Source organism: Calonectris borealis, chromosome 9 (assembly GCF_964195595.1).
Source record: "Calonectris borealis chromosome 9, bCalBor7.hap1.2, whole genome shotgun sequence".
In the NCBI taxonomy this organism is placed as follows: domain Eukaryota; kingdom Metazoa; phylum Chordata; class Aves; order Procellariiformes; family Procellariidae; genus Calonectris; species Calonectris borealis.
This window is the reverse complement of record NC_134320.1, coordinates 25,692,154-25,836,332: the sequence shown is the minus strand read 5'-3', so window position 1 is coordinate 25,836,332 and position 144,179 is coordinate 25,692,154.

Sequence of the window (144,179 nt, the reverse complement as noted above, 5' to 3'; positions counted from 1 at the left end):
GTCTTTTTGCAAAGTCTCAATCACATCTATATGCAATTCAGTTTTCAGGAAGCAGAAGCTCATATAGTACATTAGAAGTAATTTGTTTCTATCCATTAAAACATTCATTTACATTTTTAATACCACAGATTTTCCAGAAATGAATGCATTTTAAATATAACATATTTTAGATTAGTACTGTTAAAAAAGGAACATAGGTTGGTTGCGAGGCTGTTTATACACAACTGTTGTATAAGACCAGTCATTTCTTAACCGATCTCCAAATTGTCCCAACATCTGGTCTCCATTGCCAAAATCACAATGCCGCTGCCCCAGAGAGGACAGGTGGGTCTTGAAGGTGGACAAGGTCCAGGTTTTAGGAGGACCCATTATCTCCATAGCGGAGATACAGCAAAACCTACTTCTCAGGACTCACCTTCTTTTCCACCAACTTCCCCTTCCTATGCTTATATAGGACTTGTCTGACCTATGTGTCTGATGTGGGGAGCAGTGCTGAGCAGTTTTGACACAGCTCTGGATCAAAGCATAGGAAATTTGTCTTCTGCTTAAACACAAACTGTGTGATGAAAGGTAGGCCCAGGCAAAACGTTCACCTGAAAAACTGCTGTTGACTTTTTTTCTTCTACTGCCATCATAAAATACTCAAGTATCAGTCAATAAAAAAAGCAAGATTTTTTTTTTTCCTGGTTCTTCTTAATAAAAGCAACAGCTATTGAGAACTGGAGAAAAAACTGTTTATACCCACTGCAATTCAAAAAGAAAAATATTTAACTTCACAGCATTAATTGTCGTTGGAAAATAAAAAGGAAAAATTTTAGTAGTAGAAAGTAAAAAAAAAAAAACAGCCACTGTACAAACCAGAATGAAATTATTATTGACATTACCATTTAAGATAGTTTGGTTAGGGGCAGCATGGCTAAACTATCCTGCTGACACTGCTTCTCTTTGTGGTGCCACCAAGGCAAATTCCTGGATGATCCATACACCATGAACGACCTCCAGCCCCCTTCACCTGGTGTCTTGGATGGCTTTAAGCCATCAGGATCAAAGGAAATTTGTTCTGTGTTTGCAATCTCAGCAGGGAAGGAGAGAAGAGGCATTTGTGCAAGAGGTCTTCATCCGGGTCCTATGGTGAAGTTGACATACAACGGCCCTGGATACTCTTCTACAGCCTCATTTGAAAGTCCACAATGCTTCTCAAAGCCCCGTACCTAAAAAAAAAAAAAAAAAAATTGTATCTCTTACTCCTTTAACATATCTTCTTCAAAAGCAATTGCTTTCCAACTGAGTTTCTCACCGCTTTTGGAGAGAATTTGAGGAAACTTAGGAAGCACATAAAAAGCACAAAATTCAAATATATCTCATGATTGCCTCGATACTTTGAAGTGGCTAAATTCAAAGCCGTAAGTTCTGATGCATAGAATCTGTAAACGTCTACCAATAACTTTTTATTTATTTATTTTACTTTTTTCAGACTATTGCTGAAGCAACAAGTACTGAATACCTCAGAGAAAGATCTAGGATATGGTATAATGATATATATCTGGGCACAGACTTTAGATCTTCTAAAATAATTATCCCTACAGGAATTTCATTAGGTTAGAACTAATTACTGACAAAAAAACAAGATCCAGTATTATGAAACTCATTTCACTGCTCAGGCAAGTGAGCAGCATTTCCTCGTATCCTTTCATTGACCCAAGAAGCCGCACATAGAAAAAGCTCAATGGCTGCTTTCAGTTAAAAAGTGTGTGTAGGGGAAGAAAGTAGGAATTAATTTAAGTGGAAGAGAAGGGAGAGATATAAACAACCAAGGTATGCTCCAACCTGCAGCACTTCTGCCTGTCACCCTCAGACAAAAATAAATAAAGCTCTTGATATTTCTTGTACTGAGGTGACACCAAAAATAGCTCATGTAAACCTCATATCACACACATGAGCAAAGCAAAGAAGCACATCAAATCTGAGTCTCCTAAAGATACAAAGATTTCATCCTGTAAAGCGGTTGCTGTATCTCCTTTGGCCTGGCAGTCACCAGCTCTGAGACAGTTGGAACAAGAAGATTTTACTTCTGTCAAAGCAATTGCAAAAGGGGTCATCAGTGCTGAAAGGGGTGATGAGACAGAGCTGCTTGAATATACCAACTTTTACACAGGAAGGAATGAGACTTGCATATTTGGGACCCAACTTAGCACAGTTTCAAAGTCCACATTCTCAACAGAGGCTACCACATGTGCCACCACTGCAAGGCCAGAATCCCAACCCCTGCTGACTGCCCCGCAGGAATAGGCATCTGCAAAGCCCTGCATATGTTTATAAATGTCTCCTAACCTCCTCCAAACCATAACAATTTGCAATATTTTTCAGATGTTTTTCATGCATGAGAACAAGAACTACAGTGCTCCAGAAATGGCTGAACTCAACGCATTTGCCCTTAATGCCGTTTTGACAGGAGAGGGCCAATGAACGCAACATATGCTGACAAAGAAATTGCTAATGATGAGTAGAAGAAGAAATGACATTTTTAGTTCTGCAAGATTCTTCACTTTAAAACTGCTTCTGCCAATACTGGCACTATTTCATATCTTTAATGTTCAACCTTGTTTGCCATTATAAAGCAAATATTTGTCAAGTCCCTGTAATCTCTGAAGCTTCCCTGGGCTTACAGCAGAAATTTCTCTGCTTCCTTAGACACTGATGTGTCAGAGGGAGAATACAAGAATTCAAAGCAGAAAAAGCGGAGGTCAGCCCTAGGTGGAAAAGGAAAAAGATCTTTAGAGTTTGAATCTAACCTGAGTCAAAGGACTGGTTCAAGTCACCACGTCCATTGCCATCACATGGTGTGATCAAAGGGAGGGATGTGGAGGTTTCAAGACACTTCCCAGGATATTCAGAGTCAGTGTCTTTGGGAGGTCAATTAAAAAATGATAGAAGGTGCAGCCTATTCATTAATTTCTGATTAGGCATTTCTATCTGGCCACAGATCTGCAAATATCATGATGCGTCTTCCCCTAACACCTGTCTGCAGTTCTCCAAAAGCTCAATTCCTCAATAAATCACCTCGTATAACACTACCATAAATGATTCCCATATTACCAGATGGTCAGTTATGATTCTAAAATATCAAACAACATTTATTTTAATGTATGCTTATGGCTGAGATTTTCAGGAATGAAACAAGGCAGAATTTTAAAGCTGAATCAAAAATTTGGAAGCTTTCCTCCCAGTCATTTTGTTTTCAAAAATATCCAGTTGATTTTCAAACACATGTTTTATTGACTTCCAGTGTGCTCCTAAATACTTCAGCAATTTCTGCTCTGAGCATTGAAATGGCTTAAGATACCTTTGAAAATCACAGTTGTAATGCTGAATACATATTGTTTCTATTTACATAAGTATTTCGCCTTTTTCAGAGCTTCCTTACTTGTTTTCTTACAGTGAAAGCAGGGGATGGGAGCCAGAGTGTACCAACAAATTTAAGAAACAAGCAAATGAACAAGGAGAGAAAAGATGTAGAAAAGTAAAGATTTTAAAGTAGCCGTGTGTCAAAGAGTTTTCAAAAAATGAAGATTTAAGCTATCTTGAAAGCAAAAATATTTATCTGTAATTACACAAAGGAGAATTTAAAGCCAAATGAATTACCAGAATAAGATGGCTCCGATTGTGTTTGCCAATATTTCCTGCTTTATTCCAATTAGCTATAACTTTATAATTTGACTTTTTTCTTTGCACTAGTCATTCTGAGACAATGCCAGTGTTGAGTCCATAAGCATTTTGAGAATTAATTAAAATGTCATGAAATAGTTCTTTCATTAGCATATATATGGTCATAAAAATAATTACAATTACTTCTTAGAGGTGGAGGAGAGTTAAGTCTGATTGATGGAATTAATGAAAACATGGACAGTTCCAACATACTAAATAGCAGAAGCTTGGAGTATTAACTATCTACTATGCAAAGTTATAATAATTACAGTAAGAGCTAAAAAGATTAGTATTCAAAAAGAATAATGTACCTTAGAGCCTAAAATACCCGTTGCAAATTATGAATGTATTTTCAACTGTTTATATCATTCTCAGAAGAAAAATATAATTTTGATTAACTTCCAAAGTCTGCTAGATTAATAGGTATTTGCAGTCTTACAGAGAGTACAATCAACCCCTCTAATCTTGTTATCAGATGTTAAACAGCTGGGTGACCTGATTTAAGTGTTATGATTTTAAGGAAGTAATAATGTATAATAGTTTCCAAATGCCTGCTAAGAATTTGCAAGCTGTATAATACACCAAAAGATATGCAAATAAATGACATTAAAAGAAACATTATAATTAGCATTGGAATGCATATAAACTGCTTGTGCAGCCATAAGCAACCTAATCTTATTTCGGTAGCGTTTCTTTTCATTTATTCTCACTTTTAAAGACCTGCAACACGGTAATGATATTCTCAGAAGCCCAGGTGAACCCACTCTGCAAATGGGTAAATTGTTAAGCTGAATAAAACCTTCTCATTCAGTAGTTGAGACCCTCCGAAGTAAACTGACCACAATTTGCAAGAACGATAAAAGGAGATTAACATGCAAGTGGTGCATTCACGATATTTATTGTTCTTCTCCAGACACTCACTTATTGTGGAAAACAAACTCAAAAACAGGGCTGAGTGGCATTAAACTCCCTCTGGGAGGTCCAGGCTGTGAGCAGCCCCCTTGGAGACACGGAAATGGTCAAAGCAAAACTCAGCTCCTGCTTGAGCAACCACCTGGTGCAGATCCCTTTGGCCTGGCTGCTCTCCTGTCCCTTACTACTCAGGCCCTGGAAGGCATTTGCTGGTTTTCCACATGATTCTTCAACCTGCTGCTCCTACCTAAGGTTCTGTAGCTCAAATGCAGACCGAGACGCTAACCACTTGCTTTGTTATTTGATGGCCATCCAAGCAAATGGACCAAGGTTCTGGTTCTTCTGCCTACCAAGGATTACAACAGGCAGCCCCACTACAACTCACCTCTCTTTTAAACACAGATTTTTACAATAAAGGCAGGATGTGAAAGCTTGCTGGTGACAGCATAGCAGAAGACTGACAGAAAGCGTGGGCCAAACCCAGGAGAAGAATCAATCCAGTCAAAGCCCAGTCAGGCAGCTTTATGTCCTGATGAACATTTAAGAAGTTCCTGATGCCTTTTAAAAGATAAGATCATTAAAGACACTGGCAGGAACCTCAGATGCAGTAGAGCAGGGAAAAAGGAAGAGGAGCAAGAAGAGGAATAATTTTTAGAGCATAAAACCAAGAAAGGCAAACCTACAGTATACCAGAGAGGAATTTCCAATTCCTGCCAGTGAATTTTTTGTTTCTAGTTTTGCTTGTAAAGAAAAGCCATACTATCCCCTGCCCCCATTCTGCTTTCCATCATGGATGATTGCAGACTGAGGCTGACGGGACCCGCCCCAGGGGCTTGTTTAGCCTCCTTGGAGTTACTCTGTAGAATGAGCAAGGCTTAATAATTTATCATGCAGAAACAATTATTTTTTAAACATTTTGTTCCTTTGTCGTTCACACACAGCACTACAATGAGATGGCGCTAGCTGAAAAGTATGTCCATGCCACTACAAGAACAGAGTAGATGAAATAATTTTGCTCTATGTCTTAAGTCTGTCCCTGCTGGGAATGCTCTGTCTCGTATTAGCAGGACAAGGAAGACTCAGCTCTATTACAAGTTGTCTTCTGCACCTGCTGATGTTTTTTCTGAATTTACCCCTGCTCCCAGCGGGTGAGTCCGAGCTTCCTAAACAGTACTATTAAAAAAAATTATGTATACAACCTTACCCTAATAGGCAGAGTCTCCCTATTACCTAGAACACGTTATGTTTCATGGCAGTCTGTCCACAATAAAAAGTGACCTGCAAGTTCTGCATGCTATCCCAGCTGCAGCCAAGGAGAGGCTGACAGAAGAGATGCTTCAACAGGTATTAACCCTTCTATCCATGTCTATGTACCATATTATTGTATGTTATTTCCAGATGGCAGGTTGCTGATTTTTTTTTTTTTTAAAGCAACTGCCAAGTTTGTGAAGAATTATTTTGCAGAAGCATTAACTGCATTTAAAGGTCTTGTCTTTTTTTATAAGACATTTCTAATCTCACATCCCCCCTCTAATCACACAAACAGTTTAGACTAAAAAAAGCACTACATGGTAGGAAGAAGCAGGAGGGAGTGGGCACACACAGCTGTGCGTGCTGCTGCCAAGGAGTTTGTTTTCCATTCCTGTATTGATATAGATGCTCTGACAATTGTTGTGCCAGATTCTCACAAATGCCATGTTTTGCAAACTGCCAAATTAAGGAGTGAAGATCTTATTTTTTAAGCATTATGTTTTAAAGATTTTTTTTTTCCCTCCTAAGGGAGCATATGGTGGAAAGTGACACATTTCAAATGGTCTTACTGATGGCTGGTACCCAGGAAAGGATTACTCTATCAAGAAGAGTACTTGCCATTTGGTGCAGCCACCTGGCTACACCATCAATAGGTAGAAGCTTCCACCAAACAGTGGAAATAACTGTAGTCTCTCATTGCAAGGGGATATAACTTGCCCTTTCCATTCTGCTTGAAAAGAAACTGCTACCATGGACTCTCATCCACCCCTAGCAATCTGAGTGCCCCTTTCCTTGAGCCATGGTCCTCGCACTGGCAGTTGTAAGGATGAAATTTTACCTTCTCCCTCTCAGACTTGGTTTATAATTGTTTGTATATAAACCACACATACTACAGTAGGACTGATTTATCTTCAGCGCTGCAACAGAATAAAAGAAGAATAAAAAGAACTTAGAACAGAGCACTGCTATTTCTAAATTAAACAGTGGCAAAAAAACAATCATAGGGTCCTAAGACCTATTCTAGGGTTCATTTTGACTTGAGCATTACTTGATGAAATAAGGAGTCTCTAATGTAAGGGACTGCTTAGTCATTCAAAGAAATATTTGCAATTGAGTTCCAAAGGATGATCAGAGAATTCCTCCTCATACAAAAGAAGTCTTTGCAGCACATACCGTCCCTAACCCAGACCTTCACATCTGTCTCATGCCTTGCACTGGGGCAGGACTGCTCTGCAGTGTGGGACATCTGGGGCTGGCTGGCATCTGCTTTTTCCTGCAGGCTACCCTGCCTTTTACAGGGGAACTCAGATAGCTTGTATTCATTTATTTCTCTGTCTTTTTGCATTTATATGACCAATGTTTTAAACCTAAGAGTTTCTACCCTTCAAACAATTGTAGTGCCATTGTGAGTTGAGCATAGGTCTTTCATCAATTATTTACTGTTCTGAAGACATAAGAACTATCTCAGGGCAAATCTGTGTTTCTTCTCACTCCTCAGAAGCAGATATTAGAAAACATGTGCACCTCAGCAGAGAACATATGGGAGCCACATTCACTTTTGGGGAAGGAAAAAAACCAGCTCTAGCATGCTCTCATTGCACTTTTGAATGAGGACCTCCAGTTCAACAGTATTCCAGACTTATAAATAGGGATGTTTAAAGCTACTGACATTTTTCAAGTACAACTGTCAGAATTATTTTATATTAACTTCACCATCATTTTTTATTCTTAGTCATATTTAACCCCTCTGCATAGAGGGTTCCTACCTCCAAAATTAAGAAAACAGAAATGTAGAGATAGCAATGAACTCACTTTTTTTTTTTCAAATGCACACTTTGCATTTCCTTCTCTTTGGTTTTCGCCCAACATCATCTTGATTGCAATCGCTAAACCAATGACATTTAAAAAGTTGTCATATGATTTTGTTTTCAAATTAAATAGTCCTGTCATGGGATGAGGTAAATTACTTGAATTTGGCACAGAAAATAATGTATTCATTAAATAACATGCCATGAGTCGCATTTTTCAAAATCTTTCAACCCTCCTACAATAATTTTTCCTAACAACACTACTGATAAACTTTTCACTATGTCAAAAGAAGAATTAGGCTCACTTTAAGCTTTTCTGATAATCCTAACCAATGCTGTGATCCCACTATTTATCTTCGAAAGTATTTGCTGTGAAATAAGAACAGTAAGGCTCAGAAAAACTTGAGCAGAACTATGTTTCTTAATTTTAAAAAATTAGGTTTTGCCTCTTTCTCGTTGCTTCTCTCTAGACTAAGGAAAAGAAAACAAACCCAGCAACAACAAAGACCTAGAAATGGTCCTTTTAAGCATAGCTTATCCTATTGAGGAGACTTCTACGTGCGCATTTTTACAGAAAATATAATCATTAAAAAATAACACTAACCAAGAAAAAGTAAAGGTCTAAGAGATTATGAATAAAGGATATTGTTGGTTTTGTTTTTAACAAGAGACTGATTAATTTTTTTAAAGTCTTTTTATCCTCACCCATAATTTTATTCAGATTTAGTGTAACCTAAGTTATTTTCCGACTGGTTCTGTTAAATGGGACAAAACCTTATATCTCCTGCCAGTTTAGAAATATGCAGGTGCTTGCATATTTCAGAGCCTTTGTGAATATTGAACAACTTTCAAGTCTAACCTACTTTTCCTTCTTTTTTTTTCCTAGAAATATTTTATAGTCCCTTATGAATGTTGCAAAAGATTCACAAATTCTAACTGCTGCATAAAACGGCAAAAATTAACATCTCCTCATCTGTCATTGAGATGTGCAGAGATTTCATCCCCTGCCCCAGTAGGCTAGACTTTGATGGGACAGGCTTTAAAAGGAATTTTTAAGCCTCTAAAAACCTATAGAAAAAAATAATACAAATTATGAATTTACTGTGAACAGTTATCTGTTCTCCCGTGGATGAAAGTATGTTGGAATAGACTAGAAAATACTGCTTTATACCCCATTAAGATTATACTCTGCATCCTTGAAGTACTATGTTTCCCAAATGGCAGAGTGTAGGAATTCCCTGGTGTCCTGGTTTTGGCTGGGATAGAGTTCATTTTCTTCCTAGTAGCTGGTATAGTGCTGTGGTTTGGATTTAAGACGAGAATACTGTTGGTAACACCCTGATGTTTTAGTTGTTGCTAAGCAGTGCTTACACTGAATCAAGGACTTTTCAGCTTGTTGTACTCTACGATCTAAGAAGGTTGGAGATGCACAAGAAGCTGGGAGGGGGCACAGCCAGGACAGCTGACCCAAAGCAGCCAATGGGATATTCCATACCATGTGATGTCACGCTCAGCACATAAACTAGGGGAAAGCTGGCCGGGGGGCCATTCCTTGAGGACTGGCTGGGCATCTGTTGGCAGTTGGTGAGCAATTGCATTGTGCATCGCTTGCTTTGTATATTCTTTTGTTATTATTACTACTATTTTATTTTATTTCAATTATTAAACTGTTCTTATCTCAACCCACGAGTTGTGTTGGTTTTTTTTTTCCCTTTTATGATGTCCTGAGGATCAGGGCTGTCGTCCATTCACACCTCCTACTGCAGCTGAATTAAAAAAAAGCTTGTAATATGTAATTAAAAAATAGCCCGTAATATATTTCAAGTCTCGAAGGAGAACACAACAAAATTATATCCTTATTATAGAATTTGATTGGGTGAGTTATGAAAGCCATAGAAGAGGAAACTAGTCCCATTGAATTCTGCAGAGGTTTAGCATGCGCATCTCATAATTGCATTTGGCCAGTCGTAAGAATAAAAATAATCCTCTGAAGGGAAGAATAAACCTGCTAACAAAATCTGGTCATAAAATCTACTTTGGTTATAAAAACATAAAGAATATTCCTGTCCTATCTAGTGATAACTGAGAGTGAAAAAAACATTCAGAGCCTCAGAGTACGTGACATATTTAGTTAATAGAGGCTGCTGTTCACAGAAGATTACAGAAAACTGCATGGTCCTGGCCGCAGTACACAAGGCTATCATATTATCAAGGATTCATTTCTTAAAAGTGTATTACTCACTTTCAGCTAAAAGAAGTCTAAAGTATTTCATGATACAATCCATGTACAACAGGTGACTTAATAGTGTTACTACAGAAAATAACACGCTTTTTTGGCTCTAACAAATACAGCATTTCCTGCTCATGACCACTCAGAACGTGACAAATCATTAGCTTCAGCATTTCCGTTGAATTAACTGAATATTTTCCCTCCAAAGGCAAGCATTTCTTTTAAAAGGTAACCAGTAGGTAAGACCCAACTCCATACTTTAGTAAAATTTTCCAATCTTCCTCCGGTGCTTCCCACCAGATGTGTTCCCTGTACATATCTGCAAGGCTTACTCCATACCAGCCTCTGGATCCTCCTCAGCTGCATTTTCTACCACAAAATATGGTACTCTAGACCTACAGGGAGTGTAACTCTTCAGGAAATCTTGAAGATAATGTTATTCTCTGCCCTCCGAAGGAATGAGCCATTTCCCCTTTCAGGGTGGGCACAGGGCACAAGTTTCCTCTGCTGTGTTGCTCTGCACAGCTGCAGGACAGAAGGGCTGGAGAGGACCACCCCGCCTGCCCCAGCTTCTGCAGGGCACGTGCTGCGAGAACCGTACCGGCCAACTTTGCCATGGCTGAAGCGAGAGTGAGTGAAATAGAAGTCTCTTATCATCTGAAGATGTCTCTATTCTGTGACTGTTTCATTGTACACAGACAAACTATATATTAAGGGAAAAGTTTAGGAATGGAATATCAAGCTTTTTCCTCTGAAAAGTAAAAAATAATGCTACTTATTTTTCTTTATGGGGCAAAGGCAAAAAATTGTTTTCCTAGATTAAAATGCAACGTGATGGGAGAGCTGCAATTTTCTGCTGTAGTGGAAACACTGGGCCCTTAATCTTGGCACTTTTATAACCATTGAGAACTTACATCTAAGTAATAAGCCCTTGAACATTAGCATTTTGCTAACATCTTAAGAGAGAGGGTCGACTCGTTTGTTTTGCCTATAATACCCAGCTGGTGAAGCAAATATTTTTCCCTCCTTTCTGTATGAAAAGAAATGATAAAGTTTAGTTCCTTCACAGCACTCCTTTGTTACTAACTCGCCCAGATACCTGATTGTGCAATAAAGTGTTGATACATACAAGGAAAGAAAAAACCCACAAAACTACAGGTTATGACACATACAGTCTGTGCTAAAATATAAGTAGCCTTCTTTTATGGGCCACTGATCTGGATATATGTTTTTACTCAGCATCTTTGATTATGCTGTCACCAGCAGCTTTCAAGACATAAGAAGGCAAATGACAGGTGCTGCCAGGGACTCGAACAAAAGCTGTGGAAATTCACTGAGCATGTAATGCGGTAGATTTTAGCAAAGCTAAAAACCCACAGTAGCTTTGACTAACTTGATTTTTCAGAAAGCTATTGGAGGAAGAGAGTCACAAAATAATGAATTGGATGTAGCGTTACATAACAAAGAACTCCCTGGGGTCTCGTCTGCTGCCTTATCTCATAAATTGCAATGATTTTCATGTTAGATCAAAGAACAGCATAAAACAAAATTGAGATGAAAACAACTATTCATTGCCCTCAAGTGTATAGCTTTTGTTTTAAGACACTCATAAGCAGCACCGTAGAAGGTATTTCTCCCTTTACACAAATCATTGCTCTGTAATCTTTTCTGTGACAGCGTGAACAAGTCCGTGGTTGGAACCGTACACCTCTTAGGCCAGTTTTATCTAACTTTCTTCTCAATTTATAGATAGCCAGCTGGAGCAGGTATTCCCTTTTGGGTTTTGGGGGGTGGGGAGGGGGAGGAAAGAAAGAAAGGAAGATTGTATCCACAATAAAAGCAACAGAAAAAAATACACCATGGGATTGGAAAAGAAAAACATGCAGTTGGTAGAATTCGCAGAAGGAAGAAGGGGCAGGAATACATTAAATTGCGTGTATGCAGCAAGAACGATGTATGCTGCCATGGGCTCGGCTGCGTTAGAGCCTGCGAGTGCAATGGGCACGCTTTTCTGTATTCACCATAAAGAGCCTTGGTTTGGGGAGAACATCGTGGAACAAGGACGCATGGAAAGGGTTTCCCCTCTGGGGGGTCAGGACATCAGAAGGAAGTTATGAGAAGTAGAAAAATTATGATGCAAGCTTGGGTGACAGGATGATTGAGCACCACCATCCATGGCTCACCAGATCTGGAGTATTCTGGCTCCCATTAGGCTCAGGAAACAGAAATTTCTGAAAACTAATTTATACATAAGGACTGTTATATCATTAACGTGCTATCAATTTCTAAGCAAACATTTTTGGCAGAGATCAATCCTGCCAGAATTAAAATATTGGTAAATTGTCAAGGTCAAAAAGGGCAGCAATACTTAATTTAACAAGTTGCAGCAAGTAGGAATGGAGAGAGATCTTAGCCCTGTTCTATGAACTCCAAGCAGTATAGAAGACAACCTGAAATCAGGTATATTTAAAAGGAATTTTTAAAAGTGCAAAAGTCTAGAATGTTTCTTTTCACTAAAACCATAATCGTGTATTTGCAATAACGTAACCATTAGATTTAATTTCCACACAGGGATACAATGACATGGAGAGGTGATTTTGAGGAATTATCTACCACAAGAAATCAGAAATTATTTTTCAAACTCAAAGACAATTAATTTTTTTCCCTTCTTCATGCATTATGAATGAATTAATTCCCAAAAATTTCTTAATACAGAAATACTTTATTGTAGTTCAGGGATAAAAATCTCATGAAACCTAAAATGAAAATACTTATTATCAGAAATGGAAAAATAATAATTTGCCAAACTTAGCTTCATCTTCAGTTCATGAAATATTCATGAGCAGATCTTAAGTCTTTTAAATTTGTTATTTGGGCTTATGTGATATTTGCTCCCTCCAATGTGTTTTGCTTGTTAAGCATCACAGTATTCAGCACTCTGGATCTGCATGGGCTCTTCGCTGGTCAGCTGTGATTAATCACATAATTGCATTCATGTAATTTCTCTTCCTTGATTGGATGAATATGATTCTCTAAAATGGGAGAGGTTCTTGATGTTGTCTTGAGGGCTTTGAAACACTCAGAGAGGGTAGAAAATAAGTGGGTTAGGAAATGATAGAAAACATTAAAGCTTTTTCTTTCTGGCTCACTGGGGCCTCAGAGTCATAGTCCCTACGAGGGTAATGTAAGATTTATTGGCTGATTACAGAATTTGAATTTAATTTTCTTTTTTCCATGGTCATATAGGTGCGGGCGCTGAGATATGAAGAATGGAGATAGATTTTTTCCACTTGTGTTAATTGCATGGCTAAGGATCTTAGGGTCTGGCCCCTTGCTGTGGTAAATTATGCACTAACAGTGTTAAAACATATTTTGTTCTGTTCTCATGAGCTTAAATTCATTTTGGGTTAAATCTTTGTGCATTTAGTGAGTTTCTTAGACTGTACATTGTGAAATTTCCACAAACGGTCAATCATAACCAAGGTTTTTGGACAAATTTAGTCTTATTGTAAACATTTCTCAGAGGACAACTTGATCACACAAATACCTGGGGGAAAGTCAACCCACAAAGAAAAAAATCTCTTAAAAAATATTTTTTTGATTTTTCCTAATAGTCACCACATCTCTTACAATATTCACCTGGTACTACCCAAAGCTACTGCCAACTACTGTAAGTAATATTGGAAAAATCGCTATTCCAAGAACTTGTTTAAAGCTAATTTTATCCAGAATCGAATATTGTAGTCAGAGTGGTCAGCTATGGACAAGTCTGATAAAACCAGATGAAAGCATATTCAAGTTACCCTTGGGGGTAAGGTGTACACATGGGAGGAAGGAAAAACAAAGAGTATAGGATGTGACATATAGGGTAAAAAAGAATATAGGGTGTTTTTCCCGATACAGGCCTGGAAGAATTAGATTTAAAATTTCTTTGAGAATGTTTAATTAAAAATAGGCATCACAACAAAAAGTCTTAAAAACTAGACTACTTCCCATCAACACGCAGTTTCCAGCTTTGATGAATTATTAGACAGCAGATAAATAATCCATAGAATAAAAAGAGAGAAAAGAAATTCCTTTTGTTAAGGATATAACTAACTCCTTAGATCAGTGTGCATTCTCAGTAAATTTAAATAATGAAAGTCGTGTTCAGTGTAGAAGGCTACGACTCAATTGTACAGAAACATCTCCAGCAAATTTGTCATCTAATAACTTCATTATTCTGTTTTGAAGCATCTCAGAAGTTGGGTTTTTTTCCTTTTTCTATTTTCTATTCTATTCCCCGTGAATTAGGTTGACTGTACATGTAGCACTTCTATTCCCCATTCATTACTTGCTTACCACTGAGCATCCTGGCAGTTTTCCCACCACTGCCACACCGCAAAGCAGATCTAGACGGGTGGTTAATCCAGCCAGAGCTCTCTCAGCAGCAGGAGCAAACCCGCCTAGTTAGTGAGATCCTTAACAATGTAATCATTGCGTCATACCCTAGGGAGATTCACTTTGGACGATATATTTGCCATAAGCGGTGTTTACCCACAGATAAAGTGTGAGATTTGTATTTGGACTTAACTGGCTGTGTGAGCTTGTCCAGCCACTCCCTCTGGCCCTTTTTCTTGCCAGTCCTACAGTTAATATATTTATATAAGTTTTTACATGTTTGCACATTATTTTAACAATTTTATTTTTTAGTAAGTGTATTAATTGTTAATATTAGTGTTAGATTAGTGCTAAAATTAGGCTAAAATTAGTGCTAGATTTAATCTATACAGGTAACAAAAATAATTCCTCAAGTTCAATTCATGCAAAAGTTTCACTAAAAAAAAAAAACAGAAAAAGAATTTTAAAAATGAAAAGTTCATGCCATTTTAAAATATTCAGTTAGGTAACAAAGCTTTCTTCCACTCTTTTTGAGTGAGTACCCGGTTAATATATTTTCTTCTTTGAACTTCAAAGAAATGACCAGTTTTATGAAATGATAGCAAAATCTTTATGGTGCAATCTAGCATCCTCAAAAAGTCTCTACTTTCCATTATTTGAGGAGAAGTCCCTTGATTACATAATTTAAGAGGTCACTTCTTGTTCAGCTAAAGTAATCCAAACACCAGGACTTTGGGTTGGGAGATGAAAGTAAACTTTATATGGGCGTATTTGATCATAGACATAAATTCTGCTCTAGGTTACATAAAAATACCATTCTAGCATTTTTTCCTATAGCTTGTCAGTGGCAGAAAAGGTTATTCATGCCTTGAAACGTTTTAAATTCTGGTATGAACTTGAAGGCTATAACAGGTGAATAGATTAATTGAAAGCAGATCCTAATCTTAAAGACGAAGATAGGTTGACAATCCTGTAATAGCAAAACTTCTTTAATTCTCTCTCTAGAGTTAAAGTGTGGACAGCACACACAAAAGTTTTGCTGTGTGGATTCCTTCTTTTTCCTCTCTGTTTTGGACCTGACAATTTCACCAGAAACTAATGAGCGCGTTTGCTGGTTTGTTGCTTGAAAGCCAGGAAAATATTTCAGTTTCTTAGTGGAATATCTGAGGAAGCCCAGTAGAGCCTGTGAGCTGCTTGTTGCATTTTAGGGGTTGCCTGGATCTGGAACTTGAAGTTAAACAAGAGGACATAAACCATGAAACAATGCAAGAAATGTGAACGACAAAGTTGGTTGATACTTGTAGAAGAGAAAGGCCGTGGTGCAGTAATGAGTTCTCAGTGGAGTCTATTAAGTCAAATGTGCTGAGGTTTTGTTTCGGTTTTCTTTTAATACATAGGCTTGGGACTTTATTCAGCAGATTTTCAGATAGCTCTGGTGGTATCTCATGCCAGCAAGACCTTATCTGACAGACCTTACTGAAATCCTCCAACTTCAGTTCAGAGGATTAGACTTCAAGCAAATCTATGCAATATAAAAATAAACACTCATCTGCTATGACTTGGCTGTCTTTCTGTTGCTTCCAGGTTAACTTCAAGCCTACTAAACCATCAGGTGTAGAGTTATCTATTAAGCATGGCCCAGAAATGAAGACTTTGTGCTTAAAAGGTCCTAGAGATCACACCAAGCACCATAGATGGAATTATTTGATGACCATTTTTTTCCAAAGGTAAGTTAAGAAGTGACTAGGAAAGGAAAGGACACTAAGATATGAATATCTCCTTTTAAGTTGCACTCCCTTTCTCTGACATAGGTGAAAAGTCTGGCTGGGAGTATTTTATTTGTTTTCCCCGCTCTTACCAAATTTTGGATAGTGAGATGTTTTAACGCTCTGGATTCATTTGTTACAGTCATGATCTCCAGAGAACCGGGTACACAAAATTCATTCGGTTCTGGAGAATCAAAGACAAGTTGGAAGTCAGAGTAACATTAATTTGTATTTGTGGAAAGCATTAATCAAATCTGAAGTTGCTTTTTTTCCTTCCCCCTGAATTCTTTACAAAATACATGACAAGCCATCAATGTGTCAAAGCTTGGATAATGCTACCCAAGTAAGTTTCCAGTGAAACAAAATCAGGCAGTATCATCTATTATAATTACTCTTTCAGAGCTATCAGTGTGTTGATCATAGGTCCAAACAGCAGAGAGAATAAGTGTGAAAAATGAGGGGTCAAAGAGAACTTCCAAACGATACCATTTTTAAAATAAGATATCAAAAGTATTGCACTGTACCAATAAAATTAATATTTAAAAAAAGGCAGAAAAGTGTATTTTACCCTTAACTTTGCAAACAAGCTTCTGTGGTTATGAAATGATTGCTTTGTCTCAGACCATTTACAGGTAGCTTCCCCCCGCTCCGCCCTTACAGTGGTGATTATTTCTAAGTGCATTTTGGAAAGCGAATGGAGTATTATGTTTCCAGAGTATTATGTTTTCAGAGCAGTCTGAATTGAGGATATCTGATTCCATAATCTGGAGATTTGGTCTCATCATGAAGACTTCCTAATTGTACTCTCCCCAGATAGACCAGAATTAATTCTTGCCATTCTTTCCCTGAAATGTATCTGAGCTGATACACTGATAATAATTTTCTTATCTCAGAGACAGATAGCTAAGGAAAGAGCCTGGAAATATAAAGGGAAATGTTGAACGGGATTATCATAATGAGAATATTAATTAGCTCCATTTCAGACACCAATTGTCGTCACATGAATCAGCAAGGAACTTTCCAAGTGTTTTTATAAGATTTTTCTATTTCTCTTGCTGTCATTACAGCCAGGAGGTGCCTTGACGATAAGGAAAATCAAAGTTGATTTCACCAGTTGGAAAAAAAATCAGTGTATCATTGGGAAAGACCTATATAATCTATTTCTTTACTCCTTCAAACACTTCCTATACATGATCACATGAGTACTTGGCAATTAATGTAGTTAGAGAAGCACAAATGTGACTTATATTTCTTCTGTTCAATGGCCAGAGGATGCGGTACATAACTGGGCAATGGTTGTGCATGGTCAGTACCATAAATCTGGATTTCAACCTCATCTGTGGACTTGTATACAAAGAAGAAAAGCAGAGGAAGCAACTTATCTCCTTTTGTCTCTTCTGAGAGGTTTTTCAAGCCCCCTTTTTTTCTGAACTCTGCCTTTTCTGGACACCCTCAGAACAACTCATTTTTTATCTTGTTATGCCTGGAAAATACCACTATGTCGAGATGCAGCTGAGGCTGGTGCTCTAGAGAGCAAATGTTTTTCTCTCTGCTCACTGCTCTGATGTCCTTTGTAAACAAGGGCTTTGGGGGTAGCATTGGGTTTATTTTTTTAAACCACTTTGCAGATTAGGTTTCTTTGAGCCACACTCTCAGCTCTACCACCCATTCAGAGTGTGTCGTAAATTGTTTATATCAGAAGGCTGTCATTTTGTGGTTTCTTCCCGTGTGCCTGATCTCCCTAGCGCTCTTACATTAAGTCCCTGTTTTTGGGCAGGAGTTCTCCAGTTTAATATCAGGCTAGAAATTTAACAAGCTGACATTTACTCCCACTCCTAGACGAGTCATGAGATGCACAAGTTTAAATTCAAGCCTGCCGTGCCTCGTGGGACATCTCCCAGCACAACAGGGTTTAATGCTACGTGTTGCTTGCATTTAGCCTCTCTTCAAGAGGCAGGTTAGCCCTGTGCTAATTTAGGTTATATGTTCCAGTAAATTTTCATGGGATGTATCAAGTGCTAGTTAAACTCTGATAAGTTATACCCACTTGTAACTCTGCCTGCTCACTATTCAGCCAAATAATACAGCTGAATTTATCTAAAAAACTCTACCTCTCAAAAGGTCAAGCTCATTATTATTAAGAAACTTAATTGTCAGTTTCTGGGTTTTGTTTCCTTGAAAATTAGTGGTGTGGTAAAGTAGAAGGATCAGCTTAGCCATACAGACTACAGATTAACGGCTACAGAGAAAGAAAACAGAAGTTTGAAGCAGGCTTTGTAATAGATATGAAAAGATAGGAAAGATAGAAAACAGAGGCTTTGAAGAAAGAAATGAAGCTGTATTTTCATTCCCTAGTAACTTTTCAGAGCCATAAGAAGCCATGCCTTCCCTTGTAGCCCTGTCTCTCAGCATAAAACTTCCTCTCCTTTACCCCTCTGTTATAACCCCTCAAGCAGAGGATGCTCTAACTGCTCCACCCATGCTGTACTCCAGCCCCCAGCAGCTCTCCTTAGAAGCATTTTCTTACCCTCATCCTCTGGCTTTACTTCAGAGCATCTGCTTGATCAGCTCCACAACATCTCTTGATGAGTGTCCCACAACCCACTTTTATAGCCCTCCCAGTGACGAGCGAACCTGCTCCCACAGCTGATCCCAGAGAGCAAGTACCAGCCAGCTTGCTAAGTGCCGGGGCATCAATTCTAACTTACCATCCCAGCTTTCCTTTCCTCTAAGGCAAAACTCCAGTCTTTTCTCTTCCACATTTCTAAATAATAGTAACTTTTGCATTTTCCTGAAATTTTAAAAAAAAAATTGTATAAGTACACATATAGTTATTAGTTTATGAATAAAAAAAAACACATTTGCTTATTACTTTCATGGCTGTAAATGCACATTGACTTAAAATTAATAGCATAGATTTTTCTGGGCTTTCCCATAACTCTCTTCCCAGCAGTTGCATTTGCATAGGAAAACAACTACAATTATAATACGATGTGAATTACAAGTAAAATTCCTTGATTCTTAATACCATTATTCTCCTATTCATTCAATTTGCATATTACAGCAGCACCTGCAAGCTGCATTGCTAGGCAGTATGTAAACACGGACAAAATTTAAGAAAGAGGTCTATAAATCCGTAATGATGTGCATTTCATTTCTATGAAGGGGTGTAAAAACCAGATATCCACCTACAAATGTAAGTTGCAGAGGCTGAAGGATGTTACACCTTCACTAATGTATTAAACAATAGTACAAAGTGCTCAATGTCTCTGGGAACGTTTATATGTTGTGTTTAGATGTACGGTGTATTCTCACAGGACTTGGCCCATGCATCAAGGCAACCAAAAGTCATGTAGCCATGTTAGTATTATGCCAAAGCTAATTATTAGTTTGGTTTGTCATTGTGTTAACAGAGTCATGGAGTATTTGCTCAGTTCAGTGTTGGCACAGCTCAGAACAGGATCTTTATCTTCCAGCGAGAGGAAGTTAAAATACAGGATTTCTATGATTTTAAAGAACAGGCTTTATAAAACAAATTGGGATGCTTTATTTTTTTTAATTTATTTTTGCATATTTTTTAAATCATGGTTGAAAAAACATTTACCATGCTTCACTTGCATTAGGTATTATTTCGTACTCATTTTTAGATTCTTTACACTTAAATTTATTATGACAGTGGATTCATATTTGCTTACCATTATTTGTAATCACCTATGGCACTCCCCATCGTAGTCAAAAATCCATTGCTGTGCTCTTTGTAACAGAAGGAGACTGGGTCTTTAGGAGAATTGTTTCTGAGTGCAGTCACAAGCTGTTACTCTAACAAGCAGCACACAGACAGGTTTCCTCTCGCTTTTCAACAATTCCTCATGTCAGCTGGAATTATGTGTCCCACAAACTACCCTATTTAAACAGCCTATTTATAACTACGTGAGAATGTCCGAGTGCTCAGATCTGTAACGTAAATTCACTGTTTTGCTTTGTTTCTTCTACTTCTGATTAAGAAAATGGTATCTCTTCAATATAATTGGTGTCTCCCATCAAATATTTTTACCAATTTATATGGTTTTCAGACATTATTCATGGTAATGTTTTTCATCATTTCTCATAAGCTTTCCCAATTAAGATAATAAAAGCTTTTCCATTTTTATTTCCTATGGGCTTTTTTTTTCCAGACTTGATTTTTACCCTCCTTTTTTCTATATTTGTTCGTGGTCTTGGTTTTTTTGTGTCAGGGAATCCATAATTCCTTGTGGACTATGTCCCTTCAGGTTAGTTCACTAGTCCCTTCAACCCCCTTTCTTTGGGGTTTACCCATTACTTTTTTTGCCTTACCCTACATTTCCCAACTTTGCACAGATCTTGTGATCTGTCTGTGGTCATCATGTTTTATGTGCCGTGCCCAACGTAAAAGCATGAGAAGGGTCTGCATCTCCAAAGTTAAATTGCACCTTTATTAAAAACAAATAAAAGATGTAAATGTCATTCTATCGGTCTAGTCATGAGCACCTACACCATCCTCTTGAGATTTCTCTCACCATCCTCTTCCCTCTCTTCCTTTTATTCAAGTTGCCATTATTAAGATTAACATATAAAGAGTGGATTAAATTTCTCAGTGAAAAGCACAATTATTAAAGGCTATATGAGTATGAATTCAATGCCATCAGAAAAGTTTCAGTAACCATGTGAGGGAAAAGGTACGAGGCAATGCAATCTACTCATTGGGGGGCAGATGAAACCAACATTTCTTTGCAACTCACCCAAGCCTACCAGCTTGTGATACCTTTGCAGCGCTACGTGACATCATTAACAGGCCATGCCCAATCTCCACAGCCATTCAAAATAAAGCTTGGTTGAAATTATACTGCTATGGACACTTCTTTCTTCTATATCTTCCAAAGAGGTACCGCCAATGTAGATGATCATTGTCATGGATGTCATTTTCTTATTCTCAACCTTCAACGCCCATTTGTAACCCTGGCTCTGCTCTCTGCAGGAGGACACTAGCTTCCCCAAACTCCCAAGCAGATGAGCAGAAACTGCTACAGAATTAGTTGGAAGCCTCCCACTGCAGAAAGACATAAGCATGTTGAGGTATTTTCAGAGTTAAATGACGTCTGCGATCGTAATGATACCCAATGTACTTAAACCTCTGACAATCATCTGCAAATAATAGGAAAGTCATGCTATTTCATTTTAGTAATGTATTAAGTATCAAAAAAAAGCACTGGACTTCATCTTTTTATGAAGCAATTTTACTTTCCAGCTTCTGCTGCGGGAAGTTGAACTGAAGGATGGTTCTCTGGTAATTTGTAATAGCTTGGGAGATATGGCTGCCACCTCACCTCAGCTGGAAAGGGCCGCAGATGAATCAGCAGCACCTTCCCCAGATGAAAATAGCTGTATGTCTTTTAAATTTTTAATGGAGATTAGCACTTTGTCATTGCTCAGTGTGATAACGCTCTGTGTTGAATAAGGCAGAGTAACGGTATGATGCGCTGGAAAGATACAATGACAGATCTCTGACATAATGCGTGTCCATGTTTGAACTGGTATTTGCCTTTCCAAAATACAGACAGACACATTCCCATGATGGAGGACAACGGGCTTTCCATTTATTTGTTAGTAGATGTATAAATCCAAGGGAGAAAGTTAATTAGACTCCCTGCATGCAAGTGCACTCTGATTGCTAATCATTTTGATATAGGTAAACAGCTATCGACAGTACAAGTCATTTTCCTCCATCCACAGTTAAGAGGCTGCCAGGTATCGGTATAACAGCTCAGAGCAAACCTGAGGCAATCTAAATTATGGGGTTTAATCAATATGCAAATTGTTATTGTAAAAGACATCAATGATATTTTACTGCAGCTGGCCCATCGTTCCTCAAATACTGCAGGTGTTAGGTCAGGTCTGGATGTTAGTCACTATTCTTCATCCTGATGGCCTGTGTTTCTAAGCTGACATTTTTCAACTACACATTCTCTGCTTAGAGGACCTCTCACTCTGCATAGTGGCTCAGGCCATCATAGCTGAGACTAGCAAGATCCAAAAACCTTCCAACTTCTGCAGCTGGAGAATCCCAACTGCTGACACTCAGGTTAATCACAGCCCGTAACAACGCCCGCTTGCCCCCTTGCTCAAGCATTCTTGATTGTGGGTGTCAGTAGGGGTAGGGAGTGCTTACCTGGATAATTTGCAAGACTGATGGTCAAAAGCACCTAATCATATTTGTTTTCCTTTGGCATTGTCTCTCAGAAGCAGACTGCTAGTTTTATAGTTCTAAGCTTTTGAAGAGTCTTTTAGCTCCTCTACCCCAGCAGCCATCTGACTTTGTTTTCACTTTTTGTTTTCAATTTATTTCTTAAGACTAAAAAATAGTAATAATAAAAACCCAAAGTTATTATCTTGTATTTTCCTATACTATAGTCTTTAAGGCATAATCAAGTTTAAAAGTTTCCAGTTCTCAATGTTTTATAATTAATATTTTAGGTGTAAAAAGATGCCGTGTCTCATTCTTGCAATTGTGTTAAAATACTGTACAATATCTTCAATTTTAGTAATCATGTTTCTTTTGCATTTCAATCACTGTTTTGTACACTTTCCTTTTGGTGAAATTAGTTATAACACTGATTTTTTTGTGAATGATAGCCAAGGTTCTTTTTTATTTTATTTAGTTTTAAATGTTCCTTGGGAGTGCTTGCCATATCTGATATATTCAGCAGTGTAAAACAGAGAGGTCCTCCAATATTGCTCCTTCCAGCTGGCATCAAAACTATATATTTCTAAACCATGACCAAAATTGTATGGTTTGGATCAACTTTGGATTAAGAAAGGCCAAAAATTATGGTTTGCTTGCAGTAATTAATATCTTCCCTTCTGCTAGAGACCTACAGCAATTGGCACAAAGTAATTGGTCATATTTTTCAGATCCAGAGATGTCCAAATTGCTTGGTAAAATCAGGGATAAATACAAAACCACTTCAGAAGAGGGTAAGAGGTGAGAAGAAAAACAGAGTAAGAAGCCCAGAGGACAGAGGCAGATCCTCTCCATCAGCCTGAAAGGTCCTGCTTTATTGCGGATGGCTGTTCTGGGGCAGCAGCCGCTGATGCTAGAAGCAGCAGCAGGGAGGCATCTGGGTGAATTAACCTCTTGGCATCGACCACTGGCCCTGAACACAGCAAATTGGCTGGTCAAGGAAGCTGTATGAGATACCACCTTGGCTATGGTTGGCACTGGAGAGAGTGGAGGAGATTCATGGCGGGACTGCAAGACTTGGCAGGCCCCTGAATTCCCCCATTAACCACTGACCCTACTTTTAATAAATTTGGTAAATTGATACATTTATTACCCAAACACTGTCTATCTCAGCCCATTAAACGTTATTTGTGCCGGGGTCTGTTTGGGTCTCCTCTCACCCGCCACTTCTCTTAACCACTGCAGAAGGTGGTGGTGACTCCCTGCAGGGTTTGCTTAAAGTCACTACGTCTTCATTTCCATTTGAACTGGCTGCTGGCTGTGTTCATGAGCATGTAGCACATCTTCTGGGCTTTGTAGTGAAAAATGATTTGAAACCATCAAAAAATATCCCCTTAAAATAAATTTTCAATAATATGAATGTGTTCTTGTGGGCCCCTGTTCTTCTGCAACCTTGAAACTGCAGCTAAATTCATTGTAGACATAGAAGTTGGTTCTTCTTTACCTCTGAAATACCGAGGATGCTTTGAGCAGAAAAAAAATAAGTAAGAATAACATCATGAAAAGTTGCCGTTCTTTAGTTTAGTTTAGAGAGGCCGATTCCATCGGGGTCTGTGGATGGTTATTTTTATGCATTCATTGCTCATTGACCAGGATAATCAAATAGAATATTCCATTTGCTTCCTGCTGTTTAAGTGCCTAATTCAAAGCTAATTGAAGTCAATGGGCAGATATTCATAGACTTTAATGGACCAGCCATAATCTTATGTCTACCCTTGTTGTGTAAGTTATTTTATTTATCCTAATTATTTTCATCTTCACATGCATATTTATTTATTTTACACGCATAATCATCATCTGTAGGTAGCAGTATTTCAGAGTAGTTATTAAAAGGTATTTCGAGACAGATATTTACATAGACCTGTGGCTATAATAGCATATATATAGGTTTTAACATAATATTACTTTGATATCCAGAATAACAGTTATCACTATAAATACATATATAAATTACGAAGTCTTTTGTTACTTCAGCTACATGGGCAGAACTTAAGCTATTAATGTGATTATACTAACAACCTATACATATTTATGCCCTAATGGCATAACTTTTCAGTGACTGTGAATAGAATATACCCTGAACAAGAGCCCAAGTATATGAGATCCTTTATCTCCTGTAAAAAATCCTTTAAAATATCTCAATAGTGTTTCCCAGGGGGGAAAAAAAAAACCAACACCACACAACAAAAAAACACGTGAAACCACAAAAAAACAAGCCACATGTCAAAAACTACATAATTGTTTTTCTATATATTAAAGTGTTTTCATTTAAAAACTGTTCTTCCTCCCATTTGTATCCACAGGTATTAACTTATTTCCATCTCTTCATTCTAAGGCAACCAGACTGCTAATATTTCAGCTTTTAATGAATCTTATCAAACTGAGATAGGGATTGAAATCAATATATTCTGTTAGAGTTGATGAAGTAGGAAGAATTCTAGAAGCATGATGTGAAACAGGATAACCAATGATATGCACTAATAATTCATATTCCCTTCTGTTTTCTCTGCTACCAATGTTTTGAGCATTTCTAAAGTCTTTATGGTGCTGCAAATTCTAATGTCACTTCTTGTGAAGGTGTAAAAAATTACAATCTGCCCTTATACCTTTCTCAGAGGTTTATTTTCCCATGCTTACATTTTGAGGAACATCTCTATGTGCTATAAAAAGTTACTTTTACTGAATTTGTTGTGGTTTTGTTGCCAAGAATTTGATATTGCATACCTGACACAAAGCAATCAAAAGACAAATGCTCAGTCCATACTAGATGAGGCCCAGTGACGCTGCTTTCTCCTGTAATGAAGAACAACACTTAAAAGTAAATCGAGGATTTTCTTAATGTGACAGCTTTGTATAATAACACATATCCTATGGAAAGCCCATGTTTGCAGCTGTAAGAAGCAACGCAACATTTCCTTGTGATGAGTTGTAATAGCTGGGACAAAACCCAGTGCTGGTTAATTCTATTTTGTCATTGACTTCTGTCAGGGTAAAGACGGGTCAGTCCCAAGTGTTTGGAAACCTCTTATTTTTTCTTGCCGTATAATTAGTTCAGAATCCAAGCATATAATTACAATTCCATATACACAATATTTGGATACTTAATAGTGCATTAAGCAAGTTACATTTAATGTTTTGATATAATTTAATCTCTCTATGTGTCAATATTTAGCTCCTAATTAATAGCATATTTACTTCTCTTCCATGCATTGGTATGCCAGTTATGAGCTGAAACACCCTTCCCCAGTTCAATACTCACAGTGGAAATTAAATACACTGGACTGAACTTGTCTATGATGTAACTCCATCAAAGGCGATGAATTTACTTCAAGAATATGGTTGATCCACTGCATAATGCTAATACAATCTGAAGGTATTTTATGGATTATATTTTCCTTCTGTGATTGTTATTGCTTCAACAGGTATTGCACATACCCAAGAAAGAGAGAAGTGCATTAGAGGTGCTTTAGTCGTAACCTCTAGTTTGCTATACATGGATTATTTCCAGTTCATCTGCCTTTCAGGTTTATTTTGGCAATAAATTTATAATTAAAGCAAACCCATCAAATACTATAAAAACTGAAATTGTGCCTGACACACTATTTTTTGTTACAGAATTGATTAATTAAGAGGTTTAGTCAGTCATTTTTCATCAATCATTTGAGGAAGAATTTTGACAGACATACATTCAATTAAACTGTCTTCCGTCTCCTTTCACCTTTCTCCATTTAGCCCTTATTCTGTGCAGAATAACTCTGTTATCTAGAGTCCATAAAGAATTTATAAATATTCCATCCTATCTTTTTTTCTTGAATCAGGATAATAGAGCTTTACTCTTACAGACTTCTTTTGGCTTTTTGGTTTTAATGAAATTCCTCTGTATTTTCTTCTTATCTGTAGATATGTATATGCAATAATATTCTAAGTATATATTTTTAAAGCAGTAGATTTAGCAAAAAAAATTATATATTTTTTATACAGAATCATGTATTATTATACATGCTTATATATTATTCTTATATTACAATATTATATTATTGTATTGGATTTTCTGGGAATTTGAAGTTTCTTCAGGCAAACAAACCCTACTGGTAGTGGTCCGTTTTACATTATTATGCTGCTCTTGGACTATGATAAGCCATAATATAAATTGTTTAAATGAGGTAAGAAAGAGCTAAGAAAAGAGTTGATGTATCCACCAGAGGATGTTAACCACAGCGTTCTCCCTCTGGACTCCCCCGCACTGCTGGCTGCTGCTGCCCACAACACATTTATCACAAAAAGACTTTCCCAACCCAGTGTACGGGCATGGGGTTTTGTGGGTGGCTGGGTCTCAAGCCTTCTGCTTTGCTCAGGACATATTTCTTAGAGAAGAACTTGCATTTCATTGCAGTACAAGTACAGCTTTAACGGCCAGCCTGCGCCCTCGCTTCTCTTCTCTCTCCACACACTTTATCAAATGCTCTGTGCATCAGGGAACACAAAGGGAAAAAAATCACACCCACCCACGCAGCAAAATTATGGAGCAGATCACGACAGAGATCACGACTGCTCTGCAACGGAGCTGGCACTTCAGAAACTGTGACTCTTTTGTTCCCCAGTGTTTCTGTTTCTGAAATGTTTCAGCAATTTTACTGAGTTTTTCACACATGAGGAAAGTAATGAGTAGAATCAGAGAAAGTAATTCACAGAGAAGAAGGAAAATAAATACACGTGATCTTCAGCGAGTGAAAAGAAATGGTGTAGACAACAGCAGCATGCCTTTTAAAAGGCAACATTTATTTCATAGTATCTGATAAACATAAGCTGCATTATCAGGGTAGAATTCAGCTGGACATAGGCTGAAAAGAATTCAAATGCATCCCAAGTGAAAGATAAGACCACATTATTTTTGGCATGCAATTTTAAAATGTTAATACTGTAAATAAAACATAATGTAATGACTCTAATAACTATTCCTGTTAGGATTGAAGAAAGCTTGACCATAGAAGGAGGTGCAAAGGAAGATGTATGATTTAAACATAAACACACTAGTATAAAGGAAATATTATCACAGCAGAACTTTAGTTTCACTTTTCTAAAATAGTAATGGAAATGTTAGTGCGAGGATTGAGTTAATTCTCATTAAACTCAGAGCCAGTGCTGGCTTTGATAAGACAAAAATGGGTATGGAAGTGCAGCCCACCTTAGTTTACAGAGATTTCAGTTATTTCTGTTAATTTATGTCATGTTTAAAATGTTTTGCATAAGCAGAAGTAAGATACCACCATCTTTTGTTGCCAGAGATTAAGTCTGTCCTGCTCAAGTGTACCGCCCCGTGCGCGTCTGCAGTTCCCGGCAGATTTCTCTATTTGCCCTGATGGCTACTCAGCGCTCGGTCAACATTCCCTTGTTTCTAATAGAAAACAATCTTTATTTTGCATAACAGATGTCTGGTTCTGCTCTAGTTAAGAGGGAGATATTTTCCTCTGAAAAAAAACATCTTCCTTATTCACAAAGTCCCATATTTGTTTAATAAACTTTTCTTTTCTCCATGCTGTTTTCCAACTGATGCCTTTGGAGACATGCAGAAAAAAAGCATTCGATAAAAGCCTATCACCGCAAATTAACACACCTCAAATGCTAAATATCAAGAATCAAGCATGCAGTTAATTGCTGACAGCTATTCCACAAAGGAAAACAACTCACCAAAGTTCAGTCTGATCATGAATACATTCAAGGAAATTATAATCTGCTCATGATGATTCCATGTTGAGAAACAGACTCTGAAATCACTGAGTGAATTATTCATTGTGGATCGTTTGCAAGTCCTACAGCACTCATATATTTTTCCTGGCATGTCACTACAAGAAATGCAATTGCATTTCCTTGCAAATGCAAATGTAAATGCAAATGCAAATGCAATTGCAAAAATGAGATCAGAATTAGCTGTCTGTCATTAAAGTGCAATTGATCACAGTGACTTAAAAATAAACTGCTTGTCTACAGGCTAACGTCAGAAAATGTACAGTAAAACTTCAACTTGTGACTAAATACTCATCTTCAATGAAAAAATTGCTCGAATGGTCAGAAATGCAGCTCAAAACTGCAGCTTTTCACTGACCTATTAATCACAGAGAAATAGGATCAATGCTTTTTAATTTCTCACTTTCTCAGGAGGTTTCCCTGTGACCAAAAAGATGTACTACGTTACCTTTTTTTTCCTCTCAAACTTTGAACTTGCTACTGAATTCCTAGAAAACTATCTATCAATATTAAGCCAAACAGGAGTTAATATCTCTTTAGGAAACCCAACTACACCAAGAAAATAAGGTTTATTTTCAAAAAAATAGACTCTATCCTTGTGTTTTTAAGTTCAGAAAAAGAAATCCTTCTGAACCAAAATTTCCTGAGGGTTGGAGTAGTTGCTAAATATGTGGGCAACCTCAAGGAACAGTATTCAGGGTATTTTGAGGAAAACTCACTTTCTGGTACTATTTTCTGCCAGGTAAAGGTTTCTATCAGGTGCAGTGCTGCTGTTTTAGGTAGGACGTAAAGGAGGGTTTCTAACCATATATCTCATATGTATCTTATATGACAAAAATACATGTCACAGTGAAGTAAATACCCTCTATTTATTAATGATACATAACGTGCCACTCAATTATAAATACAATCTATATGTCTTCTGGTTTTTAATGTACAAAACACTGAGGAGCACTAGAGAGCCCTGAACAAAAAGCAAGTTCTGATCTTACGTATGGTTTTCGAAGTTATTTTAATTTCACTGTCTATTTCTTCAAGCACATATGGCAGCGTTAGTCCATTTTCTCTAGGTTACTTCTTCTAAAACAATGACATTAAATACAAACATATAAAATATTCTTAATAAGTAATTAAAAACCACGTTTCAATATTTACCTCTATAATTTTTTTTTCTATACCTGCATATGATTCTATGGTAAAGCGGACTTGGGGAAAAGGAATCTAGTCTTGTGCTTAGTTACAAATAAATTAAGGTTTTGTGAAAAATGCAGGATGATTTTTTAAGTATGCATGATGAGAGTATTTCCAGGCCTCTGAGCTCAGGGTCTGGCACATCTCTAGCTGGAAGTATGGGATTTTTCTGGCACACTCCTCCTGGCCCCTCGCTAACTACTTTGTAAATAGGTTTCTTAGCAAAGCCACTAAGGGCCTTTTCTGTCCTACTTACTCACACTAAGTATTTCTTTACTCATGTGGAAGAGTCCTGTAATGGGTTGGCTTGTCGGAATAGTAGTGAACAAGGGAGCAGGATTAGACCATCAGTGTTTCCCACCAGCCTCACAGAAATGTATATACTTAACACTGAGAATGTAAAGTCATCTTGATTTTCCTACGATGGAATTTTTTAAGGTACTTAGAACTGCCTTCCCAGGCTATTTGGTTTTTCAGAACAGCTTTTCTCTTCTTCCTAGAACTAATGAAAGTGATTCAAAACCAGCCTGGGACAGTCCATTCCTAGAAATAGAGTTCAGTGTGGTTGGATGCCAAAGACCAGTCCTCAGAAGGAAAACAGCTGGGAGCAGTCTGATGTGCCTTAAACTGTAGAAGCCAATTGTCCGTGTTAAGTAGCAGGATATAAAAGGAAATAGATATTTCCATAGGTACAGCGAGGATCTTGTCTCACCCTTCTTTGGCTTCAACATGATATATATTGGATAAAAAGACTCCCATGTCTCCCCAAAATATGGGATGGAGCACTGTAACTATGATTCTGGACATGGGAAGTGTTCATGTAGATAGTCCAATTTCATAATGTGTTTAGCATTATATATTATGTTATATATATATTATAATATGTTATAATGACAGTAAATATAATACAATATTGTATATACTATACGCTAAATATTTTATAGTAAGCATATATTTTATAATATAGTAAATTCTATATTTTATATATATATAAAAAATAATAAAAGTATATAAAATTCTGGTTATATATGACATAACAGCCTACCATACAAACATTCTTCAGTATCTCTGGCAGCCTTTTATCTAAAAGACTCTATTTTGACTAGTCTATGTTAAATACATAAAGAAAGCAGAAGCAAGCAAATCAGAGACCCTGTTAAAACTAAGACAAAAGTACTTATGGGCTTATGGTGAAAGGAGAATTTCAATTTCAAAGAGAAATGTACCACTCCCACTCTGAAAATTTCCCCCAGAATATTCAAATTTATAGTTCCATGGTTTTTTTTTTTCACAACCCTGCCTTGTTGAAAATGATAAGTAAATGGGCAGAAAAGTAAGAAAAAAGAAAGATTATTTTTCTGTGATTAAGCCATTAGATAGAGACTGAGACAAGCTCCAAAAGGTGGACCTCTGATGAGATGTATCACTCTGGAAATACTCAAGAGGCTGAAAAACATTAATTCTGTACTTCATTTTTGCCTGTTTAGTATTGAACTTTTCCTCTTCTTTTTTTCCCAGAATGTCTGATTCATTCACCTCATTTTCAGTTTGAATGGAGTTAAATGTCATGACTGTTTTCATTTTTTAATTAATTTTCCATTCTGCTTAACAAAGCAATCTAGATACTTAGAAATTTGAATTAATAAAGTTTTGTCTCAATGGGTTGCCTACTTGGTACTCCACTACCTCTCATTCACCTGGTTGACTAAGATAATTACTTCATTTGTTTCACATATATGCTGTTTAATGCTTTTTGTCATTTTTCATTTATACAAACATAAAGCTGATTATTGTCTTCACCATTTTCCAGACTCTTTTCCAAATATATTTAATTTAAAATACTTAACTAAGCTGCAGTTATGTGGCTTTATCCATTTAGGCTAATATCGACTGACTATATTTTGAACACAGACAAGTTTTGTCTTTGAAGAAAGTAGACGACTCTTGCTATTAAAAAGTGCAATTTCAGTGGTGGCTGGAAGATACAAAAAAGCATAAATGGTCTGAACTTATCTATTGTGTTTCATTGCTCTTTTAGGTTAGCATTACCCTTGCAGGATAAATAATGACACAGTGATAAACTGAGTCATGATGCTGTTTAGCGGATACAATCCACATGTGATTAAATAGCGACATTAAACTCTTAGGCTCATGTCATGACTCATAATTATTAGTAATCTAGTTAAAACAATTTGTTACTCAGAGCTAAAGGGTGAAGCCCAGACTTTTTCTGCTGCTTCATGCTGTGATGAATTTCTTCCTAAATGCGATAAAATGATAAATAACCTAGAATGTTTATTTTACAATGAATACATTAAGGCAGTCATGTCAGTCATTGACCATTTGCATAAGTCAGAATTTGAAATCAAGTTCATTCTTATAATGTTTGGTGTATAATTGGAAAATTGATAAAGGTGATAAGAGGTAATAAAACTGATGTTTTTAAGTTGTACTTAACTAGTAAAAATGTCTCTTAAAAGCTGATACTGAATCTATCAGAAATGTAGACAAATTGTGCATCTTGCTTCTTAGTGCTTTCAAAGATTTACTTTAAACAAGAAGGTTAAGAAAAAGCAAGCATGAGATTCATTATAAAATTCTTACCTTTAATTTATACAGCTTTTATACACAATCTCTTCTGTCTAGGCATTTATGTAGTTTTATTACACTTTCTCAAGCTAGTTCTCTCAGAAATTGTATCGAATAATAATGCAAGAATAAGGAAAGGATCTGATTAAGTGTTCTGCTATGGGGGAATCTGAAGAGATTCTGAATTTATACAAAATTACAATCAAAAAATAAAAAAGGAACTTTTGCATAGAACAGAGATAACAATATCATTTTATTTCATCCTACATTGTTGCTATTAATATTATTAAAACTAGTAATGCTAATCAGCTTCAAATTTGCATTAGAATATCAGCATTCATTCTACTCTTAATGTTATTCCAAATTTCATTATTACAGTTTGGCATCATTGGAACTTGCAACACACACAGAGTCTTATGAATCTTCTTTCAAGGTTTATTTGTCTGTAAATTCAAATGGGGCTTAGGTAAACAAGATTATCATGTTTAGGAAGAATTGAACTGAAAAAACACCTTGCTTTTGCTGCTTTCAAATATATCTAAACAGTGAACTGAATTGTCTAAATAGGACTTAAGTAAAGCTGGATAAGAAAAGGTATTGCATACTTTATAATGTCAAGATATGGGGCTGCCTGTACATTCTAGCTACTCTCTGCTGCTTCGATGGTGCAAAGTGACCGTAACTGAGCAATTAAGGGAAAATAACGAGGAGCTGTTTTGCCTGTTCAGGTCACGGGAGCCGAGCAGTGCCAGGTAAACCGGCTTACGGCAACAGCACCTCTCAAAATCTGATAGATGACACCCCCACAAAATAGTTTTATCTTTCTGTTATGTACTAAAGATGTCTAGTCTACAGAATACCGAAAATGCAAACAGAGTTATGTTGTTTGGCAAGAAAAAGCAAAGCCAGATTTCTCTGTAAATTAAGGAGGGGCTGAATCTATTTCTCTGTCGCATGTACACACGCACGATATTTGTGTGGGGGACAAAGGGAACAGTGCATTAAAACATCTCCTTTTTGTTGTTGAAAAGACATTTCAACACTTTATTTCAAAGTTCTTTGCAGAATCTACTTTTCTTTTAGCTGGGTACTGAATGCTTTGGAAAATCTGGTTAATCCAAGGAAACACTCAGGAGTGCCAGTTCTATTATAAATCCTTATCGTAATGAAGATCAAATTGACAGTCTCTTCTACCTAGTTTCTCTCTTTTTGAAACTGCAAAGGGTTCTCGAGCTGCTTCTTCTCACGATTAAATTTGTTTTCTGTCATGCAATTACATTTTTAAAATTCTGTTCAGTAAAATATTTCTAACTCCACTACAATAAATTTAACCCAGTGCCACACCAACACATGATTCATATTAACAAATGCCGCTGCTGTTGCTGACTGCCTGTTGATTAGCTTTCAGCTGCAAATGGGGAATCGGCTTGACTTTTTTTTCTCTCCTTCAGAGTTACATCCATCCCTGCGCTGTGAAAATAAAACTGCCATAAAGATATAGGAAACAAAGATATTGCTGGTAATCTGCTAAGCCTTGTCTCATTCCTGTTATCAGACAACAGATTTGCTCTTCAGCCGTCATTGATATGTTTGACATCTGTCACAAAATCGCAGTGGCCTTTTCCCCCTTTCCTCCCTTAAAATCACCATCACGAGCAGGCGCTGCTGACACTCAGGCTGTTATCTCGAAGACCCATTGACTTTTTAAAGATCTCTTAGGCTGCTCTTTTTTTCTTACAAGCTGTTCCTACTACAAACATACTTCGAACCATGAGAAGAAGATGAAGAATTGTGGGAAATACCCCAAATATACACAACAAACCACCTGACAAAATCTGCTGGTAGGAGTAAAAACAGGAGTAATGCGCCAGTGCCTCAGCACCTGCTCTGTGTGGTGAAGTGACAAGGATCACACTCACTCCCCTCCATCATTTTCTTCATCTGACACTTTTCCTTGGAGAAGCCAGATGCTCAATTAGAAAAATAAGATCTTTTATTAATAATCAAGAAAATGTGTGCCTACTGGTTTGAATTTATATTCACTCTTCCTTCATCTGGTTTAGCCCTTGACACTGTCTGTTAATATGCTGAAGTTAACCAGTTTCTAATTTTTCTTCATTTAAAATGAAATTGGTTTATCAGAGACAATGTACCCCATATATAAAGATATCTGGGGAAAAAAAAAAATATCAGGCCATTTATGAACCCAAGCAGTTAGCTTAGAAAAAACTTATGTGAGGAAAACACAACAGGAAGAAATTTAGTACCGAGGGTTTGCAGAAGTGCAGGCAAAGGACTTTTTGCTCTGTGGTTGCTGGGGATATTAGATTACCCCATGCACCTGAGAAAATATCCACTACAGGTTGCAGGGTGTCCATCAGAGGCAAAGGCGGCTTTGGATTGCCATATCTTCCCTTCTCATCCACTATTACTTCTATGTGTATTTTCTGACCGTAGGAAATCTTTCACGGAAAGTCTTACACCACAATGGATCTACACAAACGTTATCAGCCCCCCAGGAGCAGACTGGCATTTCTTATTCATATCTTTCCACATTAGTGAGTTGCCTTCAGAAGATTATTCCTGTAATTTCTGCATTTGTAGATTTTCATTCAAAATGAAACTTAGATTACTGTTTATAAATATACTTTATATAATTTTCTGACTACATAGTTGCCATAAAGGAAGTCAATTAAAAAAACCCTAATACCTGATCTGAATCATACAACTTTCATCTGCACTCACATCAGCAAACTTATTTTTTTCCATAATCTGACTGTTCAGATATTCTATTCCTTTATCATAATCAAAAGAAAGGTAGGTCTTTAATTTCTTTAATGAGATAAAGCTTAGCAGGGAAAAGCAATAAAAGGAATAAAGCAACAGATCTGAATTAAAAATGAAAAAAAAAAAAACTTTTCTCTTAAACCAAACCCTACTGGAAGCACAATTTTGCTCTTTATCCTTGTTAAACTGAGATATATCTGGCAAAATATGAATGTTTCATAAAAGAATGTAGGCCTTTGATAGTAAATTAAAAACTGAAATGTATTCAGTTTTGAAGGAGGGAGTTAGAAACCATTTTCTCTTTTTACTTCTGCATAAGAATCCACCTACCAAAGTTTAAAATGTTTTCAGCTATTCTTACTGTGTCAAAGCTCACAAAACACAGATGGACAGCAGGCTCTGATACTGCAATGCAATCCAGAGGTGGCATGATTAATAACACCATCATTTTCAAAAACAGTTATTATCTTGCTGTAGGACTTCAGACAATAAGCACATATTCATCATAGATGAGATCTATATGAAGAACAGATCTCACATCTGGCTCCTAATGATAAATCTACATAACCAACTTTCATCTATAGATTGAGAATGAGCCCAAAAGTCACCGGTGACAAATCACTTCACATATGACTGATAATTTACAGCAGCATGGATTATCCTCTACAGCGGTCTGTTACCACAACATGGGAGTTTTTCACTTCTGCAAATGCGTTACATTTCTTTCCTTATTCAAATCTATCTTTTCCCTCTTGCATGGAAATCCAAAGCATGGTACCAGCTGCCTGAACCAGGAAAGCCCAGTCCTTCCCAGTCTCCTCTTGAACGTTGCAGTTCTGTGCCTCTCCACTCTCTACTGTCACATTCACTTTTTTTTTTTCCTCCTTCCCCCCTGTCATAAAAGAGGAGATGGAAAGTGCTAAGGAACACTAGGTGCTGCATGCCTCTTCCAGCCCCAGACAACTCAGCAGGGATTTAGGATGATTTGCGCAGCCATCCCCCAAAACCTAGGAAGTTGAAAGTCTTTGTTTTATTGAAGTGTACAAAGACCGAGGCAAAGATGAGTAGGTAAAAATTGCACCATGTGTAATAGAAAGAGGGGAAAAAAGGAAAGAAAAAAACAATGCTGCTGAGATTCTTCATCATGACCAGCATCACTGTTCCCAGCCCTTGCCATGCGTGTCACCCCATGCCAAAACTTGGGGGTGAAAAAAACATATCTTAAAGAGAACAGCCAGGTAAAATGTTTGAAAATGTCAAAAGAATTTTTCAAGTCTTAAGATAAGTAGAATACAGTAAATTAGTAAGAGTCCTAGGTAGACTGCATGTTGTGAAATATGCAGTTCTTTGCAAATACCATTTTAATAAAAATCATTAGCAAAACACAGCTATGGAACATAATACTGTAGGTCCCTGCTGCTAGGGATGAATACGATGTCAACAGGAACTATACTTACTGGTCTAGGGTATAACTTAGCTCTTAACAATTTTAATTTTTTTATTCAAAATCACCACGTTCTTTTGACACAATGAGATGTATTTTCAGTGCAATTTTTTCTGAATACACAAGCACACATGTCAGTGTGGGAAGCAATCTCCTACAGAGACCGTGGGTGGTATTCTGTCTTCATTTACTCCCAATCATTCCCACTGGCATTTAAAAGGTCTAAATACAAAAAGAATATATGTTATTTTTCCATTTAGAGGTTGTGTTGTGTTTTGGTGTGGGTTTTTTTTTTTCCCCCCAATTATTATTATTGCTGTAGCGGTTAGTCATATTTACTGGTGAGCAGAGATAGAGTGCAGAACACAACAAGATCTATGTGTACTTCAGACTATATAATCACCATTTGCAATAACACTTTTATTCACTATCTACACTAAAAATACTTACATGCCTAAGGCCACAGGCACTGTTGCAAGTCAAGGTACTTGGCTTTCAGGTGGCCATTCCTATAAAATGTCCAGAGGTTTCTCTGCCCTTGACAGGTTCCCGGTTCCTGGAGCCAGAGGTTGGTTCATATTCCACTTCCTTGCTGGTTCTTGCCCACAATGGAGGCTGTCCTTCCCACTGCAATGAGCACTCTTTGCCTTTATCATCTGACCAGATTTAAAACTAACGGGGACATGCCTTTTTCTAGCTCTAACTTTGAGACTTAACCTGGTAGCTGGTCAGGGAGACGGGACCGTCGTCAGCCCTAAGGGGGATCCTCTACATCAGTATAGACTAGCGGTGGTCCCTGCATAATTTGCAACCCTAGATATCTCGAATGCAGTTTTCTGCTTAGATTGTATAAACACACACAAAAGAAAATAATTTTTATCTCAGCTGAAGTTTGCTTATGTTTCCGAGTGGGTCTGAGGAGAGGGAAGATCCCCCGAGCGGTTCGGGATTTGCTCCCCGACATCCTCTTTCTCGGAAGCCAGTGTGCAGTTTGTCCTGCTGGGATACAGAGCGGTCACACTGTTCAGGTTGTTTCAGTGCTGCTCACAAGACAAAATTTCCTGTTTGCTCTCCTCATACTATTCTGACAGAATAAGGGGTATGTAGATACCATGAAAACAGAGTGCTTACAATCTTCTCTCATGGAAGCCAGTAGCTAAACTCCCTTAACTTAAATATAGCCAAAATGTCATGCTGTATACACGTGTATGTCGTTTTGTTCTAATCAGTTTTACAAGATGCTAGTCCTGCTGGAATCTCTTTTGGGGGTGATGATCCTGACCCCTCAGTGGCTGGACCAGCTGGTGGAAGCGAGGACCAGAGCCTCTTCACCATACTCTGTTGGATGCATTTTCTCCCCAAGCACTTCAGTGTGCCAAAAAACTCCCATCACCCAAGCAAAATCTCTTCTTCATTTCTCTGCTGTCACTTCAGAGCCGTTCCTCTGCAGTCAGCTGGGACATTCCAGCTTTACTTTGGTAGCACTGAGATGGGAATTTGTCCTGCTCATTTGGTGAATTTATGTCCCGTGGTCATGCAAACTAAACAGCGTGTTGTTTCTAGAACCCCGTGCGTTGATCCCCCTCAGGAGTCAAGATGCGATATGTCAACGGTTTCTGCCTATTACCTGTGCATTACTTATCTCTTAATGACCTTTTGGAAGAGTAGAGATTATAAAGTTTCTTTATCCAATTATTACTTACAATATTTGAGTAGCTTCTGTGTGAACAATATTAGGATCCTTCAAGCACCTGGCCTTTTGTTTTAAGTGAATTTAATCAACACTACTTCTACTAAAATAGATTTTTTGATTAAAAGCAAGATTACTGAAAGCAATTATTTATTTTTTTTACCTTTGCAAATTATTTACTCTGTAACCCTAAAATATGTTTTTAATGATGCTGAAGGGTATTTGAAGGAAGAGAGGCAGTTCATATCTACACATTAATGTGTACGTTATGGTCTATGGCGTTAGGAATTTGATCAAGTATAAAGATTAGACAAATGTGAAACTTCTAAATAGAAAAAATGAAGTGGATAAGAGTAATACATACAATACCAATGAAGTTGTTAACTCGAGATGAAATTCTATCTTTTTTTTTTTTCCCAGTAGGATGATGTATGAAACGACTTGTACCTAAATCGGTAACACCTAATCAAACTACTGTTCTCCTCACAACTCAACTCTGATTGTTTGTGATCTACAGAAATTTAAGAAGAAAGAGATTATACACACAGATATTTGAATTTAAATAGTCAAATGGAGGAAATCTGGTTTTGAAAGATGCAAAGCAAAACGCAGTTTTCCACAAAGCTTCACACAAGAACTTAGTGACAAAGCTGAAAACTCTACAAGCATTTCCTCATTACCAACATGTTAATTTGAGAGGACATAGCATTTCCTTTTTTGTGACATGAAAAATGTTGCAAGTCTTCACCAGACCAGCAGTCAGCCAGGTCAGAAGAGAAAGCAGAGCTAAAAATAAATTCACACAAAGACACAAATATTTGGCCATCTTCAAAAAAGAATTAAAATGGTTTAGTGATTCAAAATTAGCTTTCCATCGACAGTTTCCTCAGTTATATAATTCATGACTGAACTCTCTCAAAAACTTTTCACTTGACAAAATGTGAATAGCCTATCTTCTGAACAATGCTTTTGAACTGCAGATATGGCAAATAATCCCAATGCATTTTCCATGGGGAAGAGGGAAGCATGGGCTCTGTTGTGCCCCCACTGAACTAGCAGGAGTTTTGCCCTGGACTTCAATGGAAGGAAGATGGGATTTCACGTCTTTAAAGAGGGAAGAGTATCAAAGTGGACACCACACAATACACAGATGTACTAGAAAGTAATTATGTATTATAAAGAGCAAAATATAGGCCACTGTTCTTCTGGTGTAATTTCCCATTCCGTTTCATATCTCAGCATCTCCCACTCTCTGCTCCTGCATAATGAGTTGATGAAGCTTAAGTTGCCTCCATCACTTTGTGATGTGTCATTCCTCCTAAGATGTATTATGTATACAAATTATTATACTTAAGAAAACTTTTGTTCTGAAAAATCTCATCAAAAGAAAGTACCCTTTCAAATGAAATAATTAGCGATGTTATTTGATGTATAAGAAAACACAACTCTGCTTTGGTGTAACCATTGCTATTTCTTTAATGCCTGAGGCCTTTTATACACATGGGTTTGGAAAAATTTGGCTTTTAAGACTTGTGAAGTTATTAAACTTCATTTTTGAAGGCTCCTCATCAAGTTAATAGTTTTTTTTCAAGCAAAATAATTGATGAATCCACCTCTTAAGATATTAACTATCAGAACCTTTGCAGACTGAATGGGGCTGAAAGCAGTTGTGTAAAAGTAGAAGAAGAATTTCTGTGGGAGTTTCATGGACAAACCACTTACCACCTGGGACCAGAGCAGGCAAGTTTTTTGGATGGGACATCTCTCATCTTTTCCTCAATAGCACAAATCCCCCAAAGATCTAGTGCATCCTAAGAGATTAGAATTTTATTCGCATCATGGGTCTGAATTTAAATCACATCTCTTAATCTAACCCCATCCCAGCTGATTATGTACACCAATGGACTGCATACTGGAGACACAAGTGTTGTGCTCCTGTTTAACTGGCCTGATGAGCCAAATATCAGTCTGGTCTAGGGCTAATGCTATCCCTACTTTACCTTATTTTTGTCACAGTCAGGATGGTTTGCAGTTATTAAACTTCTCCAGGAACCTGAAAAGCTTTTGGATAGTTAGACAACAAATTTAAGTAGTTAGTCAAGTCAACTACTGTTTCCTCCAATCACCTTGAAGTGTTCTGTAATTCAGTAAAAGTGACTTGTGGAGATACAAAAATGGCATAGTATTTCCTATTGGTTTTCAAGTAGAAAAAATCTACATATTTAATGTGCAAGGGTATACCAAACAATTTAATAATGAATTATGTTTATTGACTTAATGTATTCATCAGTTTCCAAAGGGCTCATACTTTTGGTGAAATCAAAGCAAGAACAGGAAAACTTCTCATGAAGTTCTCAGCACTCCAAGAACTGCGTCTTCACTTAAGCTGATGAAGCTGTCACCTTTCCGGTATTTTATTCAGCTTCATTTTCAGAGGGGAAGTCAAACATTCAATCCCAAATGCCCTTGGAGCAAAGAACTTACACGCCCTGTTGCTTTGCGATGACTGTGTTGTCAAAATAAATGACTACAGCATTGTGAATGTATTTCAAACACAGAATAAATTCATTGTGTATAGCTAGTGTCACAGCAATGTGAAATCTTCATGGGAAATATATGGAAGAAGCGTGAGTGCACGTGTAGCTGTTTCCTGGTTAGGCAGGACATCATTTTAAGAAGTCAGTTAAATTTCATTCCAGTACCATTTCTTTAAAGTTCTTGTGAGCAGTATGTGTAAAGCCAAGAGAAGAATAATGAATCTGAACATACCTTGTATGTTCTGCTTATGGCTCAGCAAATGTATTCAGGATGTATTCGCTGGAAGGCACCGAGTTGCCACACAGCGGTAGAGGTTTGCTCACTGCACAAATGCAGTGTTTGCACAGATAGGAAAACAATGGAAAACCGACAACCAAATGTTTGTTAGCATTTTCAATACGTTTTCAGAATTAATTAAAACTTTAGATAAGTAACATCATCGGTAGTAGCTAAGCAGACTAACTGCTGCATTCCTATACGCCATGAGGACAGTGTGTCTCTGTTAGAAACGTAAACCTATGTTTCTGTATTCAGTGTTATCCACAAGTCATTTCAAACAGTAGCTATATACTTACTTATTGGGCTTCCATTTTTACTTAGCTTTTGCTTGACTTTCTGGTGATTTTCAAAGCAGCTGAGTTTACTGCCTCTTAAGTGCCTTTTTGCTTGCACGTTTGACAGTTCAGAATGGCTTCAGTCATCCTTTCTATACCTCCACAGGTAACTTTGTCTTTCTCCCATTATACTTAGATTTTCTTGAATGTAAAACTGGGGCTTGTTGTTACTGTTGAACTTCTGAATGCTGCTTCTGGCTTAGATTCGTCACAATAATAGATTTCAATTCCAAGGTGGTGACTGAGTTGTCAGGCAAGCCAATTGAAACAAATTATATAATTGTTATTCCTTCCAATTCTGCAGTGGATATGGGAGATTTGGAACCTCTTCCCCCTTCCCCATTAGCTGTTGTTGAAACAAATTGGCCCTGCTCATTATTAATATTTACCATCAGCTCTAGGCTATTGCAAAATTTATTTTGTTTTTTTTTCATGAATCAATACTAAACACAAGATTTTTCATTAACAAACTTTCGTTCTCTTGAAAGACTTCTCATATCTTTAGTCCTTTCCAGTTAAATTACCCTAATATCCTGTCTTCTAGTTCAAACTGAATAACCGTTGAGCTCCAGCTTGTGCAAAATTATACTAATATCACAGTTAAACAAACAAAACCACAGTCTTCCAAGAGGAATCACATAATTAACATTATACTCAAGTTAGTTTTTCTCTTGACTGACATGGTCCTTTAAGCAATGACTTCTTGAGGTTATTGAACATTTATAATACTGTTTCATATTTATCTCCTCTTCTGGACTATAATTTCTCCATTCACTCTCCAGGATACATTTTCAAAATTGAATATAAACATTATATGAAAGTTCACTTTTCAGAATGGATGCACTGACACTGGTCATAGGAAGCTTAAGGAGTTAAGATTGAGGTTTAAAACATAGGAAGCTGTGCAGTATGAACTACTGTCAAACAGGGCAGAACGGACCTGTCTCCATCCTTACACATTTCATTCTATGTTACAGATAAAACTCTTTTTAGTTTATTACATTTAAAAAAAGAAATTTAAAAAAATCAGTTTGCAAAATATGATGCACTGTGCCTCTCCAGAAAAATCTTTTTTTTTATTATACCAAATAATGTTTTTTATTATTCAGCATCCTCAGGACGCTTATACAGTTCAAGGAATAGTTTTGCCATAAGAACTGACTGATTTTTACTGTCTTCTTCAGGCTTCTTTCTAAACATTCTCTATATTTTAATGCAATCTTTCCTATGTCTAATCAAAACCCATCTGAAACCAATGAACACCTTTTTATTATAATCACTGGCTAAAACTACTAATAAAGCCTTTTGGGATTTGTTATATATTTCAATAGGAGACAAATCAATAAACCTCTTTGGGGCCACTTCACTGCTTCATTCATGCGATCTCTCACCAGGCTTCAGGAGATTATCTCTAGTGCAGTATAAAGAGTTGCCTACCCAGTCAATAGCATAGACTCATTCCCTCAGCTTTTATCAGTTGTCAGAGTTCGGTCAGGAGTGCTAGATCTGGGACAACAGACACCTGAGGAAGATCTGGTAAGCAGATCTTCACTTCGAAAGTGCTGCGCTTCTACATCACATGCACAGCCTTGAACTATAAAAAATGGTATTTGCTATCATAGAGAATATGCTCTGAAAGTTATTTACATTTGTCACAAAGAAGATTTCATACAGTTTTTCTGGCAAGTGAACTTACCCAAGCATATTCCAGGAAAAAACAAGTGCAATTATAAACAAATTGTTCTTTCTGCAACATAGAAAACAGATGCAGCATGTAGAAGGAACAGATCAAACTTTCAAAAGTGAAGCAGCATAGTTATCTCTGAGCTCATCAGAAAACCTTTTCCTACTTGAAAACTCAGCCTGGATTTTCATCACGTCAGTCCACTTTCACATTAACATAATGCTACTGAAGACAGTATCAGTATAAAGCTCAAAAAATAGAGTGTATAATATGGGCTTTCATGTTTCTCAGAAAGGTGGAAAAATTCTGCCTGCAACCCACCATGACACAAACTTGTGAATACTACAGCCCCTTAAACAAGAGGCTTCAACCGCTTGGAACTACAATTACATGCGTGACTGGCTGCTAGAAGAGACAGCTGTCCGTGGGTACGTAAGCAAGAATAAAGTAGGCAGTGCAGATGTTATCCAATCCTAACCTCCACTCATGGGGCCACATCACTGCTGGCAGAAGCAACACCAACTTTGCGGAAGTAATTTCTAAGACTTAAATAATTTATAAAAAAGAAAAAAAAAAAAGCATTACCCATACAGTGTAAATTTAGAGTTAAACTTATATATTATATAGAATACACATGCAGGGTGTGAGAATGAAGCTAATTAAAAAATGAAGCTAATTAAAAAATGAAGCTAATTAATGAAAACTAAAAGATGAAACTGAAGAAAAAACAACCTTAATTTACAAACTCTTGAAGAAAAGATCTGAAACTCAACAGTTTGAAAGGGTTTAGTGCAAGAGACAGGGCAGGCAAAAGACTTTACCATCTACTTGTTCCTGCGTGTGTGTTTAGCAGCCGTAGATACCTGAACTTGAAATAGACACAGACTTTCTTTTCTCTTTAAAAGTATTTAAACTAAATAACGCACACTTACATATAGGAGGAGCAGTAGGTGACTGATGTCTCCCAAATGAGCTTCCTCAAATGCAGAACAATTCAGCCATCCCAATCTCCAACTCCTGTCCTTGGAAGGGTTACAGCACCATGTGGGAAGAACAAGGAAAGCAGAACTTCACAAGGCCATGACTTGCTTTAGGTATGTCTTCTTCAGATCTTGCAAATATACCTCAGATCTTCTTTTGACTTTTAAGAAGCTATCTGAACAATTTTTTCTCTAAAGCCATCAGTTATTAAAAGGTCAAGAAAATGCAGCAGTCCTAGAGGGAGAGATCAATTAGGAATGCGTGCTGGTTAGGTGATTAAGTTTTAAAAGCTGTTCGTGCTAAAATAATATCTTTGAGATAATGTATGCTATAGCACCCACCAAACTGTTTTAATTCTGTAGTGGTTCTATGAACTTTTCAAAAGGTTCTTGAAGAAAAAAAAGAGTTAAACCCTTTGAATTGAAATAAATTAAAAAACCTAATGAAGAAATTAAAAACTAAGAAACCCAGTTTCTTTTACCAGGCTCTCATCAATATTTTCTGTGTAGACATTATGCTAATACCAGGATATTGCTCTTTGGAATGCCCCAGCTTTAATTTCTTCTCACAGCCCCTCAGGAGTTCCTAATATCAACTAAGGCCTCAGTTTATCAAGATGGTTAAACATGTGCCTAATTTGATTGATCTGTCAACTCAATAGATGCTCAAATTTTTGAGGAATTGAGAATCTATGCTATTGGCCAAAATAAACAACCCCATGAACAAATCCAAAACAATGAAAGAAATAAAACCCCCCACCCCAAACCCACATGTAGTCTGGGTTTTTATTTCCCTTCTTGGATAAAGCTATATTCAACCTTGTTGAGAAAATAATTCCCAGTAGTAGCAACAGACTTTGTATCTAGACCCTAATCCTTCTCCCTAATTATAAACACTGCGAAGGAAAAAGACCAGGAGAGTTGTCATGGTTTAACCCTGCAGGCAGCCAAACCCCACGCAGCCGCTTGCTTACTCCCCCCGCCCTGCTGGGATGGGGAGAGAATCGGAAGGGTAAGAGTGAGAAAAACTCGTTGGTTGAGATAAAGACAGTTTAACAGAACAGAAGAGGGAAAATAATAATAATAATAATAAAATATACAGAATGAGTGATACACAATGCAATTGTTCACCACCCGCGCTGACCGATAACCAAGTAGTGATCACTACTTCTTGGATCACGCCTACCATTCATATACTGAGCATGACGTCACATGGTATGGAATACCCCGTTGGCCAGCTGGGCCAGCTGTCCCGGCTACGCTCCCTCCCAGCCTCTGTGTTTTGTAGAGCATGGAAGCTGTCCTTGACAGGGCACCTAGCAACAACTGAAAACATCAGTGTGTTATCAAAATTCTTCTCACACTAAATCCAAAACACAGCACTAGGAAGAAATTTAACTCTATCCCAGCTGAAACCAGGACAAGAGTATAGAAACAGGACAGCAAAGAATTTGATTCTCTTACCAATACAAGCTTAATTTTTCCTCCAGTTGCTGTATCACTCCATAATATTTTCTTGTTTCTCTCTAAAATCTTTTTGTGCTTTCCCAGCTGAGAATATAGATGGAGGAAATCAATGCAAAAGTAGAGTTTCTGCTGATATTTAATGGGGTAAACAATCTATTCTAAAATGTTCTTAACAGACAGCTCCTCTGAGATGTACTTGGCAGATGCCAGATAAAAATATATCCCATTATCTTCTTTTCATGCAGTAGTCACTTGGCTCCTCAAAGATTCATATCACTTCTCATTTGGAAATTTCTTATTCTGTAGGGAAATGGCTTTCCTCAAAGAAGCAGGTACAGAAGAGGAATTCTAACAAAAGGCTTAGAGAATTGACTCAAAGGGAATTAACACCTTCAAGACCTGAGTGAAGACAGCATGTCAGCTTCTCTGAATCAAAAACTGATGCTTTTATGCAAAGATTTAATAAAGTTCCATATTATGTTTTATGATTCTACTTCTTTATTGGATAGGACAAAAATGTTGCTACCATGTCAGGGAGACCAGGACACCTGAGTCAACATTTCTTATTTGTTTTGGATGAGATGGTTGAATTGAAAAAATTTTTAAAGAAGAAGAAAACATGTTGCAAGCTGATCTTAAACTGCAGCTGGGATCAACCAGAAATATTAGCTGAAAGTGCAGGCGAAGCTTGTTTCTAGTGGCATATCTACTAACACAATAACAAGCAGATTGCCAAAGAAGTTGTTCTGTCTGCCACTATTCTTTCTTGCAGTGTATTTCCTACTCGTCTTTACTCTACTTTAAGAAGTTCTGACATATTGGTGATAGAAATTACAACTGAAGTACTCGTAGCTAAAATGGCAGATTATTGACAGTTCTCAAGACTGAGTTTTATCTAATTCACATGATCCGCTTCTAAGTTTCTAAATCAACTCTGACTCCAGAAAGTACGTGAGCAATTCACTAGTTGTATGGCTTTCAGAGGAACCTTATGTCCAAGGTTAAGCGCATGTTTATGTGACTTTTTGACAACTGGGATGTTTTCCAGAACCGTTTGCTACAGTACTTAATATTAGGCCTCTACATCAAGTTACTTACCAGTTATAACTCTTGCAAATGTGCAAATGCAGTCCTTGTTGATGCAAAATGGATTATAGATGCCTATCTTAGCTATCTAATACTGAAAGCTTGTCCTTGGGAACTCAGACGAGCATAAAGTCGTATTAAATAGCTTTCTATCATCTTTTAGAGATGAAAACTTGAAGAGCATTCCCAGGCAAAAAGGACCTGAAGCATTCAAGAAACACTTTAAAACCAAGATTAGGAATGACAGGTTATTCGCACCATCATCTGTCAGCTCTCTAGGGGATATTCTGTCTTCTGCTTTTCATATCCATAAAAGTTAAAGAATTGTAAATGGAAGATTAAGAACGAGCTTTCCATCCTTGGACTGTGTAAATCAGAAGTAACTCCAGTTTACTAACCTCTTCTAAAAATGATAACGGGGATTTTTCAATTTAACTGTAGAATTAAAATTAGGGCGTTGCTCATTATAACTCGTATCCAATACAACCATATGCATCCAAAGCCTTGGTTAGTCTTGGGGTGCTACATATATCAGAAGTTTAACTCAAACTACAGCTCTTGGTACATTATTGATTCCCAAAATATTAAACTACATCCACCACAATTTATACAGTCTTTTAACCTCTGTGTCAAAACAGGTGCATGTCTCTTGTAGAAGTTCATCAAGCTGTGCAAATTATGAAGATTTTCATATTTTAATATTAAACCATTCATTTCAGAAAATGGAACACCTGTTATTTTGTGTGTGCAAAACTTCAGAAACAATTACCTTTCAGGAATGGACACTGCTTTTGATCGAGGCTGTCAGAATTGCCTGTAGAGCCCTCTTGCTATAATAGATGCGATATTCATACCCTAATTTCCATAAAAATAGATTTTACAGAGTAACTGTTCTGGGATTTATTAGATTTTCCTGCAAAGCATTATAATTATCTCATACATCAACCATAACTAGTGCTTATTATAAATGCCAGTTGCAATCATTTCCTGATTTTGTTGATGTTCTAAGAACATTGGAGTTACACTTCAGTTTACCCAGAAAAAAACTAGCTCATATGATTACATACCATGCATTCACTTCATTGTATTTAAATTAATGATAAACTTCAAACTTTTCATAATTTAAGTTTCATTGTCACAAAAAGTACTACATATATGAAACGTGTTAACACAAAAGAAAGCTCAGATTTTTTTACTGCTCATTGTTGTTATTTCAGAACTGTTTGTGTAGTACAATGTTGAGTTTGGAAAAAATATAAACCAGAAATATCTGAATTTTCCCACTAATATTTAGACTGGGAAGAAACTCTGTATGCTAATTATTCTAAGCAACCATTTAGACTAAATGTCCTCCTTGGGTCCCTACCAGTCTGAATTATCCTATGACCTGTTTAATGTTCAGTCTTTGCAGGATTATACAAAAATTCAGCTCTAAGAGCCTAGTGCAGTAAATATTTTTATGGTTAAAAAGAAAAAAAAAAGTAGATGCAGTTGTACAGCCCAGTAGTTTGACAAACAGCTGAATATTTAAAACTCATAAGCAGGAAGAAACAGCTAGTCTGTGTATAAAAGTTTAAGCATTGCTTCCTAGAGCAGTTCATAAAATATCCTGACGTTTCAAAATATTTTTCTGTCTGGAAGAGAATTAAAAGTCCAACAGGTTTAGAATACTGGGTTTTGTAATGGAGCAACCGGAAATCCTTTACGTTCTCAGATGCCACATTAAATCTCCTACAGAGACTGTCTTTTATCTTATATCACATTAATGATTTATATAAAGACTTTCTAGATGCACACTGTAAACTGTTTACATATTCATTGCCTTACCCATGCTTTTGTTATGTGGCTATAGAAGGTGGTTATATTAGTGGCTTAAGATGAATATATGCCCTTACTCTGAGATATTATGTGACTACATATTCGTTCCACACACACAGTTTCTTTCTAAGTATGGAACAGGAAAAAAAAAAAAATTCTGATGGAGACGTTGGTTTGCAGTTTGGGAGGGCTCGAGCAAGTTGGTCACAGTCAGCTTTCCATTTGGAACATTGTCTTCCCTTTTACCTGCTACACCTTCTACTCACAACATAAGTAGTGCTGGTACATTTTTATATCAAGTGAGACACTTAGCTCCTTTCCTTTCAGAAACTGGATTGGTTTTATTAGTTTTGGAGCATTCTTCTTGTATGTGACAAATATTCACAAAACCTCTAATAACTGGAGTCTTTTTTTTTGGCTTATATACTGCTTTTTTGATTTTTGGGTGAGAGTTTTAAGTCCAGAATTATTTAAATATATTTTGGAGAGTTTTTCTTATCCCTAATATGGAAATTATACTTTGACTGCTTTGATATATGATGCTCTCTTGTACACTTAGCTCCTTTCCACATGCTTGCGAGGGTCTCCTCACCCGTTGTCTGGCTAGCCCAACAGAATGATGGGGTTTCCTGCAGAGCCTTACCTTATATGCTGTGATCTTAGTTTTGGTTTTGCCTTGGTAGATTCTTTCTATGAAATGAAAGTTTTTTAACAGTGCTTGCTCTTGGCCCATCATCACTTTCTAGTCAAATACTTTCGCGTGACTGGAGCTACTGGTCAGACTTTGCAAGTGTGAACACCACTTCAGGATTGAAATTTTAGGCTTGTCATTGTTCCACTAAAGATAATGTTGTTTACAGAAAAGTTACCAGCTCCCACAATGAGCTGAGTGAAGCTTAGCCCCATATATTTAGAGCTAATTTTTTTTATTATGCTTTTCCATATTGGTCAAGACAGAGACATTTGTAAATATTCTTTCTATGGGATGCAGAAGTGTGTGAAGATACTAGAAAAAAAAGACCAATACATTCAAGTATCTGGACCAAAACATAAAGATGTAAACCAGCATCTTGTGTAGCTCATCGTTAAGAGCTCTGCTCCTAGTATTTGTCCTCTTACCGAGATCTTTGCACAGCAAGCCCATGCTACCTCAACTGCAGATAGCTATTGAGCAGGTAGGTAGGAAAATAAGGAAAAAAATTCGTCACTGTGACAGTGATTGAGCATTGGAATAGGTTGCCCAAAGAAAGCCCTGAGCTCCCTGACGTAGCGCTGAAGTTTGCCCTACTTGAAGCAGCAGGTCGAGCTGCAAGACCTCCAGAGGTCCCTTTCAGCTTTTCTTTTTTCCCTTCCTCTTTTTCCCTTGATGATGTGTTGTTCTGTTTGAAATACCTCTGACTTCTAGGTTAATAGATAATTCAAAGAAATCTCAAATTTAGTCAAATGAATCATTGTTGCTATTCATCTCACTGGATCCTGGGTGACATCAGGTCTTTGGGTGACTGGGTGTTCATCAGTTACGCTTTCTTAGGTTCCCTCCCTGAGATACTCACAACTTGGGTATTCTTGTTAGTCTTATCTCATGAGATAAATATGTTTTTCCAGAAATGTTCAGGCAGAAACAGTGGTGGTAATCTCAGATAGAAAGAAACACTGTCAAATGCTGAGATTCACAGCATTTGCTTCTGCTCTATACTTCTGGAGTGCTAAGAAAGGTGGAGAGGAGAATAGGCCATAACCTAGTTTGTGCTTCAACAAAGCAATTTATAAATACTACATTTCTATGAGGAAAGAATGGAGAGTTTTAGAAAGTCTCAGAGGTAATTAGCCAGACAGTTTTTGGCACTTGATTGATTGCTTTTTGAAAAACATTAAAGCCCCCAGAGCTGCAACAAAGTTAAAAGCTTAGGTCTAGACATGAGGTCATCATTCTTCATTATCACCTTATGTGAAGAAATAAAAAAGCGATGCACTTGTGATTGAAACCAAAGCACTTATTGATATAGCTCTCCACCGTAAACCTCCCTTTTTCCTCTATCTGCTATGTAACAAATTATGCTATTTACCAGACGGCTATTACAGGTGTTTTATAACAGGTTCCCTACTGCAGTCTGAAGCCAAGCAAATTGAGCAAATACAGAATGTGAGCTTAATACACAGTTGCTTGCAGAAACAGAGCTGATATATTGTTATAAATTGTATGCTTCCTCGGTGTCCAAATAGTCATGGATTATGAGAGGGCTAGATGCGAACCTGGCATACAATTATTTATGTTACCCAGTGCTGTGATCTCACTGTATCTCACAAAAAGAACAATTTCTGCAGTGAAACCTTCCAAGGCTACCAAACCCTTGGAGAAAGTATTAGCAATGATTCATTAGAGAACCACCAAGTTAGTGCTGCACCTATGGCCCTGATGGATGCTAGTTGCTTCTGCCGTATGAAAAGCTCCTACTGGGTTTCAGATAGATGAAAAATATCACCTCTCAGTCATTTTTAAGTAATATATTTTACAAATCTTGCAGGACTGCAAAAATGAGTGCAAATACTGCTATATTAATCACCACTTGGTGAATAACACAAAACTATATCCTATTTGAATTCAAGCCACAAATTCACCTTAACTTTAATTTTCATAGGTGTCTGTGCAAGCTGCTGGATCCCCCCTTCACTCGAGACTTTTTTTTCCCCTTTTTCTTCTAGTCCTTTCTAGTACACTTCAGTAGGTGACTGTTAAAAGCTTTACTAATTTAAATAATCAGGTGCAGTATTCATAGCTGTTTTAATTTGTTTCTATATGAAGATCATAGGATAGTGATTTATTGTGTGTAATGTAACAGGTTCAGAAGAGTCTTTGTAAGCAGGGCATTTCAAAAAAAAAAACCAAATAAACAAACAAACAAACAACAAAACAAAAAAAACCCCACCCAAACTGTAACTGTCCATTATTCTAGGAAAAATTAAGCTGTGCTTTGTTAACCGTTATGTAAAGAAATATGTGTTTCTGTAGTGTTTACAGAACAAGTGAGTGACATCAGATGATTTTTCTTTGTTATCAGTGGCAGAAGTCTTTGTATTTGCTAACTCATTGCTGCTAATAAACTCACTCCTTTTTACAAAGGAAGTGTGCCCTCTATGCTGACAATATTGCTGAAAGTATCAAAAAATTAAATCCTTCCAGTGGGAAACTTTCTCATAACAGGGTACTATAATTAAAGCATATCTTGCAGATGGTATTCCTTTCTTGACTAAACTTTGGGTGGAGATGTCTGCCCTTTGCTTTGAAAATTGTAGAAAACACATGTGTTAGATCATGACATTTTAGGTAATTACAGATTATTTGAAACCTGCCATTTTCACAAAGGCTTCAAAGAGAACATTTCTTTCCCAGGTGCATCTCAAGATAGAGTACAGAAGATGAAGCACTCTTTATGAGGCCTTTTAATCCATCTCTAGGTTATTCATTTCAAGTTTCACAGCAACTTATCAATGCTACTCTCCTGTTGTTTTTTTGTTTGGTGTGGGATGACAGAGATAGCAAGGGAAGTGATTCTTTTTTCATAAAGATAATATCATTTTCTGTTCACAAAATGTTTTTCAATAATGTGTAAAGTTCTCAGACTTGTTATTCCAAAATTATTTAATCATTTTAGCTGGGATAGTCTTTACCCTTGGTGAGTAGTTCACAAATAAAGATGGAAAGACTTTCTACCTTGAGATGCAAAAGTCGCCAGACTTATGTCAAGTCAAATCAGGCATTTGGCATTGGTTTCCTTCTTTACTCGAATATAGAATGCTGACTGGCAGAAAATACATTTTTAAGCTTATATTTAGGAATATTGCAATGCAACCTACATTTCTGAGTATCTTGTATAACTCAAAAACATCAGCTCTTTGAATTAGGAGGTTTGTGAAGGTATGAGGTTATTGCTATGTTAATCGTAACAGCTGTTTGTTGCACTGCATATAAGTGAGGTACTTGAGGAGTCAGTCGCTCCTCTGTAATGCACAGAGACCCCAATAGCAGTATTTAGGGACTAAGGTTTGATAAACATTCATCAGAAATATGTCGGGAAAGCTGATCCTGCCTTGGACCAAGAGGAAAATCTCACTGACTTCTTGCACCTTCTTCAAGCCCTACATTTATCATCAATTTAGTAACAGGTTAAAATCTACCCTTTGGTTAGATTTAGCTAACGGTTATTCTTCTCCAGCTTTTTTTGATATATGCACAGAGTTTAATTAAAAAAAAAAATAAAAACAAACTGTTTATAATGACATCTGGCTTTGAAAATTATACATGAAAACCTACAAGAAAAACCATTGAACTGCATCCACTATTTAAAGTATAAATGAAAGATATAGCCTGAACTTGATGGCTGTTCTTCCAAGACAGAGAAGCATTCCTGCAAGGACTTAAGAAAGTGTTTCTGCCCACTCCTATAAGTATGGCTTTGGAAAACTGGAATATCTCAGAATGTCAGACTTCACCATTTGGCTTGATATGACATTGTACAATTTGCTTCATGATATTGACATTAAAACTATAGCACTATGAACTATTTGAAGAAGAATGCTACTTTCGAATGGTTTTGTCTCAGATTATCTCAGTGCCAAACATGAGATTTTACTGTGGCTTTCTTATATAGTCACAAAAGTTATGTATATGCCAATGAGAGTCAGAGATAAGCTAATGATAAAATGTCCTGATGTATCTTCCACCAACACAAAATTCATCTTTCACACTTTTAAAGCATTCCAGCTTCTAATTCAAATCCTGTTGTTGAACTAAGTCTTGAAACACAGCACTAGGTCTCTGCAATATGGTACAGAGATACAATTTCAGTTATTTTTCCTTGCTCTGAGAAATATATAGTGGTGGATTTTTACACGATTAGACTATTGAAAAAAAAATAATGCAGCATTTTATCCTTATAGAGAATTCATTAGCTCTCCAGGGTGTCGCGGCCAGTTGTTTCTTCACTGAACCCATCCCTCCCCCCCAAAAAAAAACCACCCCCACCAAAAAAAAAAACAAACCACCAAACAACCACAACAAGAACAAAAATAACCAACAGAAAAGCCCAGCAAAAAAACCCAAACCCAAACCAGACATGATAAATCTTACTATAGGTTGTTATTAAACACATATCCGTTACAAGTTTTCCTTTTACAAGATTCTTGGAATACTCACAAGTGAATAGCAGGACTGCAGATGGTTATTTTCTACACATTTGCCTAAATAAGCACGGCACAATTCATCTGAAAGGCAGATATACAGCATGTTTGATGGAGAAAGGAAATAGTCAGCTTTTATTACAAGAAAAGGCAAAAAAAGCACTAAGGACTAAAGGAGAGAAAAATCTATAATTGTACGTTCTGTGAAAAATTTGAATGACTGTTCCACTTTTAAATGTACTCACTACACCTATCAAGAGAAAATTGAGAATAAAAGTTACCCGAATATCTTGGGACTAGTAGTATTTAATTTCACAGTGAAGCCAGACTGATACTAATTCACATAAATCACAGCACAGCTTAACAGAGAAGCTATTTCCAGGGATTGCCAAGATATATCTCTTTCAAACTTTTGAAAACAGTATTTCACTCCTCACATAAAAGTGATTGGAGAACCTGACCGGAAGTCCACCAGTTCTTTTGGTTGACTAAATGCCATTAATACATTGTACCATTTATTTTGGTGAAAGCGAGACGTTATGTGCTTTAGACAGGAGGCTGATGGGTCTACGGTTCTTCATATTTCACTTTATCACCTATTTTGTGCAAGTGGTAATAGCTGTACTCAAAGTGCATAAGATTTGTTTCTTGACAATATACACTATGAACAATTTCACCTGCTCCCTGGATTTTCTTTTCAACACCCATCATAATATACTGTGCTTAGCATTTCTATAATATCACCTTTTTATTTTTTTTGGCTACCTTTCTTTTAAATGGCTAGCAATATATTTAGCTCATCTCATAGTATAAATAACACTTCTACCTTAATGTTAGACTGCTTGTCAAATCATAGAAGAAAAATAGCTACATGGGATTTAAGTTGATTATATATAGTAAAAATCCAAGTTACAGAGATATGAGAATAATACTTAATGTTGAATCTTGTGCTCTGTTAAAGCCTGCTTCCAGCAAAGCTTTAAAAAGCCCATCTAAAACCTGGCCCAATGGGTGCTCTGCCCAGGTACCTTTTGTCTCTAAATTTTAACGCAAATTGGACAAGACATGTCGAATGCCTCACACATATTTTAGTGCCTGCCTGGGGCCTGCATATGATTTATTACAGGGAAGGGCTTGTAGAAGGGATAAGATTCTCTTTCATGCTCAAGGTCTATTCAGAGGCATATGTCTATTTTAAATAGATTTGTATTTACTAATAGGCACTTCAGATCTGAGAAAAATAGGCAAGGAACATCAGCCAGTCAAATTGTTTCAAAAGGAAAGAGAAAAGGCTGGAGAATGGTAACCCTATGGTCATTTTACAGTTTTGTAATGCATCTTTCCCTTTTAAAAGAAACCTTCAACTTCCATCTCGCTAATTCAATCACAGTGTTACTCTCACAGATTTCTCCACGAGTTGCATGCTGATGGTGAGAGAGAAGGGAGCCTCAGAAATCAGAAGCAGTTTTTCCAGTCACCGCTCAGGCTGCCTCTCACTGCAGCTGGAGCAGTTTAGCATCTTCCCTGGCTCCCAGCCTTGGGCAGGACTGCAAAGGAACGTTAAAAAAATGAGGGTTATACTTACCTCTCCTCTACTGACAGAAGACGTGACCTACCAGCGCACTAAAGCTGTTTCTGGGCTACTACAATTTGGCTTAAATCCAAAATCTGTTTATCACCAGGATTAGCTGATTGTTCTCACTGGGTGTAATTATGCAAACTTTCTCCCCCCCCCCGCCCCTTTCCTTCATTATGCAATTTTATTTTTGCAGAGCTTTCCTACAGGTGACACCTGCTGTGACAGAACCTGAGAAGGTAATACATCTTTACAGTTCTGCCTAGTCTGTCGCAGTAATATATGTAAGCAGTTGTTAAAACTGTTAAAGGTTTCAGAGTATCTGCAGAAATTTGGATATGCAGAAGCAGGAGACACTTCTTCCAAGGTCACAGCGAGAAGCTTTAAAAGGCCTTCATCATCTCCCAGAGATGTTGATGCACAAGGGTTTAACTTGGTGAGAATGACACCTCGTTATATTATAACGTGATGACTCCTTCAGCGATAATGCCATGTTAGAAGGTGGTATGACAAAACAGAAAGCTGACTACAAGGGGTCTTCAGAGAGACACGCTGTTGTAGACTGTGACAGTGACAGGCGGTTCTTTTAAAATTATAATGGGAATTGTTGTAAAATGTTTTCAAGACAGACATTTACCCAGTATTATTAAGGCAGATTCCAACAGCTCCAGGAGGCCTTTACAGTCTCATCGGGATTACATTCAATGCTCCTGAAATGTACCTGCAGCGTAAGGCAATGGGGCTGCTAAGCTATTTTGGGTTTTTTTCCTTTTTATTTCCTTTTGCTTAATCATGTCATAAATGTTATGAGTTCAAACTGTGAATGAGCTTGGTTATTGTACCCAAACTCAAATTCATCAGCTCTGAAAAAAACATAGATGATAAAGAACTAACAGAGGAGGAAAAAAAGATTAACTCTTCGGGCAAGCTGGTAAAACTGAGATTTGCCAGGGGGAAAAATAAATCCAAACCTATAAAAATTGCATTTAATTTATAATTCCAAAAAGAACGAAAAAAAAACCAGCCAAAAAGTTTATTGACATTTGGGGAAAAAATAAGAAAATTTTTGCAGAAGGAATAGATTTTTTGTGAAAAGAAAAATATATAATTTCCAGTAAAATATCAATTGCCTTGATCCAGGTGGTAATACTCTCTATGGAGCACATAACTACCTATAAAGTAAGGATATTTACAAAACCTTTAACTACAGGATTCATTCAATTTAATGTTCTTATATTCTTCTCTTACTTCTTTGCTCCCAAGAGATGGTTGGGGAAACATTCAAGATGGTTTCAATATACAACTACTACTTTTTTAAGATGCAGCATTTAATGAAATACCCTGGTTGCTTTGTGCCTACTGGCTATTGAAAAAAATGAAAGAAATCCCAGCTTTGATCAAGCAAAGTTTCTGACACAGAGGACTCCTAGTTCAGATATATACAGTACTTTATAACAGTTCCCTGCCTATTCACAAATACATGCCCATTTTCAAAGTTTAACAATAAGGCATTAACTTCTTTCTCACTGTCCTTCATTTCACATTATTTTATTATTATGTATTTCACATTACGCCAGGTCTTTCCTGGCATAGTCAGTCAGAATATTTTTTCCACAAAAAAGCACAAAAGAACCAAGAGAATCACATGGATAAAACATCCAGAGATTAGAAACTAACTGTTCTTTTTATGTTAGACAACCTGTTCCTAACATGCAAAAACTGTGCTGAAAGCGTGTTGAAATCTGACTTGAAATAGTTGTCAGTTAGAAACATCTGAAACAATTAATGCAAAGCTTAATTTTATTTAACAGTACTATTACCTAAAGGAGCTATTACTCCTAATTGTTTTATGATTTAACTATTGTACACTGCTTGTGCTTGATTCTGCTAGCACAAAATTCGTGGTGAGATTATAATTGATTGAACTTTAAATGTCATCTAACTTTATGAAGCAAACGTCTCCTGAATAAGAACAAATATTAATCAGAAATTTCTTCCAATAGGGACAGCTTAGGGCTCTGTATTATTTATTTTTACTTTAAATTGGGTGTCTAAGAGGAAATGTTTGAGAAACAAACTATTAGGAAGACATTAAGCGAAGGATGAAGATGAAGCCAGTGGGGTGTAACACTCCATCAAGACCAGCCCCCTGATCCTGACTCAACATCTTTAAAGAGTCAGCATACAAAGGGAAACAGCAAGAAGCTGATTTAATGCTTATCAAAACCAATGGAAATCCTGGAGAAAAAGGTAATAAAATACCAGTGGAAAGACTACTACAGTCTGATGTAGAGATACTCAAGTCTGCTTTAAGCTACCCAGACGGTGGTGGTAGCAATCTGGAGTTCAGTTCAGACAAAACTATTCTACTTTTGCAGGAGATTTTGCACTCTGATCTGAACACCCCTGCTTGGATATTGCTGTCCTTATCTTGTCCTCACAGCAAGGACAGCAGCAACAGCTGAGGTCTGTTGTACACTTCTGGGGGGTAAGGCCCTCCATTTCGCATTTGGATAGGGTCTAGGGCTTCCAGAGGAGGAACAATTGCTAGCAAATAATTCAAAGGACTGATGGACTGACTCTTCAAGGGCAAGTGGATGAACAGTGAAATTAGGCATTCAGAAGAATAGCAAAGATTTAAAAAGTTTTCTTCCCTCTCCCCTGTGCACGTAGTCACAGATGCACAAAATCCATTTTAATAATTTATTATATTACTGCTCTTTGGAATGAAGAATGATGAATTAACTGCTCTAGTAAAAAGTGTTGTCTCACTTATGTCACAAACTAAGTCACCAAGAATTAATGTTTATTAAACAAACCCTGCCCACCCACCCGCCCCCCCCCCAAAAAAAAAAACCCACCAAACAAAACAGAAAAACAACAGTATGAGAAAATAATATGATAATATTTCAGTGTAGCTCTAATGAAAATCTGTAAAAATTAGACATCCCCTATCAAGGCCTTTTAGCCTGTAAGACATAATTCAAAGGAAATTGTAGAGTTATATGCATCATATGAATTTATTTATTTATTTCATGGTAATAAAAGTATGATTCAAATGGAAAACAAATGTGAGAGGATTTTAGAAAGTATCTACAAGGTAATTTTAAAAATATTTTGCTTCAGGGACTAGGAACTAAGGCGACTGAAAAAAAGCAGGGTATTGTAAACTCATCACCCTCTTCCTTTTCAAAGGACTATTAAAAATGAATGTTATTCAAGAATATTGAATTTATATCACATAACAGTATAATCTATCATGCAACTGAATGTTACTGCATTTTCCAGTATAATTATAAACTTGAAACCAGAAATATATTGAGATATCTGAACCAACTGGAGTCACTAACTGAAACTATCTGTGCAATGTCTTTAAAAATTACAATTCCTAATTAAAAAATGTTTGTAGCTTGCCTAGAAGGTGACTTCCAATATGACTGGAAGATTTAGAACCCTTCACCTTTTACTGATACAAAGATTTTTTTTCTTAGATTTTTTTCCCCCACCCAACTCTTGCACTTTGAATTTTTGGAATAATGTTGATGAGAGGAGAGACATAGACTAAAAAGCAAAGGGAAAGGAGGCCAGTCTCAAAAAACAGGGAAAGGTAAAATGGAAAATGTAAGAACAGTTTTGACATTAGTTTGATTTTAAATTAAGATATTTTAGAGGATTTGAGATTCCTTTTTCTAAATACTTAACTGAGAGCAAGACAGTTTTTAACACATCTGTTACAGAATACAATAGCAAGTGCTCCAGCTTTTTAAAGAATAGTTTATTTTAAGCCAGGGATTGTTAACCTGCATAACCCATTACTTTGTTTCTGCATCAATTAACACTTTGTTGACATCCATTAACTATTTATGAAATCTTTTTAAAGTATTTGAGATGAAAATATTAATTACACTAGAAAATAATACGAAGCGTAATGAAATAGTACAGACTTTATGGAGCGGATCTGTCTGACAGACTGAATCATCTCTGATGCACACCAAGGAATTATGGAAAGTCCTAGAATTATCTTCCATTTCCCTAACTTGAAATCTTCCATGTGCATTAGAAAGCAGGACAGAATTCACACTGAAAATGAAATATTTCTTTTAGATTCCTGATTAACACAAGCTTGCTTTCATACCTTCACTGGATATGACAATACTGCCATGAAGTTGTGTGAATTGTGGAGGAGGAGAGAAAATTTGGGGCAGTGCAGAAAACATCACCTATTTGCACTGATATTCAGCTCTTTCTTGAATTTCTGATGATTCTTTTCGTCACATACTACTTCATCAGCAAGGAGGACAGCTGTTCCCTAGCCTCTCAAATTTAAGAGTCAATTACTGCCACAACACAGCAATGCAAAAGGCCTTTATCATAGACCTGTCCAGATGCTAAATGAATCTTCCCTCTCAAAACTCTCCCTGGCATCACAGCATCCTTTTAAGTCTCATCATAGATCACTGGGAAACCACAGTGCCTTCCAAGGACCCTGTTAGCAGAGAGAGTGTACAGGTACCTCTTGCTTGGACACCTCCAGTTTATCAGCACCATTAATTCATTGTGGTTCTCCCCCAATGAACACAATAGTCTAGTTATAATCACAGTAAGGCTATGGGAATGTGCATTATGGCTTTTCTCTCCTCATGAGGAATGCACTCCAAAATAGCTGTGGCATTTTCCCCTAATAGCCTCACATTTCACTTATATTTAATTTGTTACCTGCTGTCTCTCTCAGAATCTTTTCTGCATTGCTGCTCTCTGTCCTGCTCTCCTGTATTTTATTTCTGCTTGTTATTCTTTTTTTCTGTCCCTTGGGAGAAATGCCTTGCATTTATCCACTTTCAACCACAAATCCCTGGACTTAATCCAATGTTCTGAACCCTCCAGATCTTTCTATACACCCTCCCTTTTTCTACCCTTTGCCAGCAATATGCCTCATGTTAGCTTTTCCAGTACAAAAAATGTTTGGGTTTTTTTAGTTCAGCTTCTCAACCATTAATTTAACTGATCAGAAGGAAGGACGGGTAGACAATGAATGCGTGCCCAGTGGCAGGCATCTGACTGAAAATCAGATAAACTTCCTATTGATTTTGCTTTTTTTTCTGGAAGTCTTTGCTCTCTGGTTACCAAGGGCAGTGGCAAACAGGACGAGAGGTAGGGACTGGTCAACGATTTCTGACGGCAGGAGGGCCACAAGAAACACAGATTTTCCTGGCCATTTTCATTCTCTAGCAGCCTTATGAAGGGAGAAGAAAACTTAAAAAGTAAAAATAAGTTTAGATGGAAATTTCTAAGTGTCTGATCCTATCTTCTCTCTTACATAGTTTGAAAATAAGCTATTGCTCCCTCATTGCCCATCTATAGATTATATGAAAACAGACTTTTAGGAACCACTGTGAAAGAGCTACTTATACTGATAAGCACGGCAGGTGGGAGAGGAAAGAAATTAACACATCCAGATACTCACTTTATTATTCATTGCTCTCAATGATAATGATGTCAACAAGACCTTTCCCATACAGGTATTAACTGTCAGCTTCCCTTTCAAATGTGATACAGTCAAAGGAACTACAAACAAGGAATAAAGAGTCTGTGATGATATTGGTAACATTTCTAAACAATATGGAAATAAAAAAGAAAAAATAACTTTTTTTTTACTAGCATCACTGGGACATTTCAGTAGCAGTTCTAGTAGAAATTAACAGTCTTTGCAGTGCACAAATGTTTCTTTCTTCACCACCTCACTCAATAGTTTCAAATTACTTTAAGTATTTGTTACTTACTGCCTGTGCTACATTTTCTTTTGAAGTAAGTGGCATTGTTTTTCTCTGAATGACATTTTTTCTATTTTACAGATGCAGAAAATAAGACTGTGGACAAATTAACCTCTTACGGAAGAGTATTCTTCTCTCTAGAAAAGTCTACTTAGTTTTGTTTTGTTTCAAAATGATGTTTTTTCCCCCTATTCATTTTCAATTTCTGAAGCAAATTTCAGGATTTTTTTTAGTTTTCACTCTGAATTTTCATTCTGTTTATTCAGGTATTTTAACTACCTTTGGAAGGGGCTCTTAGATATAAAATCCTGCTTCTGTCTCCATACAGGGTTGGCTTTGCCATGGCATCCTGCATCCATCTATCCTAATCCTCTGGCAGCAGTGGGAGTTTTCATTAATGCAGCACAAAGAAAGTGAAAAATCCCACACTAGTGAAAGCATTTTCTATTCATACTGAAGAACCTTACAGTTATACGCCTTCTGAGGACGTGTGTATAGGAGCCAAACAGTGACGGTACAGGAGAGGAAGGGCAGTCTTTGCCATGGGAATCTGGGTGAATCACTCCGTTTTTCGTTCCATCCAAAATAAGCATCAATAAAGTTCCCTACTTTACAGAGTTTGTAAAATGCTTTGATATACCGATATGCAGTTCTCTACAATTCCCAATAGCTAAGTAAATCTCTGCAAAGAATAAATTATTAGAACAGATACTTGCCTGGGTCTTTTTGCATGGAAAATACTGCCATTTGTAGAAACTTGCAATAAAAGTGATGCTCTTCAATCAAGAATCTGGACAGAAGTAAACAGCCAATTAAATGTGATTATTATTATAATGTTTATTTCAAAGAAATAAGCAACTTTTGTTAAACAACAAAAAACCACAAACACTCAAAGCTTACATTTTGGTATAAATTTAAACAGAATGTATATCATTTCCCTAAAAAACTTCTACTGGAAACAGTAGAGCTAACTTAACGAGGAGGAGAAGTAACCCCCCCGTCTGAGGTTGCAGAGGTTTATATGTCTTCCTCTGCCTGGATTGTTTTCTTCTAAAGATTTTTCCTACAAAGGGAAAAAATAAGAAACGTGTCTCCACAGATTGATTAATAATGTTGCTAAGCTCATCTGGCAACGTTTTATCCTTTGTAAAAGACAAGTGCCCTTTGCAGAGAAATATTCCATTCTTTTTTTTTCTTTCTTCTTTTTTTTCTCTTTACAAGCTCTACCGTCTAGGGAAAGAGAGTACTTTGTCTTAATGGCAGTGATTGTCTGCTACGGAAAGACCTGGGAAGACAGAAAACCAAAGATGGCTGGCAGATGGAAAAAGGTAGAGAAAGAAGTTTTACTACTTTTAAAGGGCCTGAAAAAGGCTCCCTGCTATGATGGCAGTTGATGATATAAGGGCTGCTAAAGAACCACCACCTTCTGGAAGAGAAATAAGTTCTCTTGCCGCTGCAGAGTGTTGTAAAAGCATCAGTCCTAGGACACACATGGTACTACTGCGATTATGAGTACCAAAACAGGGTAAAGCTGGCAACGTTACTGAAGCCTCCTGCAAACTAATGGGCCAGAGGGCTTCAACTTAGCTTCAGACACGGCTTAAAAGTGACTTCTCAGCTTTAGGGCTCTGAGCTGCTTTTTCTATTTCTACAAATAGCCTCTCCATTTTCAAGAAAGTCTGCAGCAAAGCCACTCCTTTTCTAACGGAAATTAAATACTCACAATACAAGGGTCTAGAATGACTAGCTGGATTGCCCCAAACAGATTTTTAACAGCCAGAAGCCTTATAAGTAAAATTGGTTACTTGGAATAGTTAAAACCCATTCTTCCATAGCCCAAACAGAGCTTTGAACACAAGTATGTTGATTCAAGATCCAACACAAATGCATTTCGTACAGAGCAGAAGGTGAAAGAGCTTGTGTTAATGCTTCTGTGTGAGCTATTAATATGCACCAGCACACGCCATGCAGTGAAGGCTACGGGACCACCCTGGATTTCTGCAGGCACTGAACTATGGGGTGCTTTTCAGTGGGAACTCATTAAAACTGTTGGAGCTGGCACTTATTTAGAAGCTAGTTTCCAAGAGGTACATCGACGCACATGTGGCCTGTGACTTATTTGAATCTGTCAGGACCTTAACTATCATTGACTCTGCTGAAGTTTCTTTTCAGGGAGTGATAGATTTAGCAAGCAGCTCAAGAAAAAGAAAATAGCTTCTGTTTCCTCCCTTCCTTCAGCCTTGCACATCATGGTGTTTGTACTGCAATAGATGAAGAGAAGATTAAAATACCTCTTATTAATCTCCCACCTTTCACAAGTGATTTAATGTTTTACAAGCTAGGATAGCGATTGCTGATAACATGTTACGGAACATGGAAGCAGACTTCTCCATTGCATTTAACACAATATTCTTTCAAAAACAATTGGTAACAAAAACAAGCTAAAGAATAATGACAGCTATCAATATTTTCCTTATTTTAGGTTAATATCTGCTGTCATTGCTCAGGTGCAAGGACACTTCTTTAGCATGGGGCCTATGGAGAGACATGCACCATGACAGGACCAGTAAATGGTAAAAGCATGGCTCATGGCTAGGAAAGGAAAAATTAATGCTGTGCTTTTGAGGGCTGATCTCAAGATGACACAAAAATATTACAGTTCCAGATAACAATGGTGATTCAAAGAACAAAGAGAAGCAATTAAAAAACTACAATTGTAAGTCAAGGAGAAATAATAGAACAGAGGTAACACAAATATAAACCATCCTTTTCTGTACATTCAGCAACTTCTTACTCCTCCTTTTCAATGGCTTGACAAGATCTATACCTCTGCTTTAGAGTTGAGAGTCTGAAATTGCCATCTAAACTGTTTCCAACCAAACCTGCGAATGCTATAGGACATGACAGGGGAAATGATGCATTGACTTTATCTAACGCACTGGTATTTATGGTCTGGTCTTTTGGAGCAGAGATGATTTCAGCAACTTTTTAAAAAGGGAGAGCTGTAGGAGTTGGTAAACTTGCTACTGAACAATGTGAACTGGCTGGCACTGGAGTCATTCCAGAAGAATCAGCATTTTTCCCTCCTTTAGTGAAGATTTTCAAAAAAACCAAAACACCTTACAATACAACTGACAACTGTCCCAGCTCTGCAGACTTCTCACACTGCAGTACCTTTATCAATCCATGAATATTCAGAATATGTTCTGGGGATATTTTGACCTCTTTTTACATAAGAGAATACTGTATATTAAAAGTTCTGGTACTGAGATATATTATTATTTGTATTTTACCGGTAGGTCCTACCCAAGATCTATCACATTAAGCACTGTGATACCTAGCTAGGGAATATGGCCGAGACTATCCTTGATTACCTACAGTCTAAACCGCCTACACAAAGCATTGTAGGAGAATCTGAACTCAAATTTCCATGGTCCAACTCTTGTATACTAGTCACGGACTAAACTGCTTTCCTGAGCATAAAGCATGGTCTTCCTCTAACATAAGCCGTTAGCTTGAATGTAATGTTTCAACAAGATTAGTCTCTTTACCTTACTCTCTAATGCCCTTTCTTTTTTCTATAACATGCCAGAGAAAAGTGATGTACAATTACGTGTTTTGTGAGGTGAGTATGCAGTGTTTCTCCAAAGAAATGATTAAAAACATTCCTTCTTTACCTACTTCTGATTATGGCCAGGTTTCAAGAAAGTAATAAAGTCTATGGTAAGCAGTAATTTATTCAGAGGGTCTAAAAGTTAAAAATCACAGCTTAGGTCCTTTCTGAAAGTCCATTTCACTTCTATTTGTCTGCTATAAAGACGAGGGGCAGTAGTCCCTACATGTCCCAAGCACTCTGTCCTATTGCCATTTCTTCTTCACAAAGACCCTGATCTGTACCTGTGATTTCACCTCTCCTACACATCAGCAGAATCCGTAGGGTACATTTGGTTCTTCAACTGTGGTTGAAGTACCATTCTATCCATCATGGCTGCACTTGTTATATTTTCACATTTAAATCTCTGAATGAGGATGGAATATTTGATAGTAGATCATTTCAACTGAAATTAAAAGTTTTAGTCATACTACTTCTTTTTGCTCCATATTACTATCCTAATATTATAATAGTAGTCAATGATACTGTAAGATACTTTGCCTTCAAAATTATATGTCACTTTTCACCAGAGATATCACACAGTACTCTTCAGACAAAGTTCTTCGGGAGACAAAATAGCAAATATCTAAGTTTAATTCCATGCTGTGACACAAGCCAATGAATTTTGGAAAATGCAAAGGCCATGCTGATGCCATGTCCTTACTACTCTAAGCTCAGACCCCAAAATGTTACATGTAAACATTCCTTAGGAGACTCTGATTTTACTTGACTTTTTTGCAGTATTTATGGAGATCTAGGTATGGATTAATTTTACTTTATTCTGTATAAGATTTCAGGAAGGGAGGGAAGGAAGGAAGGAAGAAGCAGTATTTTGGTTAAATGAAAATTCATGGTATATCACAAATTGCATGGGATGTCCTCCTACAAGAGTAGGGGGTCTTTAAAGGAGTCCTTTCACTTTCTTCAGTCAATATATAACCTTAGTGTTATAATGTACTGCATACACACCTAAGCATTTTTAAGAGGAATGATTTTCCTAAAAGGCAACGTTGACATTTTATGGAGCAGTCCTAGTCCATCAGTTCAATATATGTTGAAGTATAGTAAAAAACCAAACCCAACACCACCACCCCTCCCTCAAAAAAAAAAACCAAACCCAAAACACAAACTTCTCATAGAGATTAGGACACTCTTATAGAGTAAAATTTTTCTCAGTATTTCCCTGGAGGTAACACACAATCTATATGAATCATGTAAAACAGAGAAACATTTTCAATGTTTACGTACCTTTGATTAGAGGAAAATTCTAACTCACTGTGCATTTCATAGAGCTAACACTGTAATCTCACAAGTGCAGACAAGTATGCCATACCCAGCACTGGCAGCTTTCCAACCATTTCTCTTAAAGTTCTTAAACTGTTTTGAAGGATGTGTGTCAGTGTGCTACTAAAGAGTTTCAGCATTTACTCAGGAACCCCCATAACCCCTGGGAAGAGGAAGGAGAGGGAAGAAGGCTTGCTAACAGACACATCAACACAAAATGATTGGTCACTGTGTTTTTCATTCCAGCATATTGACGTTGTACCATAAACCATAAACTTAATAGAATGTATGTGTCGATATTCTGGGTATAAAGTTTAGCACAAGGGAGATTAATATTGTTATCAACATTGAATTAGTAGCTCTATATAGAGATTTAGTATGATGGAAATAATTCCGTCAACAGAATTAATAAGGAGAAGGAAAAATAAAACTGAGTATTTAGAGTTTTTCATCCCAAGTAAAGCCTTCAAGGGCATTTGTGCTTCTCTTGGATGTGATTCAAAGAAACAGGTTTAGGATAAAAGGAGAGGAAAAAGAAGTAGGAGATAATATGAAACATCTTACCAAGAGCTACAGGTCACCATAGAGAATCATAGAATAATTTAGGAAGGAAGGGACCTCTGCAGGTCATCTGATCCTCTTCCTCACTCAAAGCAGGGCTAACTTTGAAGTTAAATCAGGTTAAATTGTGGTCACATTCAGTAACATTTTGAATATCTGCAAAGACAAAGATTCATCAACCTCTGCAGCCCCCTCTTCCATCACCACCACTACCACTGCCACCACCACCACCACAATGCAGATTTAGTTGCCTGTTCATCCCATTGAATTGCTGGGTTAAGAGTGGAGGACAGCATTCAGGGGGCTGTTGCAAATTTGAAACTCTTAAAGGTTAGACATTTTTCAAAATTCCAGTATCAGAGTGAACAAGTTTAGACTAAGAAACCTCACAGCAGACAAATCTCATATTTTTACATTTAGCAGGAAAATAAACCAAATTCCACTCTTACTATTTTCAACGAAAAAAAGTTGTTTGGCCAAATAAGATATTCTGTTCTTAAAAACACTGCTAATCCTCCAAACTTGCATAAACATTTATTCAGAAACAGAACTATTATACCATGACCAAAGAAAATAATTTTGTATGTTTAAAAAAAAATCCTTTAAATATATATGTCTATGCAAAACAAGCAGCAAAATGCTCTTTTACTAAATGGATTCCCTTTTAGCGGCTAAATTTTTAAAGCTTAGATGGTACAAATAACTGATTTTCAATGACAACATATATCTTTCTTGTGTCTGATTAGCTGTTGCCATTATTTATAGCTTTGTGCATGTGATAGAAACATAGAGAAGACAACATGAATCTTTCTGCCTCTGTTGACAGGCCAACTAATCCATTACTAAGACTCCTCCATTCTTATTCCACTTACCTGTAAACCAATAGTGTCAGTGCTGAATTATATTTGATATTGAAACTATTGATGAATTGCAAAGGTTAAAATTAAAGTGTGATTTATGTTGTGATCAGCAGCACGGTGTTAGAGCACCAAGTGATCTGTGCAAAATTATAACCATAAATACACTTCAGGCTTTGCTTTAGAACCTCTGCCAAACAGCTCTACACTTTTTTGTTGTTCTTGTTTCATTCTCTCTGTCTCTCTTTCCCCTCTCTGATACTGTAGCAAAAGAAATGTAAATAATTTGCTGATAAAGATCATAAGCTCCCTGGTTTTGATGACTTTCTGAACAAAAGGGTGTCACTCTATTTCACCAGAGCCTCATCTGAAATACTGCATCAACCACTGGAGAAAACATTTAGTGGTACAACACGTGCTAAGTTGCAGACAACACCAAGCTGGGCAGGAGTGTTGATCTGCTCGAGGTAGGAAGGCTCTGCAGAGGGACCTGGACAGGCTGGGTCGATGGGACGAGGCCAACTGTATGAGGTTCAACAAGGCCAAGTGCCGGGTCCTGCACTTCGGCCACAACAACCCCAGGCAACTCTACAGGCTTGGGGAGGAGTGGCTGGAAAGCTGCCCGGAGGAAAAGGACCTGGGGGTGCTGGTTGACAGCCGGCTGAACATGAGCCTGCAGTGTGCCCGGGTGGCCAAGAAGGCCAATGGCACCCTGGCCTGTATCAGAAATAGTGTGGCCAGCAGGAGCAGGGAGGTGATCGTGCCCCTGTACTGGGCACTGGTGAGGCCGCACCTCAAATACTGTGTTCAGTTTTGGGCCCCTCACTACAAGAAGGACATGGAGGTGCTGGAGCGTGTCCAGAGGAGGGCAACGAAGCTGGTGAAGGGCCTGGAGCACAAGTCTGATGAGGAGCAGCTGAGGGAGCTGGGGTTGTTTAGTCTGGAGAAGAGGAGGCTGAGGGGAGACCTCATTGCGCTCTACAACTACCTGAAGGGAGGTTGTAGCGAGGTGGGAGTCGGTCTCTGCTCCCAAGTAACAGCGATAGGACGAGAGGAAATGGCCTCAAGTTGTGCCAAGGGAGGTTTAGGCTGGACATTAGGAGAAATTTCTTTACTGAAAGAGTGGTCAGGCCTTGGAACAGGCTGCCCAGGGAAGTGGTGGAGTCACCATCCCTGGAGGTATTTAAAAGACGTGTAGATGAGGCCCTTAGGGACATGGTTTAGTGGGCATGGTGGTATTGGGTTGATGGTTGGACTCGATGATCTTAGAGGTCTTTTCCAACCTTAATGATTCTATGATTCTATAAGTTTCTCATTTGACAAAGGCTACAGTTTACAAAATTCCTGGTATAATTTACTGCAGTTCAGTAACGCTGGACAACTCTACTAGTGTAAAAAATACTTAGCAAATGAAAGAATTATTTCCTCAAACTGGAATAAAAAGTCTCCCTATCTATAAGCCTCTGCTTGCTTCATGTAGGCATCAGTTTTTCAGACGATATGTTCAACAAAAGTGAATGGTCCATTTTCTATATACATGATCTGTACTTTGTAAGGAAGCATTCCTAAAATAACTTTCTGTTCCTCAGAAGAAGGATAGAAATCCTGAATCCTACTGATGTCTCCCATTTTTGTATCCTCTTGCACTTCAAGTGCAGAACTAACAACGGAAGTCCCAAAATACCACTTAAACAGGCCAATACTGCAGATCTGCACCTTCAGCCTCAAGGAGTAAAATCTCCTGCCTCAGCAGAGCTCCCACTCCATGTTGCATAACAAAAGTGAACTTCAGATGCAGTCTTTTGCATGTATCTATGCAGATATCTTCAGCCAATTCCTCCACAGCACAATATTAGGCAGCTGTGTGGCCTCAGTATTTGGACTACAACTGTTGAAAAAAGAGACAGAAAAAGGCAAACTGCCAATTTCTGGGAACAGCAAGTCCAACCCTGTTGTCCCTTTCCTTCCCAAACATGTGTTAGTTAAAACTTGAACAGAGAGCACAGACTAAAACATTGTGAGGAAACAATGCAAAACTCACTCATCTCTTACCCTGGATGACAAAGACGCATCAAAAATTTCATTCGGAGGTCTTTGCAGAATTAGAATGACGAAGTCCCAGGCTGTATAATTCCTGAATCTGCTACTAAAGAACGCTTTTAATAGACTAATCCCCGTGATGCTGAAAGTCAGGATTTCCTGTAGTGAAAAGCACAGCAAGCGACAGGCGTAGCACCAAGCATGACTTCGAGTGGCTAGGAGAGCAGAATTTCTAAATTTCTAACTAAAATTCTTAAAGAAATATCTCTCCTAATACTTTCATGCTTTCATCTTGCTGAAATATATGCTTGACTTTCCTGGAGTAATTTAGTGCTTATTTAATAAAGAAGCAACCTCTACTAGAGAGTAACCCAAAGGGATAGGTTTGTTAGCATGGTCCTGTTTTAATTGGTTACACATAGATTTTGTACTTCTACAGCTCATGTAGGAAAGGTAGAAGCAAGGACAAATGAACAAATTCAAACTAAACAAGAAGCATTCGTTTCTCTGTTTACAGTTTCTAGTCACAGAAAATGTTTTTTGTGTCTATTAATCCTTTCGTTCTATATGTCAAGAATGCGTTATTTCATATACTGTTCCTCAAGCACTGGTCCCTCCATTCCTGATAGCGAAGAAATAATTTAAAAACGCTGCCTGGTCATCTTTTGAGGTTTAAAGGCCAGTTAACCTACTGTTCTCAAGTTATCTGATTAAAGGAACTGGATGGTTCTTAGACACTGGGAGAATGGGAACATATGACAATGTATCTATCTGTCTATGCATCTGTCCCAGTTTAACTGCAGAAAAAAATCACCATACCTGAAAGATAAGTGTCCAGCAGAAAGAAAGCCTGTGTCACAGGATAAAATTAATTCACTCCCAGTTTCCAAAAATTTGTGTCTGATTTTCAGATATTTGCAATTTTTCATCCAAAACCAGAATGTTATCTACAATTACATGGAAAAAAATCAAAGCACTGACCTTGATAAACATTACCAGGAGCTTTGCCTGACTTTAGCCCTAATGAGAAGATGAAGTGAGAGTCATATTTTGAGACAAGTTGTGAAGAGACTGAGTGGCTAAGCAACCCAGAAAGAATTTGCAAATCCCTGCTTAAAAGTTGCCTCACCAACCAGTTCTGGGACTGTTATCACCCCATTGACATTTGCAGTGCCTAATTGGAGCTCGTCATACAAAGGGACATTCAGACATTCATTCTTTGCTGAGATAAACCTGGGTACTTTCAGTACCTCAAAGATTAGAAAAAACTTAGCACATTTACAAAAGCAACGATGAGAATTTCCCTGGTAGCGAGTTCTTCTGTGTGATCCCCTCAACGTATGAATCCAGATTTCAGCTACATGAGCATATAGAAGCAAGATGGAAACTTTGTTTTCTTACAATCTATTAAACTTCTGGTCAGAATATTTTATAAATATATTTTTTATGTTTAGGTTTATAACTTTCTATCTAGAGATATATACATTAAAAATTTCGCTGACTATAATTCTGAATTATCCTAGTATTAGTTATTCAAACATGCAATGGCAGGATCTGAAAGACAGAATGTAGACAGAGACAGAAACTGATACCTGATTATTTTAAAGATCCATAAATAGATTGGTACACTAAGATCATTAAAATCTACTGTTAGATGTTTGTACAAGTTGGGAGGTTGTGGTGGTAGGAAAGTATTTTGCAAATATAATTCAAAAGACAATAATTTTCAGGATAGAAAAGAACAATGCTTTTTGGTTTTTTCTTTTTCCAGTGATGGGAAATACTGTTTTAGGTTTATGTATCTCAGCGCTTTAGAAATAAAAGGCACATTTCAGGGAAAAATTGTTGTGAAATTATGGGGGAGGGGAGAGGGGAAAATCTCTGCACAAAATGGTTGAAAACACACCAAATTTTTCATTTAAATGCCAGGGTTCTTCACAGGAAAATGGCTGTTCTCCTTAACAGCAATAGACTTTTTCCCATGTCATTGCAGATCAGAATGACAAATATATTTCCATGATACTGAAGCCAAATCTTGTCATCCCTATTCACACTGAGCAGTACCTTGTTTTCGTAAGCCTGCTTGCTGGATGCAGTTCAAGAACATTTGACAAAGGATGGTGGCATGTCTATTTTCACATGTGTTGAATGCCTCAACCGATTTCAGAAGAATGCTTGTGGAATAACCCAGTGGTTATGGAAAATTGCCCAAGCAAAGGATTTTCACATTGCTTCTCTGAGGAGTGCCGGTATTTCCCAAGAGAGCACTCCAACAGTTGTCAGTGAACATCTTTGAGACTCCCACTTATATTAATGAAACTGCACAGCATGAGCAAAAAGCTTGTTTAGTCCTATTCAACATTTCTTCCAAGAGACTGAACACATTCTGTTCACTTCAGAGCAGTGTTTCATTGTGGGGATTCATCGGAGTCGTGATTAATAATTATCATCCTGTCCGTATTAAAAAGGATCTTGTAGGTGAAGGGAAAGATTATATGTACTTCTTAAAGTTACGTCTTAATGAATTCAGTTTGATTTAGCAATTGATTTCATTTCAATTTTCTGGAAATTTTGCAAGCTACCGTTTTGTTGTCATTTGTGTTTGGTCTTTGATTACAGGAGTTGTGAAAACAATAGCTAAATTAAAGATATGTGGAAAGTACTATTTTCCAAATATTCATTTTTTAATTGAAACTCCTTCTCACTCTAATAAGAGGTAGCTTCTGTTCTCTTTTTCTACAAAGGAAAGATGCTGGTCACCAGAACGAAGCATCATAGCATTACTGAATTTCCATTTCTCTTCTAGATAGTGCAGATCTGTGAGAAGAATTTCCAGTAACTTATAACAGGATAAGAGATCTCTGTTCTTAGCCTATGGGCAGGTTGAGTCCAATTTTATATTTTCTCTACTTCTATCATCACAGAGATTTCCTAGCAAAGAATGCACATACATTGGCTTTATCTGTTCAATTACACATATATCTGAGATGAGACACAATGGAGGTATCTCTGGTAGTATGGTCTCTCTACCGGAAGAGTCAGAAGTTGGAAGTAAGAGCAAAAGTCCTCTGACTAAAACCTCCTTCAGGTTTAGGATAAACTCATAAATTTAAACTCTATCTACAGGTTAGAATAAGAAGTATAAACAACTAAAAAAATAAATGGAAAGGTATTTTGTACAAAGAAGGAATTAACCAAAGTTTTCTTCCATTTGTTATTAGATTATTTTATTTAGGATATGAAACGGCAGAACAGCATCGGTCCATCTTTTCAGAGCAAGCCCACAGTGCACCAAAAGTGGTGGAAATTTGTAGTGAATATAAATGAGTGAAACATTTCTCTCTCAGTCTAACGAAGATTGTTCCTTAAATTGCTCAAGTGTCCACAGTGTAAATGTAATATTATTTATATGAACTTCCTGATATGGAAGCCCAGTAAAATGACACAATTAAAAAAGTAAACAATAGGGTTTTTTTCCTAAGTTGCTTCTTTAACCGCATTGATTAGCAATTCATCATCCTATTTACAATTCAATATTAACAAAATTGTAATGGATCAGCCTTACTCTGAAATCAATTCCATAGTCATAGCCATGCCCTATTATGAAGTAATGGCAATGTTAATTTTATTCTGCCAAATGTAAATTGATTGATTTATCATGCCATTATACAGCTATACCGCTCCTTCAATTTGTTTTCAAAATAAAACGAGGCAAAAAAAGAAAGCCCAATGTTACAACTACCCATTTTTGTTTTAAATAACATTGAGTTTAGACAGTCAATCCATATAAACTGTAACAAAGAATTTTAAGAAAGGAGTCGGAACCACCTACTCTGATATTGTAAGTCACTATGGTCTTTCTGACTTCAGCCTTCCTAATAGCTTCTGAGACTGGTTGGGTTTTGTGTCAAGTGAGAACCTAGCCCGCAATTTCTGTTGCATTTCAGGTAGTGATTTAATAATTATAATGCAGGACTCAGAAACAGAAAACATTGGATTCTGTTCCCGATTCAAGACTAACTTGCTGGCATGACCTCAGTTTTTTGCATTATGGTAAAAGGATATAATATTTTAGGAATTCTTTGAGATTTAATCAAAAAAACTTGTAAAGCAGCCACAGATTTCTATATAAAGCATGGGTGTTCAGAGCGACTCTCATCATCAAAATTTTGTAGACCAAACGTCACCCTTAGCAGCCTCTAGCAACCCAATGGCACAAGTTTAACCGACTGGAGCTAAGTTAGCAAACCCAAAGCATCAACAAAATGGAGTCTGGCTGAATCAGAGATGTCTGCCAAACTAAGGGGAGAAAACCACAAAACACTATCACCAGAGCATGCAGTCACATAACTGATTTAAATGGTTTGCAGCCAGCTGGAATTGTGGCGCAGATAAGGCCTCGCCGTGCTGAACCAGTTTGCACTCAGCTGTTTCTAAAACCTGCCAGTTATAAATCCTTTACGCAACACAGATTCCCACTACTTGAAATATCAGGAAAACTCCTTTGGCTACAAGTAGCGAGCTGTCGCAGCCACTGCCACCAACCACCTGCCACAGACATGATTCTATCCACAAAATGGAAAACAACATCCGCATTCAGAAATAAAGTACTTTGCCTGAATTAACTTCTAGAAATAAACCATAGTTCTTACTGTTTACAAAATACTTTGCCTGCCCCAAGTTTCAGCAATCGCTGAAATTGCTGTTGTGAATAATCTTTTACAGGCCGTTTTCATATTCTTTAAATCTGTCTCTTACCCCTACTGATTGCATATCTAATTTACTGTGAACAGAAGAAGCTAATAATATTACATCTGCTAAAGTAGCTGAGATGCATAAAAAAGACCAGCCATTAATGTTTTGTATTATTTAGCTTTTAAGGTTTTTGACTGCTGGCGTTATGCAAAGTACAGTCATTTTAGTCATTGCTTTGGTAGCTGCTAAATTTTCACAAGGACATGCTATGTGGCCTGGAGCATCTTCAAATAGTGATAAAAAAATCAAAATAAAAGTATTTGGCTTATAATTATGTAAGATGCACTCTAAGCTATCCGCAAATCATAACATATATCAAACTTAAATAAGACCCTAGATTCTTGGCAGGAGCCTCAGGGATTCATGTGATGCTGTGAAAAATAAGCAGAAGGGCAATTATAAAAAAGCTACAAGAACTATTTGGTTATAATGTTGGCCCTGTGTAACTTTGTGTTTGTTTCACTTTTTTTTTCCTAATGATTCCTGACAGGAGGTATGCCCAGTCTACTGAAAACACCTAATCCATGTTCCAAAGTCCAGGACAACTTTAGAACAGCTCAGAAAAAGCCCAACTTTGACATCTTTGAACCACAACTAAGTGCACAGGACTGCAAACACGGAGTAGTTCTTCCTAGAAAACTTTTGAAAGTGTATGTGTTCAGTAAATTTGCAAGACCTGTGTTTTAACACTGGCACATTTTTTCCTTGTGGAACCTGAAAATAACAGACACGGCAAAGAAATATAGTATACCCTTAAAAACGTGCAAGAAAGGATAGCAAAAAGGAACAAAGGAAAAGTATCAGGAAAAGAATCCAAGCTAAACTAGTAATAAAAACAAAAAAAATAAGGAAAAAGGAAGTAAAATGGGGTGGGTTCTATGTTCTAGTTCAGCACATAGCCCTGGCACCTGCATTTATCCTAGATATCTTTCAAAAAACTACTTTCTATCAAATTTATTTTTAAAAAGAAGAGCCCTGCATTGATTTTTCTAGAATCTCTGTGCATTAGCAACGAGACAGAAAGAGGTGACGTGACTCATCAATGGGTACGCTGACCATCTGCTCTGCAGGACAGACATATCCTGACGGTCTCCTTGCTGCCTGCTCCCTACCCTCCTTCCCTCCTCAGATACTTGAGTTCTCTTCAAAAAGAACTGATATTACTGGAGGTTTTAAGAGATAGGAAACCTTTGCACTGTCTGTATTTCCTCTCTGTATATCATTCTTGTGATGGAGAGACAATTTAGTTTTAAAAGCACTGAATCCATTATTATCTGCCAACAGTATACGAAACATGGTGGCAGGAGGCAATCTGCTGAGATTTACAGCATGGAAATGAGAACATTTCCCGTGAAGCTGACTCTGTTTTATAATATCTCTAGAACTTATAGCTCATAAGTTAGTATACAGTAGTTGTCTAAATGAATACTTCTGTCTCCACGGGGCCCTGCAGGTCAATGGGGTATTTTTTTCTTGGGGCAAAGGGGAGCATGGCTGGTGCACGCACACAGGCAGTTCACGCTCTAACTCACTTCTTTTGTGAGTGGTGACTTTGTGAGTGACACTTTAACTGCACAACCATTTGTCTTATAATTCCTTATAACGAATTCAAATGTTCCAAGGTATTTTATGCAAAAGCTATAATGTTGTTTGTAATTAAAGAACCCATTTATATCCATATTCATCTGTTTTGACCTTACTTGAAAATCACTTCATTAAAAAAAGAAGAAAAAAAAGCTGTCAATCATACAGTGCTCTGGCAAGTAAGATGGAAATATCGAGTTGAAGATAACCTTCCTCTTTAGCTTGTTTGCTACCACACATACCTGCGGTCTCAAAGCGTGGCAAGAGTCCTCCACTGGCGTACAAAACATTTGTGTCATGAATTTACTGCTCACTGGTGGGCAGAACTTAAGCCTTTACATAGTAGCTAGAGTCTTTTCATTGACTTTGATGGGTATGGACCAGGTCTATACCACTCATTTCCATTTTATCCCATCCTGATTGTAAAAAAAAGTGGGCTAAATTACTGAACTATTTTTAAATGTTACCTTTTTGCCAGACAAAGTGATCATGACTAGATTGTAGGAAGAGAGACTTATTTCTGATCAGCCTATTTGTTTCCAACAACAATCAAGATGACAAAAAGTCAGTGTGAATAAAATTGATTAACTGAGACAGTTCTGCAATTGAGGCAAAAAGCATGTCAGGAGAACAGAATTCTGTTGCCAAAAACATAGGATTTCACTGAAGCAAAGAGTAAAGCTGAAGTTACTCCTTACAGTGCATTCAGATAACCTTTTGAAGGGTTAACGTCAGCCTTCTGTATTTCTGATAATAAAGTTTTTCCAAAGCTGTAAAGCATAGCATACAAAAACACCAGCCCTTAATAATTTACAGTGATACTTCTACAGAGGTTGGAGTCCATCACTTACAAGGCTTGGAACAATGTGCCTTAAGCACCCAAGGATCAAAAACTTCAGCTAGGTACACTAGCACTGCCTCATCTTAAATTAAAGAAAGAAAGAAAGAAAGGAAGAAAGAAAGAAAGAAAGAAAGAAAAGAATGAAGAAAGAAAAGAATGAATTGTGAAACAGAGACAATATCCAACTAGAAACCACTGAAGAGATTAATAAAAAACGAAGAGAATCTGAGTTGTCTGACATAATTGTGTGAAGATGTTTTTCTCTCAGATCTATAAAGATGGCAGCTTTGGAAGAAAACATCCTACAGGAGTCCTGCAAGCTGTGGATATCACCTAGAAAGGCTATCACAAAGTTGTAGATTAATATTTTAAACTCAATCTGGCAGAGAGATTTGTGTGTAGAAACGATATGCAGCAGCTGGCCATGCACTGCATAATTCCTTGAAACAGTCTCTTAAGCATGTGAATCTTACTGCCCAGCCCCTCCTGCCTCTTGAGTTGGGCATGCCTGCAGCGTCGGTAGCGCTCAGACGACACACAGAGAATGTGACATGAAAAGCAGAATTCTGAATAGCTTGGTACAGACTATGTGGATGCCAAGAGGAGCGCTAAGATGAGCCCTGCAGAGATTCACTGGCCTGCCAGCTACGCCTAAGCTCGGGGGTCCTAAGGCATTTCCCGCACAAGTCTGAGTGATAACTCATGTCACAATAAGCCCAGAAGCATTTTTTGGGGGAAGAAACCAAAACCAGTGCTCTAAGACCATGAAGCGCATCCTAGAATTCAGCTGCTCTGCAGGCTAGACGTAGTCTCTGGCACTACTGAATCGAACATGATGTGAACACGATCTTTCCCTAACATTAAAAGGAGCCCATAGGCAAGTACGGCTCTGTGAACCAGTCAGTGAAGATTGTTCTGAAGTTCAAGTCCATGGGACTGTGGGAAATACAGGGTCTGTAATTATGAGGATGTCAGCAGTCCTGTTTGGAGTGTATTTTTTCTTTTCTTTTCTACAGGAACTTACCAATATTCAGTAGAATTCCTTTTTTCAAAGGGAAAATACCCTAAATGTCAGGTAGTGCACCTGTTTTCCTGCTCCAGCAAATATTCCTCCATTCCCTACCATTTCAAATGTTAGCAATAAGGAAACACATTTATTTCTTACAAGGCATTAGTTATAAAACCACACTGTTGCTACACTAACTGGGAATAACTGAAGGTAGAACTGCTGCACTAATACTTTACCATCAACAAGCTTTGATCCTCAGCAGCTGCGGTTCACCTAGCCCTACCCACCTCGCTGGGTGGCTGCCAATTTATTCCAGCTGGATCTTTGCCTATAGGCTAAAACCACCTAAACACAACTCTAATGCATGTTCAATGGTTCCCTTGAGAGCATACCTACCGACAGAAACTAGTTTTAAACTAACTCATCTCCTGAGAGGAGAGTAGGCAGAATGCATCATTTTCCCTCTAGGCTATTTAGCCAGATATTTTTCTGGCATCCAAGATGGGTTTTCAGTCAGTCTGCAAAGAAGCTACTTGCTGTCATTGTCATACCACTACATACCTGCATTTTATTTAGAGCTTGTGGAATTATATACAGCTGACTTGAAGTTCTGCTCCTGGATTGCAGTACAGGCACAGTCAACTCTGCTTATGAGCTTTTGAAAATTTGACTGCATATATGTCCCAACTTATCTGAAAAGCTTGGTGACTTATGGGGAAAACTGTGAAAACACCACATACGGTGAAAATTTCTGCTTCTCAGTCTTACACATATTTTGTAACCTTCCTAGGGCACGACTGTTGTAATTCACACTTAGCTATTAATCCAGTGGAATTGGACTGGCAAGCAGGCACACTCTATTTATATTTAATCCACAAAATCCTGAATGTGCCAGAAAATCAAATGTAAATGCAAGGTCATATGTAATCTGTGAAAGCTAAGGAAAATTATCAAGTGACATGCATTACCATGTGAAATGACTAAATCACGCACGATTCCTTCCAAATGAACAGAGATGAGCACACTGCACTGAATTTAAAAGGTCTAGCAATTCAACAAAGGCTCTGTTAATGAATCAGAAGGCTTATCCAAGGGGATATTGAAATAACCCAGATCAGCAGCCTAGGGTTTCTTTTATTTGTTTCATTCATTACTTTGTTTACCAACACTAAAAAACACTGCATTGCAAGGTGGCCACAAAGAAATCAGAGATTGATTAATGGAGAAAATGAAGGGAAAGCAGTCCATCTGATTAAGTGGAAGATAAACAGAATTCCTCTTTTTTAACAAACTTCCTTGAGTTGGAATGAGACTCAGAAATCCTGACTAGCACTGCTCTTGTATTAAATATACCCATCTTGAAACTGGCTTCTAATTCTGGGGCAGGCCTCTTCAAAGTTATTTTTACAGCTTTTTATTAGTGGTTACAGCAACTCAATTCACTATTGCTGAAGAGAGAAGCTAAAAAACATAACCCAGGCACCCTAAGGCTCTGAAAAGAGAATTAAGAAAAATGTAATATGCGCTTCAAAAAGCCCACAATCTCACACATTCCGTGGTGGTTTCATGCAGTGATGGAAGCATTTGGTGATGCAGTTAATAGGACAAGGCAAGAGATCTGATTGTGCGTGTCCTCTATGTACCAATTTGCCTGAACAGAAATTACTAATGGCCTGTCTTTCATTTAACAAAATGAGTGTCCACAATAATATCTCAGTTTCAAGACTCCTTCAGAAATTAATTTTACAGGCTGAGTAAATGCTGCAGAAAACTAGTTCTATCTCCTTTTGACTTTTTCAACTAGCTGAATGTGCTAAGATTTGGATTCTTCTATCCTGATGCAAATTTAGAACTTCATTTTGCACAAAGTTGTTAGCACTACAAGATTAAGTGTGAAATAAAATGCTATAACATACCCATTGCCTTTTTATTGAGTGTTTGCAGTTGCAGCACAATCCAATATAACAAAATTTGTGCCCAAGTTTTTATTCTCTTTTTTTTTTCAAAGTAAATGACAACTAGAACCATTCAGTAACTACATAAACATCAAAATACCTTCCCAATCTCAATTTAGACTTCCTGAAAAGAGTTAAAGGAATATTCAGTTGGTCTGTGGCCGCTATAACGCTACTAAAACAATATAGCTGTACTGGTTTACATCATCTGAAGATACAGTGTCAGGAAATTCAAGAAATTTTCACTAATAAACTGATACTGCACATAGTAGTGAAATTTTCATTAATGCACTTCATGTATGTCTTAGAACCTAATTCCCTCAAAATCTGTGAGTGTTACAGACATTAGATCCAAATCCAAATGTACTTCAACTTGCGATTTCACAGTAGTAAATCTTTTTCTCAATCTTTATCCCTTGCTATTTCCAGCTGAAATTAACTTGTGCTCTATAGTGTAACTGAAGTATACTATAATCAGAAACAGAGTAATAATTACTTCATAAGTCTGATTATAAAGTATTGATCTAGGAAATCTGAAATAGTCTCTCTTAAAACGAATGTTAACTTATTAAGTGGGATAACTTAAATGGGAATGACTGAAAGGATTCACTACTGAATAGTTAAAACTGAGCCACTAAAATCCTCCTATGGGAGGAAGACTTACGTTCAGTACAGATTTTGAAATCAGATAAAAAAAGAAATTACACTCTTTCCCACACTCCAGATGAACATTTTTGCTCATGGTGAAGCCAACAGACATTTTCCCCACTGTTTTGTGTTTGCCTTATCAGTGCTCTGAAAATGCCTACAGTATCAGAAAGAACAATCAGAAGACGATCCAATCTGTGAATTCATCCAGAGCATAAACACCAGGAGACTCAGAAATGTCTCAGCTTCATGGTGCATGAAGAAAGAAAGAAAACAGAAGCCATGAGGACTTCATTAGCAAAACTTAAATACCTCAAGATTTTCATTAGCAGTGAGGGTGTCACTGATTTCTGAAAGTTAGATTTAGGTGTTTTTAAAACTCTCTGCAAGTCCTGCCTTTAAGCCCCAGGTGCTTTTGAATATGCCAACTGGGACAATCTGTATGATTAGACTGTCTATACTTTTGAGTGTATTGCACTGTCTGTCTGCTGTAATCAGGGGCTTCACAGAAAAGCTCATCTTCTCTGAATCAGCAAAGAGCTTGTTAATAATTAATGACTTATAAGACATAATATTTGTGCTCAATAATGCTAATTTGATGGATTCATGAACAGCTTCTTAAGTAATGTCATTATTTATTGTCAAATGAGAGGGGAGTTCAAATAAACCAGCCATGTATTTTCTCTGTTTTGCATGCTGCCTCCAGAGGAGAATACAAAACATTCAAGAAATTTGCTATAACTCATATCATCAGGTTGGGTTTACCAATCACACAGAAATGAATTATACCTATTATTAACTAACAAATCCAATATTTAATATAAAGGCAACCTAAAGGAGATAATTATTTTTGCAATATAAGCAGAAGATTATAGCATGCAAAGGTACAAATGATCTGAAAAATAGAGTTTCATAACAATACCTTTCACAAATAGTCCTATGTCTGAGAATAAATTAAACCTTTCTGATTAACTTTGACACATGAAGGGGTTGTAAATGATTCAATTAATTCAAAAATTATTTTCATGGAAAAGATGTGTTTCTCTGCCATAATGAAGTCAGTGCTGCCATAATGAAGTCAGTGTGGTGATACATTTAAAAACAGGAAATCTTGTGCTGGAAGGATCCAGATCTCATAATAAGAGTTGTTTCAGCTGGTACCTACATCATTTCACTTTGCAGCCAGATCTTGCAAAACTTGCTTGGGATTTGAACAAAAATTCCAGACAGCACACCAAACAACCTGTCGCTTTCTAATGATAGACTATTTTACCTCTTGAAAATCAATGCAAAATAAAACACCTTCCCATCTTCCTGTGAATTTCTCCTTTTCTTCCTTAGGAGAAATGTCATTAGCTAGCTATTAAGCCCCAGTTGTGACCATTGCCCTACCTAATGCTTGCTGTCAAGGTTGAATGAGTGCTTGTGTTGTAGACCTCTGGTGTTCTAACCTCTGCTAGTGTGTGTCTTTTTCTTCTCTGTTTTTCCTCTTTTTCTTTAAATAATGTTCATGTGTGATTCAATATAGTTGACTGAGCCGTGAAAAATTTTTAAGATCACATATATATCACATATTTTTACACATATTTATTTCTAAGAGGCAATACTCAAAGTGTGGACAGTAAGTGATTCAGAAGGTAGACATCTTAAATGAATCTGTACTGAAGGTGTTCTCCAGCATGGATTTTACCAGGTTGACTGGTTTACTAGCTTGAGGTTTACTAGCTTGTTAAAGGCTTCCCTTTGGTTCGTGGGAGTCTAAAGTTCTGACTACATTTAATTATAAAAGCTGCCATTGTGAGAATAGGATTGCAAGAAATCTGCCCTGACTAAATTATAAAAAGCATGGGTCAAAACCTGCAGTCTTTATTCAAAAATATTATCACTGAAATTGTGATCTTAATGATAGTGACTTCATGATTTGACCCCATACTTCTGTACAGTAGATTTTGCCTGAAGTCCTGCCTGAAAACAAAACTTTGGATTTTCAATCTGACAGGAGCTCAGAAACATCTGTTTGAGCAAAACAGAGATGAGAATTGTGGTCTTTTCTGTCATTTCTGAAGAAAGTCCTGCCATAAGCAGGTTGCAGTATTAAAATTCCTTCCAAATAGTTTATAAAATTTCTCCCTTAGAACCACATTTTCAACAGTAAGTGTGCTCTGATCACTGCTTAATACTTAGCAGCTGTTCTGGAATTAAACTTTACCATGTTGTTATTATACATTTTTAGCTATAAAGATGACAAATACCTGGAAGCCTCCATGGGCTATGTTGCATCTTCCCTTATGTTCCTCTGATGCTATAGGCTGATGCTAGAAAGAGCATATAGGTTCCTCAAATAATAACTTAGCATTACATTTCTTAGTATCACATAAAGATCAGCGTTAATGTTGCCTGCACTTATAATTCTAGCATGTTTTGTGGTTATGAATATGCCTAGTCCACCACACAACTATGACAGCCCAATAGCTCAATACAGTAGAATGTATTGAAAAAGGACATAGGACTTCCAAGCAACCATGTGATCTACTATCAAACTGTAACAGTAGGTGTTGAATTATTTTAGGTGACTGCATACCTGCAGCCAATGCATATTTCTAGTATAAACTTCCAGTCAACTTAAAAACACAATGGACAAAATCTCAAGAACTGTTGAAAAGCCCTGTTTCCCACTAATTCCAAACCTGGCACCCAGGTTAAAACCTTATTGCAACAGACAGCCAGCTGCACACATGGGTCCAGCTTCCCTTCTATTAGCAATAACAAAATTTAGTTTGAAGTTTCAGGCTTGATGCTTAACACCTCTCAGGACTTCATTCAGGAATTAAACCAATTCCAGGGACAAATGAATAAAAAATTAGTATCTAGAGAAAATTACAAGAAGTTGGGAAACCTGATAGGTAACAGTGTTTTTTTCATTTTGCAAGTCATGCGGTCTTACGTGAATGCCAGCCACGAGGCAGAATATCTGCAGAACCGCAAATTGAGATCCCTATAGTCCAGGTGGAGTTTTGGTTAGAAAGCTGCAAGAAAGTAGGATGCACTTACTCATGTAGTTTGTTGCTATCTCCAGACCACCACAGTTCAGTATAATTTAGTACAATTTGGTAACTTCTGCGCAAGAAACATGCTGCAATGAGATTACAGGAGAATTGAAGGTCAGTTCTGAACTGTATCATCAAAAGCAAATGCAATGTCTACCTGCACTATATTTATCTCTAGTAAATGTTGTGCGACAAATAGGATAAAGCTAGAGGTGTATAGTGGGCAGAGAGATAAAATTGAAAGCGAAATGTTTGCTAGTTAGTGTACATGTCAGGGAAAATCTCACCAGCTTGCATTAGGCAGATCTAGAATGCTGGGACTCGGTACCGTCACCATTCTGATAGCTGTTGCCTGAACTCTTAATTTTTTTAAGAGTCAGTTGTGTTTAAAGAACATTTTTTTTGGAAAAGAATGAATCATTGCATTTGAACACATACGGGAGAAAAATAAACAAAAAAAGCCCCCAAACGTACACAAAAGATGCAAGCCATTTACTAGAAGAAATGGTTTTTTAACTAAGGGCTCCACTTCAGCTATCCAGCCAGGCAGGGGGCTTCAGGCCTGTTGTAGGAAGCAGAGTATTCCAAATACATCAGCAAATGTCTCTGCTATAAACAAGGTTTTACCTGGAAATGTAAACTAAATGCTAAATGACAATGGATTTTCTATGTAATCAAATTGTGCTCCTATTAATACTTTTCATGAACACATTGTACATTTAATACCGTTGTGATTTACTTATTACTCACTGTGAAGCAAGTTACCACTCCTTTTTACAGTTAATTTATCGCATAGCTCTTCTCCTCCTCTTGCACAATAAGCAGGGAAATATCACTGAGTTATGAATTCCATTTTCGTTTCCATCAGTTCATTACATAAATTATTCAGAACTGCTTTTATAAAGTGGGGACTTCAGACTCCTTTAAAAAAATAAGGAGAAAAGACAGTCCTAACACAAAAATAAGGTTAAAAATATACACTTCATGCTACTTTTAATTATCCTTTTCATTAAACTGCAGCATGTTCACCAGTTTATAATCTCAAGAAAATGTCTTTTATGCAATAGATGTTACTCAGAATTTTTTTATACCCTTATCATAATAATTAATATTCCTAGTCTCCTAACAATACTCTCCCCAAAAGAAAAGAGGAAAGAAAAACAACAAAGGAAATATTCCCAAGGCACAATATTTCTTTTGTTTTTGAACTCTCAATTTGCATATTCATCTTCAATGAGCAACATCTACTGACATCTCCACAGCTACCTTTTTACAACAAAACATCATCTTCCTCTGCAAGCCAGAAGCCACCACCTTGTACATTGCCAAATGATGTATTCTAATCAAAGAATTCCAAACTGTGACACATTTCTTAATTGGAAAATATTTCCAGTTCCTGTTTTGAAAATAATCAAAGACGACTTCTAGCACTTACATCAAAAACACATGCTCCTAAGGGCACAGAAAATTTAATACCAAGCACCAGGAAAAGTTTGTGAGCACTTTAAATTTTATATCAATATTCATTGGCTATGTTGCAAATTCAAATACCGTGTTAGTAGCCAACCATTGCCAACCTGTTGGCTGTCCGGCAATCCATGAAAAATAGTGGTTCATTTTAATTCACTTTTGTTAGATAGATATCTACACCACGAAAATACGAATCATGAGCTTACTTTTTAAATTTCTTTAAATGAAAGATCTACTACTTAGTGAAAGAACAGATACAAAAATGAAGTTATGATGAATTAGAAAGTCATTTTTCTGATTAATAGGACAAACTACATGATCCAATTTGCAGCAGCTACAATTATTATAGCTATTTTAATAATGCACATATTTATTAACTAATGTAATATTCTGTGGTGTACACAATGATGTGGATAGTCGGTTGACTCTACCTTTCCTATGAAAAACATGACTAAGCATAGCCAGAAAATAAACAACATTGCATACATTACATTTAAAAAAAAATTATTATTTAGAATTCTTCCATATTAACACAAAAGAAATACATACAATATCACAAGAACTGAACAGCCTTGGTATGGGATAGTATATGAGAAAAAATACTTAAAGCACTTTAAAATAGTCAAAGCACTCAGTTAGGAGAAATATGAGTCCAGTCTCTGGTTTGTATGATTCAAGATCAGATAGACTTTTGTTTTTTCCTATTGGAGTTATACCAAAGTTTAGTTAATTGTTCGCAGTCGCTGATATTGATTATAGGGTCCAACTGAGGACACAGGAATGTGCATCTTCCTGTCTTGCTCTGGAGAAGGGGAAACTTGCAACTGGTGGGAAAGTCACCATAAAATAGTAAATTTGACAACTCTTAGAAAACGTTTAGGTAAGAGAGGAAATAGTACAGCAAAATCAAGATCATTTCTTCCAAGAAAACAAATGTCAACAATTCAGGAAACTACTAGATAAGATTCTACAGGAAAGACAAACACATATGCCCCGAAACATATGCCTGTACCAGGAAAAGACAAGACACATGTAGCACATATAAGGAATGACATTTTAAAGGTAAGACAACAAACAAGATATTTCTGAAGGTCTTTTCTAACTTTATTTCCTACTGTTTGATATAAATTCTGCTTTTCAACTATAATTCAGCAACACAGGAAGTGTTATCCACTATGAGACATTTATCTTAAAAATTAAACTCATTTAACTGATGTATATTTACTCTCTTAAAGATCGCGTTTGTTGGGAGGGATATCCAGATCCATATCAGAGTGTGTGGAAGTATCTGGTGAGCCAAACAGAGGTCAAAATTTTGGGGCAGGGGAAAGATAATTCAGGGGAGACAGACAGCAGAAGGTGTCAGAGATAATTATAATTATAAATAATTATAAAAGGGAGTTTGGGTACTAGCTGTATATTTTGACCTTTGCAAGTAGGAGGAGGAAGAACCCACCCCTGAGAAGGCAGGGGTATACAGCAAGAAAAGGAAAAGAAGTGTGACAAGAAAGGGTGAAACTTTGGTAGTTAAGAAGTCAGTACACACCCATCACACGTCAGTGGTGTTATTCACATCAATCACTGGAAGTTAACATGTTGCTTTCTGAAGATGAGAAATGGGAGTCAAGAAATCATAAGCTTCATCTAGGAACATCAAACAATAAATTGATTATATTTAGATAATACTGTGTTAAAATCTGGATTATTAATTATGAAGCAGATGACAGTTGACAGCAGACGTCAATAGTGTACGTAGAAAGAATTATCTGATTGAAAACTAAGTGTTTTTATCTCCCAAAATGGAATATCCAGTTGTACACATAAACCAGATTCTGATAGCGTTGCAAGGGAATAAGGCAAGTTTAAAAGCCTGTATATATATTTAAGTGTTTTTTTTGTAAGCTATCATATTAAACTACTAATATATGTCTAGCATAAGAATAGTAAAAATATGCCTGAATCCTTTTAGTCAACATCACTCAATTTTCCATGGGAACATGACAAGAGCTGTCAACATAATTGTATGAAGCGGTCAGGACTGGCGGCGTATTTTAGGAAACCGGCAGCAAAGTATCTAGTGAACAAAGTTTTGTTCATGATACTATTTGCCCATTCTTGCTCTACTTGAGTACTAGCATAACAAGTAGCATAACAAGTGATGGGTAAACATCCAAATATATTATTTACTCTGATCCTTCTTCCAGTAAACGTGTTGCAGTTTTGTTATTGTTTTTAAAAAAGTTATTTTACTTTGTTTTTCATTTATTGATTTGGTTTTAGGGGGATGGATCGTGCTATTCAATAGGCCCAGAGACTGAAATATTTTAAAGGTGTTATTCATTACTCTGAATTTCAAAAATCTGTGGCAATGCCTTGTCCTTTCAAATATTGGCAGCACTCTGTGATTTTTATTAAAATATCTATGATGCTTCTTTTTAATTTGTCAAACAAGGGACAGCACAGGTGGTAATGCAGAACAGGAAGATTCATCTGAAACAGAAATAACCTCTAAGGACATTACCCTGCTGTCAATGTTTATTCAAAACTCCTACTGACTTTTGTGAGAATTCTTCACAGCTAATGACGCTGAGTATAGGTCCAGGTTCTTTTCACCCCTTCAGCAGGTAAATAGTAATTCTCAGCTGCTCTGATAAATTTGCTTTATTTTATTTCCACCTTGCTTAGTGATATCTGGAAGAAATAAAAATATCCACTCAGTCAAAATCTGATTTAATAAAACAGTACATTCTAAATAACCCTGCAAGTTTAAACAGCATCTATTCATGTTACCACCCTTAACTGCACTCCACAGCTGTAAAGATACCAGCCAAAGACATGAATACCACAGACAGGCCACATCATAATGATCTAAAACAATAGTCACTTGTTTGGTAAGACCAACTGAAGAGCTAGCAGAAAGGCAGATTTTTCAGGTAAATAAGCATGTTCATATTGACTTTGGAAATATATGCAGCTAGAACAGAGAAGAAGTCATCCAAGTTCAAATAAATTAAAGTTCTCAGAATTCAAATAAAGCTTCATCTCATCTTGCAGCCTGAGAAAAACTAACGAAATAGAATAATTTATTCAGGGAATATCAACTAGAGGACATAACCATTATAGTGTTTAGGAGCTGCTTCAGAGACCAAAGTGCAGTCAGCTGCCATATTAATTAACTCATATTGCCAGTCAAGCCAAATCATTCGTCTATTGTCCCCAATACATCCACTCAAATGTAGTTATGAGTTATATACACTCCTTAAAGATAATTCTGCAATCTAACCCCATGTCTACCTTCTGTTAATTTAGTTTTGACTTGTAAAAGTCTGTGTTTCTTGTCTAACCAGCATGCTTGATAACTACCGGGTCAAACCTGGTAGTCTTTAATGATGCCTCAACAATTTGATCTTTGTTATACCTTCTTAATATACATTTGAACCTTAAAGGATTTTTTAATATATAAATGAAAATACATTTCATAAATGCACAAGATGAAATTACTTTGTTGAGAATTTGAAAAGTTTATCATGAAATAGAGGAATTCTAATAAAGAATTTGTGATGATAAGAAAGTGTGAAGGCCCATTTGATTACACAGTTGGTTTTTAATTATTTAATCTCTTGTACACTTTGGTATCAGAATTTTTTAGTATAGAAATCCCTTGTTGTTATCATCCAGACTATGAATATTAGCATTAGTCTCAGTGCAGCTAGACACATAATATTTGTAGTATATTTACTCTGATTTGGTTTAGTTCTATACACTTAAATGCACATACCACAATTTTTGCCAGGTAAAGTTCTGATATATTTCCATGTACTTTTTATTCCTAAAACATTGTTAAACTGTTTTCCAAGAATTTCCTCTGAGACTTGGGAATTGTGAAATCTGGTGACAAGATTGAGGAAGATATGAGGAAAACGTCACTCATCAGCAGCACAATTTAAAACATTGCACGTCACTAGATGTGTCTAGAAGATGAAGATAATGAAGTTATGCATACTGATGTAACATCATGGAAGAATATAATCTTTTATTGAATGTGATGAAAGTAATGTAAGATGTTAAAGTTTAAAACTCTTCCATATTCTAATTGTAAGTCTTTATGGCCAATATTCATGCAAGCCAATTACTACAATAATTACTTATTTCCTAACTCCACAGAAGTTAACTCTACAATCCAACTGCAGACAGCAGAACGATTTTAATATTTTAACAGTTAAAGGATAGAGCGTCTTATTTAAATCTATATGCACTTTAAACTACTTGTTCTTTCAAAATTTTGCTTGAACTGATAATAGTCACACTGCACATTATTAATTTTCAACAATTGCATGTTTTATCCTTATACATGTGTGTCATTGTCCTAGACAGGGAAAGCAACAATGCTCCTGTCTTAGCAGAAGTGTATCAAAAGCTAGGATCTCTTTCTAGTGAGGCAGCTAATAGAAGTAGCTTAATGATCCTTTGGAAGAAAACAAACACTAATATTGTCTAGGGTTCAAATTTGAACCTGTATTTATGTACAGTATACTAACCAGGAAAAAAAAAAAAGGGAGGTATGCTAGATAAAACATAGAAAGGGATAGGCACATATTGCAGTGATTTTTACCTTGTATGTTATGCTAAAACAGAAAATAAAGAAGAAAAAATTTCAAGGTGATTAATTATCTGGTAATTTCTTCAACAAATGCAATGAAGTTTCTCTCGCTTTAAATAAAATGAAAATACCAAGGGGCAGTTTTTAATACTGGACACAATGGTACATCTCCATAGGAAACATCATATTAGTATCAAGAGAATTCTGGGGAATTTAAGTGACACAGTTGAAATTAGGCCATAAAAGGATATATTTTCTTTCACTTCCATGACATTACTATTAATCTGAATACTGCTGAAGAAGCACCTGCTTTCATCAGCCTTAAAACGTGTGCTCATTCGGAATGACATGAGTAGCCGGCCTCATTTTCAAAGAACAAATGAACTGAATGGCCAAGATTAAGAGGTTTGTAAAATAGTCAATGTGTTAAGGGACTTCAGAAAAGGAAACCATAGTGACTGAAATACCTTAAAGGGCTATAAAAAAATCCAAACAAATAAACAAACAGAAACCACTAAATATTTCCAAAACCTGCTCAAACCAATCAGAAACGGCTCTCTTCTAAGACAAGCCAGCTGCATAACCCAGCCTACAAGAAAACTGAGGCACAAAAGAGCTTGAGTAGCAACCAGTCCTCTTTTGTGCTCTTTGCTGTTTTTCACTTACTTTCCTTAAGTGGACAAATCCCACAGAAAATGCTACCAGTCAAACTTCTGATGTTAGTTAGTATCTGCAATAATATTTCAGCAACTGAGTTAATAAGTACTATGTGTTCTGCCACCCACATATTTGACCTTTTGCAATAATAATATGCAGTGTTTTAAGTATAGTAATTCAAGTGTGACAACATCTTGGACAAGCTAGAGGTATCATTTGTTGTAAGACACTTTCCTTTGAAGCTTCACGTGCATAACTTAAGTTGTAAATTTTCTAGGCACTAAATCACAAAGAAATTTTTTTTTCACTAACTTGAAATGGATGAGATTTAGCTCATTAGGACTTAGACTGATTTTCTCAGCATTGTGGCATGCTATGGAACTTGAAAGTTCAAGACAGACCTCCTTTTTCTAGCCTTAGTCATGGCAATAAATTGCTAGAACAGAGCTGGTAAAGGAACCAGTCTCTTAGCTCAGGAGTGCTCTGCAACTACAGTAGATTCCTTAAACTGTTTTCCAAAATGATAGTAAGAATCATTTGCTCTAGTGCCAAATCTACTAAAATCCAACTGGAAATCTGTAGAATTTCTGGTTTGGAGAATTTCTGGGAATTTCTTCTCAGCCTCTGTTTAGCAATCACAGTCAGCTCATCCTACTGCTTTGCAGCATACTACATCCAATTATATTCTTTGCTAGATCTAAATAGCTGCTTCTTTTTCTGTTTACCTAGTTACTTGTTTAAACTTTGCTTGATTTTAGGGATATGCTGCTTCCCTGTTACTGTCCAATAGCTCCAAAGTTTTCTGACATTTCATAGCATTTGCCTTAATTCTGCTCTGGGCTATTTTCCTCTAGCACAGCTATAACCTTACATTTCATGGAAAGAAAGTACCTCCTGATTTCGGGCAGTATCAGATGAAATGTCCCTCAGTCCCTAACCACTGGTCATCAGAGCAGAGAGTAAAATATTTAGTCATAAAGGTGTTCCTATACAAAAAAAACTATCACTCCAAAGTTTCTTGTTTGCTGCATCTATTCAATGGCTTTACTGAAATTGTTACAAGTTGGCATTTTGTATTTTCACAAAAGGCCAACATATTTTTGTACCAGTATTTGAAAGATCAATAATTTTGGTTTGGAAATTTGGCTATTAAGTAAAGTACAGAAAAGTATGGCTTGAGACAGAAAGGAAATAATAAAGATAAAACATCTGATTGTTCTAAAAATTGATTTTTCAGCTCTCAGTTTACAATGCTTGAGACAGGTATTATTGGAATGTTATGTGTGCCATCTATTTCCAATGTGTTCAAAAGGAGGATGTCGCAAAGTTCAGGAGAGTGGGAGTGAGATTTTTAGCTTTTAATCTGAAAAGCCTTAGAGAAGTTATTTGCAACTTGACAAATGAGGTTCTTGCAAAGCAACTTTAAAACCAAGCAAGGTTTTCCCCATTTTTTTTTCTGTATACCGTAAGCATTTTAGACATATCTATGACTTTCCACAGTCCATACAGATGTGGAATGAACAGAGTTTAGAGATATTTTGAGTATTTTTAGACTCTCTGCAAGTCCTTGAAAAGTACTTTTCTGAGGAGAAAAAAAAAAATCTCCAAGAAAGAGCCGTTCAGATGCTAAGTCATCTACTGAAGTTTAAGTAAATAAAAGAAATCATCCTACTAAATGTTTCCTTTGGCTGAAGTAACCTTCATTTCAGCCAAAAAAGGTTAAACATTGACATAAAACATACTTTTCTGAAGTAAATTACAAGAACTGGAAAATCACAAGAAACAAATCACAGAGGTTATTAGGACAGAGCAATTTTCTGGATCTGTCCAGTGTAATACACATTCTTACAGTCTGCAACTCCCTGTTCCCCTCCTGTGGGAATTTAACACTTCACATAGAGATGACAGCCAAGTTAAAGAGGACCATGAATCTCTACTGTGAGTTTTCTTCCCCTCCAGACTGTTCCTAGGCCCTGCAAATGTTGGCCTTCTGAAGGATTCTCTGGTCTCAATTTTTAACAGGTTGGCAGGTTGTACTTTCCTACTAAGATGAAGGGAAGCTGATGGTATCGTGTTCGCTTGATTTGTAGAAATATCACTAGCAGATGACACGTTGATAAGGAGTCTAGAATCTCCACCATTAACTCTCAGACTAATGAGGGAAAGTGTCATTCTTATGGAGAATAGCAATAAATCAACCTTCAGAGCTGAGAATGCAGTATATGTATTGTTTGCTATTTACATTTGATTCCTGCGTCATTAGACTCCCCTGTGGCATGGTCAAGAAAACTTCACTGAAATTATATCAGGAGCTGCTTTATCTAACAGGTTCAAAGTCATTATCAACACTGGAAAAGTCTGTTGCCATTTGTTTGATTGCCAGAGGCTTTAGGGATTCCATTTCTAATTCCTAACCGAATTTGAGTTGTTAGCTAAAAAAAAAAAGATACTCTTGAATACTCTGGAAAAAATATTTCTGAGATTTTGGAGGACATGCTGTTGGCTGGTTGTAATATTAAACAATACTGATATAGCATATCTGCTTTCCAAATGATGTCATGAACGATCAGATACAAATGATGTAAAGGTGTTACTTTGTGAAATAATTTGGCTGAAGTCTTAAGAAAGATAACCTTTTCACCACAACACTAGTTCTAAGTGACTCCAAATTTAACATGTCTAACCTTCTTATTTAAACAGCAGATCGGCAAAGACGTCTTAGGTTTCTCCTGGATCCTACAAGAAACAGATTGGTAAACCTACAAGAAAAAACTAGGCATAATAGAGCAAAAACATTCTGGTTTTACTTGAGATTTGGAAATTTCGATACTTTACTTTCTCAAGTGTCTGAAATTGTACACTAGAATAGACTTTTCTGTGCATCGAAATAGATAGGTTAGTCCAATTGTACTTTTGGGACTTATAGGAGGCAAAGAGCTTTGACTAATCAAACGTTTCTTACACATTACCTGATACATATTTTTTACTTATGACAAGTGCATACTGTTTTCTTATAAATTCACTTCCCCTGATAATTCAGAAATATTTCTCTTTTCACTGGGATGATAAAAAGCTAGTGTTAACATTGTTTTAATAAAACTACAGTCTGCCAGAGTGAGGAATGGACAAAGGAATCAGAAATTGTGAAGATCTGTTAGAGATTCAGCTTTTTGACATCGAGGTGGGAGTGCACAAAGTATCTAATTCAGGTTTCTACTTAAGATAACGTTTTTCACCATGGCCAAATATTGTCAATTAAATTTTGCAAAAGACACAGGATATAAACTGGTACTAGTGAAAGGGCTACAAGACTCGGTTTCTGTAAATCTCTGAACAGGAGGTGGCTGTAAACTAAGATAATATAATGGGGAAAGATCATTACGTGCTTACTCTGGGTTTTTTTATTTCCTTGGCACCAATTATTGGCCACCATTGGAGACAAAGTATTGGACTACTCATACCTGCAGTGTGACCCAATACAGACAGCTATTCTTACAATAGTACACAGCACGCAAGAAAGTGTAATGTACATACCAGGGTGAAGCTGTAGACAGGAGCAGATGGGTAGTCTTCTCTTTTATAGGCTTTCATAGAGGGCTTTGCTTACTGTGGAGACAAGTAAGAAAAATTAAATGACCTTTATAAAGGAAATGAGAAAGAATACTCACAGAACAATAAAACCACAGTGTCTGATTATCTTATATAAACTGCAGCATTCGAAACTCTGTCAAACCCTGTATTAGAAAATTTTTAAATGTTGCAAGTTGGCTGCAAGTTAACCTCTCTAATGGCTTCCAATACCATCTAAACCTATACACCAGTACTACATTTGTAATAAATTATTTGGACAGATGTTTACTGACTTTAGCTTATTAACATTCACCAAATCTGATCTGTCAAACTCAAGCTGTTCCAAGTACTAGAACTAAGAGCTAAGAGGAGCTAAGAGAAGAAAATGATTGCATGGTGATATGATTTCTTGGGAGAAGAAACTCAAACATGGTAGCTAATTGAAGAAAGAAAAATGACTAAAAGAGACAAAGGCTGACTTTCCATATTTGTTTGTATTTTTCCTTTTGAGTGATTAGGGATAAAGGATGAAAATAAATGATGTGATTTATATCTTATGAAACAGAGAGAATTTTTATTTGCTTTATTTACACAATAAAGCTAATAGAAACAAGAAGAAAAAATGGATGTGACAAAAGGTTGCACTGAGGTTTTTATCTAGATAGGGTTGAAAACTGAGGAGGACTAGCGGGAAACTTTGCCCTTCTAGTTTATGTTACTTTTAACTGAAGTAGGTTTGCTAATCTTTGTGTGATTATTTCTGTTGCTATAAAGTGATTTAAATATGATGGCATTTATCATATTTTAAAATAGGGAGGGATTCATTTGATAGCTTCGGACAGCTAAATGTAGACGTCTTTATTGGAATTAGGTATTTAAGCTTTCACCATAATTTACAGTATTTTAAGGCCCACTTCAGTTGCCCATAGTTATTTTAGTGTCATTTAAAAACCCTAGCATATCCATCTCCTATGCATGGGTCTGACAGCTGTGGCACAGGACATAAGAAACACCAACAAACAAGAACATCTTCTTGATAACTTTTAGTTACCTCTGTCTCATTAAAGAATGTATTGTATCACACTCACAAATCCTGAAAAAAAATGAACAACTTTGTTGTATATGGGTGACGCCATATTTGCAGCCATGTTAAAGCCAATGGAAAACAGCCACTGCGGTATTATCCTCAGAAAAATATCTTTCATCATTTTCTACAGGTTCCTTTTATTTTGTGACCACATATGAATGTATGTTTCCTACGAACTCAGTAAAGGCTACCTCCATCTGAACTTCTTATTACAGGTTTGATTGTCTACACTAATTTTATTAGCATGAAAGCACAACATCTGAGATTCATTGTGAAATTCCCTTCCACCAAACAGCGCATTCTAGGATAAGTTTGAAGACATTAAGACAAAGCACTAGTGAGATAATGAGAGAGAAATGAATGCATATATTATATATCGTCCCACCTCAAATTTAAAAATGTGTGTAGATACATATTTTGAAAAAGACACTTCTAATATTACTGATCAATCTCCACCTTTATCTTGCCTTTAACCTATATTCAGCCCTAAGGATTAATTAACTGGTGACTTTTTTTTAAGTTTGAGTGAATATAACATGATATATGTATTTATTTTGCCTCAACTACTGCATTATTTCTCATCCATTTTGATACATAACATGAAAATTAACATTTATTACTTTTATTTACAGTTAACATTACCAATAAATAACATGATATGTTGCTATAGAGTAAAAATTATGACTGCCCTCAACATAGATTGTCTTTTTAACTCTGATAACAAAATCTTTGATCTTACAATAATATTATATATCTGTCATGGAGTTTTTTTCAGGCAAGGGCTCTCTGGTTTGCCAAAGAAACAAAAATTAAATTCTAGATGAAAGTCATTAGAGGGTAAAATTAATTGAGAATGTTGCAGTATTTTCAGTTCTTGGCACTAATGATAGCTTTTAAACTATTGTGCTCCTCAGTTAACACTGGAATATTTTATAACTGTAATATACTTCATTCCTCTTTAGTTATACTGCAAATGTTTCCTAGCAACCTCGTGTTGGGAAACTTAAAATAAAAGCAAAAGATTAAATTTTTGTGGAATCACTGAAATGCTCTCCTAGTGTTTTCTCATCAGTGTTTCAAAGGCAAAGCAGCAAACTCTGATCTTGACCTCACGGATCTTGTTCTGTATCAGTGTTATCACCTTGATGATTTTGGTATAGAGCGTTTGGCTTGTACTGATGGATATTCAGAATCAAACTCTCATAGCCACACAACATTTGTTTGTAAACTATCAGCACTTGCTGATCCTCCAGTCTGGGCTAGAGTATCTCTTGCACTGGTTTTGTTCTCAGATTTTCCTGGGTTATCGTGGCAGGACTTCAGTACTACACTTTTAGGTATGTACATATACATACAATGTTTCTCATGATCTCTCTAAGTCTGGTTACTTCTTGTCTGCACCTCAAGCTGCCTTTGGCACAGAAGGCTTTTATTTCTTCACTGATGCTCAGAAAATTATTTGGTTTGATTCCTGGAAACTTGTATAGCAAATATTAAATTCCCACACAATTGAAAATATACTGGGTTCTGTATGAGACTCTCTGTATGATGGTATTTACATTAGAGGTGGTTATAAATAAAAAGGCAGTATTCTTTAATTTTCATGATCCATAGATGTATTTAACAGCATATATTCTATAGAATAGAAGGTATCTCTTAACTATAGCTGCTGGCATGTGATTTCTTTGACTTTGCTTTACTCAAAGGACACTACAGGAATCTGACTATTTCACAGCAGGCAGTTACTATAGAGGCTTAACTTTTTTATTATTTTATTATTCTGTAACATTAGGACTGTATGAACTTCATTTCAAACCATGACTTGTGCTCAGGAGTATGGTGCTACCAATCCCAGTCCTTTAGGGTGAGAGAAGAGAGAACAGTTTGCAATTGCCGGCAGCAATAGTTCATGCTAGCCAGGAAACTAACTGCACACCATTGCTACCTGCAGTTCCCTGCCTTGAGGGCAGAGAAGGGAGCACATATAATTTCAGCTGAGCAACTTCTCATTCCCCAGCTCTGGAGGATCCAAGCTCCTTCTGACAGATGAGCCTAAATGGAGCAGAAGGGGACTGCACCCTCAGGAAAAGATTGAGCAACACAGTCAGTAGTAAAGCCAACCACTAGTTACTAAAGGAATATGCTATTCATCGTACCTTTTTATTATTGGGGTACAATATTTCTACTTCAGATACTTAAAAGTTCATACTGCATCAGACATGAGACAGAGAATAAACTGGAGAGGTGAAGCAGAGGTGGTAGGAGAGATCTCTTCCCAAGGAACCTCTCCGGGGACACCCTAAATAGGAAGCTGCAGCATAAACTCAAAGACTTGATCAGAGGAATTTGTGAGTCACAGGGCTAGGATGCCAAGAGATACACCAAAAGCTTCATTTCTATTGCAGGGCAGATTTAAGTGATAAAGCATGAATTTTCACAGTAAGCAGCATGTTAGAAGTCAAACACTTGACCTAAGACTATATACTGCAAAACTATGGATGGGCTTTAATTAGCTCCCCTGAGTGCCACAGCTGCAGCGTTCACCAAAGTGATTTTAAGCAAGAGTGGCTGTTACCACACTTTCTTCCAATTAAAAAGAATCTGAACAGATTTATCCTATTTGACTGAACCAGTAACAGCTCAAAGAGAAACACAGTTGGCTTATGAAAACGTTGATGGATCAGTAGAAAGAAAAGACGACTTTTGAAGTTTCTTGAATTAGCCTTTGAAAAAGATAAATCTTTGTTTCTCTAGGCAAATATGGATGACTCCACAAGCAAAAAAACCTTATCTTGGTCTGTTTAGGGTATGAGATCCAAATGAGCTGAGAGATAGTCCTCTGAAGTCTGGATCATCAGATACGAAACCTAACTCACCGATATATTGTTTAGAAAACTTGTCGTATTGGGAGAGCTGGTATATTCCAGATGAATAAAGAGTTAGTTAAAGATAGTATCCAGAAGTATATGTAATCAAATTATGATCCATTAAATAATATTCCTAGAGATTTACCTTGTCCTTCTCTGTCATCAAAATGAATTTCTAAAATTCCCTTTATTTACCTCAACGTCACGCAGCATACTTGCACACTGGGGATTGAAAGTCATGGCAAATTAAAGCCACCACCTCAGGAATATGTCACTTTAGAGTCTGCCTGAAGCTGACCTATCCATCTTATGATCTGGGGCAATTGTACGCGGATAACTACTTATCATTTGGATGTTCCAGGAAGTTCTACAATAATTGGATTGCATGGTAACCTTCATTCTATGTCTCTTGCATATCGAAATATGGAAGATAATTTGTGCTGTAAATATATCTAGATCTTAGACGTAAATATTCAAAACTCTCAAGACTGAGTTAATAAGTTAGAGCAGCCTATTCAAGTGAAAAAGAAAGAACCTACTTAGGCTGTCAATACAATTCACAAAATGAATTTTTGTGCTCTGTCAAGGGAATGTTGGAGTCAATATTTGTTGCACATAAAATGTCAAACACTACAGAAGTACAAAGCTGTGTTGCTTGCACCACTGTTTTTAGAAAGGTGGCAACTCTTCTAGTTTTAAAATGACAGTAATACTTTGGAAGTTTTAACAGTTTATTCACATTGAAGGGCTGGGAAACATAAGAAATTTTTTTTTCCTTTCTTTTTTTTTAGACCCTGGGCACATTGCCAAAAATGAACGGGTTTACTGTGGAGTTATATGAAAAAGACTGAAACACCAAAATGACCTGAAAAAGCAAGATGAATTACCAAAGGTAACAAAGGGCTTAGACTGTATTCTCATGTTTCTGATTCATGATAACCTAATGGTGGAGGATGGATTATATTGATATATTAGAAGGACGCTATTGATCTAGAAATCAGACCTTCTTGCAAAGGTGCATAAGTCTTTGACTCCTAAACATTGTACTTGTCAGAGATAAATGAGAGAGGGAGAGGAATGTTAACTCTGAACAAAAAACCCACAGCTGAAATAGGCTCCTGTCCTTGCATCAAGGCCTTACATTCATTCTTTTCTGAGATGACAAAGAGGTGATGACATAGATTAGCTTGCAGACTGGACGGGCAGTTTAACATTGCTGCCTCTCCTAAGCCAGGAGCATAATTGCGTTCTGTTTGATGTCTATGTCGTCTTAAGAAGGAGCATATATATCTAGGATTTTGCAGTCCACAACCCACTTTAGGAGAAATTTGTGACATCCTGAGTATAATCCAAGTGTGACTTGGATGACATGAGCATCTAGAGAAATCTTGCCGTGCACTCCAGTGGAATAAAACTGCCTCCGGTTTCAACAGACAGAAGGAAAAGAGGAGATCTTCCTGCTCTGCACCACCATCCCCCCCTTTTCAGGAAGCTCCCCCTTAGCCCACAGGGACACTCTGACTCCAGCAGCAAGTGTAACTCAAGTAAAGGTCCAGCTGTGAGGGCTAGGCACGGACTGAGCTGTGGTGAAGGTTTGACAAAGAGTAAAACACCCAGTTTACAACTATGGAATATGAACATGAGAAATAAGAGCAGAGAGAATTAGTACTAAATAAGCCCTTATGGTTACTACATATTCCATATTTTCAATTTTATTTTTAGATGGAAATCTATTCAATTTGCACTGGGAATAAATGTACTTATTTCAAATCTCTATTTACTAGAGTATTTGCATCCTTCATACATCTGTATTAGAAGCTTCCTTTAGCAGTCTTCAGTTCTTTATCTGTTGCCAAACCACCACAATTGAAAACTCAACTCTTACAGTCTCTGTTACCCAGACATGCATGTTTTACAAAATTGATTCTTCTCTGGGAAGGTGGGGTACTCTGATTTTGTTCCCAAACAGACTTATAGACAAAGGTAAGGGGTTTAATGCACTTTGTCTTCCTCCTGGAATTGTTGAATCTGTAAATAAAATAAAAAATACAAAGGCCCAGCTGCTGTGGCATGACTTGGGAAAGCTCAGGACAACCAAGGGAGCCAAAGGTGGCTTCAATATAAATTTCATTCCCAGAAATTCTTAAAGGTAATTTAATTGGCAAAATACGCTAAGGTGTTATTTCATCTGCCAAATGTTGTTAATGCAAGGAAACACGCTGGTAGGCCCCGGGACTAAACCTTTCACTCTCAGGGAGAAGGCTGTAGAACAGGACCTCTTATGATCGTTTATTTGAATGTGAAATGCATTATAGCTACAATGCTCATAATTCACACTGAACTTACCAGCTGGAAGAAAAATCCCTCTTCATCAGCAGCATCCAGCTTTCTGTTGATTCTCATGAACAGGTACTTATAGGTCCCACCAAGCAAAGTCTGTGAGGAATTTTGAAAAGTTTCTTTTAGCTGTAACACATTTTCTTTTGTAAACTTCATTCCAGTTATTAGCAAAATCTAGAGTCATCCTTGTTAGGATATCCTGGATTCACAGACTGTGAATGATTGTGTGTAAGTAATTTTTACCTCAGAAAAATACCCTGTTGCATGCTACAAATGCCTATTGTGCCTGTTACAGAGGTCTATGTCATTTCTTTCCAAGGTGGATACTGACACTTAATGAGAGTTACTCCTGAGATAAATGGCAGTTCTCTAAATCTGGATAGCTTAGATGATACATCATTTTCCTTCAAGAAATTCCTGCATATGCTTTATGATACAAAACTTATCCTGTGCTCTGCATGTTCAACACTGTGCTCTGACTAGTACTTCTGAGTGCTACAGAACGTGAATATTAAAAGTAGTACTTAACATCACCAAAATTAATCCACACTCACTTCATATTTTTTTCTGCAGAACACTTTCTAGGATTGTGTCATTAGAATTGTTCTTTCTTCGAAATTTGGTCTGCAGACTTAGAGGTCTAAACTGCCCCACAGAGTCAGAGATTATCTGAAAGCGAGGTGCAAGCCTGTGTTATCTCAGAGAGACAGTAAGTTTCTCACATTACTTTCCTGCCTAACACTTTCCAGTTCATTAGACATGACAAACATTCATCTCACGCTTTTCTTCATCCTTTCCTCTTCTCTTCTTTACAAAAAGATATAAGGGCCAGTCCACAGACCAATTATGTCTCACTAAATTACACTGTTCGATTAGTTCATTTTTTCCATGTGCGTGCTCATAGTTCACAACAAATGTGAAGTAATTCAGTTTAATTTAAAGCCAGTGACTTTAGGTCACATTGCATTACCTCATATTTGTCTGAAGTTAAGAATATGCACGTGAGCAATTATTGCAGAGTAGCTGGTATGTAACGGCTGAGTTGAAGTAACCTGCTCTGTGTTAAAAGGCCACAGTGTCTTTTAATGCCCACCTACACGATGATGATAACACTACTAACTTTTGCACAACGTAACTAACAGAGTCATAGTTTTATCTGTCTTCCTCTATTATTTCGGGCCAAGGTTTTCTACAATGGCTCACTCACTCCTCTCAGCAAATTTTGCCTGGTCGTTAAGAGTGATGAAGAAGAGAAACAGAGGGGGACTTTCATCCTTGCCTGGCCTGGTAGCAAAGAAGGCTACGGTTTTCCCATTTAGACATTAGAAGAGAGAAGGGGATGATTATTTATAAATTGGGCTTAGTAGATACTTTTTTAACTTGTGAACATTGCCTTTAAGATTTTCAGCTTCTGGATACAGGGGAACGAAATAGGAACCAATATTTTTCATCTTCACCTTTTTGGGTAGAAGACTGCGAGGCTATGTTAAATTACTGGTGATCTTAGTTCAGTTCAAAATAGTTTGATGTCTATAACCCCACAAATACAGCTCTCTATAGGCTTAACCAGAAGGCAAGGATTTCATTAGCCTGGATGCATTTCATTTTACTTAGGTGACACTTCCCGTCAGTCAGTGAGGCACTTGACTGAACCTGGAATACTTTGGTCTGGTCTAAATCCCAACAAGTAAAATAGCCTTAGCAAAAGAAGGTTGGTTCTTTTTTTCATTTGAGTAGCAAAATCTTGTGTTTTGGTATTGAAAAATTCAATGTCAAGTTCAGTATTTGTTGAATACAACAGATCCACAACATCTGTCGTGGATTTGATCAACATTATATTCCCAAACAAGTGATTTTATTTTCATTTATAAATTCTCCTTTGAGATAGGACTTCAAACTTTGACCCATGGCACTTTGCTTACTATGTAATATTTTATTTGATACCAGCAATTTACATAAATAAATTGTAAAAGTGATCCTTAACACAAGGTACTATATACTAAGTATACGAGGTCTGAAACAAATTAAAATTCTGACATTCCAAGCCATACTCTATTTGGTGGGCTGGTATTTAGTTTTAATTTTCTGCAAGTCAGTCAGAAATATGGACTCCAGACCTCACATAAAGGAAAGGACAGAACTTAGTAGTGAGTCGAATAGCAGTAGTTGCCAATAGTAAAAATTATATTAATATTTTCCCTCTCCAGCCCCTCCAGGAAAATATCTCTCCTGTGAAGTCTATTTGAATTATACAGAGAAAGAACATGACTATTTCAATCTGGAGAAAGAGATTAACACAAAAACATGAATATCTGTACTTACCCAAGAGGGGAGGTAATGACCCTTTTGTTAAAAAATGACCTAAAAAGTGCAATTTAGTTTTGAAATATTACAATTACTTCATCTATTTAAAAAATGAAGAGGAAACTTTTTAAAACTATTAAATTGGGAATTTTAAAATAATAGACAAAAGCAGTAAAATATATTCATGAAACCAGATAGAAAAAAAAGAAAAAAAAAAAAAACACAACCTCTTACCTTTTAAAAATAGTGTTCTGGTTCTCCACATGAAGATATCCACCAGCTCCTCCTTTTCGATTCTTTCTCTTCCACCTCCCCTAAATTCTTCAGTGCTGCACTACTCATTGACATCATGTGACACCTGCCTCCTCCCACTCCATCCACTTCTGCATCCCAGCCCCTGCTGCTCTCTACAGCAGAACCACATTCACTCTACAATCTCTAGAACTCTCTTTTGCTATAATTAAGTGCTGGAGGAATTGCCTCAACCAATTAAAATTAGGAAATCAAACAGAACAGTTCTCCATATAAAATTTACTAGTCTCCACTGGAGTGAGAATGTCAATATTTCTTGATGGGTTTTCATTTAGAAAAAAGGAAATGAATTACCAAATCAGGGAAGGCCCAGGATTCTACCACAGCAAAACAATATCTGAACACACACAACAGAAGCAAATAAATCATGCGACATGGCCTTTTTAAAGGTCACAAAATAACAAGCAGTTCAAGACTAATTGGTATTGGCACATTTATTGTAAAGTGGGGGAAAAAGTGATCGATGATCAAATGACAGAAAGAAACCTAGAAAATATATACATCATAAAATGATGACAAGGTCAAAGTAGTGACCTCTGACGTGCGTAGATGAATGCAAGAGTGGAGAGTAGTGACATATTTTTAAGTTGGAAAAGAAATTATGAGTGGTTTTTATAATGAAGATAAAATATTTACAGAATACAGTTCAGTGGAGAGTTAAAGTGTTAGTAAAAAGGAAAATTAAAGTTAAATTTTTAAAAGCCTACAAAACCTGAATTGTTCAAAAAAACTTATTTGGAATGCATGAATAGAGAGAAAATACCATTGAAGAATCATTATCTCATCAATGAAGTCAGAAGTAGGGAGATTATGATAAATATGTAGGAATGATTGTTCAGATTAAACAATCAATAAAATGTATTTCTGTGGCACTTCAAGAGGTTTCTTCTTCTTTTTAGCCCTTTTTTTCATTTTGCATTTAATCAAGAGCCTTTACAAGGCCAGTGAATGCTAGCACCTTAACGGTTGCTAGTGCATCTTTACCGCAGCGAAGTAACAGTTGAATGATAAAAACCACTGTTATCCCCTGGGATTCCACATTTGCTTTTCTCGTCCCTTACACAGAATCACAGAATGGTTGAGGTTGGAACAGACCTCTAGAGGTCATCTGGTCCAACCAAGTCCTGGGGAGATTTTCTTGCAAATAACACAGTGAAAACTTTTCAAGGCTAAATTCTGCTCTCACGTACCTAAGTTAGTAAAACCAAAACCTGTATGAAATGCATTTTGCTGTGAAGAGGGAAATTTGAATTCTAAAATTCAGCAGGAAGTTTTCAAAGGGTGGTCTAATTTTGTTTTCCAGATTACACTAGAGTAAATTACATCATCCCAAAGCACTCAGAAATAATTCTGTCATTCCTGAATGCACTTTCAAGAACTCCTTATAGATCTTTAACTGCCTTTGTCTGAGCAACTTTTAAAGCAGCCTGAGTTTTTAATCTCACTGTTGTAAAATATAGAGCTTGAAAAGTAGATAGTAGTATTAGAATACTTAAACATCCTAAGTATACAGCTAGTGTAAAACTTAGAACACTTTCATTCACCAGGTAGACTTTGACTAATTAAGTTAGAAATAGACATTTCAAAAAAAATACCTCAACAAAAAAAACAGGAAAAGATAATTCTGTGGTTTTCCTTCTTTACTGAGGGACATATCCAGAAAGCTTCATCTAAACTGAGTGTTAAAAAGCCCAAATACCTGAGATGTGAATGACTGAACAGTATCATGTTTCTACCTTGATCAATAAGCATCTCTGCAACCTTCAGCAAAATCATTACCTGATTTTGATATGATTTTTAAGGCAAGTTACTTGTACTTAAAGAAAATCTGAAGACATAAATGAAAATATTAAGCTAAGTTTTCCTCACAATACACATAGCTGATTGGGATAGGAACCTTAGGACAAGCATTTACCATTGCTTAAAAAGACTGCTCAGATGGGCACACACAGCTAGCACAAGAATTTATATTCACTGTATTATTAGTATGCACCTCTGATGCATTTTCACAGTAGGAATAAAATGAGAGGAGAAGATTGTAACACCTTGCAGAGATATTCCATCTCCCTTTCATATCAACTACTTACTTTGTCATATATTACACCACTTTTCTTCCCTGTTCATAACACTTAATTCACTTCATAAACATGCACAGAAAGAGACAACTCTGCTTTTACCCAATTAATAAAACAAGAGAATGCTTGTATATTTGCTCTTTATAAGCAAGTATAGTGATCACAAAACACAGCTGTTTCTGTGTAAATTCCTGTTCAATTATCACACACTAACCTGTCTAAAGTCCCACCATATGCTATCCCATTTGTTTCTTTCAACTCCCTTTACATCAGGCAGAAAGCATTTGCTTGCAGTGATTACTGCATACATTGCAGTCCACATTCTTACTACAGACAATGGAAAACACTTTATGGAATATAGCATTATTAATCTGAGAAGAATAAGGCACCACCAGTATTTACCTACTATGCATTATCATGGTGACCATTTTGAAAAACAATAGTCAAAAGAAGCTTGTGAATACAGAAAAGGAAGAAAATAAAATTATTCTTATGAAGTCACAGGTCTTATTTCAAGAGCTAAAAATCACTGCACTCACACAGCCTGAGGATCTTCTCATTTACCGTCTCCTCCATTTGCTACACTGGGAAGAGAGTTAGGTAATATATGTGATCTTTTGCACATCTAAGTCAGGAACGTATAAACACAAGTTAGAAGCAATTGTTTGTTTTATGGTTAAAAACTTGTTTACAGACTCTAAATCTCAGTGCAAATTCTGCATGGTCCCAGCACGGACATCGCATGCAGCGCCCAAGCAGACTAATATAGCTGCAGGGTTTATGCAGTTGCTACTACCTTGTTCACCCAGCTCCTGGGCAAGAGACCTCTTGAAAGCAGTTACAAGAATATTAACTCCAAAAATAAACTTTTGAGAGATGTTGATAGAGTAATGCTATTCTGGTAGTATTATTAATAATATAAGAATAAGCATTTACAATAACACTCTACTGCTTTTATGGAATAATTTCACTCTTGGTAACAAAGAGTTAATCACTAGCTTTTCTGTACTGTATTTCCTTTAGATGACTGATGCTGGAAGAGTCTGACTAACCTGATAGGGAGTCTCTTTGACATGTACCATAGCACTAGGACTTGTATAAGGATTAAAGATTTTTTCAAGAGAGGGGTGGAGGGGCAAAGCTCAAAGATTAATTTATTTCCAGACAGATACCACAGCAATAAGATTAAGGTATCCTCCCTTCCTGCAAGACAAAAATAAACAACCAAGGAAAAAAAGCAATAAAATGATTTTTTTCCCCCAGCTAGTAAGCTTTATTAGCTCTTCAAGAGAGTTTTTTTAAAGGTTTTAGAAATATATTGAGCTAAAAAGTAAACATTTTCCAACTTTATAAACTGAAGTTTCCACTCTCAGCTGGTCACCCAGTGGAAAAAAATGTAGGGATTAGGACTTGATTCAGGAAAATACTTTGGTGCATCTTTACAATCAATCCTGTGTAAGGGCCACTGAATTCAGTTAATCCCGTTCCCCCACGTGGTGCGTGCATAGAGGGACTGTCAATATAAACATGATCTCTGAATGATTGCAGAGATCTGCTAATCTGAGTTAGTCCAGCTGCCAGCCCTCCCAGTTTTCCTGTTCTTCAAAGGCCGCAGTGGGAAAACCCAATTTCATTCATTGCCTTGGTGTCCCAGCCCACAAATACTTAAGTCTTTATCCTCTTACAGGTCAGAAATATTAGCTGGCTGAAGCATACTCATACCATGTTCACAGGGGGTAAACCAGCCGTTTGCTAACACTTGTAGGTATACTATTGGTATCAAAATCACTTTTCCATGCTTCACCTTAACTTCAGGGTTCCTCTCAGTTCAGGGAGAACCTTGAGCACACTCCTTAATTCAGGGAGAAACTCCTAGGAAAACCTTTGTCTGCAAGTTTAGTGTTTGTATAACGTATTTACTGCTTTTCTCTCAGCTTGAATAACAAAATGCCAGGGACATCAGTTTCAGTTTTGTTATTGACTTCAGCAACTTTGGCTTATTTCATGACCATTTTCATGTTGTTAGTGATGCAGTAGCTGGTTTTAGTTATTTTAGTTTTAAATTCAGTTAAATTTTTCCCCCTTCAGTTTATAAGACTATTTAGCTGTAATGGTAAGTTTCATAACGTTGTTTTTTGGGGGTTTTTTTTAGGGTAAATGTTAGGCTAAATTAGAGTTTACAGTATCCCTTTAATTATCCAAATAATACTATAACAGGCTGTTACAGTACTAAAACACATGCAGTAAAATCATACTTGATGGAAGATAATATTCTTATGCAAATTACTTTGCTTATGACTAGATAATTTATAATCATAAATACTAAATTCAAACAAACAAAGCTCAATCATTCTAACAGTGCAGTGGGAAATGGAAATTGCATATCATTGTGTGTCAAGCTTACAGGAAAAGGTTAGTCCCTTTATTGTCTTTCATTTGTGTTTGCATACAGACTAAAAGCAATTAAGGAGAATTCAGTGTGTAATAAAGGACATTCTACCATACTCATACTTAACAGGTATTCTGGAACTAAAACATTTTTGAACCACAATTTATTTTTTTAATTTTAGCTAAACAAGCACAGGTTTGAAAAGCAACTACTCTGCCAGTGACAATCCTGAAATGACTCTGTAACTGTGTATAGTAGATGCATATTAAACATGCATTCTTTCTCCACACGCATCTCAAACAAAAATTGTTCTTGTTTTTTTTTTATTTCACTTCTCACCATATTTTGTTGCATTTACAAAAGGTAGAATTTATAATAAAATCTGTTATTTCTGAGAAATGCAAACATCACTTTTCAGATGCCATTAGGGACATTCTAGCTAGCTGCATTATCTCTTGAAACTCAGTACATAATTATTCTGCATGAACAGTACCATCAAAGCCCCTGTTTACTGTTAACTGTTCAATTGAAAGCGAGGAGACAAAACATATCCTCATACTACATGCATACGAAGGCCACTGGGCACGTAGTACTGTTTGTATGACCAAGGACAGTGGGGATACAAAGAGTATTGTTTACTGTTTCGAGTCGTCTTTGCTGTAATTCAGATTATATTCATTTCAAAAGCACTCATCAGTCAAATGGAAAGCAAGAGAAACCACACATGACCACTCTTAAATAAATCTTACCTTGTAAGTCTAAGTTCATGCTGCTTTGGCTTTTTCATAATTTTGATTTCCAGCAGTTTAAACAGGAATCACAGATCATTTTCACTTCTAAGAAAGGAAAAACACAGAAGCTTTTCATAATCCACTATTTCACAGAATCACAGAATGGTTGATGTTGGAAGGCACCTCTGGATTTCATCTTGTCCAATCCTCCTGCTCAAGCAGGGCCACCATTTGACTGAAAAACTTGTTACCTTAATGTGGGTTTTGCAAGTTGTTCTCTATATTTATGAAATACAAGTAACATATCTTGAAATAATTTTACTACAGAAATGTTGATTTCTTTTCTCTGGAAGAACAGAAATTACTGTGCAAGAGAAAATAACCAGCTCTCATTCTTATATTTCAGTTTGCTTGCCTAAAAATTATGAAGGAAGATTGGCACCATAGCTACAGACATAAGACACCTCTTGTTCTGTGGTACCCAAGTACTTCTACTATCTTCAGAAACAGCACTAAAGGGTGCCAAACACACCGAAACTTATTTTTCTTGCGTTACTGATGTTGCCTGCCATCTCAAACCGAGCAAATCATTTGACTAAATCAATTCAATATGCAACAAATGGCTACAAATACAAGAATTGTTTTAAATACTGATGATACCCAACTGATGTTACCCATAGTCACTTAATTTGAAGCGGCTCATACACAGCCTGAAAACTTGTAACCGGGCATTTGTAATGACCAAATATCCATTTCATTTGAAAGATGTGTTAGTAGTTTATATAGCTAGCTAAGAACCCTCCCTGCTTAGTTTACTGAGACTACCAGAAAAAAACTCTGAAAATTAACCACTGGTTCAGAGAAACTGAAATCCATCTGCTTCATTATGGCTCAAGTGGTAGATAAAAAATGAAAGCATTTACTAAATCTAAAAGGAGCCACAGGGCAATTGATGTAATTGCTTCATGAATCTGCCCTAATTGTTTTTTTAGTAGTAAAACAGCATAATCAAATTTGTACTTAGCCTCCAAATGGTATCTCAATCAAAATATTCTAGGAAAAAAGTAAAAAAACCAACAGTTTTCTTCCAGTAGAAAACATGTTTCTTTACTCTGGCCAGACTACAGGTAAATGAGAAATTGGCTAAAGTTTGGGGATTTTGTGAGAAGTGTCTAAATTTATCACCAGCTACCACCAATTTTAAGTGTTTTAGAAGCAATTTTTTATTTTATGGATTTGACTGTATCTAAATGGAAATTTAAATAGAGAGAAGATGTGAGGAAAAGATAGAAAATTACTTTCAAAGCATATGTGTCTGGGTTCTGACTTTTTGGTGTTCATATAACCCTGGGCTTGGGAAGCAGAGAAGGAAATGTAAGATATAACTTGAACCTAATATGAGAAAAAACCACCAAGTAATCAGTAAAGGGTGGATAAACAACAATTTAATCTCATTGGTTATAATAATAAAATTTGCTGAGCCTGTATGAATGTCCAAAAGTATATGTTTAGTATTAATAGATACATTGTTGTATGAGCACTGTGTAGCATGAAATAAAATGGAGTCTGTGTGAGAAAGGTCAGGACCAATGTCTAAGTATGAAATACTAAAATAAACCTCAACAATAAATTTCTTTTTGTCTTGATTTGGAAGACATTTTCATACTTTGTATTTCAAATAAAAACACAGATGTTAGTATTAATTCAATGTAAAATCAGAAGAAAGTAAATGTTCCCTGGAATACGGTTTCTCTGCTTCACCTTCATCTTTACAGCAAGAGCTTATTATTTATTGGTTTTACATTATATACATGTATACATATGTGTGTGTGCTTTTAGTTTCATTTGTACAAAATAAATAAATAACAATATGTTATTTTGTAGTACACATCAGGTGGTATAAATTGCAAGCCCTAAGAGTTTTTATGAGCATTAGTACAAGTGCAAATCATGGCACAACAGTTCATGTGACAACTTTAATCAGGCCCTGACAAAGTACACTGTGGTTTTAAAACCCCAACTTCTTTTCTTCAGTCAAAGGATCTGGACTGATAATTAGAAAATGAAGGAAAGAAAGGAGGTTATTGGAACTATCATCAGGCCGTTTCAGTGTATACACCATCACTCTTGATATGTAGGACAATTTAAAAAAATCCACTGTAGTGTGATGACAATTAGAATGTCTTGGGACAGCTACTCCAGCAATGAAGTGAGTTATTTAAGAGGAGTATGTGAAAAGAGCTGTAAGTCTTTTCACCCCAGGCATATGAATATCTAGCATATATCAGACATAAATCAGACAGGAGCAATTGTGTGGCCTGCGGGCATCACTTCTCCCAGTTCAACAGAGCCTGCGTTTTTTGGCATTTATCTGAGATCAATATCTTTCATCTGCCCTTCAGCAAAACAGATTGCACCAACATTTCTTCCATTACTGGAAGTGACCACTACCAGAAGTATAAAAAGACCTTACTGATCAGTCTAGTCTCTGTAGATCCTGAATGGGGCAGAATTGAAAGAGTATAGAATGTATTGTTTAATAAAATAACATTTTGAAAAAATATATCCTTCATATAATTCTGCTAATACCAGAGGAGAAACGTTACAGATTTGACTCAAAGTGTTCGAAAGAAGTGATGTGAAAGTTATTTCAATTCGCTTTTTACTCAGAGCAGTGTGAGAATTAATTCTTTTTTTTTTTTTACCATTACTACATACCATCAGTATTTACCTCAACTAGGACTGTACATAGCTAAAGGCTTTGCTCAGTTCTTATGTAGCGGAATGGCTTCCTCGCTATTTTATTCAGGTGTAGAATCTGTAGAGATTGCATTTCCCATAATATAATGTCTGTCCCGATTCCAGTTCCCCAACTGAATCAAGGAGGAATGGCTCATGATGAAAAACTGTAGTTCCTCAGGCCACATGTAACTGCAAGAGAAAATGGCAGCTGCCACTTGCAGCGCAGAGCTCTATACATCCAAGATATACCACACCCTCCCTGGGCACCCAGGCATGCAGGATGATTTACAAATAAAGAGAAATAAATCACTCCAAGCAGTGTGTAATTGTCATAAAGAATTAATAAATAATGATAAGCCACTGGTTAACTAATTGCTCTATTCATCAACATTTTGCACATACGGACACATCCCTAATACATTTATTTCCTTTCTTCTGCCAGATGTGTGGCTGCTGTTTCACTTGCAATAAAAACCAGATTTGCACCATGAAAGAGCACAATAAAGGTATTTTCTGGTGAATGAGATTTCAGATATTTCAGGTCAAAGCAATCCTTTTCCTTCTTGCCTTTTAGGAGCTATTTAAGGCTCAAGCTTGCAGTAGACAGAATTATGCAAACGTTATGAAAAGAATGGTCTTTTCTAGGGTCTTTTCTAGTAAACTCATCCGTAAAATAAGCCTAATAGTATACATTCATGCATGTTAAAGCCAATAGGTGTCATAGTTCATCACTTTGTAATTCCCATGCAATATCAACCATGATATTTCTTTACATTTGAGTCCAGCCACTGCCATCTTTCTAAAGAGGCATTCAGAAGTGTGGACACCTCACTAGCAGCTTTCGCAACATTTAAATTGACATTTTCGTTTAAACAAAACAACCCTTTTTTCTGTGCTAATTGTGTTTTAATTGATCAGAGTTCAGATCCTTGAAATACTAATGCAATCCATGAGTACTAACTACTCTAAACATAGTTACCTATGTTAAACACTCCTTCAGCACCTGATTTTATGGCATTCAAGTGTGAAAAGATTAGCTTTAGTTCCAAACTAATATACCTCTAACCTGGTCTTTTAAAGGTGACTTATGAGGTGAATTATGGTTTTAAAATAGCATGCACAAAGTGTACCTAATTAATCAATTGGTTTTTCTTTCTTAACGGGTTACTTGTGCATTCTGTTGCCTGCAAAATAATACTACGGAATTACAGAAATCTTACTTTTCAATGGATGCAGTTATTCATACCGTGTAGTAAGCAACATCGCCACAAATAAACAAGTACAAACTTTTCTTCACCTCTTTTTTAACCAACCAAGAATATATAAAACAACCAACTTTGGAATTTCTAGGCCACCAACAGTTCTCTGTATACTTGTCAAAAGAACTCTGGTGGTTTTGGGTTTGTTTTGGGTTTATTTTGAGTTTGAATGCAAGATCTGGCAGAAGACAAAGAGTAAAAAAAAAAAAAGACAGTTAAAGATCTGCTATTGGAATCTCTCCTGAGATTGCACTTGTCTTTGTGGCTACATATCTCACAGACATAACATACCTTGAAGATAAATCTTTTAATTGTGGTGTTGAGCAGTCTTGCACTGAAGGTTGCCAGGTGCATTCCAGATATCAGGCAGGATACATGCCTTTAAAGGAACTTTCCTCCTGGAATATTGTGAAAATACATTCTCTAAATTTTGATTTTCTATTTAACAAGTAAGATTTATAGTTCAGATACTAATAAAACCTCATTTTGAGTTTAACAGCCTTTGGGCCATCTTTGGGAAGCTCACTGTGTGAGCAGATGTGCAGACCCACAGATGGGTCAGTGCACCTGCATCTCAACGCTCTGGCCAGCCATGGATCTCATCGCACTTCACCTGGCTCATGTTCTCAGAGAAGCAGAGCAACCACATCACTACTATTGAAACAAGCCCACTTGTGTTTCTGCTAAAGAAGCTTGCCAGGTTAAATATTGTCTGGAATTTTTTAGTCACTAAATCTTCTAATAAATTTTCCTGCTCTTCTGGCCTAAGGGAGCTTAAATTTTGAATAGTGTTTAATGACATGTTTGCCTACGATACCAAAAGACTGATTTGAGGGCAAAGGAAATACCTTTGAGATCTAGATGACAAATGCTCCCTAAGCACTAATGTTCACTGGTAAAAATCTTCCCCATCCATACCCTCCCTGGGATTATCTGTGGGAAAGAGGTTTTCAACTGTTCAGGCTAACTTTTGGCAATAAAAAGAGATGCTTATTATTTCCTGCTCGCCTCGTGTCTTTCCTTGCTGGAGTCAGCGAGATGTTGTCAGTGACCTGAAGGCCTGGAGAGCCGAAAATGAAATCATGAATAAGAAAGCTTACTCCCTGCTTAAGCAGTGATACCTCTTGTCCTAAACTCCTGCCTTTTTCTTCCTCCCTGTACAAATATTTTATCTGTAGCTGTGAAGCTGTGCTCTGCTGTGGTTAAAATGCTAAGTCTTCACCCCTACCAGAACAAGCAAAATTTGTGATTCTGAACCAGTAATTCTAGTAGGACCAAGAGTAGGAGGGAAGAATAGCAGAAAAAGGCAAAAGACATCATCAGAGCAGCGTATGGAAGTGCCTGTAAAGTTTGGATGTCTGTGAGAGCACATAAGTAAAATTGGAGATCTCCTTTGGACCTGTGCTGCTTTGAAGCCTACCTGGTACCTGGACCAGGGCTAGAGCGTGCTGAGATGGTCACTTCTCAAAATATTATTCTGTTCTGTTAAGGTTAGAGATGAATCTTCATCCGTGAAAAAGCAAAATATTAAAGTATTCAAGTTAAAGTCAGTTATGGTCATGTTTTCCAACCCAGACAAGCATATGTCCCATCTGCAAAGTTAAAGCCAGATCTAAGTTTCACATGGATCCCTCTATAAAATAATTAGACTTAGTGTCCTTGATCTCAACAATCTTCAAGTTCAGTCACAGTTCATTTATCGGCACATTTGTTGTCTTAAACCCATTTTATTACCATGGTCTTAGGATTTCGGAGAGATCATGCTACAAGATTTCTAGAAGCTTTTTAAAATGTGAGTTCAGTGAAGAAAAAAAGAGGGAGATTAATTCAATGATCAACATATAAATAATGTAAAACTCTGGATTTAATTTATAAAACTTTATGAACATATGCAATTTTGCTTTTGAGTTCACACTTAATATATTTTCGATCTGATTAATTTTAAGAAAAATAATTAAAGTCAACTGAATATCCTTAATAGCTGGTAGGTGTAGAGTTGAATTTCTATCAGTATTTTTTGGTGCAAATTGAAATATTAAGTCCATCTGTTTTCCTCTGTAGAAATTCCTGAATTTACTTTTTTTTTTAATCAATTTTTCTATGTGATTAAAATTTTAATGAAAACTTGCACACTTTTAGTAATTTAAAAAAACAAACCCAAACACCAATCAACAGGAAGGAAAGCTGAACATTGATTATTCTTCCAGATATAGTTGTATTAATCTAAGTATAAATTAAAACCTTTAAATTCCACAAAAAAAAAAATGTATGGAAAAAAATTCATTTTAGCTGTTCGCAGCCATGGCACAACTCCAGTGAAGTAACCCTGTACAGATTTTTATCAGTTTGGAAACCCACGTCCTTTCCATGTAGCGCCCTTCATAACTTGCTCCTAATGAACTGCTGAGACCTCTGCATAAATTACTAACTATGGAAACAGTGTAAACAACTCTGGCTTATGGCATATTCTTTTGAAAGTACATATAATTATGTCCTGTGTATTTGTGAATTGATATTTAAGAACCTGTTTGGGAAAGTAATAGATAATTTATTTCACAATAACCAAATATGCTAGCTATATAGCATTTTGCATTCCTTTCTACTTAATGACATAGTAAATTAGAATTTGGGTCCCTATATCCCTAGAGTTCAATTAAACCAGATGTTTGAAAAACAGATAGTAAATAATTTTATTCGAGCAACATTCAAGAACATTTTCCAAATACACCAGAAGGCAATTTATCTAAGACTCTGTGCACTGCATACTAAACTTTTTCTCTTTGTTTAACATTGTTGCCTTGAAAATAGTTTGTATGTGTGGTATATTTTCACTACATTAGACATGTAAAAGCCTACAAGTTGCATTCAGTTAAAATATATGCTTTCTCTAAATACAAAGTTCAATACCTTTGGGTTTTTTCTCTTTTTTTTTTTTTCCCAATATCCTTGCTTCTGGTAACTTAACATATGTTTCAGCGGATTCCTGTAGGAATCAATCTGCCACCTTTCCTCTGAATTAGTAAGTGTCTCAATTGCATGTGAAATGTTACACTGCATTAGCATGAAGGTATGATCAATAAATGACCAATTCAGTCAACATTTGAAGAGACCTTGCAGAATGTGAGGTCATGCCTGATGAGAATACAATAGCAGAATTGTCACCAGGCAATTGCAGTGGTTTGACAATAATTAGGATACTGCTTTTACTTAGACACAAGTCTTAAACAACTCAGCTGTGCTAATAAACTATTTGTGTAATGTAAATACCATAGGTTTGAAAAGTACTGTTGATCAATCTCTTTTAAATAAAACAAAGTCAAATTTTCTCCTGAAAAATCTAATGACGGTTTCATCATTTCTCATTATGTCCACCTTATTCAAGCAGTACTCATTTTTACTTTCACTAATTTGGACAGTCACTGTTTTATCAATAATGAATATAAATTACATTTTCATTTGCAGTATTATAGATCTAAATTATATGCAAAAAATATACCACAGAAGAAGCAAAATTGTACTCTTTTCAAGTCTAGCATTCTAGAAGATGAGTGCATTTACTTCTTTTATAATGCCTTTGAGATTATGGAAAAACTTAAGTGAAATGAAGATTCAGCATTTTGTGGAGTCAGCAAGCATGTAAGAAGAAAATGGAAAGTGCAGAGTCCTGTGGATTTTTCACGCCTCCATCATGATTATCATTTCTGCTCTTTCAGCTGCCTACTATCAGAACAGTAAGTAGGAAACACTCATAGAGCTCAGCTGTATTCTCCTGTATTGTCTTACTCCCTCTTAATACCTGCATAAAATCTGGTTTTTGAATGCCCAGCTTCCATAATTTGGGGCTGCTACTCCTGAGAAATAAAGCCTCTATCTTGCATCTTTGAAGACCAAAAAAAATCTAATACAAAGTCTAATTCTCATAGGTAAACATCGGTTTGTACAGAAATAGGCTTCTTTCATCAAAAGAAGTGTGTACGTAATTTTGAAAGGACAGCATTTTGTCCAAGGTGAAATTTTTGTTTAAAATCTAACAGGATAATAATCACCACAAGGTCTGAGCAGCAAATCTAAGTCCAACTTCCTGTTCTTATTCCAGGAAGTATAATTCAATTATTTAGCAAATCAGATTTTATGCAGTCTGATTCTTCACAGAATATTCACAGAGAGTAGGACAATAGTGGTCTTTCTCACACTGGAAAGTACCAGACACCATGAGTGAGCTTTGGCTCTCCAGGCAAGATACAATTTCATTTGGATTCACGCATTAAAGTCAAAAGGAAGTATTGCACAGTGTGTCTAGCGTTCTGTGATTTATGATATTCTCTGACCAAAGCAAAGCGGGACTGCAATGCTCTTTCCTATGCTGAGTCATCCAGATGAAGACTGAAAGCCACTGGTAACCACAGATCTCATAAAGCTCACAAGCTGTCTTGTACATCTCAGAAAGAATGATATCATTTTATTTAATTACAAAAGTACATTTTTTTTCACTTGTTACAATACTGGTGGTAGGAATTTTGTGCACCTTAGAGGCAAAGAAGGAATTCTGTCCATGAAAGTTCAGGGAACTAATCTGAAGGACACCAGTTATGAACTCTTATTTCTCTCTCTTCCCCAGACTTAAACAACAAATAGTAGAGAAAAAATGTAGCTCACCATATCAGTTAGATGTAATCATGTTCCCTTCATCTATGTCCTCACTTGTATTCTTTGCTGAATGTAATCATATACCTTGATCCAACTAAATACAAAGAAAAGTTTCAAAGTATTTGACTTGTGTTGTCCAGCCAATAGCAATGAGCAAACCTGCATATTTGCATGATAAAAGTATAACCTCATTCTAGCTTCTGGGTAAGTCAACTTGATGTATTCCACAGAATTTAGACCAAATATTTTCTGCTACTGTAATATGTGGCTCCTGTTTCAAATGGCTCCATTAGCCTTTTCAGGAAAGAAGGTGAAATATGAAAAGCAAAAGGAAATGAATACAGAATTCATTAGTGTTACTTTTTAAAAAAAACTTTTTAAAAAATCATGAAAAAAAAAGAAAAATTACATATCAAAGGAAACACATGACCATACACAGTCCATATTTACTACCTGGAAAATGTGTAAATGGGAATTACAAAGTACTTGTAGCAATCTGCAGGGAACTCGAGCAGAAGTTTGGAGGAGACACTGGCAAACTCATCTGTGGGCACACAGATAAGAAGTCAGTCACCTGCTGCCACCTCAGGTACTTTTCTTCATGACAACCTAGTTTTGTCTTAAAAGCCTGGAGTCCTTTATTAAGAAAAATATTTATAGTGTTGCAACTGAAACTAGCATTCTGGCCAGGTGCAGGGTACCTGGCTGTGGTGGTAGCAGCAAGTCTTGGCAGACTTGCCCACGCAGAAGAGTGGAAGGGAAAACAGGGTCTAGAAATACAGGGAACTCATAGGTGACTAGAAACACTGAATTTGCAGACAAAAAACTTTTAGCCTGGGATAAAACAAGAACTGAGGCTATAATCTGATGAAGGGAGGAAGACCCATAAACATGAGAAAGTGAAAGTAAAATTCTTAATTATTGGGGAAAGCGAGGAGATGGACGAGAAGCGAGCGAGCTGGTACTGCCAGCAACGCGTGGAGGACTGGAGCAGCCGACAACAGTGTTTGCCAAAGAGTGGGACCTAGGATGAAGCAGAATTGTGGAGCAATACGGTTTTTCTCCTGAAACCAGGAAACAGAATAGTGTATTAAGAGCATATTTAGTTTTAATCTCTTCCCTTCAATTCATCCCACCTGCTGAATCAGACCTCACTACTGACACAAGTACTAGTAAGTTCTACTACAGTAAAACTCCAATGTGGAAGGACAGACTTTATTGTAGGAAATCATCATCAAAAATTGAAGACACTGTATTATAAAAAACCCACTATTATAGCTATAAAATTGATTAGACCGGAAGCCAAAAGTTTGCCCTTTTTCTCCCTTTTTTGTCCAATGCAAATTTTTGCACAAAACTAAGCAAAAAGGCCAAAAGCAAGTTATGAACCAAAAGAAACAGATCAATATGTAACCTAGATACTATTAATATTTAGAAAGCTGCTGTATCCACATAATTGCAACCACAGTAACTTTGTGGCTTCCTACTATAAATGAAAAAGATAAAAAGTTGCCTTGTTTATTTTACTTGAAAAGGTACTGTTCATTGCTTTCATACAGACACTTTGATTTTCCTCACTGTAGGAAGCGTGGATTTTGGTTCCTAACTAACTCAAACACCTGCAGGAAAAGAAAAAATAGCTTTTTTATCTTATGCTCTTCTGCTTGTAGCTAGACTAATATTAGGGTTTTAGATTTATAAAAATTTATTTACAGTAGACACAGCAAATTCACAAAACAGAACACACAGTGTGTTAAATGTGTTAAAAGAGTCCAGATCCATTTCCAAATAAAAGAGGGCGCAATCTATGACCCTCTTGGATCATTGCAGGATAAGTCTCATTGTGGAGCAAGATCACTGTGGTCACCAAAGTTAGTGGCAAGGATGCAGCTGACTCTTTATGAAAGGCTTGCTGCCAGATATGCCGTCAGCCCAGTGCCCTCATTACATGTGGGGTTTGGCCCGGCTAGTGTCTTCTGCTCCATGCAGTCTTTGCTCTTGTGAGTGGCCTCAGCAAATACTGCAGTAAGAGTATCTGTAGCATTCCATCAGTGCATGGTTAGTACTGTAATTACTTTACACTGAAAAAAAAACCAGCTGAAACTGTATAATATGGTATATCAAACCCTATTTATACTTAGTAAGAAAATTTTCTGTTTTCTCAGAAGAATAGAAACAAATATTAACTGTAATTCAGTGTTTAAAACCCATTAAAGGAAAATTTTAAATCCTCTGGGTCACTGTAATTCAATCTTAGTTTCAAGAAGAGGAAAATACATTTAAACTTAAAAAGACAATCCTGGTACAATTAATTCAATTAGACGAGTACAGTTGCAATAATTTATGATTGTTAGCATGAACAAGGTTAATCTACTTTAAAAAAAAAAAAAAAATCAATCAATGATGACAAAATCAATTTTTTTAGACTTGTAACTCCAGCCATAAAAAGTCCTGCATGGAAAGAAGGAACATGAATGGAAGAGGGAGTCTTGCATTTTTAGATTGGACGTCTTTTCACATTGGCATCAGGCCTTTATGTAATTCCACTCTTGTGGCTTACTATGCTATTGCCTTTGCAAGTGTGAAGGGTTAGCACTACTTGCTGTTTTGAATCTTCTTTCAAGATTATACAAGTTTGCAGTGGAAATTCATAGCGAAAAGCGGGAAAGTTCGTTTGCCCAAACCTAGGAGAAAAATAAATGTCTGCTGCTTTTTTTTTTATTGCGAGGGACAAACATCAAGCAAGTTTTGAAGAACTTCATGTAGGCATATCTACCATTGTAGGAATGCAAAATAGAGTATCCAGTGCTTCCAGTATGCACTGTTTGTACATTTTCATTTCATATTCATTTTCTCTTACAGTGACATTCTCTAGCTCTCCTAAAACAATATTAATTATGAAGTAATTATAACAGTTTGAGCTAACATATTTAATTCTACACTTGAAATAAACTTAGAGAATCACAGAGTTGGTTACTGAGACTCAACTGAGAAACAGTAACTCATTAAATTGTAGTACTGTGGTCATTTAGAACACTTTGTTCTTACTTTAAGCTTTCCCTACAGGTCAATAACAGCAAAATGCAGGAAACGGAACCAGGGAAAATGAGGTAGCCTGTTTCTCAGTTACTCCTCCTTCTGCATTTATCTTCCCACTGTCTCTGCTTTTTTCCCTGCCAATTCTTCTCTCTATCTCCTCTGGCCCAAATTTTAAAATATTAATCTGTTATCCATGCTTTAATTATTGAATTTAATTAAAAATATTAAACTGTAATGAAAAAATATTTTTTCTTTACATCTTCAGAGGCCACAGCTGTGAAAAGCAGGTGCCTCACTTCAGAAATTCCTAATGAGGATGTACAATCAGTAATCTCCTCCCTTTCAGTGACTTAAACCTGCATTAACATAAATTTATTTTTTGCGTGTTCTTTGTAACTATATTAGCTAATATGGTATGCTACAATAGATCTAGACCCTAATACAGGGTATTATAATTTAAAATACACTTTTAAATAGGTGTGGATTTTAAAAGAAAACCAATTTTACTTATTTTTAAAGAACTGCAGTAGTTTCAGAATAAACCAGTAAAAGTTTCTGAAGTTATTCCACGTTCCTCCATAGTCACTGAAGAGAAAAACCTGGAAATGGCACAAAGACAATAAAGGAAATATTACTACTTCACTAGTGATAAAGACACTGATTAACCAGACAAAGCTATGTAGAATTTTTGTTACCCCTTTTCAAAAATCCTGCCAGATAAATGAGAAAACTTAATTATCACCATAATTATCAAAGGAATTCTTTGTGCATAGTATCATTTTCATATGACAGATGGTTTTATCTATCTATTACTGTGACAAATACAGAAAATATCAGAAGAATCTGAGCTAAAAGGGGGAAAATGCATTCTAAAGCTATTTTAATAATCTATTAATTCATTGTGCATCTAAGAAAATGAAATTACTTGTAATAACATGGTAAATATTTTCTAGCCTAATTATTTTAAAACAACAGTGCTCAAAAAACTAAGTGAATTATGTTCAATATACTGTTCTCTTAACAATGTAAGTTTTTACAGTTATGGATTTCCATTATATAATTTTCATGATATCTTTACATACAAGATGGAAATTCTTTTGCCTTTTTTTTAAAAAGAAATAGAAGCATAGAATCATTAAGGTTGGAAAAGACCTCTATGATCATCAAGTCCAACCATCAACTCAACACCACCATGCCCACTACACCATGTCCCTAAGCGCCTCATCTACACGTCTTTTAAGTACTTCCAGGGATGGTGACTCAACCACTTCCCTAGGCAGCCTGTTCCAAGGCCTGACCACTCTTAAATATTCCATTCATTTAAAATACAAATGGATGTGCAATCACTTCATAATATTTAAACATTTTTTTTCATAAGCTTAAGATGAAGTGCTAAAATAAACACTTAATATAATCCTTGATTTGACTATATGTTCAATCTCTAATATAATACTTTTCAAAACTCTACTTCAGATTGACTATATTGTCTTTCAATCAGTTAAAGGAACTGTATGGTTAACCATGAAAAGTGAAATTTTCATTCCAACATTTTACAAACTTGTCTTTGTTTCAAACTTTAATGAACAGTCAAAATACAATAACATAGTTGTTTCTTAATAGGAATTATGGAAAAAAAGCCCTGAATTGATATCAAAATATCAACTCTCATAATAACAAATAATTTTGTATGAAATGGCATCAGGCTATCTTCTCATACACTAGACCATAAAAATAATTAAAGCAAAAATTTAATTGATTGAAACAAATTTAATGAAATACATGTACCTTGTTGAAATGAAATCTCAGTGAATTACCAACAGGAGACTTATTTTAATCAGCTGTGTCCGAAATGAGTAGCCGCTACCCTTATGAACATAGCTCAGGTCTTGATTTAGATATATCCTAACTTTAAACAAGTCTGACCAAGTTAAAAGAAACTGCTTGCTTAAACTTAAGAAGGACTGAAATAATAATCATGAGTCTTTACTTAAGGAAGCCTTTGGAAAAAGAAAAACACCACAGCCCAGTCTTCTGATTTTAATGTCTAATTATAACTCTGCTATTCCTCATTAATAGCTTTAAAACTATGAATGTTGATGATTAAACCAAATTTAGATGTGTCACCTTGTATTTTACCAAGAATCACACTTTTGTTAAATAATAATCCTCCTTTCTTTCCCTTCCATGCATATGCTCCATCCATACCCTGCAAGAAATCTATGACTTGTTCTTCTAGACACATCGCAGCTTTAATTTTGCCCTAGCTACTGCAATATTTTATAAAATTTACTTGATATTTTGTCTCCTAATAACCGTACTAGGCATTCTTGAAAAGCTGAAGCTGGATGTGCAGAGACCATATCTGAAAGCAACATGTGGACAGAAAGTCTAAGGCAGAGTGGAGTTATTTTCTCTCTACTCATGAGTCAAGAGCTCTGACTGCAAACACAGTGGCAAGCGTCACCGAAATGTGCTCATGCGTAAGAGCCTGTAGGCTTGGATATGTCCTCAGGCACCGTGTGGTTTTCCATCCAGCTTCATGATAGGATGTGCTAACAGAACAAATCAAACAATAGCCAGATTCTCTGAGACGTGTTGAATTGTCTCTACTCTACGGGCATCTCTGGATTTATTCCCATTAGATATGGGCAGTAAGTGACCCTATAGTCTTACTCTAAACTGAAATTTATTATTTCAATCATATAAAATTTTTTTTTTCTGCTGTAAGTTCTCTTGCATCAGCTGATATACAGGCAAAGCTTGTGACACTATCTGATATATTTTAAATTTTCAGGTAATATAGAAACTAAACTAAATATTTATGAGTTCCCAATGAAAAATGAGAAAGGCCAGGCAGAGGGCTACAGAGCAGTATCATTGATTTTAAACTGATGATAGCAACAGTAATACACATTTTTCCTTGAACAAGTATTTGTGTTCCATGTTATGGTCCAAATATTATCTCCATTATAAATGTCGATCAATTAGAGTTAATCCTTCTCTAATCAAAGTCCTTGGTATTGATATTTTTATTACAGTTATTAAATTTCAGTCGAACAAAAATAGGACCCGTCTCATAGAAATAAAAAACACTTCTATACTGAAAATTATTCCATTGCTTCCCATTTCAAAAGCAAAACTTAATTTTCTATTTATAGAGTCAATTACATTTTCTGTGTCTTAGGATAGATTTCTGTAAGCTGCCCTTTGTCTTTCATGGAAAATTATTTTCTCCAAGCTGCTAGAGCTTTAACGACTAGAGAGCACAGTGTGCATCAGTGTACAGGGTATATCAAAACATTAAGAAAAATAATCAAATTCAATGTGCTGACAAGAAGTGGGTGAAATTGGAAAAGACAGCCTCCACAGATATTTACTTATACTGGATTTTAAAAATGGTATTTAGAAGACAGCTTTTTCAGTGCTTTTCAGCAATGCAAGAGTCTTTCTTAAAAGTGGGTGATCCGTGTTTTAAAGATGTAATTGGGACAGACAAGACATGGACACAGCATCTATTAAGTCTCAAATTGTCATTAGTAATAGAAGCTCAGGTGCGTTATATTCACGATACTAAGGATCCATACCATACAACTAATAGAGTTTATTATTTAGTCTGTAATAGTCCAGTTACGGACTATTGAAATGAAAATTCTTCTTTCAAACCATTCTGTTTTAAAATATTTTCTGGGCAGTGTTCATTTGACAGGACTTTCTTGTTTTTCTTGTTTTATAGAACATACATTGAAATCCAAGAACAAAAAAAAAAAGGAATCTTTTTATGTTTAATTTTCCATTATTGCAAGTATTGGTGGCAGAGGGTATGAACAGTGTCTCAAAAAGTTCCAAAGCTAGACTGTAGCAGATTGAAACTAGAAGTGGGGCTGTCACATATGCATTTCATAAAAAGCTGAATTTCTGGTTTTCACTCCAAGTTGAAATTAAATTTAAAAAAAAAAAAACAAACCACAACACACCAAAAAAAAACTAAAGAAAAAACTACAATTAAGTTTCTACTAACAGAAAGTTCTAAAACAGTTACATTTTCAAATATATGTCATAAGTACAAACTGAAAGGAAATGTCATGAGTATAAACTAAAAGGAAAGAGAAAAGAAACCTATAATGAGTAAAAAACAGATGACTAGCAACTAATTGCCTTGTTTTTGAAGCAGAGCGACTTACGAAGGAAGAAATATGATATTTGATCACACTAACAATATTCTGATTTCCCAGTATATAAATGAAGCTGAAGTGTGAAAAGGCATTCTGTCTGAATTAGGCAGGCTGGTGATACAGTTTACACATTTGGTACGGCACTTACTTGTTTTGCTTCTGTATCATCATTTCATTTTCTCCCCATCATCACCTCTCCTGAAAAAAAGAATTATATATAAGAAGTTTAACTTCAAGTCTACAAGGAATTGATAACTTATAGCTGAAACTAAGAGATAAAAGATTTAAAAGACATCTGTGCTAAACATCTGTTTAGCACATGTTTTAGGAAAAAAGACAGGCTGGAAGGTTGTTTTCCGAATCGAGTTACAGTGTTACACCATAGAAACCACACACAGGAACTTTGTTTTAGCGGGGTAGATTTTCATTTACTGGAGTAGAAGGTTTAAAGATAACCATCTTATGACTTTATAACTACAAGCTTTTACAAATTCTATTAATTTATTCTTATTATTAATAAAAGAATGAAACAGAACTTACAAAACTATCAAATTATTAGTTGTATTTGAAAGGAGGAAACATGTTCAAATTTTAGGTGGCAATGGAATGCTCTCATTCCTAAAATGACCTCTTTTCAATATACATCCTTTATCTTGAAAACTGCTTAACTTTTAATTCAAGTGAATGGAAACTTATCTGAAAATAATATAATTATCATATATATTAACTTATTAATTAGTCCTATATTCATAACGCATGTAGAGAAAGCATAAAAGTTCAATAACAGGGATGTTATTAGTGACAATATTTTATAGCCATCAATGATAATGTCACATAGTAATGTTGAAATCCATACACTTTCCCTGTCAGAAAGAGATAAATCATTTTTGATGGTTTGATAGTATATAAATATTATGTTAGGAGAGAACCAATATGGAGAGATTGTATTTTTAGGTAACAGAACACTGATCTGGTCCTATTTTCATCAGCCACTTGGAGTCATATAGGTACTCATACAAGTATATACACATATACACACACACATACATATAAATACATATAAATAATATAAGCTTATTGGCAAGGAGAGGTTATGACTTAGTAAGTAAATAGGTTTAGAATCATCTACCAAATATCCAATCTGTACCCTCAGCATAAATGTACTGTAAATACAAACTAATGTAAATAAAATTTGTTTTGACATAAGAATTGTCATGTTGCAGGTTTTTGTCTCTTCTGAGTCCTAGGAGATAGGTCACCCTCTTCTGCCTTCAGGGCAGGTCTTCCCCTGCCTGCTTGTCAACTGCAGTAAGTGGCAGAGATGGGAAACAACTTTACCATCATATGCCACTGCAGAAGACATCCTTCTCTCCTTCATCATCTGGTTCTGAAAGAGCAGGTTATCTCCATCTTTTCCATCATTCACATGAAAGACAACTATTCTTCTTTTTGTTACCTTTATTAATTTTTTCCTCTATTAACAATTTCTGAAGTATCAAATTTTACTGCTGTTTGTAGCCCTTCCTTATCCCTGTGCTCTAGCAACGGATTATACATTCATGTAAATGGCATTTTGGGGATCAACAATAACTGAAAGTATACCAAGGAATCAAACAGACAGCACCAAACTCTCTAGATCGTATGTGCACAGAACCAGGAGTAGCTTCACGTTTTATAATGACAAAAACATCAGTGTTCAGCTTGAAAGTTCACTACATGAGAAGCAAGTTTTCAACATTTACTCCAGATTATTATTTGTCTGCATGAACACCTTTTGTATGGACTTCAGTGAGCAGCTCTCCAGGGTGACTGCCTGGAATTCAGAAAGGAAACATGATTCATTTAGCAACTGAACCCCTTTTCAAAAGTGGCCAAGGAAAAGCTTCAGAGAAAAAGCACAAGGCTCCCGTAACATATAACTGTAGTAAGTACAACATAACCCCTTCTAGCTGTGGAGAACATACCCCAAACAGAAATATTTTCCTGACCTATGTTAGTTACCTGTTTACTGAAGCACTTCCACAGTATGATTCTTAGTGGTCAGGTCTGCAGTCCTTCAGGGGTCGCAAAAGGGAACCAAAGGAGTCCTGAGAAAAATGTGTTCTCGCGTTCCTTGTCAATCCTGCCTTTGCTCAGAGATTAAAAATCCAGTCTGCAGATTCAGTGTATTGAATTTTCATCACACATATCTTCTCTAGAGATAAAATCTCTCTTATGCAGAATACGTATGCCCCACCATCCCTCCCAAACACCTGTTTGTTGTTGTTATTTATTCATTTTTACTTTTAGAGTAGAAGTACTAGGGCAGAATATGTGTTTTGGCTAAGATAAACAGTCATCAAATGTGGACAAGTTAGCACTGGGTTCCCTCTTGTTTCATTGCCTGAATTAGTACAAGTAGTCAGAAAAAGATGAGATCCTATTTACATTTATCCAGTTTTGATATAACATTGGTACCTCACTGTTTTATCCTTTCTGCATGGTAAAGTTGTTTTAAAAATCTGTGAGACTGAGGTGGAGGCATATCTGTAACATTCATGCTACAGGGATTTTTAAAATGTATTATGTATTAGCCTTATATCCATGAACATGTTAGTAACGGAATGAAATCCTCCTGTTGCAATGAGCTTTTGTAGTTGTTACATGTACGATTCATTTGTAGAAAGCTAGCCTAGCTTGTTACAGAAGCAATGAAATGAAATGCTTTTCCAAATTAAATATTCTCTAATTCTCTCATCTAGTTGCACATTTTAATTATGAATCTAATGAACTGTAAATGTGACATCAGAATTCTTGTCTAATACCAAGAATTTGGATTTAATTAAAAAATAAAATTATACTAAGCAGATATGTTTAACGATTATAGTGCAATTAAAATATGCAATCAAGCTTGCATAAAATACATAATCTTAGGATATATTTACACAGTGTTCTCTTTGTTTAACTAGAAACTATACTAGTTTCTAACACTGTACTAGAAAACTGGCTGAGAAGCTCTCCTAACTGCACCACAGATAAACTTTTCTGTAACAACTCTGCTGCAGTATATTGACTGATGTTTCTATGAGCAAAGCAGATTCAGTTTGAACTTCTAATTGCATACACCATGACAGTCGCTTTTTTCCACATCTTACAATGTCCTCTTAGCTTTGCCATTTTCACATTTAATATCTCCTGCATAACCTATTGTGAAATGATTGACAGTTCAATTTGGGCTGAATTTACACTATACGCAAGGGGAGATTTTGTAGCATAAATATTGGGGGAAGGGGGAGTTAAAAAAACAGAAATTATTTCCTTGGACCAATTTAAGTAGGTTTTGCATTGGCAAAAAAAAAGGCAAATTTAGTTGAAATAGAAGACTATACTGGTTCTACACATATTGTAGGCAAGGAGAGTTTGGCATCATTTAATCAGGATTTGGGTTTTCTTTCTTCTCTTCAGCTCTTGGTCAGAATAGCATTTTCAGACATTTCTATAAAAAATACTGAAGCTACCCTAGAGATGTGAGGGAGGGATCAAATGGTAACATTTCAATAAACAAAAGATTTTCACACACGTTCTATAGAGACTGTATATAATCTCTAGCAGTGCAAATCACCCTTTGATCTCTGTCTTCCCTTTGAATTCTCTGCAAATGGACCTCTTTTAACGTCCATAGTTCCTCAAAGGATGATCACCACAATCTTCAAAAAAGTAGTCAGGGTCATCATTGTAGGACAGAAAAGCTGATTAAGATACAGAGTCAGCTACTTCAACCAACCTGCAGAAAAAACACTTGCATTGTCCTGCATGAGTTTCTTAAAAAAATCCTTTCTGTTTAGATCAAATGCTTTAGAGTATGAAAAATGTTGGTCAAATCTCTAAAGATGCAAACTTAGGTGGAACTCAAATCACCTATCTTCATGGGAAATTAACTCACTGTTGCCTAGTTTTTGGTAACCTTTACGATATTCAACCAAATATAGGGGAATTTAAGAAAATGCTACCTCCTACTACCATGCACAATTTATTTTATTCTCTCTTTCTTAATTAAAAATATCTCTGCAACCAAAGGTACATACATATATAGCTTTGTACAATGACCTTGAGAACAGTACGATTTTTTGTGCCACATGCTACTGGGGGCACACATTTGCTTTCCATGCAAAGGAAAGCATGCAAGGGATTGAACCTTGATAAATTAGTGATGCACAAACTTTGCAATACTTTTAATATCCCAGTATCTGTGATAGGGAAAATACAGAAAGTTTAGAATTTATGCATATTTGGGGAAAACACTTAGAAGAATCCTCAGTGACTGGAGAGACATGTCAATGATTGTACTTCTAAAAATTACAAAAAGGGGAAGTTCATTTTGAGAAATCAGCAAAATTCTCTCATATTTCAAAAGTGTTGTTACAAAACATTAAGTTCAATGGAATAAAAGGTGATTTTTTTGAAGTCATGGACTGTGTACAAGTTGGATTAAATGTATTCTGAAAATATTAACTGTATTTATACCATAGTTATTTAAATGTATATGTCATAAAATGCATGTGCGCTTTAGTCCCTTATTCCTTTAAAGAAAGCAAGGATTTGTTTCATTTTTCAGAACTGCTTGGTGCCTAAAAAGAGCAAAGATGCACTCACAAGCAAACTTAAATTAGTTTAATTAACACATATGTATAATGACTCCTTAAGAGATATAGTGTCTGGTCTAAAAGCAAAGAAATGAACAGTGTTTTAGTACAGCTGGAACAACAACTTTCTTAGAAGCAGAAGCAAATAATGTGGGTAGGCAGCACAGTCTAACACAGAAAGGAAAAGGAATCTTGGACTCTATAGCTTTAGTGTTGCTGTAGACACTGAATATAAAAGGGTAATTTTTTAAAGAGACTAACCGCATTCTTGTGCCATAATTTTTCTAGTCTTCCTTTATTAAGTCTGTGAAATGCAAGTAATTATATTTCTATTGTTTTGCAGCATGTAATCCACAATGAATTATGCTCTCAGTTTTTATTTTTCATTTGGGTTACCTCGTATTACCATAATTGACAGGACATTTATGTGCATATCTTCATAACCCAGGACACTGAATCTTCTTTATATAATGGACATGATGGTTTTGTAAGAAAATGTTCTCTTTAATACAGAAAGTGTCATGGTACTTCGTATTTTGAGTCACAGGAAGGTCGCTTTGTCTGAATCCTTTACATTCCTCATTTAACAAAAACTTCGAACTTCTGTCTGAACACATAAGTCTACGGAGTGGCTAATAGCCTTATCAAGATTTTGTCCAGGTCTAATCAAAGTCATGTGTTACTGAGATTGTCCCTTTAAGAATCTAGCAGGAAGCACTAGCAGTTCTGAACAAGACAATTCAACTCATTTTTTAACTGATATGATAACCTTATTGATACAAGTTCTTTGTTTTGTTGAGGAAAGTCATTTCAGCTATGTTAGCAAATTGCCCTGGGAGGCACTTTAAATTTAAGGGCAATCATTCAGCAGCCAGTAGTAATGCCTTAGAAGGCAGATGAGAGTACAGTGTAGCTGGTCATAGAGAAGCAGAAAGGAGAAAGAAAGTCAGTTCCACAAATTCTTGAAGAATCAAAGTGAAAGAACAATTTAATTGAGAACTAAGCTAATACTCTAAATGTATTTTACTACAAAAGGTTGAGAGAAAGAAATCAGACCCTAAATACAAGATGATAAAACAGTACATTAAACACAACAGATTAACAGAAAATGAAATTTTTTGGGAAAAAAAGTTTGATTTTAATAATATAACTTTAGATGTCAAAAATGTTAATAAATTCCTAGTATGTCTGCAAGGACCATCTTCCAAATTGGAAGGTACAATAAAATCAATCTTTTCATTATGCTGGTCCCTACCTAGCATCAGTAAATACATGTACAATAACTGATAGCAATTTATACAAATTGGGTGAAAAATGTAAATGACTGAAAAAATGCAAAAAGAAATCTATTTTATTCCTAATGTGTTATGGCTACTTCTGAATTTGTTAACTTTTTAATGAAAATAATGGAAACAATAAAAAACCCAAGAAAAATTCATAGTGTAAAAGAGAGAAAGTATTTTTCCTGCTTTTAACCATACTTTTTGTTTTTTCTTTTCACAAAGAAAAATGTGATAGTAACAAGAAGAAGATACAAGTCTTTAGATTAAACAAAAATGTAAATTTTTTAGGTTCAAGTCCATTTGAAATTACAGTAACCTTAGTTGGATTTTTTTTTCTTGTTAAGAATTTGATGGGTTGGCTTTCCATTTTGTATTATGGCAGAACATTATTGCATGTTCCTTTATAACCTTTTGTTTGTAAAAAATAGTAATAAAATAAGTGATAAAAACAATTTTATAAAGCTATTTGGGTCAGTCAAAAGTCGTGATTAAACAGAATAGTAAGCTGATTTTTTTTCAGTAAGTCTTCAAATAAATATCATAAATTCAGATATAAATACAGGGGAGCACTGACCACAAAGTTTGACCCATTGAAAGACACAGAATTTCATGCCCTGGTTCCTATATGGACCCTTTCTTCTCTCCAGGACTAAGTAGTACCTTATTTTATCATTAATTTTCAGTGTTTTAATAAGAAGTGAGTTCATAAATACTTTCAAAATCTGGTCCTTAGATTTCAAAACGATTCAAATGTTTTTAAAGTACAACTGTCCAGCTGCTTTTAAGAAATGTTTTTCACTCCATTCACATTCAACTTTTTTTTTCATTTTTATAACAGATTAGAATAATATTCATTTAATATCTGTCATACTTCTATAAAAAGCCAGATTTGATCTTAGACTCAGGTTTTGGAGATGGCTGCCTTTCTCTACTGATTATTTTATCTGACTGTTTTAGCAATGCAAATTTTGGCAGATTTTGGCAGCCAGAGCAATAAATTACATAGAACTAGGAATAGCCAGGCTAATTTGTTAAAAAACATCTGATCAACTCACCATTTTTTCTGCATGTGTTCAAAATTCAGATTTACATAAATGTTATCGGAAGGACTCAGAAAGAAAAGTGAAGAAATGTCACATAAACTCCTTAGAAAAGAAGCAGCAGTATAAAAGGCATTAATTCATGAAATCTGCATTCTCTAAATGTAAGTCAGACATAGAAATACCTCCTAACATATTGTATATAATGCGGGAACCTGAATAAGATCAATTTCTTTTTGCTTTTATTGTAATGTTAGCTCTAAGATTTTTAAAAAAAAAAAAAAAAGTGATGTAATATAAGCTGTGCGATGATTTCCTTTTCTTTCTCTTGCAACAGCTTGGAATAATCCCTTGTGATCCAAGATAAAATACCATGGAGAACATAATTCTGAGAATTTTTGTCCAGCTGAAAGGGTAATAAGAACAACAACTTGGCAGTTATAAACAAATCTGCAAGGGAAAAAACGCCATTTCTGCAGGTTACAACTGGAGGCTGGAGGGAGAAAAAAGTGCATCCCTGGAGTGATTCCCAAAGCTGAGATGGGTGCTCACACAGCTCATGGGCTACAAGGGGCCCCTCTGGAGTTGCAGCCACCCAAGAGGGGCCATTTCATTCTCAGTGTCTAACAAAAACAGCAGCGATTTCCTTTCATGTCTGCCAGTGAAAACAATGAGATGAATCAAGATCAGGAAACACAAGTGGATGGGTTAGAAAAATGAAGATGTAAAATGCTAGTCTTCTATGTTCAGGGAGTAACGGAAGCAAGATAAAATAATCCCAAATGTCACGAAGTTCCATGTCCTCATGGCCTCAATTCTGTCCCTAGGTAGAGCTGAATAACCCCACTGATTTCACTAAGTCATCATTGGCATAGCTGAGAGCAAAGTGTGCTCCTTTGCCTTTTTTTTGCCTCCTAGAGAAAAATTACTTTGATACATAACTAATTAAAGTGCATAGGGCACTTTTTGGGTATGTCTTGAAATGGTGGGAGATAACTGGAGACCTGTTCTCTTTTCATGCAGGATAATAGAACTTGCTAGCATTTATTTAAAGCAATAATGAACTCTTTGATCTCTTTAATCACATAATCCAGAGAAAATGATTCTTGACCACTCAAAGAACAAGTTCCAAATGATTAATAGTCAACTGCAAAAGACTTGTTTTAACCTGATTTGCCCTAGAGACACTGTGCTCTTAGCTTGGAACGTTTTTTCAACCAAAAAAATTCAATTCATTTCCATTCTAATTTGTTCTATTTCTTTTTCATTAGCTGGTTGCTTGATTTTTATAATACTGAAAGTGACTTCAACAGAGCTTTAACTGAAAACTTAAACAACTGGGATCCATTCTTTCAACTGGAGTTTAAGCAAATTATGCTCTTCTAATTTGTATATATATATATTTTTATCCAGTCTTCTAAAGCAAGTAATACACCATGTGGACTTAAAGGAACAGATTTGAAACTATAGTTATAAACCGAGGCTTTAGAAGTGGAGAGCAGCAACCCAGCAGTAGTATTTAGATGGAAACTGTATTTGAAGAAGCATAGTCCCACAGTCTTGTTCCTAACAGAGGGAAATGTCAAAACCATAATGTCTGTTAGAAGCAGCAATGGAAGTGGTTGATGCAGAGTGAAAACAGGGGAAAAGACCTTTTCGTTGAAGAGTAGCAAGGTTAAGTCTTTTCCTTGTCTGTGGCTCAACCCAGTCAAATTTTGCACTGTAAGATCAGTAAGTCACACTGATTCACAGCTATGGCTTCAAGATTTCACATGATTTCTCTAACTCCCACCTGTAGTCAAAAATGACCTGTCAGTACTGTCTGCTTCTGCAGCATGTGGGGGGAAGTCTCCTCTTACCAGTCCCTGTAAATACTGAAAACAAAATGGCAATTTCATCTCAGAGTAACTAGGCTTCAGGTTTTTCTCTCATTCATCACCAAAAGGTAAAGGAACACATCAAAATATTTTAATGGAAATAAAATTGTACAGAATAGGAATGGATGTTGAAATGGGTACCTTCAGGTGAGTAAAATCAGTCAACAATTTCATGTGCTCTTTACTTTATATAAGTATAAAAACTAATATGCTTTCCCTCTCTCCCCTCCATCCCTTCTTAATATTTTTGAAAGAAGCAGAAAAGAAAAAAAAGTCAATTAAAAGTGCTGAAGGTTCCTGAACTCATGAAATACAGACTTCTGTTTTCCAGCATCAAAGCTACAAGTAATTTAATGAGTGCAGTACAAATTCTGAAAGACCAGAGCCTCTAAGGTTCTTTTGGGGTAGAACACATACTGAAAGGCATGAAAATGAATTTGGTGAAATACATATAATAAAAGGATCTGTTGTAGTGGAGTTCAAAAGCATGTCAGATTGCTAGCGAGCCTTGGCGCATTGCTGCTAAAGCGTGGATGTGACTAATAAAAGTTGCAGAGATTAAGTTAGTCTCACGGCAAGAGTTCAGTGGTCCAAACTACTTGGCTTGGTGAGGGCAAACTCAAAGTTGGGTAACTGAAAGCAGTGCAGCTGTGGAGTAGCACTGAAATAGGGCTGAAATACTGAAATATACTGATATAACAGTAAAAGCTTTTCCCTTAATCAGCTAGAGGAGGGACTTGAATCTGGGTCTTCCACATTCCAGAACTGTACCCTAACACAAGTCCCTTTCCTCTCACTAATCAACCATGAGCAGACAAAACAGTCTACATTGCACAGATGGGCAGTTAATTTCTTTTTCCATTGTGTTAGCAATACTCTCCATGATGCGGCAGCAGCTGTGATGAGAATGGTAGATGTCCCCAGTCTATGCTTCATTTAGCTCCTGGATTTCAAAGGCATTGCCCTGTGTCGAGAATGAAAAGTCCTTTTCAGCACTGAAGTGTGATCTTCTGAAGCACTGTTAAATTTCAATAATTTTTGGATTTCTGTCTTTTGTATTCTATTTTTCTCTCCCTTCTAACATCAGAATAGGACCTGTTGACTTCTAGAGCTCATAATAAGCTCTATTTGCTGCGACTCTTTAGAAAGGAATTTAAGAAAAATAATTAAAGAAATAGCAGCAGAAAAAGGTCAGGCTGCTAAGGTGGCAGAGCATATATTTCTGCATTAGAACTGTGGCTGCACAGATGTGACACTGTGAAGAAGATCTGAGTCTAATCTGTGTCTTGCTAGAAGCATATGTGAAAGCACAAGTGAAGATTGATTCCTCTGAGCATTATCATACTACTTACACAGTCCCAAAGAAACCTGCTTGCATAATAAAGGTGCCTAGCTAAACAAAAGATGGCAGAATTAAACCATGGAAAAAAATGAATTAGTTTAAAAGGTGCCATTTATGAGGCTAAATTCCTTGACTACTCCTTCATCTTATTTTACAGAGAAAACTTACTTCATTTATTGTTGCAAAAGGAATGTTCTGTTATTTCTTATCCTAACTAGCCTTGTCTGAGTTTCTGTGCAAGTTCTTTGGAAGCTATGAGTTACTTGTTTACAAAAAGGAGTAGTATGTTAATAAATGCTCCTTATCTTAATTGCATTTGGCTTTTGCTTATAAAGTCTGTGCAGATATCAAACTGTATTTACTGTAAAAGAATATTGATAATAATTTTTTTTACAAGGTGCTGTAAGCACCTTACCAAAATCTAAATACAGAATTGCACATGCAACCATTAACTGGATGGCTTCTTATATCTAGGGAATATGTAAGTAAAAAGAGTATACCTTGTACTGGTGAGATTAAGAAAGTAATGCCCTGGAAGGAAAATGGCAGTGCTGTGGTACATAGGTTAGTAATGTCATTTTAGTCGGTTGCCCTGTAGATAGCTCCCTGCACTCCTGGTTTAAACACTAGCAATAGATTTCCCTACTTTAAACAGAGAAAGCTATTATCACAGCTGGAAAAACTTGAGGTGTGTTTTCAAATGGAAGCTTAGAAACCTCAGATTTTCTATGTGATAAAAATTATTAAAATTTCAAAAACAATATGAAATTACACAATGAAAATACATTTGGTGACAATAGGGACAAAGTCTTAAGGTAAAATGAAAAGTTATCTTGATTAACATAAAAAGGTTTCCAGCACTGAATCAACAATTTCAAAAACAAACCTGTTGAGCTTTTACGTTAATCTAATCTTTATAAATGTAATTTCAGTCTTACAAAGAATTTCACAGTGCCTGGCATATTTTAATGAGGTAAGGTAAAGAATGAAAGTCTCATCAAGAGAAAGGGGTAATCATACAGCCCTAGAGCCATAAACCTTTGTTTAGATGTCCAGGAAAGATACTTTAACATACTTCTGCCCTGAAGAAACTTTCCCCTAATTAGGCACCTAAAGAACAAACTGATTTTTAAAGTACAATGTACCCTAGCTCCTATTAACAGCTTTTGTCAATAAGTGCAGCATCAGGACATGGAGCTCTCCTGAGCATGAGGACATGCAAAGGCATAAAACATGTCCTAGTTACAAGTATGATTTTTTCTCACTGATACTAAGATTGCAGAGTTTGGAACTCATTTTAGTGTTGAAATAGAATCTGAACTTCTCTGAAAAATCTGAGTCTAGCACTTATTGCTTAAAATTTATGAAAATACTTTTTTGTTTGTTTGTTTTCTTATTTGTGACTTTTTTGTCAAGTTTCTAGATGAAGAAATTTTAAGTGCTGTTGCAGGACATTTCTGAAGTATCTGATTTAAGCTCTACCTTACTTCACTGCACCCTCAGGTTTTAGGAAAACAAATTTAAATCCTGTAGCCACCTCTACAAATCTCTTCTTCTAGGATGTATTGACAGATGGTAGGAGATGTGGAATTATGTTACCCTTTTTTGGAAAAATATAATGTAATAGTTCAAAGTAAAAATGAATATAATGAACAGCATATATGGGGAATGCTCATATGGATTATTATTATTCAAACTGTTAGTCACAATAAAATTAATGGCTATGTCTGCATTGGAATTGGTTAGGCTTTTATCTTGAAGTGGTTGATCTCAAGCAAGTGTTCTGCCTTAGTTCAGTAAAACTCATTAGGTGTAAAGCAAAATCTGTTCTGTACAGGCTTAGTTCTATTTTAACTAAAGAAGACTTTCTCACTTCTGTAGGTGAAAGCGAAAAAACACTTTAAATTAGAATTAAAGCCCTAGCTTTTCGAACTTTTGTTAGGTGTTTTGTTAGGTATGTGAGGCAGAATGGTTTTTATGAAACACATATATTGGGCATCTAGCACATGGATGACCTCTCGGTTCTAAGCAGCTATCATCCTTGCTATCAAAGCTTGATATTTTATCATGATAACTTTCAACAACTTTCATGACAGCCCCAAAGCCATCATCAGATCTATTAACAGGATCCAGCACTGTTTCTCACATTTTGTCCAGCATCTGTGCCCATTCTTTCTAAATATCTCACTAATAATTTAAGCTTTATTTTATCTACAGTGAACTCTTGTTTTTAAGGCTCTCTCCAGTTCAACAGTGCTACAGATTAGTAAACTAATAACTCATACCTTCACCTTTGTCACAATCCTTGTCCTCTTGCCTTCTTGAAGTTTCAGGGCACAATCTAGTGGCTTGTGTATGAACCACCAGAAAACTGCATTCAACCAACAGCAACTAGAAAACAAAAAGATAATTATGTCTATGCACTGATCTTTATTGTATCCTGCACTCTGAGATCAAAATCACCTGTATACTGAATCTCATTCTGTCACATGCCGAATGATGTTTTGGAGCATGGTGTTACTATATGGGTATCATAAATCATGTATCGCTGTCTGGGATCATGCCCAGATATTCCCAGGAGACCCTTGTTCTTGTGAGACAGTGTAGCATGTAATGTTGACCACTCTGAAACTAAAAGTAACCAAGCAAGAAATCTCTTGAATAAATGTAAGTGTGGTATCACACTATTCTTCTGAGTAGAAGGTAATACAGGTCCAGTAGTGTCCTTAAACAATATTCCTTTCTAAATGTCATCACGCAGTTATGACACAATCTTTACTACAAGAAGGACTCTCTAATTTTTTTTCAGCTATTTAATGCTGTCATGGTTTAACTCCAGCCAGCAACCAAGCCCCACCCAAGCGCTCGCTCACTCCCCTCCAGTGGGATGGGGGAGAGAATCAGAAGGGTAAAAGTGAGAAAACTGGTGGGTTGAGATAAAGACAGTTTAATAGGGAAAGCAAAAGCCGCGCACACAAGCAAAGCAAAACAAGGAATTCGTTCACTACTTCCCATGGGCAGGCAGGTGTTCAGCCATCGCCAGGAAAGCAGGGCTCCATCACGCAGAATGGTGACTTAGGAAGACAAAACGCCGTAACTCCAAAAGTCCCCCCCTTCATTCTTCTTCCCGCAGCTTTATATGCTGAGCATGATGTCATATGGTATGGAATATCCCTTTGGTCAGTTGGGGTCAGGTGTCCCGGTTGTGTCCCCTCCCAACTCCTTGTGCACCCCCAGCCTCCTCGCTGGTGGGGTGGGGTGAGGAGCAGAACAGGCCTTGACTCAGTGTAAGCCCTGCTCAGCAGGAACGAAACATCCCTGTGTTATCAACACTATTTCCAGCACAAATCCAAACCATAGCCCCATCCTAGCGACTAGGAACAAAATTAACTCTACCCCAGCCAAAACCAGCGCAAATGCTCTCATTGCCTTACCCTGAGGTAAAAGCAAAGTGAAACCAGGTATCTCATTTTTTTGGCACAGTAAATTCACCAAGGAGTGAAATCACAAGAGAATTCATGCCTTTTACTGACTTAATACGTGTTCTATAGAATATCTCAACAGTGAAGGGTGATTATTGTATTTCTTTCATGAGTATTAAAGTTTCATAACTCACAGGCATCACAAGTGCCTTCAGAGTTGAGAGTTATTAAGGTCACTCATGAGAAAAAATATAATCACTTTTTAGTGGTGAAATATTAAATTTATTTTATGAGAAATATTTTTTATTGATTACCATTCCAAGAATAGCAGGCAGCTAATAAAGCACTCAGGAGCTTTTTGTCCATCCTTCCATCTTCTCATGTTGAAACTAAAACTATTGCTTGAGGGTTTTTATACATTAGATAGAAAAGCTTAGAAGTTGTTTAAGAGAATACTGTTTTATTTAAATGTCTAAAATATTTTACTTCTCATATGTTAAAAAAAAATTGCCTTTCTTTCTTTTTTGTCTGAATCAAACCTAAATGTTTTCTCACAGGTTCTAGCCACTAGAATTCTTTACCTGTAATAAGCACTTTGCTTCGTAATATATTTAGAACTTTCATCCTTAACAAAATTATTACAGAGTAGAGTTGATTCTAATAAAATTATCTAAAATACAGTGGGCTTGAACTGCTCTATTTTAGGTCCTGGTTCAGCAAGGTTTGTAAGTCCATGGGTGATTAATACACTGTGTTTCATGTGTTTTGTGCAGCTGCATAAGCAATGGATTGGACTGAAAAAATCAGAGAGTTACTATGTGAAAATTAAAAAAAAATCATTGGTGTAAAATAAGACATTGCTGATGAAAACATGCATTTAGATGAGTAAAATTTCAGGAAAAGAGTCCGTTCATAAAATGAATGGAGGATGGAGTACTGCTAGACTTTCTGAGTTAAATAGGATGTTCTGGTGGGAGCTGCAGTGCTTATAGGCAATGCATGGTTTTGGAACTTTTATTTCACACTCTGTCTTTAAACAAGGCTACACTCCTGCTTTAGAAATTACAAACACACATCTTAAGCCAAGATTTTCATGGCATGTTTGTATACAAAATTCATTCCACCACAGTGTGAGATGCTGAAGCTTTACAAGGTGACAGCAGATGAGCAAAGTTCTTGTATTTCAAAATTGGATTCCCTGGAAATTAATTGAATTTCTAGCTTGAGGATTTAAAACTCCACATAATGCATTTTATTAGTATGATCATTGCACACAGTGGATTTAATGTACCACTCCTGTTAACAATAATGTTCTACCTCTAATCTGCAGTGCACTTGTAACTGTTCTGTGGTATGGAAGGCTCTGACTCAGTTAAGGCTCAGGGATCTGGAATGCTTGAATTCCTTCCAATATAGTCAAATCAGCTGCCTATTAAAGCCCCTCAAAAGAAAGAGCCCTCAGATTTGGAGGTATACATAAACCAGAGATGGATTCTGAACAGAGGGTTCAACATGATGCAACAAAAAGCATGGGTTGACCATGAATTACCCTGAAATCAGTACAGTAGTATTATTCTGGGCCATGGGAAACTGAAAGGATTCATATAACATGTTTCTGCCATACCAAGCTATGTAATATTTCCTTAGAGGAGCTTTAAATACCAGCTACACCCACTATTTTTATTTATAAATAAAAATGCTGGTCCAGATTCACAGGAAATTGGCACTATAACTGGAGCTGCATTTCAGGGAAGAGAGTAATATAGAAACAGACGTAGAAGATAAATATAACAATTTACTCATTCTGAAAAGGCAAATCTTAACTCACTAGGAATGGGATTTTCAAAAAGCACTCAACACTGCTTCCTGTTCTCCTGAAAGCCAGACAAAACTCCTATCCAACTGATCAGACCATTTCTTCCTACACTGCTGTTGATAATTATTAGAGATAACTTGATACTGTCTTTTGGCCATAACAGAAATACAAACCTTTTCTCTTCTCGTGTTAGTTTTTCCATATAGTCAGTGTCATAGATTTCAACAGAACTACTACCTGTACCATGAAGGTCTGTCAAAAGAGGAAGTTTATTCAAAACCTGGAAGCATAAAGTGCTGAATACATCACAGCACATGAAACGTAAAATTCAAAGTATATGCTTCCCTCAAAAGTCAAACAGACTTAGATCTTTGCACCTCAGTTCTCCTTAAGTCTTACTTTTTCCTAAGTGAGAGTATCCAGACAAGTTTTACTGGTGTTCATTAACTTTGACACCTCAGTAAAATTAACATGAGTGAGTTAGCTAAGTATCTCCAACCAGACAAGCCCTTAGAGAGAGAAGCATCAAGTGTCACAGGTAGCAACTATAGATGAGATCTACACTTCCTGCGAATCCCTAGAGAGAAAAAAACTTTTCAGATTTCTGCTGTCAGTACCAGTGATGTTATTTTAATTCCCATGCTTTTATTTTGTATGCTCCTAAAACAAATGCCAACTGGAAGGAGTTATTTGTAGGAACTCTGTGAACACCATATTAGATGTTTGGCAAACTTATGTACTAGATAAAACCAGTTAGGATCCAGAATAAATCATACTATGTGTCTTTCATCAAGGGCATAAGAAATTAGTATTGGGACCTGCCAGTAAAACTTTTTCAAATACTACAAGACAGTGCATGGAAGGCTTAACTCATGTAGAGAAATAATGTTCATTAATTAATCTGTCAAACTCAGTTTATTAATGAACTTATCCTCTCATTTGCCTTTACTGTGCATTTTACATTGCAGTATTTCAATATTCAACTGACCTCTGTATTTAATAAAAGCAAAAATATTTGTGTATAGATCCTAAACAAAAACACTTTTGGAACCTATCTGTAAATGTATGTATATATGCATTAAAACATTTAATGTGATATTAGATTTTCAGCTGTTTGGGTGCATTTTGTTATTTTTAGTGAATAATGATAGGAAACTTTCTATTTACATAGATGTTCATGAATTTTAATGCTACACTAGAAGGAATTAAACCAAAGAGCACATTTAATATGGCAAGACTTCCCATAGACAGCTATCAATGACATGAATATTTAGTTTGCATTTTTTGTGAAATGAGACAATCAAGAGTCTTCCCCAGTCACAGTCTAATACTGGTATAATAAGCATATGAACTCAGGATATGCAACAAAACCTTTCTATAAAATATAGGCATATTCCAGAGATACATTTAAGCTTTAAATAGCTTTAGAAGAATTTAAATAATAATAAATTACTATAATAACAAATAAACTGAAAACATGAAATAAAAAAATGCTTTTGTGAATAGTAGTGATCATAAACACAGCAAAATTTCATGGAAATACTAATGAATTATTTTGTTTACAGCATCCTTTCATTCTTCATCTGAGTTAGTGTTGGTCATTTACAGAAAAGAGTTTTAGAAGTTTGCCATTTTAATTCCTCTTTCAAAACACACTTATCATCATAGAAGGCTTCCAATTCTACTTCAATGTAATAATTTTTAAAGTTAATGCAAATTATTTATATGCTCTGATCCAAAATACAGAAAACACTGATATAAGAGAGTTCTGAACTTCAGTCTCAAGGGTTTTGTATACAACTAAAAGTAGGAGTTACTTAAAAACTTGGATTACATTCCATTGATTATACTAAATAACTAAATATCTCCTGATAACCAGGATGGACATTACAATGAAAAGGTATGTTCAATGTTCAGTGCTTTTCAAGACAGAATGTATGATCTGATTTTATTGTGCTCAAGAGAAGTTGAGCATCCTGAGGAAAGGAAAAAAAAAAAGTTCACTAGTTTCTTTCAAATAATCCTAAAATAAGCATGAATGAAAAGAAGAAAACCAAAGAAAATATAACTACCTCAGAGACCAGACACTTTCTATGGTATTTCATGATGACATCAGGTTTTTTGCACATAAGACAGCCCACTTGTCACTTGCAATAGATGAAGATGAGACAGCAGACCTCCATCAGGTTTGGGAGCCTTAAAAGACAGATCACAATGCAGCCTTGCTTGGTCTCATAATCAGAAGATACTTGCAATGCAGAAAACTCATAAAAGACTTAGGTTTATCTATATTTATCTATCTACAAAACTGGGAAAGGAAGGTGGAAGAACAAAGCTAAATATATTTTCAACACAGAAAGAGAAGTAATTCAAATCATAGAATCATAGAATCATTAAGGTTGAAAAAGACCTCTAAGATCATCGAGTCCAACCGTCAACCCAACACCACCATACCACTACACCATGTCCCTAAGCGCCTCATCTACACGTCTTTTAAATACTTCCAGGGATGGTGACTCAACCGCTTCCCTGTTGCAAGGCCTGACCCCTCTTTCAGTAAAGAAATTTCTCCTAATGTCCAATCTAAACCTCTCTTGGCGCAACTTGAGGCCATTTCCTCTCATCCCATCACTGGTTACTTGGGAGAAGAAACCAACCCCCACCTCGCTACAACCTCCTGTCAGGTAGTTGTAGAGCGCAATGAGGTCTCCCCTCAGCCTCCTCTTCTCCAGACTAAACAACCCCAGTTCCCTCAGCCGCTCCCCATCAGACTTGTGCTCCAGGCCCTTCACCAGCTTCGTTGCCTATAGACAACAGTATGTACATGGTGGTACTATTGAATTTACATCATTATAATGCAGTCACCAATCATTTGTGACAGGATTCACCACAGATGACAGGAAAAAGAGAGAGGGATCTTTCCAGAAATATCCAAACTTGCCTAATGTGACATTTTTGACAATACATTTTTGCTCACTTCTTTTGGCACAAGAACTCATTCTTATCTGATCTGCATGCAGTCACTGCAAAATACAGGAATGGTAATAGATCAGTTTGAATTTCTTTACATGACATATAGTAACACATGCTAGAGACATAATTTTGACCACTGCTTATTTCTTCTGAAAGTGCTAGGTATAAGAGCATGCTCAGCTACTCATTTTTGTATAAGGAAGTTTATGTTCTCCACTTTCCTAAGAATGAGCTAAGCCTCATTTACACATATTTTCCCATCACAGAACAATAATCATCATTATGCCTTCATTATCTACAGGCCAGCCAGGGGTCAATCTCTTTTCGGACAGAACAGGAGCAGCCATAAGATTTTCAAGTTAGACTGCTCCAACAATCTGTGCATACTGTTCTTTAATGGTGTGTTCTTTATTAAAAAACTGAAGGGAACTGTAGTCTGTAAAATAAAAACTAGAAGCAGCAGTTCTTTAATAAATGATTGGCCTATCTGATGTTGACAATGCGTTTTCTCTTCTTATCCCACAAGATTAATTTGGACATTTCAAAAACATAAGGAAAAACAGACTGATCAGATCAAAAGTCCCTCTAACTCATAGTCCTGTCTCTCACAGAGGCCAGCCTGAATTCATCTAGCAAAGTTCATAAGGATAGAGCAAGTGATACTTGCCCAGAATGTAGCCCACCCTCCAAAAATTTGGGCTTAGGAGCAAAATAAATCCCTGTTTATTGAAATAACATTAAACTCTTCACTGGTAAGTCAACTAACTCACTCCAGTGTAATCAAGACTGAATAGCTCATAACGTAAGAGTACAACATCTCTTTCACTTGATTGTTCTCACCTGTGGAGAAGCTTGTAGAATTCAAGTTATCTGTTAAAGTAGGATACATTAACACTTACTGATTCATTACAACAGATCCATGCCACAGAGCCAAAGGAATGTGCATACTTTATATATTTTTATAAAAGATGCCAGTTAGGGATGGTTATGCTTCATTCAATGCCTCTCCATAATGAATTTATTGTTTTAGACTACTAGTCAGTTTTTTTTGCAAGGATAAACATGTTCCTAAACGTTAAATTCTGTCATTAGCCTGTTTGTCATCTTTATTTCCACTTCAGTGATTTTTCCATTTGTATATAAAACTCCACTATTTGTACCTTCATTTATTATCAAATAATTAATAATTCATTGAGATATAAATACGGCTAACAGTATAAAGATGCGTAATTGCTTATCACTGTCGGTTATATTCAATTCTTAAAAAAAGCTCTCTGATAAGTAAAAAACTTGAGAATTCAGTGTGTCTGCTTTAAAACTACTAACTTGGGCCACTATTATTCTTTGTACGACTTTTGACATTGATAAGGCTGCTGAGGGAGTACACCTGAGAATTTAATCTAACCTGCCTTCATGATAACATACAATATTTGCTAGATCTCGATGGAATTTATATTCACTTCAGTAAATTCCCACTGATTTATAAACCTAGATTTATCTCATGTCTCTACTATATGACACATTACTCATCATTTAGAAGGTTAAGACATTATCACATTTACTCCAAAGTACAGTTTATAAAAATGCATAGGGTTCTAGATAGAAAGGCACTGCCAGGGAAGAAAAAGTTTTCAGCTTCTCCAACTTCAGGTACATTTGAAAATAGACTACAGCAGCTGTATATGAAATGTAATTGCGTAAACATAATATAGTTATATACAGTGGCGGGGGAGGGGATATTAAAAAAAACCACCACACTGTAGTCAGGGTATTTTCCAAAGTAATGACTTATAGGAAAGGCTTCCAGTGAAACATGTAAATTATTAAAGATTTAGTAATTGGCTTTATGTTTCAAATAAACATGAAGTAGACAACTATCAGGTTCAGACACTTCATTAAAAAAAAAAAAAAAGAATAACTTCTGTGTATATCAAAATTAAAGTCAACAGCAAGACTCAGACCACCTTGATGATCCAAAAGAATGATGACTCAAAAGCATATATTTCAAACACCACACTGATTTTTCATTGATATAAAAGGTATTTGCATGCTAGGATCTTCTGAAAATTCTAGTCTCATAAATCTAACTTCAGGTATCCAAATACTTTAAAAAAGACATTAATGACTTAAGTCTCTCGGCCCAATTAAGGGGTAGTGTTATACTAAATCATCAGCAGTAGGCTAGCTTTATACCAACTAAAGCAGCAGAAAACTAATGAAGTCTAAGAGTAACAATTCAACAGTGAATCTGCACAGGCTGGTTACACCTGATACTTCCCAAGTTTTATCTCTAAAGTTCATGTGACAGCCATTTTAATTAATGAATATATTTAATTTGTCAACAGATTAGGTATTTCCCATGGATGTAATTTACAGCTATTATTTAACTTGTAAGTAATATATGGAAATTTGTCATTTGTATTTTTTTATATTTAGTTTTCTTTGTTTTGCACAGAACTTTTAATAGATATATTCTGTGCATTCTTCTGTTCTTAAATATCTGTGGTGACTAATCTATCAAATTCAAGCTAGTGTGTTAAACAGACTTCTTGCATGTCCTCCTGATTAAATGGCATCCTATAACCTGCAGAGTAATAGAAGATACAGTTTAACACAATTCGGCTTTATTCCTAGGCATGGTTCCGTAAGTTGTTGAAGAACCAAAAAATGCCTTAAATTTCATGAGAATTTCCTTTCATTAGAAGAGCACAGTCTAAACTTGTGATCCATGGATCAGTTTTTTCCTGAGCCATATTTCATATTTCATTATAAGTTCATCTGTTTAAAACATTTAGCTTCCTACAGTGAAAATATATATACATATATATATATGGGGGGTGG